General features: G+C 46.9%; 2 protein-coding genes across 2 annotated transcripts in view; both read left to right on the top strand.

Annotated features, from left to right (window-relative positions):
* The first annotated feature begins 836 nt into the window (after positions 1-836).
* On the top strand, positions 837-64,118 carry LOC141077964 (uncharacterized). Its single transcript, XM_073564747.1, is given in 14 exon segments — positions 837-990; positions 16,948-17,095; positions 18,274-18,420; positions 18,502-18,625; positions 18,709-18,806; positions 19,005-19,095; positions 26,413-27,764; positions 54,147-54,233; positions 54,529-54,678; positions 54,808-54,987; positions 55,064-55,187; positions 55,264-55,361; positions 55,560-55,650; positions 62,720-64,118. Coding segments are annotated over 13 exon segments (3,981 nt in total). The 5' UTR covers positions 837-990; positions 16,948-17,017; the 3' UTR covers positions 64,081-64,118.
* A 57,459-nt stretch (positions 64,119-121,577) lies between these two features.
* Positions 121,578-121,896, top strand: part of LOC141077963 (uncharacterized) — a 137,087-nt gene continuing 136,768 nt past the window's right edge. The window contains exon 1 of the mRNA XM_073564746.1: positions 121,578-121,769. Within this exon, the coding sequence (XP_073420847.1) occupies positions 121,743-121,769 (27 nt within the window). The 5' untranslated portion in view covers positions 121,578-121,742. The remainder of the gene's footprint in view (positions 121,770-121,896) is intronic.

Below are 121,896 nucleotides of genomic sequence, written 5' to 3'. Positions count from 1 at the left end.
TAACATGGCGCCTCTTATTGGGGGCTCTGATAATGTGACATGGCCCCTAACACCATAAGAGCAGACTCTGCCCTGTCAGACGGCGCTCCTTCCCTCCTGAGGAGTGTCCGGCCCCTTATGGGGTATCGGCGCTCAGGGGAAATTGTGGAACAAGTGGTTTCTGTTTTCTCCTCTTCTCCCGTGTGATAATTACAGACTCGGGGTCAGAGCGACATTTTAGTGGCAACATTTCATTCCTCCGCTCAATGTTACACAATTCTGTGACCCCTGAGGGTTAATAATCCTCCCTGCCCCCTAGATGAGCCCCCAGAGGTGGAGGGGGTAACATGGGGCCACTTGTGGGGTCTCTGCTGTTCTGGTGTCAGCGCTCTTCACACGTCACACGGCGTCCGCCGTCTATCCCAGCCACAATGGCGCCCCTTCCCTCCCGAGCCTGTGGGGTATCGGCACTCAGGACACACGGCGCACTGTGCGGCCTCAGCGCTCCTGTCACCTGTAGGACAATGATACATTGGGGGAAAGTCACATTTCTGTGAGGAAAACAGGAAAATTGTCATTTCTTCCTTCCACATTGCTGAAATTCCTGTCACACTGTCCGAATTCAGAGATTGTCCTGTCAGAAAGGAGAAGACAGGGAGCGAAAGGGTTAATAGGACTCACAGGAGGAACCGGCCCAGAAAGCAGAAGGTGCAGGAGTGTCCGCCACATATATGACTGCTCTGTGCACACAGGACCTGTGATGAGGTCACAGGAGGGGAGGAGTCAGGGGTCACATGATCAGGGGCCTCAGAGTCTGCCACATATATGACTGCTCTGTGTGCACAGGACCTGTGATGAGGTCACAGGAGGGGAGGAGTCAGGGGTCACATGATCTGGGGCCACCGATGCATGGTACAGGACCTGCGATGAGGTAACGATCATGTCATTTAAGGGGGAGGAGCCAGAGAGCTTGCAGGCTGGAAGCTGAAGAAGATGGGAAACTTGTGAGAGGTAATGGCGGGAACAGGGAACATGGGGAGGACAGGGGGTGTGTGATAGAGGGGAGCAAGAGGGGGCAGGGGGTGTGTGACAGAGGGGAGCGAGAGGGGGCAGGGGGTGTGTGATAGAGGGGAGCGAGAGGGCGCAGGGGGTGTGTGACAGAGGGGAGCGAGAGGGCAGGGGGTGTGTGATAGAGGGGAGCAGGAGGGTGCAGGGGGTGTGTGATAGAGGGGAGCGAGTGGGTGCAGGGGGTGTGTGATAGAGGGGAGCGAGAGGGCGCAGGGGGTGTGTGATAGAGGGGAGCGAGAGGGTGCAGGGGGTGTGTGATAGAGGGGAGCGAGAGGGTGCAGGGGGTGTGTGATAGAGGGGAGCAGGAGGGGGCAGGGGGTGTGTGATAGAGGGGAGCGAGAGGGGGCAGGGGGTGTGTGATAGAGGGGAGCGAGAGGGGGCAGGGGCTGTGTGATAGAGGGGAGCGAGAGGGCGCAGGGGGTGTGTGATAGAGGGGAGCGAGAGGGCGCAGGGGGTGTGTGATAGAGGAGAGCGAGAGGGGGCAGGGGGTGTGTGATAGAGGGGAGCGAGTGGGTGCAGGGGGTGTGTGATAGAGGGGAGCGAGTGGGCGCAGGGGGTGTGTGATAGAGGGGAGCGAGAGGGCGCAGGGGCTGTGTGATAGAGGGGAGCGAGAGGGCGCAGGGGCTGTGTGATAGAGGGGAGCGAGAGGGCGCAGGGGCTGTGTGATAGAGGGGAGCGAGAGGGGGCAGGGGGTGTGTGATAGAGGGGAGCGAGAGGGTGCAGGGGGTGTGTGATAGAGGGGAGCGAGAGGGTGCAGGGGGTGTGTGATAGAGGGGAGCGAGAGGGTGCAGGGGGTGTGTGATAGAGGGGAGCGAGAGGGTGCAGGGGGTGTGTGATAGAGGGGAGCAGGAGGGTGCAGGGGGTGTGTGATAGAGGGGAGCAGGAGGGGGCAGGGGGTGTGTGATAGAGGGGAGCGAGAGGGGGCAGGGGGTGTGTGATAGAGGGCGCAGGGGGTGTGTGATAGAGGAGAGCGAGAGGGGGCAGGGGGTGTGTGATAGAGGGGAGCGAGAGGGGGCAGGGGGTGTGTGATAGAGGGGAGCGAGTGGGTGCAGGGGGTGTGTGATAGAGGGGAGCGAGTGGGTGCAGGGGGTGTGTGATAGAGGGGAGCGAGAGGGCGCAGGGGGTGTGTGATAGAGGGGAGCGAGAGGGCGCAGGGGCTGTGTGATAGAGGGGAGCGAGAGGGGGCAGGGGGTGTGTGATAGAGGGGAGCGAGTGGGTGCAGGAGGTGTGTGATAGAGGGGAGCGAGAGGGGGCAGGGGGTGTGTGATAGAGGGGAGCGAGAGGGCGCAGGGGGTGTGTGATAGAGGGGAGCGAGAGGGGGCAGGGGGTGTGTGATAGAGGGGAGCGAGAGGGCGCAGGGGCTGTGTGATAGAGGGGAGCGGGAGGGGGCAGGGGGTGTGTGATAGAGGGGAGCGGGAGGGGGCAGGGGGTGTGTGATAGAGGAGGGGGTGCAGGGGGTGTGATAGAGGAGAGGGTGCAGGGGGTGTGTGATAGAGGGGAGCGAGAGGGTGCAGGGGGTGTGGGAGATGGAGGGGTGTGAGAGGCTGCAGGGTGAGTGAGACGGAGGGGTGCAGGGTATGTGCAGTTCCAGCTTCCAGTGACAGGTGAGTGATGGGAGTGGCGGTGTTGCACCCACCGATCAGACATTGATCACCCGTCCTAAGGATACGGATTGGTCATCAGTGGTAAAGTCGTGGCCTCTGTACACAATCTAAGGCTAGTTTCACACTAGCGTTTTTGAGCGCAGCGACGGCCTGCGCACGGCCGTCGCTAAGCCCCGCCCCCTGCCGCGCCTCCACCGGTAGCTCCGCCTACCGGCGCATGACGCTGCATGCGCCCTGTGTCCCCTATCTTTATCTCCTGCTCCCCTTTATCACTGGGGGCACAGGCCATGCGCAGTATGCATTTGGCGGCGCATGCGCCTTTTTGACGGTGCGTCGGCGCAACCAAACTGCAGCAGGTTGCGTTTGGCGCAGGTCGGCGCACTGTCAAAAAGGCTCATACTGCGCACGGAGTGTTCCCATAGTACAGGGCCCCTTTCTTGGCCCCACACAGTGTAATGCCCCCATTATGCCCCTGTAAGCAGGGTTCTGCCCCACAACCAGCTGCCTCGGGCACTTTACCATGGCCGGTACCTCAGATTCCTCCCCGCACCCCTTTCCTTTGGGGCTGTGGCCTTTATAATATCAGGAAACTGTGTCCTCAAGGTCACCTGACCTGGTGCACCATCTAGACTCTTCCTCCCTGAAACTCTCCCTCTCCCCATTGATTCCACATAGACTGCCATCTGTATGGCAGATGGCAGTCTATGTACAAATGCCGCACAGCCCTGAGGATTTGTTCTTATGACTCTCCTTCTAACACCCCTTAGGCTACTTTCACACTTTTTGCAAACGCACATAAAAATGCATCATGCGTTTGTGTGCATTTTTTGCGGGTTTAGGCGCGTTTTTTTAAAAAAATACACATGCTTTTTTTGCGCTGATGTGCGCATTACCATGCGCACGTCAGCACACCCGTAGACTATAATGAGTGGGTGAAAATAAACGCATTGCGTGCACATGAGTTTTTTTGGGACAGGTTGGACGCACAAAAAATGCAACAAGACGCATTTTGTGCGCGCGAGCGCACACTACAAAAAAACGCATGTGTATGCGCACCCATGTAAAACGCAAAAAAGCGCAAGTGTGAAACCAGCCTTATGCAGTATATATGATGCCCCTCACACAGTATAGTGTGTCCACAGTACTGGCATCTCTCACACAAAAGATATTTCCACAGTATCGCCATCCCACCACACACAGTATAATCTTCTCACAGTATCACCATCCCACCACACACAGCATAATTTCACAGTATCACCATCCCACCACACACAGTATAATCTTCTCACAGTATCACCATCCCACCACACTCAGTATAATCTTCTCACTCTATCACCATCCCACCACACTCAGTATAATCTTCTCACAGTATCATTATCCCCCACACACAGTATAATCTTCTCACAGTATCACCATCCCACCACACACAGTATAATTTTCTCACAGTATCACCATCCCACCACACACAGTATAATCTTCTCACAGTATCACCATCCCACCACACACAGTATAATCTCACAGTATCACCATCCCATCACACACAGTATAATCTTCTCACACTATCACCATCCCACCACACTCAGTATAATCTTGTCACTGTATCACCATCCCACCACACTCAGTATAATCTTGTCACTGTATCACCATCCCACCACACTCAGTATAATCTTCTCACAGTATCACCATCCCACCACACACAGTATAATCTTCTCACAGTATTACCATCCCACCACACACAGTATAATCTTCTCACAGTATCACCATCCCACCACACACAGTATAATCTTCTCACAGTATCACCATCCCACCACACACAGTATAATCTTCTCACACTATCACCATCCCACCACACACAGTATAATCTTCTCACAGTATCACCATCCCACCACACACAGTATAATCTCACAGTATCACCATCCCATCACACACAGTATAATCTCACAGTATCACCATCCCACCACACACAGTATAATCTTCTCACAGTATCACTATCCCCCCACACACAGTATAATCTTCTCACAGTATCACCATCCCACCATACACAGTATAATCTTCTCACAGTATCACTATCCCCCACACACAGTATAATCTTCTCACAGTATCACCATCCCACCACACACAGTATAATCTTCTCACAGTATCACCATCCCACCACACACAGTATAATCTTCTCACAGTATCACCATCCCACCACACACAGTATAATCTCACAGTATCACCATCCCACCACACATAGTATAATCTTCTCACAGTATCACCAACCCACCACACACAGTATAATCTTCTCACAGTATCACCATCCCACCACACACAGTATAATCTTCTCACAGTATCACCATCGCACCACACACAGTATAATCTTCTCACAGTATCACCATCCCACCACACACAGTATAATCTTCTCACAGTATCACCATCCCCCCACACAGTATAATCATCTCACAGTATCACCATCCCCCCACACACAGTATAATCTTCTCACAGTACCACCATCCCACCACACACAGTATAATCTCACAGTATCGCCATCCCACCACACACAGTATAATCTTCTTACAGTATCACCATCCCCCCACACACAGTATAATCTTCTCACAGTACCACCATCCCACCATACACAGTATAATCTTCTCACAGTATCACCATCCCCCCACACACAGTATAATCTTCTCACAGTATCACCATCCCCCACACACAGTATAATCTTCTCACAGTATCACCATCCCACCACACACAGTATAATCTCACAGTATCACCATACCCCCACACTCAGCATAATCTTCTCACAGTATCACCATCCCACCACACATAGTATAATCTTCTCACAGTATCACCATCCCCCCACACAGTATAATGTCCTCATAGTACCTCCATACCCCCACACAGTATAATGTTCTCATAGTACCGCCATACCCCCACACACAGTATAATGTTCTCATAGTACCGCCATACCCCCCACACAGTATAATGTTCCTACAGTACCGCCATACCCCCACACACAGTATAATGTTCCTACAGTACCGCCATACCCCTCCACACAGTATAATGTTCCTACAGTACCGCCATACCCCCACACACAGTATAATGTTCCTACAGTACCGCCATACCCCCACACACAGTATAATGTTCCTACAGTACCGCCATACCCCCACACACAGTATAATGTTCCTACAGTTTCGCCATACCCCCACACACAGTATAATGTTCCTACAGTTTCGCCATACCCCCACTCACAGTATAATGTTCCTACAGTACCGCCATACCCCCACACACAGTATATTGTTCCTACAGTACCGCCATACCCCCACACAGACAATATAATGTTCTCATAGTACCACCATACCCCCACACTGTACAATCTTCCCATAGTACCGCCATACCCCCACACAGTATAATGTTCTCATAGTACCGCCATACCCCCACACACAGTATAATGTTCTCATAGTACCGCCATACCCCCACACAGTATAATGTTCTCACAGTACCGCCATATCTCCACACACAGTATAATGTTCTCATAGTAACGCCATACCCCCACACAGTATAATCTTTTCATAGTACCGCCATACCCCCACACACAGTATAATGTTCCTACAGTACCTCCAAAAATAAAATTAGAGATGAGCAAATATGTTAGGAAAACGATCACCAAACATAAATTCAGCGCTAATATGGTACATTCTGATTCATGATTGGTAAAATGAAAATTTTTCTTATGATCGGAAAAAGTCCGTAACATAAAAGTCGGTAACATTCGGTAAAAGATATAATAGAAGCCAGCAATACACGTGCCACGTTTAGTAAAGTCACAGCCACCAATGTGGGAAACTGGGTTCAAATCCTAGCTCTGCCCTGTTGGACGTAATATACCAGAAGTGGTCCATAACACTATGGTGCCTACCTCAATAAACATGAGAGTGTCTCTCGAACAAAGAGTCTTTCCAGCTGGGACATTGCCCAGATTAACAAGGTCCGCGTCAGATGTCGAGGAACCAAGACAATCTGATGATAAATGGGCTACGGGACCAAACCAACTCAAATGACCACACGGAGATGGGGGTCTCTGTACAGGAGCATTTACTTTATTTTGTTCACTTCTTTTATAATCTTTTGCTTAATTATGCAAGGTTCTCAAGTACCAATAGCATCATTTCACTTTATAAGCCAATAATATTGCAAGAAAACCGGAAACTACATATATGTCCGTATCCAAATAGCATAGAAAGTAATATAATGGCATATTCTTCAGAGTAATACACCCCCACCTCCCTTATCTTGCACCTGATGGGAACAGTCTGGTTTCATGACAGTTTGAACTTTTACCTAATTACAAATTTATCTTACAGCAACAAAAACGGAGAAACGAAGCCTTCAGGAAAAATGGAGAAGTGAAACTTCAGCTCTGATTTTAGTATTAACCCTTCACATTCACCCCTAGATAAATTTTGTTAGCACCTCTGATGATGCATATGTTATCCCAAGCTAACAGCTTGAGGGGTACTGGTCTTCACATGACTGATGCTGTGTTACCAGTCATGGCTGTCGCGGTGCACCCGTCCCCCCTGTGTACTGCAGTTCACGAATAACAATTTTTGATAACTGTGGTGGAGATCTTTTGTAGGTAGCCATGTGCTTGGCTTCGACGTCTTCATCAAGTAGCCTTTTGAAATCGGTGCAGAGAAGAGCAGGGGCAACGACGCCTTTGGTATCATCATTAGCTGGCTTAGTGTAGAATTTCCTAATACATACAGAAACACACCAAAGAACAATTTTTAGCATCACATATACAACAAGGATACAGGCAGCAATATGTAACAAGCTTTGTAAAATCCCAGCTATCCAGCCCCCAATTCCCTTAAATCAATTGGCTGGATTGAGAAAGGAGAAGGTGTCTGACCACCAACTGTCCTTATTACGATCATTATCTTTATCGTATTGATCTCTGAGTCATTGTATATCTTCTAACTTTAACTTCTACCAATAATAATATGAAAAATGCGAAAACTAAAACATTATGCCCCCCCTTTATTTGCTATTGGCTTGTTGGGTGATGAGGTGGACTTGATAGGGACCGTCATACAAGGGTTCTAGTCCATGCTTCCTGACATGCCTTTTCACGACTACCAAATCACCAGGCTTCAGGTTGTGACAGGTGTCGGTTTCTACTGAATCTGGTAAAGAAGAGGAAACTAGAGCATAGGTGTTAGCAAGATTTTTACTAAGCAGAATAACATATTGAACAGCACGGTCAGTTTCTTCTGATAACTGCTGGGGCTGGAAATTTGCAACTGGGGGCCTAGTACCAAACAATATCTCATATGGGGACAAGCAATATTTTGTAATAGGGGAGTACGGATATGGTATAGTACAATGGGTAGGAGCTCTGACCATGGAGCCGTAGTCTCCTGCATCATTTTGGTCAATTGTCCCTTCAGTGTGCCGTTCAGCCTCTCAACTTCACCACTGGATTGTGGGTGGTACGGAGTATGGAGGGCTACAGTGGATCCAAGCATTGTCAGAACTTCTTGGTACACATGAGAAGAAAAGGCCGGGCCTTGATCACTTTCAACAACTTCTGGAACCCCATATCTGCATATGACTTCCATCACCAATTTCTTCGCTGTGGTTTTTGCAGTCATGTTGGTAACAGGGAATGCTTCCAGCCAACTGGAGAACCGGGGCCCAGTAGAATTTTTGCACCAGTGCGAGGGCCTGATTCTTTCCTCGATGTGTAGGTCCATGTGCCCATGTGGCAATAGCAGGGTACATCCGCTTAGGGAGACACACAAGTTGGTCCTTTTTCCAGAGACCATTATTCATTCGTGCCCCATCAGTCTTCCATTGCTTCACCTCTTCCTTTGGAGACATTCTCTGCATCGTCATTAAACAGGGTCCAACAGAAAACTTCAGTCTGTTGTAGATCATCAGGTTCTTGTAGGGTTAATGCTTCTTGTAACTGTTTACACTGAGAGCGTGTGGTCACCACAGTTGGTATGGTTAGTTCAACGGGTAAAAGAGCGGCGGCTTTTGCTTGCATATCCGCAAATGCGTTGCCAACAGTCTGTGGACTGGTCCTAGGACCGTGCGCCTTAACTTTGATAATAGCCACCTGAGTAGGTAATTTGATCGAGTCCATGAGGGTTTTAACAGCTTCAGCATTTTTCACTGGGGTTCCGGCAGTAGTAATAAACCCTCGATTGGTCCATAGAGCCCCAAAATCGTGAGCAATACCAAATGCATACCGTGAGTCCGTGTATATATTAGCCCGTCTGTTCTTGGCCAAAGTACATGCAGTAGACAGAGCCTGGAGTTCTGCTTCTTGTGCTGACTGTGAGGGCGGGAGCGCAGCTGCGTGCACTACAGTGTCCTCTGTGGTAACAGCGTATCCTGTGTGGAATCTACCAAACTCGTCAGCATATCTTGAAACATCCGTGTATAACACCAGATCAGGATCTGGGAGTGGATTCTCACTGACATTTGGTGGAGTAGCTGTTTCTTCTATCAGAAATTGGGAACAATCATGTTGGAGGTAATCCTCATCACTGCCATCTTCCCTTATAGTTCATTATACCGTCTTTCAAGGCATTGTAAAGAGGATGCATTATGCGGGATGCATCCGGTATCCACTGACCACAATAAGTGCATAGTCCAAGAAAACGCTGGAGTTCAGCTTCATCTTTTGGGAAAGGAAGGTTGCTGACAGCTATTTTTCTTTCTTCTGTGAGGTGTCAGACACCCTGAAGGAGAAAGTGACCCAAGAATATCACTTGACCAAGGCAGAACTGAAGTCTCGAGGCCGAAACCCGACAGTTCAGTGCTGCCAGATACTTAAGGAGGCTAACAATGCCAGAAATGGCAAAAGACACCTGCTCATATTTTTTTTGCATACTGGTTGGGACTGTTTTGGGCCCCTTGTGGCATAACTGTGGGAAAGGCATGCAAAATACAGATTTCCTCACTGTCTTCATCTACATAGGGATTATATAACCTAAGAACCATCTGACCATCATCTTGGAATTGTATTTCGGAGCAGAACTGTGATAATAAATCTGCCCCTAGTAAATTTACTGGACATGTGGGAGAGATTACAAACTGAATAGTAACCTCGGGGAAGGGTTTTATGGGGTTTATTACAGTGTATTAATTGGGTCTGCCATCTACTCCGATTAAAACAGCGGCCTGTATGACAATCTCCATAAAAGTGTCCGAATCGGGCACAGCGCCAGAATTGCTGACGAGAATTAGCAGGGAGGGGCTGAGGAGTAAGGTTCTCAGTAGCTGAAGTCTGAGGGGGGGCGAGAGTTTGCTGTGTGGGCTGAAGGGCACACTTTGTGCTCGCAGCTGCAGTGGGGGCTGGAGGTTGCTAGTCTTGTTTTTTGTTTTTTTTTCTTTTTCTCTATGCTGAACAGAGCGGGTTAAAGTCTTCTGAAAACTTTTTATTACTTTCAATACATTGTCCGGAGTGGAATTCTCAACGTCAGGTCTAACTGAAATTATTGCCTCTTGCAATTCGGGTCTGAGGCCGGACATCAAAGTGCCACAAAAAGATGTGTATGGGCTTCATTATACAGGGAGAATCCCAGATCTCTAAATACTGCCATAGGACGCCCATAGAACTTCTCGGCAGTCTCCCCTTCGGCCTTTGTGATATCTGTGAGAGAGATAGCTTGGTCCGCTAATTTATCTTGTGCCCAAACCTTTAAAGCATTGCAGAAATCAACACCACTCTCATAGGTTCCCCCATCCAGATTGACATTATACATTATGCCACCCTCAATAATTGGAAAATACCCCTCCCCAACTTTTACTCGAAGTATGTGTAATAGATCTCTTCGGGAAGTGGAATAAATCTCTCAATTTGCTGCCATTTGCCTGTAGAAAGCCATGGGGGAAGACTCTGGATTGGGTAATTGATTGCAAAGGGTGTCTATTTGGGATGGGGTGAAGGGAGTATACTCATAACCACTAGCAATATTAGACATAGCGGGGACTGAGGCTAGCGGCGGATGATAGTAGGTACCGTCAGCGTCTCCTGGTCTCCTTGTACAATTATTATCTAGCAGGGAGACCTCTTCTTTCAAATCATCACTTTTAACTATTTGTCTGCCTTACACATTAGTATCAATCTCAGTTCCTTCTAAACCAATCACTTTCTCACACCACAGTCACTTTCTTGAACCACAATACATCCAGTCCTTGCCATAATAGACAATTTTTCCTTCTTCAACATAGCAGTAACAGAAACAATCAGAATTCACTTCCTCTGTTCTTCCTAACACCTTCGTCACACAATTCATGTGCCAAGCCACAAAATTCTTTTCCTTCCACGGATTCTCTCATTTAGCGCTAAATATCCTTACCTTAGTTGTGCACAGATCTGGAGCGGCCGTATCAGTCTGTTCCACCGGGTCAATAATCACCCTCTGGGATACCCAAAATTCGCGGTACTCAGTGAAAGGAGGAGGGCGTCTCAGACTATCCCTCCGGACACCTCTGGTTATATATATCTATCTATATATACCTGAGTTATGTATCCTACCCAGTCTTCGATCACGTCACCACGCCCGATTACTAACAATGATCAGGAATTCAGGATATTTTGACTATAAAGAGAGTCACAATCACTGGTCAATCCGGGGTGTCCGTTCCTTATGAGGTACGGTTTGAGCACTGGGCCCCCAACAGGACTGCACCTCTATATGATTCCACCCATGAATCACCCCACCACGGAGACAAACCTCAGATCCTCTTTGCAGCAACAAGCACAGGAAAACCACACCAACGGTCAGTCTGAACAGTTAACTGCCAAATTACCGTGGTTGTTGTGGGGGATGATCAGTCCCAATTTTCCAGCACCTGTGTCCGCTCCGAGGGTCCTTTGTCTTGTCCTCCATGGGCAGAGGCGTCCCTGTTCGGGGGCCCCACGTTGGGCCGCCAGCTGTCGAGGTAGGGCTAAATTAACCCTTTACGGTTGAGCCAGTGATGTCCAAATTAATCCACAGAGTGTTGCTAGCAACTCAAATGACCACACGGAGACGGGGGTCTCTGTATGGGAGGATCGAGACAGATCACTAGTCCCCTTTATTTTAGTCACTTCTTTTATAATCTTTTGCTTAATTATGCAAGGTTCTCAAGTACCAATAGCATCATTTCACTTTATAAGCCAATAATATTGCAGAAAACCGGAAACTACATATATGTCTGTATCCAAATAGCATAGAAACTAATATAATGGCATATTCTTCAGAGTAATACACCCCCAACTCCCTAATCTTGCACCTGATGGGAACAGTCTGGTTTCATGACAGTTTGACCTTTTACCTAATTACAAAATTTATCTTACAGCAACAAAAATGGAGAAATGAAACCTTCAGGAAAAATGGAGAAGTGAAACTTCAGCTCTGATTTTAGCATTAACCCTTCACAGATTGACTACAGGAAAGCCTATGACTCAATTCTACACACATGGATCTGTGAATGCTTGGCTCTCTACAATGTCGACAAGAAATTAAGAACCTTCCTCAGAAACTCAATGAGGCTATGGAGAATAACATTATAAGTCAACTCAAGACAACTAGCACAAGTGACCATCCAATGCGGCATATACCAAGGTCATGCACTGTCCCCATTGCTGTTCTGCATAGGCTTGAAGCCCCTCAGTCAGATAATTGCAGAGTCTGTCTATGGATACAAGTTCAAGAGTGGAAGCACCATCAGCCACCTCCTCTACATGGATGACCTCAAGCTGTATGCGAAAAACGATCAAGACAACAATTCACTTATCCACCTGACAAGGATCTACAGTGAAGATATCGGGACATCGGAGCGTCCTTCGGACTGGATAAGTGCGGTCAGTTGGTAATAAAGAGAGGCAAGGTAGTTAAGACTGATGGAGTGGAATTATCAGCAGGGCATGTAGCAGATGTACAGACATGCTACAAAGACTTACGCATCCCACAGGGATACGGTAACCATGATGAGGAGGCAAGGAAAGCGGCAACATCCAAACACCATCAAAGGTCCTGAAGAGCCAGCTCAATGGGAAGAATAAAATCTGCGCCACCAATATATACTCACTGGCTAACTGCAGAGTCAGGAGATATGATTCTGCTATATATATATATATATATATATATATATATATATATATATATATATATATATATATATATATTATAGAGAGAGATATGGAGATTTTTTTTTCTTTATGTTGGAGGGTCCAATTCCAGCTATTGCTGTGGGATCTGTGATTTCTATCTACTCCACTGTATAAAGGATAATAGAGTATACTAAAGCAGTTATGGACGTGACGTAACTAACATTGTGCAGTGACTCTGATTTCCATATAGTGACAGATATTTCTTGTTACTAAAACTGTGATTTTCTCTAGCAACATTCCACGACAGCATAGGAGGTCGTCTCCACGCCCTAATGGGGGACAGGAAGCACGAGAGGTTAAAAGGTCCCTCCCTCCTCCCTCTCACCAGTGTCTTTCCTGTCCCCCATGGGGCATGGAGAGGTCTGGTGTGCTGTGTGAAAGAGCCGGGCAGTGGTGGTCGGTGGCGCAGCCTCCCCTCCTCCGTTCTGCACCTGCATTCGGGACCGTTCCTGGCCCTCCCGTTCTCCCCTTTGGGGAGTAAAGCGGGCCAGTGCTCTCCGGCGTCTCCTCCTCCCCTGCGTGCTGTATACGCGGGTCACTTTTGGGGTATGTGGAGGGCGCGCTGTCATGGCGGCCCCCATGCTGCTGCCAGCGCGCGGAGCTCGCCAGCATCTGCTGTGCCTGCTCCAGGACCCAGGGAGGAGGAGGGGGAAACAAGCTAATGCGCTGAGGGCGGAGTTAACCCTTCATTAACCCGCCGGAAGACACCGACAGGTAAGACAGATCCCCTGCTGTCATGGACAGTTCTTCCTGCCCTGCATCTGCAGAGCCCAGCGCTGCCCCAGCCACAGTGAGTGTTACCTGGGGTGGGTCCTAGTGGTGCGATCCGGGATAGAGGTCCTTAAAATACTTCTCCCCCTCTTTTTTATAGGGAGAAAGTCTGCCCATAAAAGCACCAATACATCCAGCAAAACGGCCAAATGTGTCATATGCAGCACGAAACTTCCCTCTTATTGGGAGAAAAAGTTATGTCAGGCATGCACAGATAAAGTGGTCAGGGCCGAGCACCCGTCACTAATTGACGAGATCCGCAGCTTGGTCACCCGTCAGGTTCAGACCTCCTTCCTCCCGGAGGAGCACCAGAGATCCATAATATCAAGGATCTCAGAGTTCAGGGACCAGAGATCCCCCGACCCTCAGGTCAGCTATGTCCATACTAGGGTCTATGACCTCCTGTATCCAATCAGTACCTTGGGCACAGGCCCACTCCAGAACGCTCCAGTCCCATATCCTAAGAAACTGGAATCGGGATCACACCTGTCTGAACAAAAAGGTCCAGACCCCAGGGGTAGTGAGAGCCTTGCTGGCATGGTGGATGGACCACAAGAACCTGTGCAGGGGAATCAACTGGTCTCAGACCCCTTTAGTCACGGTAACAACAGACGCCAGCAAAAAAGGCTGGGGAGCGGTAGTGTCTCGTCACCCATTCCAGGGGTTATGGAGCCAGAAAGTGAGCGCAAAATCCTCAAACTTCAGAGAGTTGAAGGCAGTGGAAGAAGCTCTACTGGCAGACACCTGGTCCGGGGCCAGCACATCAGAGTCTACTCAGACAATATAACAACGGTGGCCCATCTCAGGCACCAGGGGGGGTACGAGATCCAGCAGCCTGGATGGCCTCTCAAACCGAATATTTTCCTGGGCCGAAAAGCACCTCCGCTCTTTGATGGCAATTCACCTGAAGGGTACCACCAATCTTCAGGCAGATTTCCTAAGCAGGAAAAGCATCCAGCCGGCCGAATGGACCCTAAGCAAAATAATCTTCCAGAAACTGGTCGACAGGTGGGTCCTACCGGAAGTGGACCTATTAGCCTCAGGAGAAAATGCTCAAGTGGAGAAATACTTTTCACTGAACCCCAGAGACAGGTCCCTGGGAGTGGATACCTTCGCCCACAGGTGGAGGTTCCATCTAGCTTACGCCTTTCCGCCAGTCCCAATCCTTGCCGCAACCCTGAAGAAGATTCGGGACAATCATACCCCAACCATCCTAGTAGCTCCATTATGGCCAAAGAGGAGCTGGTACTCTCTGATCACAGAACTGGTGGTAGATGGACCATTCATCCTACCCATGGAAGACTGCCTTCTCTCGCAGGGCCCCCTACATCACCCAAACCTACGAGGAATGAGGTTGGCGGCCTGGCTACTGAAGCCCAGATCCTGAGGGCTAGGGGCTTATCAGTGGCGGTAATAAAGACCCTACAGAAATCCCGAAAACCGGTCACTATCGCCATATATTATAAGATATGGAAGAGATTCTCCTCATGGTGTCTACCAGACCTGCCTGATCCAGAGAAACCTAACATTTCTCGTATCCTGGATTTCTTGCAGAGGGGGCTAGAACTAGGTCTAAAACCTACCACTTTGAAAGTTCAAGTGTCAGCATTAAGTGCTATGTTCGATTGTGACTTGGCCAACCACAGGTGGATAAGAAGATTCATGACATCGGCCACTAGACTTCATCCAAAGAAGTTAATAGCGGTCCCAACATGGGACTTGAATGTGGTGCTTACGGGACTCACTCAATCTCCCTTTGAGCCCTTGTCATCCAGCACTTCCCAGCTTCTCACCTGTAAAGTCGCCTTCCTTGTAGCAATAACTTCAGCAAGATGAGTAGGAGAGCTCCAGGTGCTCTCAGTTAGAGAACCCTACCTAACTATTAGAGATGATTCCATAGTTCTCTCTCTTGACCCATCTTTTCTGCCGAAGGTAGTGTCCAACTTCCATAGGTCACAGAATATAATCCTTCCGTCATTCTGTCAGAAACCAGCAAACCCCAAGGAAGATGTGTTCCATACGCTGGATGTAAGACGTATAGTTCTCCACTACCTGGAGTTTACCAAACCCTATAGAGTCGACCACAACCTATTTATTCATACCTCTGGCCCAAACAGAGGGAAGAAGGTGGCAAAGAACACCATTGCTAATTGGATTAGAAGGGCTATCTCTGAAGCTTACCTGACACAAAACATCACTCCCCCTGCTGGAATCAAAGCGCATTCAACACGGTCTACCTCTAAGTCATGGGCTGAGAGGGCAGGCGCATCTTCAGAGCAGATTTGTAGGGCAGCAACCTTTACCTTTACTAGACATTATAGATTAGACCTCGTATCCATCAGGGATCTAGTCTTTGGCCGAAAAGTTCTTCAGGCCGTTGTCTCCCCCCCAGTGCAGTATAGGTTGTTATGCCTCCTATGCTGTCGTGGAAGGTTGCTAGAGAAAATAGAATTAGACTTACCAGTAATTCGGTTTCTAGAAACCTTCCACGACACCACTATTTCCCTCCCTGTATTCTTGGACAAATTCTGAGAATCTTAAAGGTAACCGGTGCTATGGTAATCAGTTGTAAGTCACTAGTGAAAGGGAGGAGGGAAGGACCTTTTAACCTCTCGTGCTTCCTGTCCCCCATTAGGGTGTGGAGACGACCTCCTATGTTGTCGTGGAAGGTTTCAAGAAATCGAATTACCGGTAAGTCTAATTCTATTTATTTTTTTCCACTTTAACCATTTTTTTAAACCCCTCTGATCAGTGTGATCACACAACATACAAGCCTCTGATGGCTCCATGATGCCCTGTACTCCCGTGTATCATCACTGCCGGTCAGTGTAATACTAACGGCCCCATACACATGAGATCAGAGTTGGCTGAACGGTCATTTGGCAGACGGCGATCTCTCCCGACTCCCCCATACACACAAATATTCCAGCTTTCCTGTGGTCTGTATGAGAGAGTCGCCTCCAGACTCCTCTAGAGGAGGATTATCTACAGGAAGAACAAACAGATTGTCCTCTGAAATTCAGGATGCCGGATCCTTCTCTGCCCTGACATCATCTGTCGGGAGGCCCCCAAAACATTATATGGTCGGCCAAACCCCCCGAAATAAGTGCTTTCATGTAACATTAGTGTAATGTGTATGGGGGCGTTATAAGGTAACTTATTGGACTCTGCCTCTGGCCCGGCCTAATAGACCTTCATACATTGCAGCCCAGACACCATTATTAGGCATGTAAGTATCGTAGTAACTAGGCCGACCCATACTATCGAGTACTTGAAGCCAAACTGTCACACCTTCTTAGATGCCATGTTTGCTTTTCACATCAGCAAGTGGATCCTTATGTTACATCTGATCATCTTCTCATTCAGGTCTCTACAATATTGGATCCTCTCAGTGAAGATCTATAGAAGAGAATTTTCCTGATTTCCCCCATCAAGGATGGATATGGACAGAGACAAGATGGCAGAGATGATATTACACTTCACCCTAGAGATCCTCTTCTGGCTTACTGGAGAGGTGAGAGATTCTGATGACGTCACATTACCTCATTCTTATCTATGGGAATAACAGATTGTTAGGTGCCGAGCTTCCCCCACTGCACAGGGGGAATCTCAAGCCATGTCCTCTGCGGTCTCCCATTCCTCTGCAGCCGCAGAGATTCCTGCTGAGCAGAGGCGTCGGTCCAGGCGTCTTGCCCAGGCTGATGCTAGGCATCTGGTTGCTCATTCTGGCTCTGCTATAACTCCATGCTTGAGTCAGCAGCAAAAGTAGACACTTCTGGGACTAAGTCCTGTCTTTTGGGTACTGAGCATGCCTGTGGGATAACCTCTCATTGGAGGTAGGAGGTCACATGCGCAGGTCCCGTTCCTGCTCGGATTAGTCCACTACTGTAAAGGTCCCGAAAGGACACTGCTATAAAAGAGTCGCATGGCCGCTCGGCCATGCGCTAGTATAGACTCTTGTGGCTTATGGTGTGTATGATGACGGATGCTTGTTACTTCGAATGACTCATTATGAAATCCCTACCCTTGGTTGTGTATGTTGTTAGAGTCAGCACCTGTCAGTGGCTAGGCTATATGCCACAGTCCTCTGCACTTGCTAGTTTCTGACTGCCGCTCTGCTTAAGGCACTGTCCTACCGCGTCAGGTAGCAGTAACTGCCAATGCGGCACCGTGCGCAAATCTATCGCTTTCCTCCCCACTCTGGGTGGTTAGTGGCATCCGCCAGACTGGTGCAGTGCACACTGGTGCGTTATCTCTCATTTGGTCTCTTGCTGGCTCCGCTACTGTGCACTGAGCGCTAGTGGACTAGAGGGACTCTAACCCCGTATCCTTGGGGCGGAGTCCTGTGTCTGTATACTAGCGCTCATCCGGCCAAGCCCTGTGAGTTTAACAGGCTTCGGCACCTACATTGTGCGGCACCTCGGTTCTGTGAATCAACAGAACTCGCTCCCGTACACACCAGGTGAAGCTAACCCACGTGTGTCTCTTTATTATTTGCCATATAGTCACCACCATTACTGAGCAGCAGGTTTCCATCTCTGCATGGTGGACCCCAGGCTGCGAACGCACCTCATACCACCTTTATTATTTGGTGCATTCCGCCAGCCCTTAACACAGATGGACAGAACTGGAGAGGTGAGGACTCTGGAAATGTCTGTAGTGAGATTTATTAATGTGTCTCTCCATAACCAGGATTACACAGTGGTGAAGAAGACCTCTAGTGATCGCTGTCAGCACCCAGTGTCTGAGGGATGGGGAAGACCCCTGATCCATGAGGACATCAATGACCAGATGATCCTAGAACTCACGTACAAGATGATTGAGCTGCTGACTGGAGAGGTGACACTGCTGGGAATGCTGGGACATTATACAGTAACTATGAAGGGATTGGGGGGATGACGGTATCATTGTATGTGTCAGGTTCCCATAAGGTGTCAGGATGTTGCTGTCTATTTCTCCATGGAGGAGTGGGAGTATTTAGAAGGACACAGAGATCTGTACAAGAACGTCATAATGGAGGTTCCCCAGCCCCTCACATCTCCAGGTAATAGACAGGACTAAATACACACGGCCTATAATTATCTGTATGTAGAGAATGAATTCAGTCCCTGTATGTGTTTCCTCCAGATCTATCCAGTAAGAGGACAACACCAGAGAGATGTCCCCGTCCTCTTCTTCCACAGGACTGTAACCAAGAAGATCCCAGTGCTCCTCAGGATCATCAGGTAGATGGAGAGAAGGTGTCAGGAGATCTCCCCTATGATGTGTAGACGGCTGTGAAGGTCTTGTGCTCAGTCTTGTTTTATCCACCAGTATTATATGTTTTATACTTGTGTAATGAGAATGGTGGAGATGGCAGGATTAGAGCTGATCATAGATGGGACTTCTCCATCTGTCTGTGACTGTTACAATATTTGTTTCAGGGTGAAGATCTGACCCATATTAATACTACAGAGACATATGTGAGAGATGATGAGCGGTGTAAAGAGGAGATTCCCACATATGACTACCCAGGTGAGTAGTAACCACTGAATGTTAATAAATGTTTAACTCCATATCAACATGGATTTATGAAGGATCGCTCCTGTCTAACTAACCTGATCAGCTTCTATGAGGATGTAAGCTCTCAAATGGACCAAGGAGAATCATTGGATGTCATTTATCTCGACTTCTCTAAAGCATTTGACACTGTCCCACATAAAAGATTGGTAAGTAAGATGAGAAAGCTTGGGCTAGGGGAAAATGTGTGTAGATGGGTAGGTAGCTGGCTTAGTGAAAACAAAGAGTGGTTATTAATGGGGCACACTCAGATTGGGCCAGGGTTACTAGTGGGGGACCACAGGGTTCTGTATTGGGCCCCCTACTATTTAATATATTTATTAATGATCTAGTGGATGGCTTACACAGTAAAATATCAGTATTTGCAGATGATACAAAACTATGTAAGGTAGTTAACACAAAGGAGGACAGTTTGCAACTACAGACAGATTTGAGTAAATTGGAGAATTGGACTGAAAAATGGCAAATGAGGTTTAACACAGATAAGTGTAAGTAGGGTGATGACAATTTTAAAAATTTTGCAAAACGAAAATGAAACCCCTTACATTGGAGGAACAATTGCATTCAAATGACATTAGTATCATCAAATTTGTAAAATATTCAAAAAAGTTCCCCCTCTTTTTCAAAAGATTTTTCATCTTTTAATTTTAATCTTTAAAGAAAATATCTTTCTAAGTTGTAACAAAAAGTGGTATTTTATTCACATCTAGAACATTCTGGAATATTTTAAAATATTTTGGAACTTAGTATTATCTTTTCATTTTCAGTGCAAAGCTTCAAGTTTTATGATCAAGAAGTACATTCAGAAAATGTCTTCTAGAAATTCCAGCAACAGTGTAAAAGCAAACAGGTCTATCTGGACGAGGAATCTGCCCTCCTATTGTCAACATAAAAGATAATAATGCAAAATTGCATGTCCTTTCTTGGCGGAAAAATACCATTTTTGCCTTAGTTCATTTGAATGAAAGGGGGAACTTTTTTTAAAAAACAAAAAAAGCAATACTTATTCTTAAATAACCCATAAAAGTTCCTCCATTGCACATGGTTTCATAAAAAATTTTTTTTTGTCATTACACTAGTGTAAGGTGTAAGGTTATGCACATGGGAAGGAGAAACAGACGCTACAATTACTTACTAAATGGGAAACTGCTGGGGAAATCAGACATGGAAAAAGACTTAGGCATCTTAGTCAATAAGAAGCTAAATTGGAGTGCCCAGTGTCAGGCAGCTGCCACCAAAGCAAATAGGGTCATGGGATGCATTAGAAGAGGTCTGGGGACACAAGATGAAAACATAATTCTCCCTCTGTACAAATCACTCGTCAGACCACACTTGGAGTATTGTGTGCAATTTTGGACGCCGGTGCTCAAGAAAGACATTACTGAACTTGAAAGGGTTCAAAGGCGGGCTACTAAAATGATAAATGGAGTTGGTTTACTACAATACCCAGAAAGGTTATCAAAATTAGGTCTATTTACTCTAGAAAAGAGAAGACTTAGGGGAGACCTAATATATATGTACAAGTATAGCAAAGAAGGTATAGCCTCTATGGTGGGCGATTCCCTGCATACTAGCCACAGTGCTCTTTTATTAGCAGTCTCTCTATCCTGCATTAGGATACTTTGCTCTTTATGGGATCCATAGTGATTTGAGATTGTATGTACAGGGTGATGACTTGATACGGGTACCTTACTGCTTTTTTGGGGGGATTTCTCTCATGGTGCACTTTATTATGCCTAGGCTCTGAATCAGTTCCGGGGAATCTATTTTTGTTTCCCAAACACCGACTACTTCATCTACTATTACTATGTTATTGTGGTTTTATGTGATGATTAATAAAAGGATTATTGTTTTAATCTAACCCTTTCTGATGTTTATTCATATTGGGCAGAATGCTCTTCTTATGTGTGAATTCTGAATGCAGAACAGCTGCACTAAAAATAGGCTGAACTAGATGGACATAAGGTCTTCCTTCAGCCTTCAAAACTATGCTACTATGAATGCAGAGAAGTCACAGATTCCTCTCAGTCACCGGCTGTGGCTGCTTTATCGGTGGTGTAGTCCGGCCGTATTACCATGGTCACCATTTTGCCTCTAGACCACAACATTCTCCTCCACCCAAAACTGTGCAAATGACTTTTGGCTTTGAAAGCCCTTTTCTACAGAACTTACAACCTGGAGGATCCACCTACCCCCTGGTATTAGGAGATGTTGACCGTTACCTGCCCAGTTCTGTAAAATATCAAGCCAAATGACAGCGTACGTAGAATGTACTGACATGAGATTCTCGTGCTCTGGGGCGGGGCTGTGGGTGGGGCTGTGGGCGGAGCTTTATGTGGTGCTCTGATTACATATTCATCTGTATTGGCTTATGACAGGTCGCTGACCCCTCACTGACCTGCCCCCATTATTACATAATGCATATAATAGCATTGATATTACCGGAGATAATGCCTATAATATTGTGGCTATTGTGAGGCTTAGAAAAAAATTACATCCAGCAAAATGTCACCGGAGATGGCGGCGCCTGCACAAGTAGCATCTATAAGTAAGAGATAGAGGCTACTGGACAGGGGCCGCTGGTGACATTTTGCTGGATGTAATTTTTTTTCTAAGCCTCACAATAGCCACAATATTATAGGCATTATCACCAATAATATCAATGCTATTATATGCATTATGTAATAATGGGGGCAGGTCAGTGAGGGGTCAGCAACCTGTCATAAGCCAATACAGATGAATATGTAATCAGAGCACCACATAAAGCCCCGCCTACAGCCCCGCCCCAGAGCACGAGAATCTCATTAACTGAAAACTACAAATACAGATTAAACAACAACCACAAGACGGATTTCATCATCAGGTATCATTGTAATCAGTATAACGGCGCTGACCTGACAGTGTCTGTAGGTTACTGAGCACAATCTGGCTGACAGGTTCCCTTTAAGACATCTCAGCTCTGCACTATTATACACAGTTCTCTATAAATGTGTAATATTTCTTCTTGAAACTCATCTGACAGAAAATATTGGAGCTTACGATAGTTTAGATTGTGACGTCACCGAGCCCCATACTCTAATTACCCCAGAGAGGTTTCACCACTAGCTGCTCATTTATTACTGATGGAGACTGTGGAGTTTGATCATTTCAGTAGATGTTATTGTCTATAGTCACAGTGTTTGATTACAGTAGTGCCCAAAATACTCTGATTTAACCTCTTCCTGCAGCCAGTTTTTTGTTCCTAATCAGGCCCCATTATTAATATCTGACGTGTGTCACTTTATGTGGTGATAAATTATTCACAGAGGATAATAGAAAACAAATGGATCTTACAAATTATTTTCCAGCTTCGCACTATACCGTACATACGGTTGTACACTACTGTCTGGGCACATGGCAGTGTTCAGAAGGGAAGGAGCGCCATTTAGCTATTTGAATGCAGATCTAGCTGGAATAGTTTGCAGACACAATTAGTGATGAGCGAGTATGCTCGTTGCTCGGGTTTTCCCGAGTATGCTCGGGTGTCCTCCAAGTATTTTGGCATGCTCGGAGATTTAGTTTTCATCATCTCGGCTGCATGATTTGCAACTTGTAGCCAGGACGAATACATGGGGGTATTCCCTAACAGGCATTCCACACATGTATTCAAGCTGTCTAGCAGTCGCAAATCATGCAGCTGAGACGACAAAAACTAAATCTCCGAGCTTGCCAAAATACTCGGAGGACACCCGAGCATGCTCGGGAAAACCCGAGCAATGAGTATTCTCGCTCATCAAAAGATATCCACCATGAACATGCTTGGCTCTATCTTCTCTGCTTTCCATATCCCAAGGATTGCCTTGCTCATCGCCCTTTAACACCAATACATGGCCCTAGACTAACACTGGGACCCCTAGGTTTGGGCCATGGTGTTACCTGCTATTCTGTGGTGTTAGATGGCAAGAAGAATAGTCAGGTAGCTGGGTCAGAACCAGAAGGACAGAATACAGAATCAGAAGACACAAGAGTAGTCAGTAAACAGGCCACAGTCACAGCAGGAAACAAATACACAAGCCACAAGCTGAGCACAGAGGACTGAACCAGAGGAGAACAGCGCTGTATCTGGCAGATTCCGGCCATGTGCTTTGCGCTTTAGTAGGGTGTGGTGCTTTCCAATTGGCTGAAGTAGGGAGCAGATTACTCCAGCTGGACAGCAGGAACAGATCCCAGATGAGATTGGACACACCATATGCAGAAGCCCTAATGTAACTAAATGACAGAAAACCAGAATAGTCGAAATCCCCATAAAGTGATTCCATTTTATAAATTAATTCACTGATGGTTATAATCTATACACACGGGGTCAAAATTGTTGGTACCCCTCGTTTAATGACAGAAAAACCCACAATGGTCACAGAAATGACTTGAATCTGACAAAAGTAATAATAAATCAAAAATCTATGAAAATGAACAAATGAAAGTCAGACATTGCTTTTCAGCCATGCTTCCACAGAATTTTTTAAAAAAAATAAAACTCATGAAATAGGCCTGGACAGAAATGATGGTACCCCTGAAAATAATGTGACAGAAGGGACATGGTAAATCGCAGTGTGTCCACTAATTGGCATCACAGGTGTCTACAATCTTGGAATCAGTGAGTGGCCTGTATAGAGGCTACAGATACTCACTGTGCTGTTTGGTGACATGGTGTGTACACTGAACATGGACCAGAGGAAGCGAAGGAAAGAGTTGTCCCAGGAGATTAGAAAGAAAATTATAGACAAACATGTTACAGGTAAAAGTTCTAAGACCATCTCCAAGCAGCTTCATGTTCCTGTGACCACAGTTGCACATATTATTCAGAAATTTAATATCCATGGGACTGTAGCCAACCTACCTGGACATGGCCGCAGGAGGAAAATTGATGAAAAATCAAAGAGACGGATAATATGAATGGTAACAAAAGAGCCCAGAAAAACTTCTAAACAGATTAAAGGTGAACTTCAAGCTCAAGGAACAACAATTTCAAATTGCACCATCTGTCGTTGTATGAGCCAAAGTGGACTTCATGGGAGACGACCAAGGAGGACACCATTGTTGAAAATAATCATAAAAAAGCCAGACTGGAATTTGCCAAACTAAATGTTGACAAGCCACAAAGCTTCTGGGAGAATGTCCTATGGACAGATGAGACAAAAATGGAACTTTTGGCAAAGCACATCAGCTCTATGTTCTCAGACAGAAAAATGAAGCATATCACGAAAAGAACACTGTCCCTTCTGTGAAACATGGAGGAGGCTCTGTTATGTTCTGTGGCTGCTTTGCTGGATCTGGCACAGGGTTTCTAGAATGTGTGCAGGGAACAATGAAATCTCAAGACTCAAGGGATTCTAGAGTGAAATGTGCTGCCCAGTGTCAGAAAGCTTGGTCTCAGTCGCAGGTCATGAGTCTTGCAACAGGATAGCAACACAAAATAGACAGCTAAAACATGCAAGAATGGCTAAGAGGAAAACAATGGACTATTCTGACATGATCTTCTATGAGCTCTGACCTAAATCCTATTGAACATCTTTGGAAAGAGCTGAAACATGCCATCTGGAAAAGGCAACCTTTAAACACAAGACAACTGGAGCAGTTGCTCTTGAGGACTGGGCCAAAATACCTGTCGAGAGGTGCAGAAGTCTCATTGACAGTTACAGGAATCGTTTGATTGCCTCAAAAGCTTGTGCAACAAAATATTTTAGTTAAGGGTCCCATCATTTCTGTCCAGGCCTATTTCATGAGTTTTATTTTTTTAAATACTGTGGAAGCATGGCTGAAAAGCAATGTCTGACTTTCATTTGTTAATTTTGATAGATTTTTTATTTATTATTACTTTTGTCAGATTCAAGTTATTTCTGTGACCATTGTGGGATTTTCTGTCATCAAACGAGGGGTACCAACAACTTTGGCCACGTGTGTAGGAGGAGTGAATATTTTCACTCTACAGCCACTTTCTGGAAATGAACACGCAGTGGATGTTGGAGAGTGAAAATTACACATCTGCCATTTTCTTACCCAGCACATAGCGCCCAGATTGTGCTCCAGGAGACACACACCACAAATTAAGTGGGTTCTTCTCACTATAATATTGCTAAATACAGGGATCCTAAATGTTGTTTGCGCTCACTGCAAGACTCCGAAGTGAGAGCGGATTTTGCTGGATTGGTTTATAGAAACCTTGTTGCTTTTCAACAGCCTTTGAGCCACTAATAGTGTGGGAACCTCTGTTTTTCCATTGACAGATGTACGACCTGAGTGGGGACTTGTTTTTTGTGAGATGAGAATTGGTATTATTTTCACCTACATAACATTGATTGGTTTCTCTATATTTGATATTTGGGAGGCAGAATGAACAAACAGTTGGACACCGCACACTACTGGTTCATCCAACAAGGTTTTCTATTAGACTGTGAACTGTCATTTGTCTTGGTAAATAAAGTTTTTTTTACATAGCTTGCCACTTTTATAGACAGTTTAAGTAGAAATGTTCAAAAATATAAATGTCATGATCCAGGGCGGGGTTTCGCTTTGGCCCATCCTGATCAGACTGGGGGTTAATTGTTTCTGCCTCTCTCTGGCAGAGGGCGGCTATTTAATGCTCGCTGGACCTAGGTCCGGTGTCAGTTATACTCCTGCCCTCGGCTGAGTTAGTTGACCTTGTGCGTACGTGTGCCTTGTGCCTGATAACTTGCTTGTTTGGTTTTGATCCAGTTCTGTCCCTGTTTCGAGTTCTGCCTGTCCCTCTTGTACTGCGCTACCTCTCGAGTATGACTCTCTGCTTGTGACCCGACTTCCCTCTGCTTGTCCCCTTGGTACCACGTCGCCGTCTTGTGTATGACCTTTGGCTTTGTCTGACCACCCGTCAGTTTGTCCCTCCTGTGCCTCGTTTGCCCGGACTGTGTGTGACCTCCGTTTTTCCTGACTCTGAGTTGTTGTATGGTGTCCTGTCATCTCTGAAAGCAGGACGCTAAGCCCCGCCCCCTTGCAGTCACATGACCATAGGTCCTGTGCCAGCTTGCTAACTTCAGCGTCCTCAGGTCCTGTGCATCTTTACTTTCCGGCGCTGACAGGATCCTGACACCGATAGTTTGATGCACGCATGGTCACCTCTGCTACTCTGCTCCACAGGTATCTTTTAACACTGTTTCTGTACTCAGGACACGCGCACTGGCTCAGTGAGCGAGTGTAGTGCGGTGTTCCTGACAATAAAACTCAGATATCTTATTAAAAATTAATTGTTTTTTATCTTAGCAGATGGCTGTACCAGGAGATCAGAGGGACAGCTGACATCTTCAATTTTTAAATCTGATGACCTTGAGATCCTACAAGATACAACTGAAGTGATTGCGGTTACTCAAGATATACCATCATCCATTCACAGCAAAGATCTGTCATCTGATGCTATGAAACCGGTCCTATCTTCTGATTCATTACTGACTACTAAGGAAAATCAAAGTCACAAAAGAGGCATTAAAAAACAAACTGCTCCTAAAGGAAAGAAGTCATTTTCATGTTCAGACTGTGGGAAATATTTTACATGGAAATCACATTTTGTTAGGCACCAAAGAACTCACACAGGGGAGAAGCCTGTTTCCTGTTCAAAATGTGAGAAATGTTTTGCACGTAAATCACATTTTGTTACTCACCAGAGAACTCACACAGGGGAGAAGCCTTTTTCTTGTTCAGAATGTGGGAAATGTTTTAACCAGAAATCACATTTTGTTATTCACCAGAGAACTCACACAGGGGAGAAGCCTTTTTCCTGTTCAGAATGTGAGAAATGTTTTAATCAGAAATCAGACCTTGGTGTTCACCAGAGAATTCACACAGGAGAGAAGCCTTTTTCATGTTCAGAATGTAGGAAATGTTTTAAACAGAAATCAGAGCTTGTTACTCACCAGAGAACTCACACAGGGGAGAAGCCTTTTTCTTGTTCAGAATGTGGGAAATGTTTTAACCAGAAATCACATTTTGTTAATCACCAGAGAACTCACACAGGGGAGAAGCCTTTTTCCTGTTCAGAATGTGGGAAATCTTTTAGCAATAAATCAGATTGTGTTAATCACCATAGAACTCACACAGGGGAGAAGCCTTTTTCCTGTTCAGAATGTGGGAAATGTTTTGCACGTAAATCACATTTTGTTACTCACCAGAGAATTCACACAGGAGAGAAGCCTTTTTCCTGTTCAGAATGTGGGAAATGCTTTAACCAGATATCACATTTTGTTACCCACCAGAGAACTCACACAGGGGAGAAGCCTTTTTCCTGTTCAGAATGTGGTAAATGTTTTAACAATAAATCAAATTGTGTTAAGCACCAGAGAATCCACACAGCAGAGAAGCCATATTCATGTTCAGAATGTGGGAAATGTTTTAAATGGAAAATAAGTCTTGATAGTCATAAAAGAACCCACACAGGAGAGAAGCCTTTTTCATGTTCAGAATGTGGGAAATGTTTTAACCAGAAAGCGCTTCTTGTTAGACATCAGAGCAGTCACATAGGGGAGAAGCCTTTTTCATGTTCAGAATGTGGGAAATGTTTTAACCAGAAAGCGCTTCTTGTTAGACATCAGAGCAGTCACACAGGGGAGAAGCCTTTTTCATTTTCTTAATGTGGGAAATATTTTACTTGGAAATCAACTGTTAATAAACATCATAGACGACACATAGGGGAGAAGCCTTTTTTGTGTGTGGGATGCTATTCAGTCATAAGATTTTCTTCATCTTTTATTGGTACATCCCTTAGTGGATTTATACATACATACTTACCTTGTTTGGTTTATTGGCCAGGTATCTCCTTTTTATTGTGCCTTTATTGTTCGGCCATTGTGCTTTAATAAAGTTGTATATTTTATGGCTCATACTTCTGTCTTATTGGATATATCAGTATTTTTGAAGTGCCATTAATGGTAGGCCCATTTCTTTGGATATACTACGACATATTGGGTTGGGCCTTTTCTTGTTATCTATCATTCTCTCCTTACACACTGACCTTAAACTGATAATTAGGGGAGACTGCCTCCTATCTGACACATCATCTATTAATAATGGGACGAGACAAGGGCGTCCCTCATCACTTCTATACACACCGGTGATGGAGCATTTAGTGGTGGCATTACGTATAAATCCAGATATTAGTGGGTTACTATAGGCTCACAGCTCTATACACTCGCTCTATACACAGGTGACTTGTGGCTCTGTTTCACACCCAATGATCTCATTTCCCTCTGTAAAAAAGCAAACATGTCCAGTTTTTTTAATTATTTTAGTGGATTAAAAAAATCTGAGGTTTGCAAAGAAACATTTTTGGAGCAGTTTCGCCATTTTCCGAGACCCGTAACATTGTTATTTTCCTCCGGTGGAGCTGTATGATGGATTATTTTTTGCAGGACGAGATAACGTTTTTATTAGTACAATTGTGATTGCTCGTTACAGCAATTTTTTCTGGAATTGTGCCAACCATAAAAACATAATTTTGGCACTCTCATATTTTGTCTATTTCCGGTGTTTACGCTCGGTAGAGTTGAGCATTACGATACTGCAAATATTGGGTATCGGCCGATATTAGCTGTATCGGAATTCCGATACCGAGTACCGATATTTTTTCAGTATTGGATATCGGAATCGGAAGTTCCCATAATGCTATGAGCCACTGTTGTGGCTGTGATTGGCTGCTGAAATGATGTCATCATGATGCGCTGTCTGTGCCGACTGCGGTGGCCTGTGTCGACTGTCGGTGGTCTGTATGGGCCTGCCGGGGGCCTGTGCCGGCTGTCGGTGGTCTGTACGGGCCTGCCGGGGGCCTGTGCCGGCTGTCGGTGGTCTGTATGGGCCTGCCGGGGGCCTGTGCCGGCTGTCGGGGGTCTGTGCCGGCTACTGGGGGGGTCTGTGCCGGCTGTGGGTGGTCTGTGCGGGCCTGCCGGGGGTCTTGTGTGTGCAGGCATCGTCCGATGGGACTTCAAGTCCCATCGGGCGATACCTGCTACAATGACAATGATTGACACATTAGCCAATGATGGGACAGTAGTAGTCCCATCATCCGGCTAATGTGTTGAATGTAAAAAAAAAAAAAAAAAAATACTACATACATACATAATACATTCATACAACATACATACTACATTCATACAACATACATACTACATATATACAACATTCATACTACATGCATACTTCATATATACTACATTCATACAACATACATGCTACATACATACTACATATATACTACATTCATACAACATACATACTACATATATACTACATTTATACTACATACATAGTACATACTGTATATACTACATTCATACAACATACATACTACATACATGCTACATATATACTACATTCATACAACATACATATATACTACATACAACATACATATATACTACATTCATACAACATACATATATACTACATATATACTACATTCATACAACATACATATATACTACATATATACTACATTCATACAACATACATATATACTACATATATACTACATTCATACAACATACATATATACTACATATATACTACATTCATACAACGTTCATATATACTACATATATACTACATTCATACAACATACATATATACTACATTCATGCAACATACATACATACTACATATATACTACATTCATGCAACATACATACTACATTCATACAACATACATATATACTACATTCATACAACATACATACTACATACAATACATTCATTCAATACATACTACATATATACTACATTCATACAACATACATACTACATACATACAACATGCTACAGACATACAACATGCTACATACATACTACATACAATACATACATATAGACCTACAGTACATATAACATACAGTACATACTTACCATTACTTGTCACTTTGTTCCCCGAAGCCTGTGTCATCTATGAAAAAAATTAGAAAATAACAAACAAGCGATATACTCCCTGATCCGCAGAAATCCACGAGGGTCCCACGCCGATTTCCCGTGGAGAACAGCAGCATCAGCTGATGCGACCGCTCTCCAGGGGGCTTCAGGAATCCAATGACGGGAGGTAGGTATCCTTCCGTACTGTATTCCTCCGCCACTCTAAAAAAATAGTCCCTAGTCTCACTTTATGGCAAAAGCTGCGTGGGAACTTTCTCACACAGCAATGCCAAAAGTGAGACTAGGGACTATTTTTTTACAGTGGCAGAGGAATACAGTGCGGAAGGATACCTACCTACCCTTAATTAGATTCCTGAAGCCCCGTGGAGAGCGGTCGCATCAGCTGATGCTGCTGTTCTCCATGGGAGATCAGCGTGGGACACTCGTGGATTTCTGCGGATCAGGGAGTATATCGCTTGTTTGTTATTTTCTAATTTTTTTCATAGATGACACTGGCTTCAGGGAACAAAGTGACAAGTGATGTTGAGTATGTACTCTGTTATATGTACTGTATGTCTGTATGTAGTATGTATGTATAATGTATGTATGTTGTATGTCTAGCATGATGTATGTATGTTGTATGAATGTAGTATGTATTGTATGTATGTTGTATGTCTGTAGCATTATATATGTAGTATAAATGTAGTATATATGTAGTATGTATGTTGTATGAATGTAGTATGTATGTCGTATGAATGTAGTATGTATGTCGTATGTATGTATGTCGTATGAATGTAGTATGTATGTCGTATGAATGTAGTATATATGTAGTATGTATGTCGTATGAATGTAGTATATATGTAGTATGTATGTTGTATGAATGTAGTATATATGAATTATGCATGTAGTATGTATGTATTTTGTATATATGAAGCATGTATGTAGTATGTATGTTGTATATACAGTATGTAGTATTTTTTTTTTTTTTTTACATTCAACACATTAGCCGGATGATGGGACTACTACTGTCCCATCATTGGCTAATGTGTCAATCACTGTCATTGTAGCAGGCATATCCCGATGGGACTTGTAGTCCTATTGGACGATGCCTGCACATACAACCCCCGGCAGGCCCGCACAGACCACCGGCAGTCTACACAGACCCCCGGCAGGCCCATACAGACCCCCGAGAGGCCCGCACAGGCCACCGGCAGTCTACACAGACCCCCGGCAGCCGGCACAGACCCCCGAGAGGCCCGCACAGGCCACCGGCAGACTACACAGACCCCCGGCAGCCGGCACAGACCCCCATCAGGCCCGTACAGACCCCCGAGAGGCCCGCACAGACCCCCATCAGGCCCGTACAGACCCCCGAGGCCCGTACAGACCCGCACAGTGTCCGCCCACACTCTTCCCCCCCCTCCCGAACAGGATGTACAAGGAAAGAAAGGGGTTTTTTTTAATTCCAATATTTCTGTCCCATTGACTTGAATGGGACTTCCGGTATCTATATCGGCGATACCCGATACTTTTTTGGGTATCGGGCCGATCCAATCCGATCCGATACTTCTGTATATCGGATGGTATCGCTCAACACTACTGATCGGGTTAATTGTTTTTATGTTTTTTACAGAGGGGTAAAAGACACACAGGCAGTGCTGTACAAAAACAACAGATAATGTAACAAAAAACAACAGCGAGCACCGAAGGAGATAAAAACTCCAAGATCCTGTTAGAGAAGCCGATAAAGGCAATAATGTAGTGTTAATACTAATGGACAGAGGCATATCTAGGTTTCTGGCACCCGGGGCAAGAATTTGGTTTGCCCCCCCCAAAGTACATATGCAACTTGCACACTTAGTCATGTCCTGACGAGCTGCTCTCCCTAATGCTCTCAATGTTCAGTGAGAACTGAGAGAAGCAGGAAGAGAAGCTCGTTGTCACAGGACCATAAGTATGAGAGTCGCATATGAGTGACGTGTCCATGTGATGACACGGGAACCTGCAGAGCTGAATCCTGACACTGCAGCTTCTGAATCCTCACAACGAATGCACTGCACACTTTTAGGATTCTCCCTTGCCGATGTACAGTAATGTCAGCACATGTATGTGATTTGTATACTTCTGGCCACATTCCGACTAGACGTGCCCGGCCCCGCTCTGTTCATTTTCATTGAGTGAGGCCACACACGTCTAGTCAGCATGTGACCGCATGGATGTAAATTACCGGCATGAGAGAATCCTGACAGCGTTCAGTGAGCACTGTGAGAATTCAGAAGTCTGCAGTCACATAGAATGTCTGCAGACTCAGCACAAACCTGGAGAACCCCTGTAATGCTCCTAACATAAATAAAAACAAGAGAATAAGTCAGTATCACAGATAACACTTACATCCAGGTACCTTACAGATGACATTGTTTCTGGAGTCGGTCTCCTTTTCTTCTTCTTGTCCAGACCCCATGATGAGTTTCTCACCCACAGCCGTCTCTGCAGACTTCCATCTTCTCCGGTCTTCTGCTGCAAATCTCCACACGATGCCCTTAAAGATAGAAGTGTCATTATAGTGCTCCTAAATAAAAATATCTGCAATATACTGTCACCTCACTATTCCCCTCCCTCCTCATACTGTCTCCTCTAACATCCCCCCTGTTCACCATACTGTCTCCTCCTATATTTACTATACTGTCTGCTCACACATACCCCCGACTCCCCATACAAGATTCAAGATTCAAAGAAGCTTTATTGGCAGGACTAAATACACATTAGTTTTGCCAAAGCAAGTGTACAGAAGGGACTGTAGGGATGTTGGGTAGGGGCTGTAGGAAAGGTGGATGGTACTGTGTCTGCACACATCCCATCACCCTCACTCCCCATACTGTGTCCACATACATTAACTCGTTTGCTCCCTGTCTATACTGTCTGCACCCATCCCCCATACTGTTTCCTCATACACACTCTTCATTTTGTGTCCTCAAATCCCCCCCACACACATTAAATCCCCCCATCCCCAATCCCTCACACACATTAAATAACCCCCCATCCCCATTCCAAATCCCCCACCCACATTAAATCCCCCATCCCCACTCCAAATCCCTCACACACATTAAATAACCCCCATCCCCACTCCAAATCCCTCACACACATTAAATAACCCCCCATCCCCACTCCAAATCCCTCACACATTAAATAACCCCCCATCCCCACTCCAAATCCCTCACACACATTAAATAACCCCCCCATCCCCACTCCAAATCCCTCACACATTAAATAACGCCCCATCCCCACTCCAAATCCCTCACACACATTAAATAACCCCCATCCCCACTACAAATACCCCCACACATTAAATAACCCCCATCCCCACTCCAAATCCCCCCACACATTAAATAACCCCCTGTCCCTACTCCCAAATCCCCCCACACATTAAATATCCCCCACACCCACTCAATAACCCCACATCCCTACTCCCAAAGCCCCCAACACATTATGTACCCCCACTCCAAATCCCCCCACACATTAACCCCCATCCCCACTCATTAACCCCCCACACACACTAACCCCATCCAAACTCATTAGCCCCCCACACATTAACCCCCATCCCCATTCATTAACCCCCCACACATTAACCCCCATCCCCACTCATTAACCCTCCCACACATTAAGCCCCACCCCTACTCTTTAAACCCCCCACATTAACCCCCATCCCCACTCATTAACCCTCCACTCAATAACACCCATCCCCACTCATTAACCCCCCACTCAATAACCCCCATCCCCACTTATTATCCCCACACACATTAACCCCCATCCCCACTCATTAACCCCCCACTCAATAACCCCATCCACACTTATTAACCCCACACACATTAACCCCCATCCCCACTCATTAACCCCCACTCAATAACCCCCATCCCCACTCATTAACCCCCCACTCAATAACCCCCCATCCCCACTCATTAAACCCCCCACACACTAACCCCTATCCCCACTCACTAACCCCCCTCTCAATAACCCCCATCCCCACTCATTAACCCCCCCCACACATTAACCCCATCTCCACTCATTAACCCCCACACATTAGCCCCGATCCCCACTCATTAACCCCCACACACATTAACCCCCCACATTAACCCCCATCCCCACTCATTAACCCCCCACACACATTAACCCCCATCCCCACTCATTAATCCCCCACACACATTAATCCCCACTCATTAACCCCCCCACACATTAACCCCCTTCCCCACATTAACACCCCCCATCTCCCATCTTTGGTGGTTTTTCAGCTCCACATTGGAGCACAGTTACTTACCACCAGCGTTCACTCTGGGTGTCGGGGACTGACGTCAGCAGCGTGATCACATGACCTGATCATGCTGCTGACGTCGCTCTGACCCGGCGGTCAGAGCTTCAATTGTACTGGGGTCTGTATATAATTGTTCCCTGGGAGCCGACACGGCACCTTCTCTGCGCCGGCTGTCAGCTTGACAGCTGACACAGAGAACCGCTGACTCTCAGGCTGGGGAGCGGCAGAACGCAGCTGCCAGGGAGGACACTGCGGACCGCTGCATTAGGCGGCCCGACTGCGCCCCCCTGCTGGCTGCGCCCGGGGCAACAGCCCCAGCTGCCCCCCCTAGATACGCCGCTGGCAATGGAACAATATATTAAGGAAGCAGAAAGACAGCGATCAGATAGCAGCACATAGAAAAACAAGCGCTGATCCCACAAATAACGAGAAGGAACAACTAAGATCTTCTCTGAGATTTCACATAGAGAAGGGACGATTGTCTAATATCAGAGAAACTCTTCCCTGAATTTCCACACAAGCCGCATTGGTGTTATATTCCTAAAGTCCACAAAGACGCAGCGCCCCCACCAGGCCGCCCGATAGTGTGCGGGGTCGGATCAGTAACAGGATCTTTATCTACATTTATAGACCGGTGTCTGAGACCATTACTGAGAATAGCACCTGCTCACATCAAGGACACCGGAGATTTATAGAGAACTGTGTCCGGTATAGATTGGCAGGAGGGTTATAAATTGGCTTTGATCGACGTCGGGAGCTTGTACGCACGAATTCCACAAATCACAGGACTGGAAGCAATAAAAAATCTATGAAAAAACTGCTGAAACAGATGACTATATTGGATTCATCCTGGAAAGCCTGAATGTTATATTGTCCCATAAGGCCTTCTCTTCTGGGGGCAGCTGGTCCACCCCGATGACGGGGACAGCGATGGGGGCGCCAGATGCTGCAGTTTCACTAATTTGTTCTTGCCAGACTGTGAAAATAAATATATTTATAGTGTAAAACCCCACCTGACACCTCCGTGCGGACCACCGGTATGTGGATGATGTGTTTCTGGTGTGGGCTGATACAGAAAGGGGTTAATGATTTCATTACATATCTGATCGAGAAGAATAAGGTTAATATGAGATTTATTCACAATTTGGATAGAATAACTTAGATTTCTCAGATGTGAATAATAAAATAGAGGATGGTAGAATAATAACCAGCACCTATCAAAACCTGCAGCCACCAATATGTCCCTCCATTCTAATAATGCGCACCTGGAACATACTAACAGAGGCCGACCATACAGCCGGTATCTGAGGCTGAGAACAATGAATAGTAGAGAAGAAGGTTTCCTACAACAAGCGAATAACCTGACAGACGACTTATTACACAGAGGTCATCCGCCAACATTATTACACTGTGCTAGAGCGATGGAGGAACCCATGTGGGTCTAGTTACAAGATCCAGGAGGAAGAGCAGAAAAAAGGACGAGATAATAAAAGGTTTATTGTTACTTTTACACCTAATCCCAATATGAATGTAATAAAATCAGCGATAAACAGGAATTGGCATTTGTGAGGAGATAAAGATTTAGCCGTAGCAGCAAAGAACAACCCTCGATTGCTTCTAGAAGAAGCGGTGACTTAGATGACTTATCGCTACAGGAAAAATTCCAGGAGAAGAACAATAAAGTCACCTGGTTACATGGAAGACGCCCAAGAGGCCATTTCCATTGTGGGGATCGCTCCTTCTGTCATCTCCATCTTACAGGAGAAATCTGAGGATCGGGGCGATGACGGTAGATAAACCAATCACGGGCCGCACAGAGCAAGCGCTTTATGTCATATACTGCCCAGGACAATTATTATATTGCCCAGACTATTAGACTGCGGCACATCAGGCTCAGAGAACATTTCCATTCAGTTACACAGGAGAAGGATCTGTGACATTAATGATATAAGAGAGGTCCATAATGCGGACCCCGATGTGCTGAGATCTGCAGGAACTGAGCCCGCTGATTATCCTGTACAAGGCGGTGACCAGAACAGATTACTACTAAAAAGAGAAGCAGCATGGATTGAGGATTGCGATGCACAAGTTCCCATTGGCCTCAGTGATACATTGAATATGTCTGTGTGGCTATGATCCATGTTATATTTTAATTTTTTATATTAATCATTTCACTGTACTCACTATAAATGTTTTGCACTTCTCAGTTAACCATTCCCTAACCCTTGTTAAAAGGAAGTGGGGTAACCCCCTGACAAGCATGGACCGGTAGAAGTGCTAAGCAAGTGCGAAACGGCCGTAGTCCGTCAGGCTCTCTCATCTGTATAGCTCCCTGCTACCTGCACGCCGCACTCTAATATGGTCTGATGTCACGTTTCACCATGGAATAAAATTGTAAGAAGGATCTGGTTGACAATTCCTTCAATTCCTTATGATTACTCTTATACGTATACACAATGGTGATGAATGGAAGGCCGCATTCAATACACCGGAGGGGCATAGTGAAAATTTGGTGATGCCATTCAGATTAAACAATGCTCCGGTAGTCTTTAAAAATGTCATTTTTTTTCTCACCGATGGGTAGATTTGTGGAAGATTACCTGATGATATATTGAGTTACTCACATCCTCTGCAGGAGCATCATGAGCATGTCAGACAGCTGGAGTGGGAAAAACATTACCCAGCAATCCCTTTTTGACATTTTGAAGACCTCCATCATTGAAAAATGTCCTAGCACCAAGAAACATAAAAGAGAAGGAAGATTTGCTAAAAATCGCCTGTCTCCCGAATAAAATCATTACATGCAATCTGAAAACTTGCCTCTGTTGTGACTCGATCTGCCATGGTCTCTCTGAATTCACCCTTATTTCTACTGGTGAAATTTTCCTGACCAATAGTCCCATGTCAATATCCCAGCCTGGGATAAGTCAGGTCATCGCCGGATCACCGCACACCTCCTGTGACCCGGCTCCACCAGCGCTGCCGATCCCCCCCCGGGTTTACTGAATTCAGACTGTGGGACAGACCCCCATTTGACACATTAACTTTTGCCCTATTTTCCTTCTGAAAATTTGGGGTGCGTCTTATAGTCTAGTGCGGCTTATAGTCCAAACCAATGAAGGGACTGCTGGGACCGTAACGGGGTCCATCTGAACCCCCAATGCAGAAGCCAAATGTCCTGAGAACTGGACCTGCTGTACCACAAATTGTCATTTCTCCAGGTTACCAAATAAATAGTTGTCACGAAGAACCTGGAGAACCTGTCTGACATGCTCAGCATGCTCCTCCAGAGGACGGGAGTAACTCACTATATCATCCAGGAAAATTACCACAAATCTACCAATCAGTGAGAAAAAATATAATTAATGACATTTTCACAGACTGCCGGAGCATTGGTTACCCCGAATGGTGGCATCAGATTTTATATCTGCCCCTCAGGTGTATTGAATGCGGTCTTCCATTCGTCCCCCTGACGTACACTTATAAGGTTATATTCCCCTCTCATGGTAAGTTTGTAAAACCATTTAGCTCCAGATAATTGGATAAACAGGTCAGGTATAAGGGGTAAAGGATAGGGAAGGTGACCCGTGACTCACAGGCCCAACCCTCCATCCTTCTACCAAACCCCCCACGGTGACTGGAGAGGAGCATGGCCGTATATAGCCTCAGCCGGACTCTGGAAGGGAGGAAATAAACAAGATTTGGGCATTTTAGCTCCTGGTGTGGAGTCGATAGCACAATCATATGCCGCCATATAGTAGACGGCCGGTAACTGGTGATAATTCCCTCATGTGTGGGGTCTATTTCCCTCCAGAGAAATCACACGTTACATTCCACACATAACACTGTGTAGAAAAGGCGGCGCGGGGTAATTGTGCCAGTAGTGAGGGGCAAATAATGGCGGGAATGTCACTGACTGAGGAGAAGCCTCCATGGAGCCTCTTCACTCCGGAGATCATGTGACCCCTGACTCCTCCCCTCCTGTGACCTCATCACAGGTCCTGTGCACACAGCAGCCATATATGTGGAGTGCGGCTCTGCAGGTTAGTGATGGGCAGTCCGGCTCTTCTGGCTCCTTTCCCCACTTTTCTCCCTCCTGTCCCTTCACTATAAAGCCTGGACCTCATTATACAGCTGTACAGGGGTCTAGTGAAGGCTTTTTAGCCCTTTCCTCAGACTGTAGCTCCTGGGAACAGTCCCTGACTCCTGTCCCTTCACTATAAAGCCTGGGCCTCATTATACAGCTGTACAGGGGTCTAGTGAAGGCTTTTTAGCCCTTTCCTCAGACTGTAGCTCCTGGGCACAGGCCCTCACTCCTGTCCCTTCACTATAAAGCCTGGGCCTCATTATACAGCTGTACAGGGGTGTAGTGAAGGCTTTTTAACCCTTTCCTCAGACTGTAGCTCCTGGGAACAGGCCCTCACTCCTGTCCCTTCACTATAAAGCCTGGGCCTCATTATACAGCTGTATAGGGGTGTAGTGAAGGCTTTTTAACCCTTTCCTCAGACTGTAGCTCCTGGGAACAGGCCCTCACTCCTGTCCCTTCACTATAAAGCCTGGGCCTCATTATACAGCTGTACAGGGGTCTAGTGAAGGCTTTTTAGCCCTTTCCTCAGTCTGTAGCTCCTGGGCACAGGCCCTCACTCCTGTCCCTTCACTATAAAGCCTGGGCCTCATTATACAGCTGTATAGGGGTGTAGTGAAGGCTTTTTAACCCTTTCCTCAGACTGTAGCTCCTGGGAACAGGCCCTCACTCCTGTCCCTTCACTATAAAGCCTGGGCCTCATTATACAGCTGTACAGGGGTCTAGTGAAGGCTTTTTAGCCCTTTCCTCAGTCTGTAGCTCCTGGGAACAGGCCCTCACACCTGTCCCTTCACTATAAAGCCTGGGCCTCATTATACAGCTGTACAGGGGTCTAGTGAAGGCTTTTTAGTCCTTTCCTCAGACTGTAGCTCCTGGGAACAGACCCTCACTCCTGTCCTTTCACTATAAAGCCTGGGCCTCATTATACAGCTGCACAGGGGTCTAGTGAAGGCTTTTTAGCCCTTTCCTCAGACTGTAGCTCCTGGGCACAGGCCCTCACTCCTGTCCCTTCACTATAAAGCCTGGGCCTCATTATACAGCTGTACAGGGGTCTAGTGAAGGCTTTTTAGCCCTTTCCTCAGACTGTAGCTCCTGGGAACAGGCCCTCACTCCTGTCCCTTCACTATAAAGCCTGGGCCTCATTATACAGCTGTACAGGGGTCTAGTGAAGGCTTTTTAGCCCTTTCCTCAGACTGTAGCTCCTGGGAACAGGCCCTCACTCCTGTCCCTTCACTTTAAAGCCTGGGCCTCATTATACAGCTGTACAGGGGTCTAGTGAAGGCTTTTTAGCCCTCTCCTCAGTCTGTAGCTCCTGGTCACCATGTGATCTCACCATAACCCTAACAAGCTAATTAAGGTGTGAAATCTTGGTCAAAATTATCTCAGTACACAAATCTCCAAGGGTGCCCAAAGTTTTGCATCGCCCCTTTTTCCTTTTTGCAATTATGAAATTGTAAAAAAATCTATATATATATATATCTATTTTTATTATTATTTTAGCCTAAAATACAAAGGCCATGTGTCATCTTAGAGGTTCGGCCTTTTAGAGATCATTTCATCTTCATCTTACTACTGATCACAATAACGGTCATTTTGACCAGGGGCGCCCAAACTTTTACATGCCGCTGTCAATGCTTCATCCCGCTGGTGCTCAATATTTAATAGGGTCTCACTATTAAACTTAATGAAAAGTTCGGTGAATGTCTTTGAGCTGTTATTACTAGAGATGAGCGAATATCGTCGGAGAAGTTGTTATTGGCTAATATCGCTTACCGAATAGCTGCATCGGGACCCCGGATCCCTGGAGCGCTCCCGATAATCAGCTGCATGTGTCGCCCTCCATGCAGGTGCTGTGACTATCACACAGCGCGACACACGCAGCTGATTATCGGGAGCGCTCCAGCACACTGAGTCCTGCACACTCTGAGACCCCTGATCATGTGACCCCTGACTCCTCCCCTCCTGTGACCTCATCACAGGTCCTGTGCACACAGAGCAGTCATATATGTGGCGGACACTCCTGGATCTTGTGCTTTCTGGGCCGGTTCCTCCTGTGAGTCCTATTAACCCTTTTGCTCCCTGTATTCTCCTTTCTGACAGGACAATATCTGAATTCGGACAGTGTGACAGGAATTTAAGCAATGTGGAAGGAAAAAATGACAATTCTACTTTTTTCCCTCACAAAAATGTGACTTTACCCCAAAATTGTCAGCGTAACAAATCCTTATTTCCCCCACTGTAGTTTGTAGACTCCATATACAGATCCCTTAAGTGCGAAAAGAGCTGAATTCCCCACTTAAGTTATTGCATTTTGGAAATTGCCCCCACTGGGAATTTATCTCCAGGTAAAGGCACAATTGTGTCTGTCAGGGGAGTTTGTCTTCCAATTAGAAATCGTCCAGACCTGAATAAGTAAGATGTTTCTTTATTGGACATGCCGGCACGGAGAGAGAGGATGACAGCCACACCAGCTGTGGGCCGTCCTCTGTCTAACTCAATACATATTCTTAAGAGTTTAAATAGCAAAGCTGAAAGGGTGTTGGAACACATTGCGTTTGCAGAATAGTAAATACAATTTGCTTAGCATTGGGTTATCCTTATCTCTGTTACCACAGAAGCAAAGGTATGACTGTTACTTTTTGTACGTTAGATAAGTTTTGCAACCTAAGCATTACACCCATGTATTACATCAGCTGAAAAGAGTGACTAGGGATAATAATGGCAGAATCATGTACGGTATATACTGTGTATATACACACACATACACATATGTATATAGATACATACATATATATATATATATATACACATACACACACTCATACATACATACACACATGCACATAAAAGAAAGAACTTTATTACAATTATTATAACATTCCCTCATCTTGTAATAAAATCATTTATCTGTACACATTGGGGACAGATTTCTTTTTGTCAGATTTCACAGAAGATCTTCATATAATCTAGAGGGAGAGTAATACGTTCAGTATATTTATCATTAAGTCCAAAAATTTTCATTCTTTCCTTGGATTCCAAGGTCTCCATTCCTTGATACATAGGTTTTGTTATGGCAGAGTCAGTCTTTGAACAAGTCCTCTAATGCATAGAATAGCGCAGCATCCACAAACAATCAGCACTCCGGCCACGATGGTAAGAGATGTCAACGCAGAAGTGAATAATCCGGACCATTTCCCAAACCATCCTTCAGTCCAGGAATATGTCGTCATATCCAGAGTTCTCTGCTAATTCATTAGACGGGGCAGTCAGTCCATCAAGAGCTTTGAAGATACTCCCATCAGGATCTGTATTAGGGATAAAGGGTGCAACAAAATCCTCCAATCATTTTATATACACCTCCCTTTTCTGCTACTAACTTGTCTAATGCCATCCTATTCTGCCAAGCCATGAGAGGAGTTGGTCCTAATTGCTCAGCTGTCCCTTTAACTACATCTCGGGTATAATTAACAAATCTCTGCTGGTTATAGTATAAGTAGTTTATCCAATCTACATTCATTTTTATAATCACCCACCAAATTATGGATTCCCACCCGGCTGCTACCTGGTTCCTACCCTTGTACTCGGTGGTCACTCCCCTGGGAACTCCAATGTCATCTCTGTAGATACTAGAATGGAAGGATCCTTGCAGAGTTTTATGCTTCTGTCTCTTCCACTACGTACCTTTGGCCATATCTCTGTTGACAACAGGTGGAACGGCATGATTGGCTGGACCACCACACAGTCCCCTCGGGAACCATGTGGTAGTCTGGCTCTTATGCATTTATCACCGCATAACCACCATACATCCGCTCTCAGGGTAGTGTGGTCTGACCATATGGCTGAGTACTTGGCCCTGTGGGAGACAATGATCCATTCTCTACAAGAGTCGCCTTGGAGCTCTCCGAAGTCGTGCCCATGCCCTGGAAGACTAAAACAAGTATAGTTACCAGGATTAGCAATCACCTGTGGTGGGATATCCGGTTTCTCAAGTGGAGGATATAAAAATGTTAACATTTTACATTTTCCTTCCCTTTCTGAGCAGACATAAGTTTTACTATATAGCTTAATTTTTTTAAGCTTTCTGCAATGTATTTAAGCCATTCTAGCCATTCATTCTTCTCCTCACAGCCTCTCTCTAGAGCTAGTTTATCTTCATAAGTTAGGTTAGACAATCTAACTATGAACCCTATGGACTCTGTTATGGTTCTCTCTGGCATACCTTCCTTGGGTCTATGTATGCTGTTATTCTGAACTTCTATGTAGAAATATCATATTGGCTCTAATCCTGACATATCAGCTCTTCTAACCTTTGATCCCTCATCTTAGGGGTTTTTTTTTTAAATTCTCAGTAGCTGATTACAATTATTCTTATTTGTGTAAGGGGATCTCCTTTTTCCTAATGGAGAATCAGGCTTTAAATCTATGTAGCCATAAGGCTTATACCTATAGTCTCGGGCTACAATTGTCCATGCTGCTTTACTCCAGTCACACACATTCATCCCCTCTGCTATTAGAGCTCATAACACAAGCATACTTATCAGACTCTGCTAGTTTCACAGCTTGTTCCCTGTCTCTGCATCATTTATACAACAGACAGAAATCCACTAACATGGCGGCCTCCTGCCCAATTTCAAAAGTAAGATTGAAAGTCTTAAATCTGAAACCATTCTACCACCCTGGACTTTCCTCTCCTGCTGGGTCTATTACCCTCTACTCTCCCATCACTATGGTCACGATGAATATACATGTGACTAACCCTGATGTACACATCCTAGATCTGACCGTCTTGTCCGGGTAGGGGGATGAATGGGAGACTTCACCAGTTTGAGACAAGCTTTCCCTTGTGGAAAACCTCCCTTTGTAGCTGGACTTTGACAAGCAAGTCAGATCCTACTCTGTCCCTACCTGTCTGACAAGTTTACAGTATGAGAGATGGATCCAAGAATCTTGACCGCAGTAGGAGTAGTCTACAGGACCTGGTAAGGACCTTCCCACTTAGGATGGTGCTGGTGTCTCTTCTTTATCACCTTCACAAGGACCCAGTCTGCAGGTTTCACAATCTCAGGTTTTGTTAGTGGGTTTCCTGGAACAAAACTACGAGTAGAAACTTCTTTGTGAGTTAATATCTTAGCCATATATTCTGTAATGTGCAATCAACTTCCGCATCTATTCTTTTAAAGGATTTTAGCTGAGGTAACAGAAAAGATCTCCCGTATATGATTTCAAAGGCTGTCAGCACTACAGATGTCCGTGTGACATACATATTTAGTACAACCAATAGGCGACAGTGCAACCAATTTTTCCTGTTTCCTGCATGGTCTTTGTCAACCTATTTTTCAAGCTCCCACTGTGTCTCTCAACCAGTCCGGCTGACTGAGGATGACAGGCACAGTGGTTTCCTAACTCAATTGACAAAGTTTTTAGGTAATAATAATATTACTTAGTTTACTATATATTTTCTGGAACCCCAAATCTGGGTATGACTTCCTTTAGAAGGACCTTTGGTACCATTAATGCATCAGGGTGGACAGCTTCAATCCACCTGCTGAAAGCATCCATAATAACAAGGCCGGACCTTTTCCCTCACACTTGTTCAATAAAATCCATACAAATGTGTTGGAATAAGTATTCAGGGTGAGGACATTGTCCTCTCTCTGGTCTCAGGTTCCTTTAGGAATTATTTTTGCACAAGTAATGCAGATTAAACAAAAAATGTAATAGTTAGTAAATCATAAATACGTAAGATATGACCTCTACCATCCCTCCTGTTGAGACATAGCTTATGCCATGGCTCAATACTGTGACATATCTTAGGAGGTCACTGGGCAGTTCATACATATAAGCCATCTTTAAAGATAACCCCTTTTGTTACCAATTTTTTTTTTTTTCTTTTTTTCTTTTAATGCCAATAGCATGTCATCCACATATAAGAGCATCTGGCTGCCTTCTGGTGACTCACATTGAGCTTGGTTAGCCGATTTTACCTGGTAAACAATAGTAGGTGATTCACAGTACCCTTGTGGGATTCCGGTGAATGTATACCTGCTCCCCTTATATGTGAATACAAACCAAACCTGGCGATCTGGATGTACCAGGATGCTGAAGACATTACTGACATCACTGTAAAGACCTCATGTTCCGGCCTCCAGACATTCAGCAGAGTATGGGGGTCTGGCACTGTGGGGGCTCTTGTTATCACAGCCTCGCCTACAGATGGGGGCGCCCTCCCTACTGGAAACAAGGTTGTGTTAAAAGGTGAGCTGGCACAGGGTATAATCACCCCTTTTATCGATCCCACATCTGCAGGTCATGAGGACCACAAAGATTCTGGGTATGTGGCCAGTTCTTCCTCTAATTCTAGGAAAGGATCAGCATTTCTCACTCGTTCCCCTGCCTCGCTGCAGGTGGACACTGGGTTTAGAAATGGTGTTCCACTTTAGTACTTGTGACCGTGCCTGCAGTCTGACATTGTAAAATGAGCCATCACCCAAATCCTCCCTTTGTTACTTTCCTTACACTCCAACAAAATCACCAAGGAATTCCATGATCTACCTTTACATCTGGAGAGGGAAATATGTGGCACGGGGCCTCTAAAAAGCAAAAACAACAATTTAATTTGTTCTGACAGTTTACACCTGACGGCACAGTTCCCTTTATAATTCCAGTATATGGTGTGCAAAGAACAATCTAGAGCATGAAAATTCTCATATTTTACATCAGGACCCCTGAAATACCTGTAGTACATGGTGCAGTGTAGTCCTTCAGGTGTGTGAACATCTACATTTGTGTACCTTTATCTATTGCTTCCTTGATGAAGGACTCCGTAATAAAGGATGGTCCTGCAGTTATTAGATCTAGACTGTAATAATATCTGGATTCTCCATACCCCTGGAGCACCATTGTCTCAGCCATGGATTTCACCTATAGTCCTGCAGCAGTAGGAATTATTCCCAGGCTCAGGGCTGCATCATATCCCTCCCACACAGCTGATAATATAAGTTGTGTAATTGCACTTTTACCTGTGCCGAGAGACCGGTGTCTCCACAGGCGTAGATAATGGCTCTCTGTGTCTTACCACTTGCTCCTTTTACCACTATGCAGGCAGCAGACAGTCCAATAGTCGGTATCTCTTCTGGATGTACTAAGGTTCTAGTGGCTCCTGAATCAACAAGAAAAGTGACCTCATGGCTTCCCACAAGGACGGTTACTTCTGGAAATACAGTGTTTTTTTATACATTTCTACTTCATCCAAGTTAAATATTACTTCAGGAATCCTATTGTTTTCCTCTGGCAAAAAGGGATCTGATATTTGTGATGTGATGTTGTTTTTATCAGTTGCCTTTAGTCATTGGTTTTGTATATTTGGGGCGTATTGTCTATCTGGGCATTGTCGGATAAAGTGTCCATTCTTCCCACAATGCCAACAAGATAGTCTATCTCCTGCTCTCTTACCTCTCCCCCTTCCTCTTCCTCTACCCCTGTCTCCTTGTCCTTTATTTGGATCTTTTTGGGCAACAAAGATCTCACACCTATCATCAACTAAAAATACTTGACCTTTTTTAACTTTTATTTTTATTTTTTTGGTCCTTAAAGTACTGGTCTGCATGTCTGGCATAATCTAAAACTTCAGTCAGTCGGGCTGTCCTGTTTGTAACCATGTGTTTGGTAATATACCCACTTATTTGGGACTGACAACCCTTTAAGAAGGCGGTTTTTAATTGCTGTTCATAGGGGGTATCGTTCATCATGTTAACAGGTGGGACAATGCCACTATGGATGTCAAATACCTCTTTAATTCTGTGATAATATCTATCGACATCCTCGTCATCCTGCTGTATAGTCCTATTAATTTCTGTCCAATTTCCTGTAACTGTGTACCATGTCCTTACTCTATCCATTAAGTTCCCCATGTTCACAGCTTATCTTACAATCTCAAAAACTGTTAGTTTAGATTTTATAGTACCTTCTACTGGTTACTCAAGATGAAAGGGACATCTGAATGTTCTATTTTCAAAGACACACAATTTTACCCTCTATATGGTGCAAAAGTTAGGCTTATCAATCTATAAGCAAAAAGGACACATTGCACATTTAATCTGAAGACTGTTCTCTCTGGGTACCTGATGAGAAAGGACCATATCCAGTCTCATTCCAGGGATACTCTCTTGGTACAATCTTAATAACTTTCCAGCTTTCAGATGAAATGGAAAATAACAATTCTGCCTTACAATGAGGACAAGATCTTAAAATATATCTGTGGGTCTACGTCCTGTAAGGATGTTACGTAAAATTCTTATACACAAGAAAAAGACAAACAACAAGATAAGGACTATACACAATATAAACCCTGGAGCACAATGGATTTCTACCCACTTTTAAGAAGTTTGACAAAGATCAGTGAAATTAATATGTCAACAAGAAGGTAAAAAACCAACAACAACAATTCAATTACTGCTCCTAATATCCAGGATCTAAATAATCCTCACTGATTACACTTAGGGATGGGCGAGTCTACTCGCTAGGACTCGTTACTCGGTGAATAGTAAGGGACTCGCTGGACTCGTTACTCGGCGAGTCTCCCAGTGATTAATCGCACAGTAACGAGTCCAATGCAAGTCAATGGCAATCCTAGTTTTGTCAGAGTTTTTTTTTCTCACTCGCTAGACTCGCTATATCACATCGCTGTCAACAGCGAGTCTGAGCGAGTCTACGATTCCGAGTCCTGTATACTGGATTCGGGACTCGCTTATACAGAATCTGTTATGTTCCTACAAGTTTCCAAGACAGCCTATGTCAACACACAGCGATTGTGAGCGAGTCTGAGCGAGTCTACGAATCCCGAGTCCTGTATACTGGATTCGGGACTCGCAAATATAGAATCTGTTATGTTCCTACAAAGCTTCCGAGACAGCCTAGCGTGTTAGGTCAGAAAACTTTTTTAGATGGACAAGCATGTTAGCCAATCATATTCAGTAATGTTGGTTGTGGCAGGACTATGATTGGCTTCTGTCCATCGTGATGCCTATGTCATGTATGAGAGGCGAGGCTGTATATAAGCCTTTTCCACCGCCATTTCCTCTACATTCCTGAGAGATCTGAGATAGAGCAGGGTGAGGTAGATGCTTGAGCAGATCATAGGGATTGTCAGTTAGTGTAGGGAAACTTCAAGATTCCTTATATTAAACCCAAACAGCTCTTCTGAGAGCTACCAGGAGGACAGAGGAGTACTGTGTAGACTGTAGGCAGGCAGGCAGGGAGGATCAAGCCTTACAGTGCAGTGCACAGTGCAGGGACTAGTGTGCAGCTTCACTGCTAGGTGTCAGCACACACACTTACCCCGCCAGCAAGTGATGCCTACAGCACCACCTAACTCCATCTCGGTGACTGTGCATTTGTCAACAATGTCACAAAAACCACAATTTCCCAAAAAAGAGGTTGCAAAGGGACGAGGTCGTGGCCGTAGCAGTGCAGGGAACATCACTTGAGCGATCTCCCTCCAGGCTGTAGTCCGCTGGATGTTATGCCCATAGGCAGGGTCAGTGGGGAGCCAAAGCAGGGGCCGAGCCTCCACCAGATCAATCAACTGCAGCGTGTTGACAGTGACATGGGCCATGATTGCTCTGTATTGCTCTGTGTGTGTGTGCGTATGTCAACTCGACTCGGATTATTTCCTGTTTGCTCAAAGCATGGTGTGTGCTAGAGAAAATCGCTTCCCTCGCCTCATCGGCGCTAAATAAGACAAACAAATGCGAGTTTGGACTCGGACACAGCAGCAACAAACTGTTGCGAGTGGGGTTTACAAATCGCCAATGCAAGCGCTTTCCGAGACACATCTGCGATTTGTAAATCGCACATTACTCGCTAAGACTCGCTTCCCCATTCATTAACATTGGACTCGCTAGACTCGCAACGAGTAGCAAGTCCCGGGCTCGGACTCGCTAGAGTCAAGCGATTCCGAGTAATTTAGGACTCGCCCATCACTAATTACACTATGTCCCAGATATTTACCTGCTTGTATCTCTATATCTTGCCATCTCCGTCCAATGAAGGCCTGTAAGGGCCTAGTATGACAACACAGTGTGACAAACGTGAACGGTCCCCAAGGAATGGGGTCACGATGATAAATGTGGTCACTGATCTGAACGAGATAAATATGCTCACAGGGACTTCTGACCAGTGTAACAGTACAAACACACAACATACAACAGCTTCCACAGTTAGAGAATGGACAGACACACGTACACAGAGACATAAGACAGGAGAGTAAAGTTCCCTCGTACTCCTATTCCTGAAGTGCTGAGATAAAGTCTAATGACACCGCCTCTTTATATACAGAGACGTTCCCGTCCTTAATATCAGGTATTCAGACAGGGCCGGACTGGGACTAAAATTCAGCCCTGGCATTTGAAGTTACACAGGGCCACTAGTCACATGGTGACTATATAATATCTTTGTACACTTGCAGTTTACAAGAAGTGAGAGGAGATTAACACGACTATATAACATGTAGTCACAGCTGTGCCCAGTATTTCAGCTCAGTCCTATTTATTGCTTTTAGGTACAGTACTCCTCCCAAAGCTCTGTCCCCTTTTGTATGCATGATTACAGAATTCCTGGCAGAACTGCTATCCATTGGGCAACCAGACCACCTGGTCATAGCCGCCCCTATCATACCTCCCAACTTTTGAAGAAGGGAAAGATGGACAAAGACTGCGGCGCGCAAATTTTGGCCACGCCCAGCCACACCCATTTCACAAATAGTCACACCCATGTCCACACCTAATCGCACCCATTTAGCACTGCTGATCACACTGACTGGTACTGAGGGCACAGTGGCTGGCATTATGGGCATACTGACAGGCACTAAGGAAGAGAGAAAACGGAGAGAGAGAGAGAAAAAAGAAAACAGAGAGAGCGAGAAAGAAAGGGGAAAGAAAGAACAGTGAGAGACGAAGAAAGAACAGTGAGAGACAGAGAAAGAACAGAGAGAGAAAGAAAGAAGTAAAGAAAAGAAAGAAAGAACAGAGAGAAAGAGAGGAAAGAAAAAGAAAGAAAGAGGGGAAGAAAGAACAGAGAGAGAAAGAAAAAGAGAGAAAGAAATAAAGAAAGATTCTACAAAGATACTATAGCAGCCCGGCTCCCATTGTAGTGCCCACCTGAGCCTCCCGGTGCAGGACATATCATGATCCGCTCACATGGCCGGCATCCCCGATTCCAAGGCGATCCTGCTGTCTGTGCTGTCCGAGGAGGACACGGTGATGGATCTGAAGCATTCCTGGTTCCGTCACAATCTCCTCAAGAAATTATCTCATTTCCGGTCAGCTTCCAGCACATCACTTCAGGTGGAACGTCATGTGTGTGTTTTAAAATGCTCCTCGGGGCTCCGCCGTGTACTCCTGTGTCCGTGGGAAAAGCCCGCTTTGTATGCTTTGTACACACTTGGCTCCGCTCCGTACATCCCGTACACATATGGCTCCACTCCATCCACACACGGCTCCACTCTGTCCACCTCGTACACGCGTGGCTCCTCTCCGTACACCTCATACACACACGGCTCCTCTCCGTACACCTCGTACACCCACGGCTCCGCTCCGTACACCTCGTACACCCACGGCTCCGCTCCGTACACCTCGTACACCCACGGCTCCGCTCCGTACACCTCGTACACCCACGGCTCCGCTCCGTACACCTCGTACACACGGCTCCGCTCCGTACACCTCGTACACATGGCTCCGCTCCGTACACCTCATACACGTGCGGATCCGCTCCGTACACCTCGTACACCCACGGCTCCGCTCCGTACACCTCGTACACACACGGCTCACACACGGCTCCGCTCCGTACACCTCGTACACACGGCTCTGCTCCGTACACCTCGTACACACGGCTCCGCTCCGTACACCTCGTACACACGGCTCCGCTCCGTACACCTCATACACATGCGGCTCCGCTCCGTACATCTCGTACACCCACGGCTCCGCTCTGTACACCTCGTACACACACGGCTCACCCACGGCTCCGCTCCGTACACCTCGTACACACGGCTCCGCTCCGTACACCTCGTACACACACTGCTCCGCTCCGTACACCTCGTACACCCACGGCTCCGCTCCGTACACCTCGTACACCCACGGCTCCGCTCCGTACACCTCGTACACCCACGACTCCGCTCCGTACACCTCGTACACACGGCTCCGCTCCGTACACCTCATACACGTGCGGCTCCGCTCCGTACACCTCGTACACCCATGGCTCCGCTCCGTACACCTCGTACACCCACGGCTCACCCACGGCTCCGCTCCGTACACCTCGTACACACGGCTCCGCTCCGTACACCTCGTACACACACGGCTCCGCTCCGTACACCTCGTACACACAAAAAAAAACAAAAAGCAAAAACACAAATATCCTGAACTAAAAAGTAAAAAATATATACTGCAAATAATGCATAAAGGTAATAAACACACAGCTCTGCTACATCCACACTGTAAATCCTGACCCCACACATACTTACCTCAACCAGCACCATGACAACAGCAAAGCAGAGTCTTGCAGACGGTAGAGGCAAGGCTGAGCGCACAGGACCTGTGATGAGGTCACAGGAGGGGCGGAGTCAGGGGTGACATGATCGGGGGTCTGGACAAAGGCTCCTGATCATGTGACCCCCCTGACTCCTCCCCTCCTGTGACCTCATCACAGGTCCTGCGAACAGAGCGAGCAGGCAAGCGAGTGCGACGCTGTGAGTGGCTGCGGGGGGGAGGGGGTCTCATGCTATGGCGAGGATGGGGTGCGTGGGGGAGGCGTGGCGGCTTATCTCCCTGCAGTGCGGGAGGAACTTGGAAACTATCACCGCCGTGCCCGCAGAGGGCCGGCGGCAGGAGCAACAGTGGCCGCAGCAGCTGGCAAGCGGCCAGATGATCGGGCGCTGCCGCCCGCGGCCCACGTGACAGCAGCCCAGCGGGAAAATGCCCGGTTGGTTATATTGCCAATCCGGGCCTGTATTCAGAGCACCACAGGCGCAGACTCTCCTCAGTGAAATGAGGAGGGTTCAGTCACCCTGTGTTATTAAAAGAAAAACATATAACAAAACAACATAGAATATTCTCTATGGGGATCATGTGACAAGTACCTAGGTGATTTATACCACTATAGTAACCTATGATTTGTCTCCAGTCCACAGATGACTGTTAACCACGCCTACTGGACTCCCTAATACATTCAGGATTTTATATTGCAATCCTCATACATTCACTCAAGATAACATTCAAGGAGTCTCATGTGTAACATAAAACATATAGTTATGGCGTTTTAGTTCTATGTAGTTTCAAAAGACAGACAAAACAGCACACCTAACAGAAAACAACATTCAACAAAGTACAGAAGACAAAACAGAAAACCAGCAAAAATTCATCTTATACCGGATTCCTTAACCCCTTAGTAGCCCTTTTTAAAAACAGCACCCCCTGACATATTGAAAACTTCTGTCAGATAGTTTATTAACCCTTCAGGTGATTTACAGGAATTAATGCAAAGTGGTATAGCAGGATACAGCAAGTTGTCAGCTATAGTAGACAGCCGACAGCTGCTGGATCGTCACCTGTGTGGGGATGATATTCTCTTATATCTCAGGTCAGAAAAAAGATATACTGGCTGTCATTAAGGGGTTAATCTAACGAGAATCTCCCTCGATTCTCCCATCTAGATCGATTTAACGTGCACACGGAGTTTTTTATTCCACAGCCTTCTCACACTGGCTTTGTACCCATTCAAAAAATAAAAAATAAAATAAATAGAGATTATTGTTATTTAGCGGAATATCTTAAAAGAACAAACAAACCCCAAATCTATGGAGCTCCAATTGCATGTAAACTTCCAATTTACAGGAGCCTCTCACAAACCCCAATTGGAAAAGTCTACCAGTTCCCTATTCAATTCCTAAAATAACATTCATAATATAATGAAAATTATTAAATGTTCTTACCTGTATTCAGATACAGACGATTCCCAGAGATCCTTAGACTATACGAAATCTGTCACTTTCCCTCAAACCGGTATAACTGATTAATGCCCCTGGTGACGCCTAATGTCAAGGCGGAGGACTTACTTAAGGAGTCCCAGACTCCCCCGTGCACGGTTTACAGTACTCAGCGGTGAGGGAAAGGTGTTGGATTCCCGGCCAACGCACCAAATGTCAGTGGAGTTTCAGTCTTCCAATTAGAAATCGTCCAGACCTGAATAAGTAAGATGCTTCTTTATTGGACATGCCGGCATGGAGAGAGAATGACGACCACACAAGATGTGAGGAGTCCTCTGTCTAACTTAATACATATTCTTAAGAGTTTAAATAGCAAAACCCAAAGGGTGTTGAAACATTGCGTTTGCAAAAAAGAGTACATACAATATGCTGAGCTTGTTAGAAATCCTTATCTACAGTTACCAGAGAAGTCATGTAAGACAAGGAAACCTGCTAACGTTCACAAAAAGTAACAACCAAAAGTAACACCCATGTATTACATCAGCTGAAAAGAGATTCAAAGTCTTAAGCAAAAATAAATGGCATATATGCAGTCATGTGCATAGATACATATATACATACACACCCATACATACATACACGCATGGGTATATATATATACACACATAAGAAAGAACTTTATTACAATTATTATAACAGGCGGATTCGCTCCGTACACCTCGTTTACACTCGGCTCGGCTCCGTACACCTCGTGCACACACGGCTTCGCTCCGTACACCCTGTACACACACGGCTCAGCTCCATACACCTCGTACACACGGCTCCGCTCCGTACACCTCGTACACACAGGGCTCCGCTCCGTACACCTCGTACACACACGGCTCAGCTCCATACACCTCGTACACACACGGCTCCGCTCCGTACACCTCGTACACACAGGGCTCCGCTCCGTACACCTCATACACACACGGCTCCGCTCTGTACACCTCGTACACAGGCGGCTGCGCTCCGTACACCTTGTACACACACGGCTCTGCTCCGTACACCTCGTACACACACGCTCCGCTCTGTACACCTCGTACACACACGGCTCCGCTCCGTACACCTCGTACACACACGGCTCCGCTCCGTACACCTCGTACACCTCGTACACACACGGCTCTGCTACATCCACCCTGTAAAACCCTCCTGACCTCACACATAAACTTCCACTCATCCAGCACCATGACAACCAGCACACTGAGGCCCCTGATCATGGGACCCCTGACTCCTCCCCTCCTGTGACCTCATCACAGGTCCTGTGCACATAGAGCAGCTGTAGAAATCTCCGGCCTCGGGGTCTCACCAGACTTCGCTCTTTTCTTGCAGGGGCCGCAGTGGATTTCATCCTGGATCCATAGAGCTGAATAGAGGAGCGATGTTCCTTCACTCTGATGGGAATTGATGGTGACGTTTGTCCAACGTCCACGTTACCGAGTAAATCCCCCCAGGACTGCAGCCGGTAAAGACCCCGATATCCACAGGTGCCCCCTCTAATTGGGGGAAAGGGATAGAAAAGCCTCTTATCCCGAGGGGAAACCCTGTACATGGAGACATCGGCCTCAGATCTCTCCTGTCCTGTTCTTCCAGAAAAGCCTCAAACTTCTGTGTGTGACTCAGAGCTGAGATCTAACGTGAGAGAAGATTCCAGTGCGGGGAAGACGGGAAACCTTCATATAGACGGCCGGTGGGGATGGAGGCAGTGACCGACTCTGGCCAAATCTGTCTCTAGAGCCGCAGTAGAAGATGAAGATGTCGTCCTCACCATGAAGGAGTTATTTCTCATGTCGCGTGTCATGAATATCTCCTGCAGTATTGCTAATGCCGATTCCAGTGTCGGTAATGAGACGAGAATTAGCGTTATGGAAGATGAGTCTATGAGGAACGTGTTCAGCTGCCGACTCCGAGGAGGAAACTGCTTGTTGTCTGTGGCCTAAATATATAGGTTTTATTAGTAGATGTCAGGGAAGAAAACCAAACCCTGTAAGATAATAAATTTCCTCTTATGTTTCCCTTATTATCTCCAGTAATTGTATTATTACACAGGATTCTTATGATGTTACATCGGATCATCTTCTTCTCATTCAGGTCTCTACAATATCGGATCCTCTCAGTGAAGATCTTCTACAGAAGAGAATTTTCCTGATTTACCCATCAAGGATGGATATGGACAGAGACAAGATGGCGGAGAGGATGTTACACCTCACCCTAGAGATCCTCTTCCGTCTCACTGGAGAGGTGAGAGATTCTGATGACGTCACATTACATCATTCTTATCTATGGGAATAACAGATGGACAGAACTGGAGAGGTGAGGACTCTGGAAATGTCTGTAGTGAGATTTATTAATGTGTCTCTCCATAACCAGGATTACACAGTGGTGAAGAAGACCTCTAGTGATCGCTGTCAGGACCCTGTGTCTGAGGGATGGGGAAGACCCCTGAGCCCAATCACGGGGCCTCCACCTCACCCCCTGATCCATGAGGGCATCAATGACCAGAAGATCCTAGAACTCATCTACAAGATGATTGAGCTGCTGACTGGAGAGGTGACACTGCTGGGAATGCTGGGACATTATACAGTAACACTATGAAGGGGGATGACGGTATCATTGTATGTGTCAGGTTCCTATAAGGTGTCAGGATGTCGCTGTCTATTTCTCCATGGAGGAGTGGGAGTATTTAGAAGGACACAGAGATCTGTACAAGGACGTCATAATGGAGGTTCCCCAGCCCCTCACATCACCAGGTAATAGGACTAAATACACACGGCCTATAATTATCTGTATGTAAATGAATTCAGTCCCTGTATGTGTTTCCTCCAGATCTGTCCAGTAAGAGGACAACACCAGAGAGATGTCCCCGTCCTCTTCTTCCACAGGACTGTAACCAAGAAGATTCCAGTGCTCCTCAGGATCATCAGGTAGATGGAGAGAAGGTGTCAGGAGATCTCCCCTATGATGTGTAGACGGCTGTGAAGGTCTTGTGCTCAGTCTTGTTTTATCCACCAGTATTATATGTTTTATACTTGTGTAATGAGAACGGTGGAGATGGCAGGATTAGAGCTGATCATAGATGGGACTTCTCCATCTGTTAGTGACTTTTACAATATTTGTTTCAGGGTGAAGATCTGACCCATATTAATACTACAGAGACATATGTGAGAGATGATGAGCGGTGTAAAGAGGAGATTCCCACATATGACTACCCAGGTGAGTAGTAACCACTGAATGCAGAGAAGTCACAGATTCCTCTCAGTCACCGGCTGTGGCTGCTTTATCGGTGGTGTAGTCTGGCCGTATTACCATGATCACCCTTTTGCCTCTAGACCACAACATTCTCCTCCATCCAAAACTGTTCAAATGACTTTGGGCAGTGAAAGCCCTTTTCTGTAGAACTTACAACCTGGAGGATCCACCTACCCCCTGGGATTAGTGTGAGGGTGATGCCTTAAAGCGAGATCTATATGATTGCTTGTACCTGACCCAATATAGGCCGAGTGCGCGCTTAAAGAGTCACACTGAACACAGAGTTAGATGTCTACTCCTTTCTCAGTATAGGCTTGCACACAACTGAAGTTTATTCTCAAGACAAAGAGACAGGAAATGGGTGTCACACCATCTTCTGAGTAGCCAGTGTCAGTCTATGATAGGTCCATTTCAGCTTCACTTCCATATATGGTATCCAGTATCTCAGCTTCTGCATTCCAAGGATTCCTTCCAGGGTGTTGCCTGAAGACACAGACGCCATTTTGGTATAGAACTGACTTAGGCTAGTTTCACACTAGCGTTTCACTGACCTGCGTTGGTCTGCGCACGGCCGCCGCTAAGCTCCAACCCAGGCCGCGCCTCCTCCCGGCTGCTCCGCCTATGGGCGCAAGACGCTGCATGTGACCTTCGTACCCTATCTTTAGCATTGGGTACGCAGGCCATGCGCAGGTATGCGTTTGCTGGCGCATGCGTCCTTTTGAGGGTGCGCCGAGCACACCAAAATGCAACACGATCCAGGATAGGGCCAAGTCTGTGATGCCAAGAGATGAGAGAATCTGTAGCAGGAGGGAATAGTCCATGGTGTTGAAGGCAGAAGACAGGTCCAGGAGAAGAAGGACAAAGTAGTGTCGCTTGCTCTTGGTGGTTAGTAGGTCGTTAGTCACTTTACTTAGGGCAGTTTCAGTTGAGTGATGCGGTCGGAAGCCAGATTGTAACCGGTCAAAGAGGGAACAGGAGGAGAGGTGGGAGGACAGTTCAAGATATACATGCTGTTCCAGTAGTTTTGAGGCGTAAGGGAGGAGAGATATTGGGTGATAGTTAGACACAGAGGATTGGTCAAGGGAGGGCTTTTTGAGGATGAGTGTGATTGAGGCATGTTTGAAGGATGAGGGAAAGACACCATTTCTGTCCAATAACAGCAGAGTTGCCCTTTATCCTGACTTTTCAATTTGTATTAAAACCAACTAACTTCCAGGAGGATTGTGATAATCTACAGGACAAACATTCCACCTGTGCCATGATAGATCTCTAAGCTGTGCGTGGCTGAGGGCTGTAATATACATTTATTCCCGCCTGCAGAAGATGTGTTGGCTCCAGCCCTGGTGTCATGGATTCTCTCCACGTCATAAATTACATTGTTTCTGATCCTAAGGAATTCAGATTACTGCACAATCTCTCCTGAAATGGGGAGCAATATTATTTTCTCTAATCTTCTGGTCAGGATCCATAGTAGCTCCAATGGTCCACCATAAATGAGGGCAACTCTGGTTTACTGTTGTGTAATCTGTATTTGTAGTTTTCAGTTAATGAGATTCTCGTGCTCTGGGGCGGGGCTGTGGGTGGGGCTGTGGGCGGGGCTTTATATGTTGCTCTGATTACATATTCATCTGTATTGGCTTATGACAGGTCGCTGACCCCTCACTGACCTGCCCCCATTATTACATAATGCATATAATAGCATTGATATTATTGGTGATAATGCCTATAATATTGTGGCTATTGTGAGGCTTAGAAAAAAATTACATCCAGCAAAATGTCACCAGCGGCCCCTGTCCAGTAGCCTCTGTCTCTTACTTATAGATAATACTGTGCAGGTGTCGCCATCGCCGGTGACATTTTGCTGGATTTCATTTTTTTCTAAATCTCAAAATAGCCATGAGTCTAAACAGGGGAAACCCCCCAACAAGTGACCCCATTTTGGAAACTAAACCCCCCCAAGGAAATGTGTGGTGGGCACTTTGAACAACCAAGTGCTTCACAGAAGTTAATTACGTAGAGCCGAGAAAATAAAAAATCATATTTTTTCCACAAAAAATGATCTTTTTGCCCTCCATTTTTTTTCAAAGTGTATCAGGAGAAATTGGACCCCAAAAGTTGTTGTGTAATTTGTCCTGAGTATTCTGAAACCCCATATATGGGGGTAAACCACTGTTTGGGCGCATGGCAGACCTCAGAAGGGAAGGAGCGCTATATTGGAGAGCAGATTTTGCTGGAATTGTTAGTGGGTGACATGTCACATTGTCAGAGCCCCTGAGGTGCCAGAACAGCATAAGCCCCAAAAGTGACTGCATTTTACCAAATACTTCCCTGAATGAATTCTTCTAGTGGTGCAGTGAGCATACTGACCCCACAGCTGTTCCATAGAAAATTAAACCATTGGGCAGTGAAGAAAAAATAATTATATTTTTCCACTAAAATGTTGTTTTACCCCCAGATTTTACATTGGAAAATAGGTAGATGGGTAAATGGTCACTACACTACATAGATGAATTCACAGAGGGGGGTCATTTCCTATTCCCAGAGGGGTGTCATTTCCAACATGGGATCACTTCAGGGGGGATTCTGCTGTTATGGTACTTTGGAGATCCACTAAGTGCCAGAGCAACAGAATCCCCCCTGAAGTGACCCCATGTTGGAAATGACACCCCTCTGGGAATTCATCTATGGATATAGTGACCATTTTCACTACATGGATGATTTACAGAAACACGTAGTGGAAGTTTTAGAGCAAAAATGTCATTGTAGTGCCCAATATATTGTGCCCAGCTTGTGTCTCTGGAGACCTCCCCCCACCTACCCCCGGAAATTGTTAAGTCAGCTCTACTCAAATGTGTCTGTCACTAAATAATCCAAATGCTTGAATGTCAAAACAGTTAAAAAACGTGGTTCTGTGTGGAAGATTATAAAGCAGTCATGGAGGCATAAGACTGGCAATGATGGGCATTGTGGGTAATAATAGCGGGAATCATGCCTCAGTCCTCTCTAGGAACATATGTTCACCGTCTTGTTCACTGTCTGAGAAAGAATGATGGGGACAGAACAATCACTAATAGATCAATCTGTCCCCATACAGGATCATGTATGGCATCAAGCCGCACATCTACAGTTTAGCGATTTGCTGCTGAGAACAATGGTTTTTGTTCCGGCATAAACAATCCAATCACTCGATGAATATGCAGCATTTTGCTTGTTTAGTATAATACACCCCATAGTCCACCATATATTATAATGTGCACCACAGTCCTCCATGTAGTATAATACACTCCCCATAGTCCTCCATATAGTATAATACACTCCCCACAGTCCTCCATATAGTATAATACACTCCTCATAGTCCTCCATATATTAAAATACACTGCTCAGTTCTCCTCAGTCCTCATAGTGCTCCATATAGTATAATACACCGCCAGAGTCATCCATGTATTACAGTTCACTTCCCATAGTTTAATGCACCCCATAGTTCTTCATATAGCATAATGTATTCCCCATAGTCCTTGATACAGTGTAATGCAGCCCACATATACTATAATGCAGCCACCCCATAGAGCATAATGCAGCCACCCCACAGAGTATAATGCAGCCCCCCCTCATATAGTATAATGTAGCCCCCTTATAGAGTATGATGCAATCACCCCTCATAGAATATAAATATAATACATCACCCCATAGAATATAATGTAGCTCCAAATAGAATATAATACAGCCCACCTCCCCATAGAATATTCTCCCTCATAAAATCTAATACAGCCCCCATAGAATATAATGTAGCCCTCCCATAGAATATAAAACAGCCCTCCTCCATATAGTATATAATGTAACCCCCCCATAGAATAAAATACAGCCCCCCATAGTATATAACACAGCTTCCCCATAGATTAAAATATACCGCCCATAGTATGTAATACAGCCTCCCCCCATAGAATATAATATACCCCCCAACAGTATATAACCCAGCCCACATATATAACCCAGCCCACATATATAACCCAGCCCACATAGTGTATAGCCTCATAGTATATAGCACAGCCCGCATAGTATATAGCACTGCCCATATAGCACAGCCCTCATAGTATATAGCAAAGCCCTCATACTATATAGCACAGCCAGCATAGTATATAGCACAGCCCGCATAGTATGTAACACAGCACGCACAGTATGTAACACAGCCCGCATAGTATATAGCACAACCCACATCTCCCCCCCCCCGAGAATGGCCCCAAAGTCCGGTAGTCACTGTTATAGTAAAAAACCACTATCCTCACCTCTCATGCCTGCGCTGCTCCTGGCTCCTGTCTCAGCAGTTGCTGATGCGCTGCCTGGCACACAGTGAGTGCACGATGACATCATCGTGCACCCGCAGTGTCAGAGGCAGAGCGGGGAATGATGGGAGAGGGAGCATCAGCTGACACTCTCTCCTCCGTCATTGCTTTGAACTGTACCGACAGATGCCGGTATAGTTCAGTGTGGTGGTGGCGGGGGGGTCAGCGCTGGCAGCTGGCGGGCTCCCCTGCCTCACAGGCCCCATAGCATCTGTGTGATGTGCTGCTGCTAGCTGGGGGCCCCTGGGGGAACGGGGGCACTAGGCAGATGCCTGGTCTGCCTGCCCCTAACGCCAGCCCTGGTTATAAGGTGCGTGGGGTTCCCGATCAGCAAGAAAGGCAACTGTTAGGTGGATTCATAACTGGCTTAGTGATCGGACCCAAAGAGTGGTCGTAAATGGCTACACATCCAGTTGGAAGAATGTCTCAAGTGGGGTACCACAGGGCTCTGTCCTGGGCCCTGTATTGTTCAACATCTTTATCAACGATTTAGATGAAGGAATTGAGGGTAAACTGATTAAATTTGCTGATGACACAAAGCTAGGAGGGATAGCTAATACTAGAGAAGAGAGAGAGGATTCAAAAAGATATAAATAAACTGGAGAAGTGGGCAGCAACTAACAGAATGGTTTTTAACAGGGAAAAATGCAAAGTACTACATCTGGGCAATAAAAATGAAAAAAGCATATACAGAATGGGAGGAATAGGGCTAAGTGACAGCACATGTGAAAAAGACTTGGGTATACTAATAGATCACAGACTGAATATGAGTCAACAGTGTGATGCAGCAGCAAAAAAAGGCAAATGCAATTATAGGATATATTAGGCCTGTTTCACACTTCAGTTTTTTGTTTCAGTTAAAATCCGCCAAAAAGGCGGAAAGCGGATCCGTTCCTAACTGATGCCACCAGATCGGGTTTTTTGACGGATCCGCTGTCCGGGAATGAGAGAGCGAGAGAGAATTTTTTGTTGTCCACCACAAAGCATTTCAGGGTTAAATTTTCTCCTGACTTCTTTCCTCCGGGCAAGCGCACTGTAAAATGCAGATCCTGCACAAAAAAAACCTTGCAGGGTCCGTCCAGGCATGCTGGCGGACGCAAAAAATTTGGCGAATCCGCAAAAAAACGGATCCAACGGACGGCCATCCGTCAATATCCGCTGGTAATGCAAGTCAATGGGGAAAAAACTGGCGGATTTTGACTGATGGTCAAAAACGGAAGTGTGAAACAGACCTTAACAGAAGCAAACAGTCTAGATCACGTGAAGTCATTATTGCCCTCTACTCCTCTTTGGTCAGACCTCATCTGGAATATTGTGTCCAGTTTTGGGCACCACATTTTAAAAAAGATATCAACAAACTGGAGCAAGTTCAGAAAAGAGCGACCAGATTGGTGACCGGTCTGCAAACCCTGTCTTATGAGGAAAGGTTGCAGGATTTGGCAATGTTTAGTTTGCAAAAGAGAAGACTGAGAGGAGACTTAATAGCTGTCTACAAATATCTAAAGGGCTGTCACATTGTAGAAGGATCAACTTTATTCTCATTTGCACAAGGAAAGACTAGAAGCAATGGGATGAAACTGAATGGGAGGAGACACAGATTAGATATTAGAAAAACTTTTTGACAGTTAGAGTGATCAATGAGTGGAACAGGCTGCCACGAGAAGTGGTGAGTTCTCCTTCAATGGAAGTCTTCAAACAGAGGCTGGACAGACATCTGACTGGGATGATTTAGCGAATCCTGCTTTGAGCAGGGGGTTGGACCAGATGGCCCAGGAGGTCCCTTCCAACTCTACCATTCTATGAAACCGCCGACCATAGACAAATGTCGGCTCTGCACAAAGCCCTGCTAGCGCTGACGTTTATCTACCGTTGGCAGTCATGAAGCGGTTAAGTTAAGGGTACCATCATTTCTGTCCAGGCCTATTTCATGAGTTTAATTTTTTTCATTCTGTGGAAGCATGGCTGAAAAGCAATGTCTGACTTTCATTTGTTCATTTTCAGAGATTTTTTATTTATTATTACTTTTGTCAGATTCAAGTTATTTCTGTGACCATTGTGGGTTTTTCTGTCATTAAACGAGGGGTAACAACAACATTGACCACGTGTGTAGGAGGAGTGAATATTTTGACTCCACAACCACTTTCCGGAAATTAACACTTAGTGGATGTTGGAGTGGAAATTACACATTTGCCATTTTCTTACCCAGCACATAGTGCCCAGATTGTGCTCCAGGAGACACACACCGCAAATTAAGTGGATTCTTCTCACTATAATATTGCTAAATACAGGGATCCTAAATGTTGTTTGCGCACACTGCAAGACTCCGAAGTGAGAGCGGATTTTGCTGGATTGGTTTATAGAAACCTTGTTGCTTTTCAACAGCCTTTGAGCCACTAATAGTGTGGGAACCTCTGTTTTTCTATTGACAGATGATGGACCTGAGTGGGGACTTGTTTTTTGTGAGATGAGAATTGGTATTATTTTCGCCTACATAACATTGATTGGTTTCTTTATATTTGATATTTGGGAGGCAGAATGTACAAACAGTTGAACACCGCACACTACTGGCTCATCCAACAAGGTTTCCTATTAGACTGTGAACTGTCATTGTCTTGGTAAATAATTAAAGTAGAAACGTTCAAAAATATAAAACTCAAGGATATTTTATTAGAAAATAATTGTTTTTATCTTAGCAGATGACTATACCAGGAGATCAGAGGGACAGCTGACATCTTCAATTTTTAAATCTGATGATCTTGAGATCCTACAAGATACAACTGAAGTGATTGCTGTTACTCCAGATATACCATCATCCATTCACAGCAAAGATCTGTCATCTGATCCTATGAAACAGGTCCCATCTTCTGATTCATTACCGACTACTAAGGAAAATCGAAGTCACAAAAGAGGCATTAAAAAACAAACTGCTCCTAAAACAAAGAAGTCATTTTCATGTTCAGAATGTGGGAAATGTTTTACATGGAAATCACATTTTGTTAGGCACCAAAGAACTCACACAGGGGAGAAGCCTTTTTCATGTTCAGAATGTGGTAAATGTTTTAACCATAAAGGGCATCTTGTTATACACCAAAGACCTCACACAGGAGAGAAGCCTTTTTTATGTTCAGAATGTGGGAAATGTTTTAGCCAAAAACTGCTTCTTGTTAGACACCAGAGAATTCACACAGGGAAGAAGCCTTTTTCATGTTCAGAATGTGGGAAATGTTTTAAACATAAAGGGAATCTTGAGCATCACCAAAGAACCCACACAGGGGAGAAGCCTTTTTCATGTTCAGAATGTGGGAAATGTTTTACCCATAAATGGAATCTTGTTACTCATCAAAGAATTCACACAGGGGAGAAGCCTTTTTTATGTTCAGTATGTGGGAAATGTTTTAGCCGGAAAGTGCTTCTTGTTACACACCAGAGAATTCACACAGGAGAGAAGACTTTTTCATGTTCAGAATGTGGTAAATGTTTTAACCATAAAGGGCATCTTGTTATACACCAAAGACCTCACACAGGAGAGAAGCCTTTTTTATGTTCAGAATGTGGGAAATGTTTTAGCCAAAAACTGCTTCTTGTTAGACACCAGAGAATTCACACAGGGAAGAAGCCTTTTTCATGTTCAGAATGTGGGAAATGTTTTAAACATAAAGGGAATCTTGAGCATCACCAAAGAACCCACACAGGGGAGAAGCCTTTTTCATGTTCAGAATGTGGGAAATGTTTTACCCATAAATGGAATCTTGTTACTCATCAAAGAATTCACACAGGGGAGAAGCCTTTTTTATGTTCAGTATGTGGGAAATGTTTTAGCCGGAAAGTGCTTCTTGTTACACACCAGAGAATTCACACAGGAGAGAAGACTTTTTCATGTTCAGAATGTGGGAAATATTTTAACCGGAAAGCGCTTCTTGTTAGACATCAGAGCAGTCACATAGAGGAGAAGCCTTTTTCATTTTCTTAATGTGGAAAATATTTTACTTGGAAATCAGCTGTTAATAAATATCAGAAACGTCACATAGGGGAGAAGCCTTTTTTATGTTCATAATGTTGGAATAGTTTTAACCAAAATTGAATCTTCTTAAATGGGTTGTCTCTTGTCATTCCTCATGTTTGCTGACAAAAGGATAAAACTAAACTTTATTCCAAATGTAAAACTACACCCATAATTCACCCCTGAAAGTTAATCAGTAGGTGACTAAGAGAAAAAATATGTACCCCACAGTTCAGTGTATAGGGTGAGGTGACGTATACACACTCACTCTCCAAGCCTCTCATCTCTGAGGGTTTCATCGTCCTCTCCAAAGACGACTCATCAGGAGACTATTTAATATTGACCTATATTCAAGTGAGACTAGACAAAAAAAAACCCTAAAATCATGCATCATGTTATCTGAAACAGTCAGAAAACTAGCCACATGTTGGCAGATCCCAGACCTCAGACTATATACTGTGTAAGTTTATAAGCCCCTCCAGTGTCAGGAATAGATAGTATGTGACAATACAGTATAATTCTTGTGTTTTTCTCCTATAGGGACTGCCCTAGTTTGGTAATGTAACTGCTGTTAATTAGTAGTGCAGACAAATTGTCCTAGACTAAACTCAGTCTTCAGACGGCCCAATATGTACCACTCAGGGAAAACTTACCTGCTCCAAAGATCATTAGCAGCTTCTAACTAATGGCCATGCTGCGGTCTGTCAGGGAACGAGTGCAATATCGGTATAAAGACTAGGGATATGTGCAGTCATAATGTCTGGGAGATCTGTGCCGTTATTTAGTGTGAATATGGAAATTATCTCTGAAAGGTAAGTGTTCCCTGAGCGGTATATATGGTATTGTCACATACTATCTATTCCTGACACTGGAGGGGCTTATAAACTTACAGTATATAGTCTGAGGTCTGGGATCTGCCAATATGGGGCTAGTTTTCTGACTTTCGGTTAACATGATTCATGATTTCAGGGTTTTCTTCGTCTAGTCTCGCTTGAATATAGTTCAATATTAAATAGTCTCCTGATGAATGAATGAATCCAGTGAATATTCATGCCAGCAGGAAGCCGGTGGCTGACACTGCGCGCTACTGAAGAGGAATGAATGCTCACTGCTCTCTGTGCGCACAGTCCCGGTGAGTACTCCGGTAGCTGTGCTCTGCTTGAGAACAACGCATGACGTCCCTGCCATGTGCTGTATACAAGCATAAAGCAGTTGCTGGCATTGGAGCAGACGCTGTGAGGGAGCGCAAGGATAGGTAAGTGTAATGGGGTTTTTTTAATGTCTTCTGATGGGGCCATGCATACCCGGATGGGGGTGGTGGCCAATTATAAGGATTGGGCCATACATACCAGGACCGCAATGGGGGCCAATCATACCAGAATAGGGATGGGGCCCTGCAAATCAGGATAGGGATGGGGCTATGCATAATAGTATAGGGATGAGGGCGATAATTACTGTCAGGATAGGGATGAGGAGGCATGCATAACAGGATGGGAATGAGGAGCCATGCATATCAGGGTAGGGATGAGGGGGCCATGCATACCAGGATAGGGATGAGGGGGTCATGCATACCAGCGTAGGGATGAGGGGGCCATGCATGCCAGGATAGGGAAGAGGGGGTCATGCATACCAGGGTAGAGATGAGGGGGCCAGGCATACCAGGGTAGGGATGAGGGGGCCAGGCATACCAGGGTAGGGATGAGGGGGCCATGCATACCAGGATAGAGATGAGGGGGCCATGCATACCAGGATAGAGATGAGGGGGCCATGCATACCAGGATAGAGATGAGGGGGCCATGCATACCAGGATAGGGATGAGGGATCCATGCATACCAGGATAGGGATGAGAGGGCCATGCATACCAGGATAGGGATGAGGGGGCCATGCATACCAGGATAGGGATGAGAGGGCCATGCATACAGTACCAGGATTGGAATGAGAGGGCCATGCATACCAGGATAGGGATGAGGGGGCATGCATACCAAGGTAGGGATGAGGGGGACATGCATACCACGGTAGGGATGAGAGATCCATGCCTGCCAGGATAGGGATGAGGGATCCATGCATGCCAGGATAGGGATGAGGGGGCATGCATGCCAGGGTAGGGATGAGAGATCCATGCATACCAGGGTAGGGATGAGGGGGCCATGCATACCAGGGTAGGGATGAGGGGGCCATGCATACCAGGGTAGGGATGAGGGGGCCATGCATACCAGGATAGGGATGAGGGGGCCATGCATACCAGGGTAGGGATGAGGGGGCCATGCATACCAGGGTAGGGATGAGGGGGCCATGCATGCCAGGGTAGGGATGAGGGGGCCATGCATACCAGGGTAGGGATGAGGGGGCCATGCATACCAGGGTAGGGATGAGGGGGCCATGCATACCAGGATATGGGATATTGAGTACAGAATTTACTACATTTTTTGCTTCAATTTTTTTCCTAATTTCCTCCTCTAAAACCTAGGTGCGTCCTATAGTCCCAAAAATACGGTATATATATATCTTTTTTTATCAGTGAGCTCAGTCCTCATGTTTGGCCTCATTAAAATAAAAACACTCATACTCTGCTGGCGTGCCGGCTCCACTTCAGTGATGTCGATACTCACTGTCCCGGGGCTTATGTGAGGTTGTTACATCACACGAGCCCGGCACCCAATCAGCGGCAGTATTCTGACTCTTCCTGCTTGCTGTGAATCCCAAGGGTTCTAACTATCAGCTTCTTAGATAATTGTATAACTCGTACTCACACCACCAGGCGTTTTCAGGTAGTTTTAACTCCATCGGCAATGCAACTGTAGAAAGACCAAGAATACCTCTTTGTGGCGTTTTGACTTTTTTTTCTCATTACGCCGTTTAGCAATCAGGTTAATTTTTTTATTAAATTGATAGATCAAGAAATTCTGAACGCGGTGATACCAAATATGTATGTGCTTTTTTTTTATTGTTTTATTTTGAGTGGGGCGAAATGGGGGTAATTTGAACTTTTATATTTTTTTTATTATTTTTAAAAACATTTTTTACTTTTGGCATTGTGAAAACATACAGCATTGTATCTTAATTAACCAGACGACTATTTTTAGCAAACGAAGAATAATAGAATGTTATCTGTATGTTGGCTTTAAATTTAAGTATTGATTTCTGGTTGGTCAAGAAAACAGACTTTTGTTTGTGTAAGCCGGTGATATTGACTTTGATTGTGCGCTTATCCTTGATCACTAGTGATGTTTGCTGATATGCTAATTATGCATTGTGTTATGGAGCCAGTTTGATGACTTCTAAAGCAGAGAGGGAAAAACTAAGTAATGCTATAATAATCTCATCTCCATTCTTACCCTTTATGTAAATACTGAATGAGGGACACTTGTTAAGTCTAAAAATAGGTTACATGCCTCTGTATAAAGAGACTGAGAGAGAAACAGCCAGAGAGATTCTGCCAAGACATCTACACAGGACCAGAGACAAGACAGCAGCCTTTTTAGATCTTGGCTCCATTACGAGGGACACGGATCTATGATTCTACAGGAAACAACCTAGGGGTTTTCAGCCTCGGTTGGAAGAATACAGATCTGCTCCATTGACCATCGCTGAAACATGGATACGTTTGGAGAAGCCAGATTGTGATCCTGAGATCAACTGGCCTTGTATGGACTGTCATCTTCCTACGCTTGTCATTACCCCCTCTGTGTGTGACACAGCTGGTTTAGTGACCCTGGAAGATCTGAAGTCACAGCTGCTATTATCCCGGCAGGTCAGTGGAAGGGTGAGACTCTGTAATGTGCCCCATCTTGGGTACTGTGCTGGGACTGTTCTATGTGTTATCTGCCTGTTTTGTGGCTCAGTAAAGCATTACCCACACTGTGTTACGCTCACCCTGTGTTGCCTGAGTAGCATTTTGCCCATGTTAAAAGGAGAGCGGGAGTTTGGCCGGACGATCCCTGGTCCATGCGTTTTCGGCTAGCGGGCAGCGCTCATAGAAATAGACTTCTGCTGGAGACCTCTGGTTGTCATGCCAACCCATCAGTGATCCACATTCATGTGACGGAGTCACTGAAGGGCGGGATTTCCGGCGCGCTTGCTGGCATGTGCCAGAAAAGATGTGGGCTCAGCGCTGGAGCAGACATCAAAGGGAGGGAGTCTGACATCGGCATACATTTACACCTGATGTTGGAAAGGGGTTAAAGGGGATTGTTTTTACAGAGCCAGAAGTGGTAATCAATCATGTATACATACAAATAATTACAGAAATACACAGCTTCTAATGGTAAATAGTATAGAGTTACCACAAGAAAATATAATTTGTGTAAACCAGGTGTAGATATAAAAATTCAGGCAAATGTCAAATGTTGTAGCTCCATCTAGTGGCTATGTGCAAAAGTGCCATCATAGAGTAACATGTATCCTAAGAGAGTGTCACTATCGAGGTGGAAATGAGATGAAAGGGAAGGTGCCGTGATTTTTGATAATTTATTGCAAAAATGAAAATGATCTAAAAAGATGTTTTCACCTAAGCTTGACTCTGTTATGTTTATGTTTTGTTTTTTTACTCTTTTAGTGCAGCCACTGGGCACTGCCATTTTACCTTGCAGGCCTGTAATGGCTGCTGAACGACACTTTCCATCCTCAAATATGGCAGTCCCTGGGCATAGCAGACATCAGTCGGACACCAACCCTATCTCTAACATTGCAGCCGCATCAGCTGTGACCTGGGTACGCCTCTGTGGGCTGCTCAATTCACAGCTGTATGTGGGGCCAGATGCCATTTTATTAGACACCAGCGCTATCTGCTAAGCTCCATTTACACTCTATCACAAGTCCTATTATGCCGGATGCTGTACTGTTCACTTCCAGCATAATAGGTCTTGGATGGTCACGTTGCGCTTACCGGAAGAGCTGCAGGAGATCAGGACAGGATACCAGAGGAGCTCCTGGAATGCTGACGAGCTGCTGCCTGCTGTAGACCCGACAAGCTGCTGCCTGCTGTAGACCCGACGAGCTGCTGCCTGCTGTAGACCCAACGAGCTGCTGCCTGCTGTAGACCCGACAAGCTGCTGCCTGCTGTAGACCGGACAAGCTGCTGCCTGCTGTAGACCCGACGAACTGCTGCCTGCTGTAGACCCAACGAGCTGCTGCCTGCTGTAGACCCAACAAGCTGCTGCCTGCTGTAGACCCGACAAGCTGCTGCCTGCTGTAGACCCATCAAGCTGCTGCCTGCTGTAGACCCGACAAACTGCTGCCTGCTGTAGACCCGACTGCCTGCTGTAGATCCGACGACCTGCTGCCTGCAGTAAACCCGACAAGCTGCTGCCTGCTGTAGACTTGACAAGCTGCTGCCTGCTGTAGACCCGATGAACTGCTGCCTGCTGTAGACCCGATGACCTGCTACCTGCTGTAGACCCGACGAGCTGCTGCCTGCTGTAGACCTGACGAGCTGCAGCCTGCTGTAGACCCGACGAGCTGCTGCCTGCTGTAGACCCGACGAGCTGCTGCCTGCTGTAGACCCGACAAGCTGCTGCCTGCTGTAGACCCGACGAACTGCTGCCTGCTGTAGACCCAACGAGCTGCTGCCTGCTGTAGACCCGACAAGCTGCTGCCTGCTGTAGACCCGACAAGCTGCTGCCTGCTGTAGACCCATCAAGCTGCTGCCTGCTGTAGACCCGACAAACTGCTGCCTGCTGTAGACCCGACTGCCTGCTGTAGACCCGACGACCTGCTGCCTGCAGTAGACCCGACAAGCTGCTGCCTGCTGTAGACCCATCAAGCTGCTGCCTGCTGTAGACCCGACAAACTGCTGCCTGCTGTAGACCCGACTGCCTGCTGTAGATCCGACGACCTGCTGCCTGCAGTAGACCCGACAAGCTGCAGCCTGCTGTAGACTTGACAAGCTGCTGCCTGCTGTAGACCCGATGAACTGCTGCCTGCTGTAGACCCGATGACCTGCTGCCTGCTGTAGACCCGACGAGCTGCTGCCTGCTGTAGACCTGACGAGCTGCAGCCTGCTGTAGACCCGACGAGCTGCTGCCTGCTGTAGACCCGACGAGCTGCTGCCTGCTGTAGACCCGACAAGCTGCTGCCTGCTGTAGACCCGACGAACTGCTGCCTGCTGTAGACCCAACGAGCTGCTGCCTGCTGTAGACCCGACAAGCTGCTGCCTGCTGTAGACCCGACAAGCTGCTGCCTGCTGTAGACCCATCAAGCTGCTGCCTGCTGTAGACCCGACAAACTGCTGCCTGCTGTAGACCCGACTGCCTGCTGTAGACCCGACGACCTGCTGCCTGCAGTAGACCCGACAAGCTGCTGCCTGCTGTGGACCTGACAAGCTGCTGCCTGCTGTAGACCCGATGAACTGCTGCCTGCTGTAGACCCGATGAGTTGCTGCCTGCTGTAGACCCGACGAGCGGCTGCCTGCTGTAGACCCGACGAGTTGCTGCCTGCTGTAGACCCGACAAGCGGCTGCCTGCTGTAGTCCCAACGAGCTGCTGCCTACTGAAGACCCGACGAGCTGCTGGAGACAAGATGACCTGCTGTCTGCTGCAGACCCGATGACCTGCTGCCTGCTGTAGACCCGACAAGCTGCTGCCTGCTGTAGACCCGACGAGCTGCTGCCTGCTGTAGACCTGACGAGCTGCTGCCTACTGAAGACCCGATGAGCTGCTGGAGACAAGATGACCTGCTGTATACCAGGGGTGCTGCAGCAACGACAGGAGTGGGGTGGTGACATCATCCATTGGTAACTATCAGGGCTGCAAAGGTGAAGGGCCAGGAAAACTGCTTTTTGCACAGAGACAAAAATATGAGAGGTGGTTGATGGTATATGTCAGGGGGGAAGTAGCATATGGAGGTTGTGCATGACATACAGGGGTGAGGTGGCATATGGAGGTTGTGCGTGGCATATACAGGAATAAGCTGGCATATGGAGGGTGTGCGTGGCATATACAGGGGTGAGCTGACATATGGACATTGTGCGTGGCATATACAGGGGTGAGCCGGCATATGGAGGTTGTGCGTGGCATATACAGTGGTGAGCTGGCATATGGAGGTTGTGGGTGGCATATACAGAGGTGAGCTGGCATATGGAGGTTGTGCAGGGCATATACAGGGGGAGCTGGCATATGGAGGTTGTGTGTGGCATATACAGGGGGAGCTGGCATATGGAGGTTGTGCGTGGCATATACAGGGGGAGCTGGAATATGGAGGTTGTGTCTGGCATATACAGGGGAGCTGGTATATGGAAGTTGTGTGTGGCATATACAGGGGTGAGCTGGCATATGGAGTTTGTGCATGGCATATACAGGGGTGAGCTGGGATATGGTGGTTGTGTGTGGCATATACAGGGGGAGCTGGCATATGAAAGTTATGCGTGGCATATACAGGGGTGATCTGGCAATTTGGAGGTTTTGTGTGGCATATACAGGGGTGAGCTGGCATATGGAGTTTGTGCAGGGCATGTACAGGGGTGATCTGGCATATGGAGGTTGTGTGTGGCATTTACAGGGGTGAGCTGGCATATGGAGTTTGTGCATGGCATATACAGGGGTGATCTGGCATATGGAGGTTTTGTGTGGCATATACAGGGGTGAGCTGGCATATGGAGATTGTGTGTGGCATTTACAGGGGTGAGCTGGCATATGGAGGTTGTACGTGGCATATACAGGGGTGAGCTGGCATATGGAGGTTGTGCGTGGCATATACAGGGGGGGAGCTGGTATATGGAGGTTGTGTGTGGCATATACAGGGGGGGAGCTGGTATATGGAGGTTGTGTGTGGCATATACTCCTCACACAATGTGCCCATACAATACCCAACACGTGCACAGTAGGATGACTCTACAGTGTCCCTAACGCAGAATGATGCTGCAACCGTGTCCACACCACAGTATCATGCCCCCACAACCACTAACGCAGTATGATGCAGCAACCATTTCCACAACATAGTATCTTGCCCCCACAACTACTAATGCAGTATGATGCTGCAACCGTGTCCACAACATAGTATAATGCCCCCACAACCATTAGCGCAGTATGATGCAGCAACTGTGCCCACAACATAGTATCATGCCCCCACAACCATTAGCGCAGTATGATGCAGCAACAATGTCCACAACATATTATCATGCCCCCACAACCATTAGCGCAGTATGATGCAGCAACAATGTCCACAACATAGTATCATGCCCCCACAACCATTAGCACAGTATGATGCAGCAACCATGTCCACACCATATTATGATGCCCCCAGAACCATTAGCGCAGTATGATGCAGCAACCGTGTCCACAACATAGTATCATGCCCCCACAACTATTAGCGCAGTATGATGCAGCAACCGTGTCCACAACATAGTATCATGCCCCCACAACCACTAACGCAGTATGATGCTGCAACTGTGTCCACAACATAGTATCATGACCCACAACCATTAGCGCAGTATGATGCAGCAACCGTGTCCACAACATAGTATCATGCCCCCACAACCACTAACACAGTATGATGCTGCAACTTTGTCCACAACATAGTATCATGCCCCCACAACCACTAACGCAGTATGATGTTGCAACCGTGTCCACAACATAGTATCATGCCTCCACAACCACTAACGCAGTATGATGCTGCAACCGTGTCCACAACATAGTATCATGCCCCCACAACCACTAACGCAGTATGATGCAGCAACCGTGTCCACAACATAGTATCATGCCCCCACAACCACTAACACAGTATGATGCTGCAACTGTGTCCACAACATAGTATCATGACCTCACAACCACTAACGCAGTATGATGCAGCAACCGTGTCCATAACATAGTATAATGACCCACAACCATTAGCGCAGTATGATGCAGCAACCGTGTCCACAACATAGTATAATGACCCACAACCATTAGCGCAGTATGATGCAGCAACCGTGTCCACAACATAGTATCATGCCCCCACAACCACTAATGCAGTATGATGCTGCAACCGTGTCCACAACATAGTATCATGCCCCCACAACCACTAACGCAGTATGATGCTGCAACCGTGTCCACAACATAGTATCATGCCCCCACAAGCACTAACACAGTATGATGCAGCAACCGTGTCCACAACATAGTATCATGCCCCCACAACCATTAGCGCAGTATGATGCAGCAACTGTGTCCACAACATAGGATCATGCCCCCACAACCATTAGCGCAGCATGATGCAGCAACAATGTCCACAACATAGTATTATGCCCCCACAACCATTAGCGCAGTATGATGCAGCAACCGTGTCCACACCATATTATGATGCCCCCAGAACCATTAGCGCAGTATGATGCAGCAACTGTGTCCACAACATAGTATCATGCCCCCACAACCACTAACGCAGTATGATGCTGCAACCATGTCCACAACATAGTATCATGACCCACAACCATTAGCGCAGTATGATGCTGCAACCGTGTCCACAACATAGTATCATGCCCCCACAACCACTAACGCAGTATGATGCTGCAACTGTGTCCACAACATAGTATCATGACCTCACAACCACTAACGCAGTATGATGCAGCAACCGTGTCCATAACATAGTATAATGACCCACAACCATTAGCGCAGTATGATGCAGCAACCGTGTCCACAACATAGTATAATGACCCACAACCATTAGCGCAGTATGATGCAGCAACCGTGTCCACAACATAGTATCATGCCCCCACAACCACTAATGCAGTATGATGCTGCAACCGTGTCCACAACATAGTATCATGCCCCCACAACCACTAACACAGTATGATGCTGCAACTGTGTCCACAACATAGTATCATGACCTCACAACCACTAACGCAGTATGATGCAGCAACCGTGTCCATAACATAGTATAATGACCCACAACCATTAGCGCAGTATGATGCAGCAACCGTGTCCACAACATAGTATAATGACCCACAACCATTAGCGCAGTATGATGCAGCAACCGTGTCCACAACATAGTATCATGCCCCCACAACCACTAATGCAGTATGATGCTGCAACCGTGTCCACAACATAGTATCATGCCCCCACAACCACTAACGCAGTATGATGCTGCAACCGTGTCCACAACATAGTATCATGCCCCCACAAGCACTAACACAGTATGATGCAGCAACCGTGTCCACAACATAGTATCATGCCCCCACAACCATTAGCGCAGTATGATGCAGCAACTGTGTCCACAACATAGTATCATGCCCCCACAACCATTAGCGCAGCATGATGCAGCAACAATGTCCACAACATAGTATTATGCCCCCACAACCATTAGCGCAGTATGATGCAGCAACCGTGTCCACAACATAGTATCATGCCCCCACAACCACTAACGCAGTATGATGCTGCAACCATGTCCACAACATAGTATCATGACCCACAACCATTAGCGCAGTATGATGCTGCAACCGTGTCCACAACATAGTATCATGCCCCCACAACCACTAACGCAGTATGATGCTGCAACTGTGTCCACAACATAGTATCATGACCTCACAACCACTAACGCAGTATGATGCTGCAACCCTGTCCACAACATAGTATCATGCCCCCACAACCATTAGCGCAGTATGATGCAGCAACCGTGTCCACAACATAGTATCATGCCCCCACAACTACTAATGCAATATGATGCTGCAACCGTGTCCACAACACAGTATCATGCCCCCACAACCATTAGCGCAGTATGATGCAGCAACAATGTCCACAACATAGTATCATGCCCCCAGAACCATTAGCGCAGTATGATGCTGCAATCATGTATACAACATAGTATCATGCCCCACAACCATTAACATAGTATGATGTGACCATTGCACACCCCATTCATTATGATACTGCAACAGCCCCCTCCAACGCAGTATGTTGTCCCCACAGTGCCCCCAACACCGTATGATGCCAACAGTCTTCCCCCACATACATTATGAGGCCCCTACACTGTAAGAATCTTCTACATCCCCCCACACAGTATGATGCCTTCACAGCCCCACAAAACAGTATGATGGCCCCCACTGTACCCCATACACAATGTGATGTCCCCCAAAGTCTCACACACCGTATGATGGTCCCAGCTGCCTCCAATATAAAGTATGATTTCCCCCACAGTTCCCTACACAGTTTGATTACCCACACAGTCCTCTCACACAAAATTGAGGCCCCCACACACAACATGATGTCCCCATAACTATGTACACAGTATGGTGACCCCCACAATTCCCTCCACAGCACATACAGTATGATTGCTCCTACTCAGCATGCTGGCTCCATTCCAAAAGAATTCACTGACAAAATTGTTTAAAAAATGTTCTCACCCAGCCCAATTCCTCTAGTGCCCTTCACCCGTTTGTGCAGGGGTGATCTAGTCTCCTCATTGTGCCTTCTGGCTGACACTCAGATCTACAGACTGAATACAGTTCTACCATTGAATTCCACTGTATTGGCCTCGGATGCAGATACTGGTGAAATGTAGCCACCAGCACAGGGAGGGCAATGTTGCTTGACACCACCCCCCCACACTCACGGCTCCCATCATGGCTGCATGGTTTGCCGCTGTTAGCTTGAAGCGGGTGGCATACTGCTATCATTTAGACACTTTTGTCTATGAATGATAACTTTGTGATCGGTGGGGGTCCAACTACTGAAAGCAGGGCTCTGCAATGAGCCATCAGAATGGAGCGGTGGCAGCACATGCGTTCCGCCGCTTCTTGTATTGTCTATAGGATTGCTAGAGAGAATCAAGTAGAGCTGTACGCATGTGACAGCCATCTAGGCAAAGAATTGAGTGATGGAGGCCACAACTGTTTCATCGTCCTGTTCTCTGGATCTATGGGGATCCAATCTGTCTGACTCCCACCAATCACAATGACCAATCCTGTGGAAAATGTGAAGCTAAAGACTTTTTATAGATGGACGGTAGTTTGCTGCGAGGTCAGGTGGATCTTCTGCATTGTCTCTAATGGGCCATCCAGTTGTTAGCGAAGGTAGAAATGACCATTCTCGACCAATAGAAACTTTACAGCATACTAGACTTCTATTGTAGAAAAATAAAAGTCTAGTTGTTATGCGTCTCCATTGACAGATGAAGCTGATTTTGCTTTTCTGTACAGGTTAAAAGAAAGTATACCAATGCGTATACATCAAACGTGATGATAACACAGCCCTAAACCTGAACTCCAATGCAGGTTCACATTGAAGAGCAGTTTTATAGCTACACGTAGCTAGAATTTACAGGAAACATTGGAAATTTATTGAGGCTTTTGTTTCAGTTTTCGCGCATAAAAAAAAATCACTAAGTTTGTACCGTTTCGTGCAGCACTGAAAATTTGGTGCAAAGTACAATAATGCAGCCCGAAAAAAAACTGACTTCATGCTTCAATTCATCTCATTAATATTATTATTATTATACATTTTTATAGCGCCATTTATTCCATGTCACTTTACACGTGAAAGGGGCAAATATGGACAAGTACAATAAACATGAGCAAAACAAGGTGCACACAAGTACAGAAGGAGAGAAGACCCTGCCCGCGAGGGCTCACAGTCTACAGGACACGGGTGAGGGTACACTAGGAGAGAGTAGAGTTGGTGGTGTGGCGGTTCAGTAGACTGAGGATCACCGCAGAGTGTAGGCTTGTCGGAAGAGGTGGGTCTTCAGGTTCTTTTTGAAGGTTTCTGTGGTAGGGGAAAGTCTGATGTGTTGAGGTAGAGAGTTCCAGGGTATGGGGGAAGCACAGGAGAAGTCTTGTATGCGGTTGTGCGTAGAAGAGATAAGAGGGGAGTAGAGAAGGAGATCTTGAGAGGATCGAAGGTTGCGTGTGGGTAAGTACCAGGAGACCATGTCACAGATGTATGGAGGAGACAGGTTGTGGATGACTTTGTATGTCATAGTTAGGGTTTTGAACTGGAGCCTCTGGACAATAGGAAGCCAGTGAAGGGATTGGCATAGAGGAGAGGCTAAGGAATAACAGGCAGATAGGTGGATTAGTCGAGCAGCAGAGTGTAGGATGGATTAGAGTGGTGCAAGAGTGCTAGAGGGGAGGTCAGAGAGTAGGAGGTAGCAGTAGTCGAGGCGGGAGATGATAAGGGCATGCACTATTGCTTTTGTGGCTTCATGGTCAAGGAATGCACGGATCCGGGAAATATTTTTGAGTTTATGTCAGCAGGAGGAGGCAAGGGCTTGGATATGTGGCTCGAAAGAGAGTGCAGAGTCGAGGATCACCCCGAGGCATTGAGCATGCGGGACTGGGGAAAGTTTATCTCATGACAAATTCCCTCTTGTAAGTCACTTTGTAAGGGCGTAATTTTATAATGTGCATATCTTATATACTGTCCTCTCCTCCGCTCCTTCTGGTAAGTTTTATATATGTCCTAGTTTAGTCTTTATCCCGTGACACCATCTCTCTCAGAATGCAGAGCAGAAGACATTAGATTAGCCCACCCAGGGACCAAGGGATGTGTCTGTCTACTGTACAGACTGTAAGCTGTTTTAGGGGCAATCAGCAGAAATGTACTACAACCAGACTTTCTGTAGTTCAGGATCATTAGACCCTTAATTACTGCTGTACAAACCTTATGGGTTCTTCTAATGAGTGCACCGGTTTTACAGGACGATGCTTCAGAAGAAGACTACAGCGCTGTGTCCTGCACTGTACAGATGCTCAGGCTGTTGCTTTCAGCCTTCAGCATTAACAATGATCGGAGTCCAAATTGGTCTAGGATCATGTAACCCCTTAGATGCTAAAATGAATGGTGACTGCTGAAAAAGTATAATAAAAAACACAAGTCCTCATAAAGCTATATTGAAAGAAAAATAAAAAAAAATTATGGATGTTGACATGCAATGACAAAAAATTGAGAAAATGGTTGGTACTTGGAGCCATATTCTTGGTATCAGAAGGCACAGATCCTACTGACAGTTGTCAGTGACGGTAACTCATACATGTCTATGAGGCAGACAGAGAAGGTGCATAATGGCAGTGTACAGTCATGGCCAAAAGTTTAGAGAATGACACAAATATTATATTTTCACATGATCTGCTGGCCTCTGGTTTTTATATGTGTTTGTCAGATGTTTTTATCACATACAGAAATATAATTGCAATCATATTATGAGTAGCAAAAGGTTATATTGACAGTTAGAATGACTTAATGCAGCAAGTCAATATTTGCAGTGTTGACCCTTCTTCTTCAGGACCTCAGCAATTCTCCCTGGCATGCTCTCAATCAACTTCTGGATCAAATCCTGACTGATAGCAGTCCATTCTTGCAAAATCAATGCTTTTATTTTGTCTGAATTTGAAAGTTTTTGTTTGTCCACCTGTCTCTTGATGATTGACCACAAGTTCTCAATGGGATTAAGATCTGGGGAGTTTCCAGGCCATGGTCCCAAAATCTCTATGTTTTGTTCCCTGAGCCATTTAGTTATCACCTTTGCTTTATGGCAAGGTGCTCCATCATGTTGAAAAAGGCATTGTTGATCGCCAAACTGCTCTTGGACAGTTGGGAGAAGTTGCTCTTGGAGGACATTCTGGTACCATTCTTTATTCATGGCTGTGTTTTTAGGCAAGACTGAGAGAGAGCCCATTCCCTTGGCTGAGAAGCAACCCCACACATGAATGGTTTCAGGATGCTTGACAGTTGGCATGAGATAAGACTGGTGGTAGCGCTCACCTGGTCTTCTCCGAATAAGCCGTTTTCCAGATGTCCCAAACAATCGAAAAGGGGATTCATCAGAGAAAATGACTTTACCCCAGTCCTCAGCAGTCCACTCCCTGTACCTCTTGCAGAATATCAGTCTGTCCATGATGTTTTTCCTGGAGAGAAGTGGCTTCTTTGCTGCCCTCCTTGAGACCAGGCCTTGCTCCAAGAGTCTCCGCCTCACAGTGCGTGCAGATGCACTCACACCTGCCTGCTGCCATTCCTGAGCAAGCTCTGCACTGCTGGTAGCCCAATCCCGCAGCTGAAACACTTTTAAGAGACGGTCCTGGGGCTTGCTGGTCTTTCTTGGGCGCCCTGGAGCCTTTTTGGCAACAAGGGAACCTCTCTCCTTGAAGTTCTTGATGATGCGATAGATTGTTGACTGAGTTGCAATCTTTCTAGCTGCGATACTCTTCCCTTTTAGGCCATTTTTGTGCAGTGCAATCATGACTGCACGTGTTTCTTTAGAGATAACCATGGTTAACAGAAGAGAAACAATGATAGAATCATAGAATCGTAGAGTTGGAAGGGACCTCCTGGGCCATCTGGTCCAACCCCCTGCTCAAAGCAGGATTCGCTAAATCATCCCAGTCAGATGTCTGTCCAGCCTCTGTTTGAAGACTTCCATTGAAGGAGAACTCACCACTTCTCATGGCAGCCTGTTCCACTCATTGATCACTCTAACTGTCAAAAAGTTTTTTCTAATATCTAATCTGTGTCTCCTCCCATTCAGTTTCATCCCATTGCTTCTAGTCTTTCCTTGTGCAAATGAGAATAAAGTTGATCCTTCTACAATGTGACAGCCCTTTAGATATTTGTAGACAGCTATTAAGTCTCCTCTCAGTCTTCTCTTTTGCAAACTAAACATTCCCAAATCCTGCAACCTTTCCTCATAAGACAGGGTTTGCAGACCGGTCACCATTCTGGTCGCTCTTTTCTGAACTTGCTCCAGTTTGTTGATGTCTTTTTTAAAATGTGGTGCCCAAAACTGGACACAATATTCCAGATGAGGTCTGACCAAAGAGGAGTAGAGGGAAATAATGACTTCACGTGATCTAGACTGTATGCTTCTGTTAATACATCCTAGAATTGCATTTGCCTTTTTTGCTGCTGCATCACACTGTTGACTCATATTCAGTCTGTGATCTATTAGTATACCCAAGTCTTTTTCACATGTGCTGTCACTTAGCCCTATTCCTCCCATTCTATATATGCTTTTTTCATTTTTATTGCCCAGATGTAGTACTTTGCATTTCTCCCTGTTAAAAACCATTCTGTTAGTTGCTGCCCACTTCTCCAGTTTATTTAAATCTTTTTGAATCCTCTCTCTCTCTTCTCTAGTATTAGCTATCCCTCCTAGCTTTGTGTCATCAGCAAATTTAATCAGTTTACCCTCAATTCCTTCATCTAAATCGTTGATAAAGATGTTGAACAATACAGGGCCCAGGACAGAGCCCTGTGGTACCCCACTTGAGACATTCTTCCAACTGGATGTGCAGCCATTTACGACCACTCTTTGGGTCCGATCACTAAGCCAGTTATGAATCCACCTAACAGTTGCCTTGTCCATTCCATACTTAGTCATTTTTTCAATAAGGATTGTATGAGAGACTTTGTCAAATGCTTTGCTGAAGTCAAGATATACTATATCTACAGCATTTCCTTGATCCACCCAATCAGTGATACCGTCATAGAAGGAAATTAAGTTAGTCTGACATGACTTATTAGTTACAAACCCATGCTGATTCTGTTTAATCACTTCGTTCTTATCCAGGTATTGACATACATGTTGTTTAATAATTTGTTCAAAGATCTTTCCTGGTATAGAAGTCAGACTCACCGGCCTATAGTTGCCTGGGTCCACCTTCTTCCCCTTTTTGAAGATAGGAACAACATTTGCTCTTCTCCAGTCTTCTGGCACTTCTCCTGTTCTCCAAGAATTTTCAAAGATTATGGAGAGGGGTTCAAAAATTTCTTCTGCTATCTCCTTCAGTACTCTGGGGTGTAATTCATCTGGACCTGGAGACTTGAATTCATTTAGGTTAGCTAAGTGTTTCCTCACTATCTTTCTGTTTATAGATATCCTGGATACTTCTATTCCCTTAATAGGACAGTGAATAACAGTTGATGTTACATTTCCTTTCTGAGAGAAAACAGATGCAAAATAGGAATTTAAAAGTTCAGCCTTCTCAACATCCTGTCTTACCATTTCATCATTTTCATCCTGTAAAAATCCTATAGCATCTTTGACTTTTCTTTTACTTTTGACATATCCCCAAAATCCTTTATTATTGCTTTTGACATCTCTTGCAAGCCTCAATTCATTGTCAGCTTTAGCTAATCTGATTTGTGCCCTGCAGGTTCTGCAGACAGCATTATATTCTTCTTTAGATATGCCTCCCTCTTTCCATTTTATAAACATTTTTTTCTTCCTTTTTAGCATGTGCTTAAGTTCTGTGTTCATCCATCCTGGTTTCCTTAAATGCTTCCTATTCTTCCCTCTTTTCGGAATTGTTAACAACTGTGCTTTGAGAATTTCATTTTTCAAGATTTCCCATCCCTCCTGGACATTTTTGTCTTTTAGGATATCCAGCCATTGGATCCCTCCAATTCTCTTTCTGAATCCCTTAAAATCTGCCTTTCTGAAATCTAACCTTGACGTCTGAGTCTTCACAGGTCTTCCGCCTCTAGTTATCCAAAATTCTAAAATAGCATGGTCGCTACCTCCTAGGGTCCCAGCCACTTTTACCTCCTCAACCATTTCCTCCCTGTTTATAAGGATTAGATCCAAGGTAGCAGTTCCCCTTGTTTTCTCCCTTACTTTTTGGAAGATAAAGTTGTCAGCAAGAGAGGATAAGAATTTCCTTGACCTGTTAGTTTTGCCTGAGAGAGATTCCCAACAAATGTCTGGATAGTTGAAATCTCCCATGACAACTATGTCATATTTTTTGGAGAACTTGGCCATTTGATGCATAAAGAGTTCATCCATATCTTCAGCTTGCACAGGCGGCCTGTAGTAAATGCCTGCAATGGTGTGCTTTCCATTGTTCTGTCCTTGTATTCTTACCCAAACAGTTTCCACAGAACTCCCAGTCTCTGAAGCTTCAATCTCTGTGCAGATATACGCATTTCTAACATACAATGCAACACCTCCTCCTCGTTTATCAAGTCTGTTTCTTGCAAATAAGTTGTATCCTTCTAGTCTTGTATTCCAATCATGTGTATTGTCCCACCAAGTTTCAGTGATTCCAATGACATCGTATTTCTTTTCCTGTGTTAGTAGTTCCAATTCTCCTTGTTTGTTGCCCATGCTTTGTGCATTAGTATAGAAACATTTTAGTTTGTGATTGGTTTCTCTTTCTCCAATATTTTTATTAATTAGATTCTTTCGTCTTTGTTCTTCCTTTCCACTTCTAATAGAGTTCTCAATAGCATTTGTCAGGTGTATGGCTTTTTCTGGCCTTTTGCTTCCCTTCCCATGTTGTTCTAGTTTAAAGCTCTCCTTACAAGTGTAGCAAGGCGACTTCCAAATACATGCTTTCCAGTCTTCGTAAGGTGCACCCCATCTCTAGCAAGTAGTCCATCGTATAAGTAGTTCACTCCGTGATCCAGAAATCCAAATCGTTGCTGACGGCACCATCGACGTAGCCAGTTGTTCACCTGCAGAATCTTATTCCACCTCCTTGTTCCATGGCCATCCACTGGGAGGATGGAAGAGAAGACCACCTGCGCTCCCAGTTCTTTCACTTTCTTGCCTAAGTCTTCAAAGTCTCTGCAGATGGTTTCCAGGTCGTTTCTTGCGGTGTCATTTGTCCCCACATGTAGTAGCAGGAATGGGTAGTCATCTGTAGGTCTGAAGAGTCCTGATATCCTGTCAGACACATCTTTAATTTTTGCACCTGGAAGACAGCACATTTCTCTTGAAGTTATATCCGGTCTGCAGATAGCGGCCTCTGTTCCTCTCAACAGGGAATCCCCCATGACCACCACTCTCCGTTTTTTCTTCACAACATTTTTCTTTCTCCATCCAGGAGGACTCTGACGGCGTACAAGGTTGTTGTTTGTTGGCAAAGTCTTATCCTGATGTATTTCTTCATCGTTTTCCTGCGTGAGAGCCTGGTACTGGCTCCTGAGCAGTATGGGTGCTGACTGCCTCCTGATCCTCCTGCTTCTCTGGGTCACATGTCTCCATTCCTCTGTTTCTTCAGGTGCACTTCGAATTTCTTCTCTTTCTGTAACATGAAGAGATAATTCTGCTCTGTCTAAGAACTCTTCACCTTCCTTAATGATCTTCAACGTAGCTAACCTCTCTTCGAGAATTTGCAACTTTTCCTCCAACAGGGACACAAGCTTGCATTTGTGGCATGTGAAGTTTGGCTTTTCCACTGGTAAATCTGTGAACATGTAGCAAGAAATGCAGCTCACCAAATGGCTCCTGGCCTCTTCCATCTTGAGATTTCTTAAAAACGATGAAAGATGAGCCAAAATTCGGCGCGCGGTTTTTCCGATTTCCTCTTTTCAGCTGCAAAGGCCAAAACCCAGTGATCGTTGAGCTCGCGGAGACTCTTCACTTATCCCAGAAGGCACTGGGAATATGCAAATGATCTCCTCAAGACTCTTCCCCTGGTTTAGCACCAGCACCAGCCTCCTTTTAAAGTGTCCAGTGGTGTCATTCTTACTTAATCATGACAGATTGATCTCCAGCCCTGTCCTCATCAACACCCACACCTGTGTTAAAGGAGCAATCACTGAAACGATGTTAGCTGGTCCTTTTAAGGCAGGGCTGCAATGATGTTGAAATGTGTTTTGGGGGATAAAGTTCATTTTCTAGACAAATATTGACTTTGCAAGTAATTGCTGTTAAACTGATCACTCTTTATAACATTCTGGAGTATATGCAAATTGCCATTAGAAAAAATGAAGCAGTAGACTTTGTAAAAATTAATATTTGTGTCATTCTCTAAACTTTTGGCCATGACTGTAGAGGAGAAGCAGTCACCTGCGTCCACCAAGTTTTTGAAGTCGACTCATTTGTATTGATGTCAGAGGACAATGCAACTTTTTTTTTATTTTATTTTGGCAGTGATCCCACCGGCTTTGTCTTTTTAGTGTTAATGGCTATTTTCTGAGGCTTCAAATGCTTTGGCTTCCTATTAAAAAAAACACTTAAGTGTGAACAGCAATGTGTAAATTATGTCATGTCTAAGGCCTCTTTCACACTTCCGTTTTTTGTAGTCAGTTAAAATCCGCCAAAATGGCGGAAAGCGGATCCGTTTGTAACTGATGCAAACGGATGCCACGGGACATTTTTGTTTTACGGATCCGTTGAATGCAGAATTTTAAAGGAACCGCAGTCCGGGAAAAAAGAGAGAGAGAGAGAGAGAGATCCACCCACCGCCAGAAAGGATTTCAGGGTTAAATCCCCGGCTGACTTCTCTCCGGGCATGCGCACTGGAAAAATGCGGATCCTACAGCCAAAAAAACGTTGCAGCATCCGTCCAGGCATGCCGGCAGACGCAAACATTTTGGTGGATCCGCAAAAAAACGGTATTGTAATTCAATGGGGAAAAAAACGGATCCGCCAAAAAAAATGGCGGATCTGTTTTTTCAAAAACTGGCGGATTTTGACTGATGGTCAAAAACGGAAGTGTGAAAGAGGCCTAAGCTCCAGTAAGACGGATCAATGGAGCAAGTCATAGCAATATCCAACACATCCACATCCCATAGACAGGACTCATCTGTAGTGATGAGCAAGCATGCTCGCCACGTGAGCGATCACCGAGTGCTCGGGTGCGCATCGAATATCACTGGTGCTCAAGAGTCCTGCTCAAGTCCCACCCTCGCATGTTTCATGGCTGTTAGGCAGCCAATAAACATGTAGGGATTGCCCATGTATGGCAGACAGTCCCTGCGTGTTTTCTGACTTTTTATCAGTCCCCGGGGTGGGGACTTGAGCGCGGCTCTTGAGCACCAGCAATATTCGATGGGTACTCAAGTGGCGAGCATGCTCGCTCATCACTACTCATCATACATATTCATTCACATTACTTAAAAGGACCCTTCACCGGATCAAAAGCAGACAGTTTTGCTCTTATTTTATTGAATAGTCCATTTTTCTGTTTTGCTTAAATCGGCCATACGGTTCCAAATGGAGGGGCCTCTTCATTTACTGCTAATTTTTGTATCTTTCCCAAGGGTGCGTGTCTCACAGGATTCGCTAGGGACGTGTCTTTGGGCTGCTATGGAATGTTACCCTGTGAGCCATACCCATTTTATAAAGACCATATTTTGCACTGAATAAAAAGACCAAAATCTCTGGAACCATTTTGGCGAATTAAAAAAATTTAAAAAAAAATAAAACCCTGCATATTCAGGGGAGCAGCGGAAGTAAAATCGGAGCAAAAACTGTCCACCTTTGACCTGGTGGAGGTCTTCTGTAATTAGTCTAGTACTCAGTTGTGGAGAAACATTCAGTATTTCTGTGAGTTCTCTGAAGACGTATGTATCTAAATGTCTGAGTTCTCGTACAACTCACAAGGTTGGTGCGGCATACATGGCCCCTTATTATTCTAGTAGAAGATCTGGATCATATTTATGGGTGAGGAGCTTTGGTAAGATGGTTTTGATTTTTGACAGTGGGATATGTTAATAGGTATGATGCTTAATGCATCAACCCCCATGCACACTACAGCAAAATCGGCCAAAACCATTTTCTTTTACAGTCCTGTCCTGAGGCCTACTGACAATCCTCAAATAGATAGTGTCAGGAGAAAGAAGGATCGGGCATGTTGAGTCTTAACAACCGATTCATTTACTCTTAGAAAAGTTAGTCCATCACTACGTATATATATGTGTAAGGGAGGTCAGTAGGAATAAAGGAATATGGCAACCTTTAGCCATAAATGAGGGATGGACCAAATAAGCTGTGGACAAGTACAGCATGGACCTCTGTCAAGGAAGACTTTCTGGTTACCCCATGAAAAGTGAGCAGATCTTCTTGTCAGGATATGGTATGATCCAACAGTTTTAGGCTGATTTTTTAAGAACTACCACCACTGCCTGTAGGAGATGGCCGCACCTTCATGGCCGAGGACTGGTGCCGCATGAAATCCCTAAAGAAAATATATACAAGTACACTTTTGTTTTGTTGCAGCACATGATCAAGAGAAGCATGAACGTGACGCCCCAGAGAAAGGAGAGGTGAGAGTAGAAGTCCTGACTCCCACTCTCTGAGGACTCTCTGGAAGACAAAACCTTCCGTCTGTTGGCCAGTACTTCTATACTATCTCACCTTGGTCCTTAACACTCCTCACATGGCTTCCAGGCGTCTTCCTTACTAGCGGCCTCTCTGTATACTGCAATAATTAATCTTTGTAGTATGTAGCACAAATCACAATGTCCTGTGAATGAGAGGACAAAGATTACAGCTATGAGAGGCATCAGTAGGTCCCTGGCTGTCATGAGAAGCAATTCGTACCCCTTGACTGCGTGGCCTGATGGGTGCCACAAAGGAAGCCCTACCGGCACCACACCATGTACATTCAGTTGTCAGAGACTGACAGTGATATTTAGGTGGTTAAACAGCAGCAATCAGAGCGCTCTCCGATCGGTACTGTAGGAGACAGGTGCCGACTCTGTCACACAGTCGTCACAAACCCGCTGTGTATGGAGTGAGCTCAGTTGTGGATTATAATGAGGTCAATTTGGGCAGTTGCCGCGGGCCCAGTGAGGTTAAGGGGCCCACAGCCCAGGCCAGTAAATTGCCCCATTATAATCCGCCACCGCGCAGGGCCGGATTATAGGCAGGGCAGGCGGGGCTTCAGCCCCGGGGCCCCCACCACAAGAGCTTCTAAGGGGGCCCCCACCACATTCCTGCTGGCTGCTGCAATGGCACTCCATCTTCTCCCCACCTAAAAGTGAGTGACCGTGGGGGCGGCATTATGTGCTCTGCTACCTGCAGCATCTACAAGTAGCCTGAACGCTGATGCTGCTGGTAGCGTGCAAAGGCTTGTGATGAGATCACAGGAGGTAAGGTGTCAGGACCCCGATCATGTGACCCCTGTCTCCTCCCCTCCTGTGACCTCATCACAGGTCCTGTGCGCACAGCACTGAGAGCAGCCATGTATGTGGAGTGCGGCTCTGCGGGTGGAGGTCGGTGCTGGAGGCTCCATTATTCTCTATGTGGAGTGTGGCTCTGCGGGTGGAGGTCGGTGCTGGAGGCTCCATTATTCTCTATGTGGAGTGTGGCTCTGCGGGTGGAGGTCGGTGCTGGAGGCTCCATTATTCTCTATGTGGAGTGCGGCTCTGTGGGTGGAGGTCGGTGCTGGAGGCTCCATTATTCTCTATGTGGAGTGCGGCTCTGCGGGTGGAGGTCGGTGCTGGAGGCCCCATTATTCTCTATGTGGAGTGCGGCTCTGCAGGTGGAGGTCGGTGCTGGAGGTTCCATTATTCTCTATGTGGAGTGCGGCTCTGCGGGTGGAGGTTGGTGCTGGAGGCTCCATTATTCTCTATGTGGAGTGCGGCTCTGCGGGTGGAGGTCGGTGCTGGAGGCTCCATTATTCTCTATGTGGAGTGTGGCTCTGCAGGTGGAGGTCGGTGCTGGAGGCTCCATTATTCTCTATGTGGAGTGTGGCTCTGCGGGTGGAGGTCGGTGCTGGAGGCTCCATTATTCTCTATGTGGAGTGTGGCTCTGTGGGTGGAGGTCGGTGCTGGAGGCTCCATTATTCTCTATGTGGAGTGTGGCTCTGCGGGTGGAGGTCGGTGCTGGAGGCTCCATTATTCTCTATGTAGAGTGTGGCTCTGCGGGTGGAGGTCGGTGCTGGAGGCTCCATTATTCTCTATGTGGAGTGCGGCTCTGCGGGTGGAGGTCGGTGCTGGAGGCTCCATTATTCTCTATGTGGAGTGCGGCTCTGCGGGTGGAGGTCGGTGCTGGAGGCTCCATTATTCTCTATGTGGAGTGCGGCTCTGCGGGTGGAGGTCGGTGCTGGAGGCTCCATTATTCTCTATGTGGAGTGCGGCTCTGCGGGTGGAGGTCGGTGCTGGAGGCTCCATTATTCTCTATGTGGAGTGCGGCTCTGCGGGTGGAGGTCGGTGCTTGAGGCTCCATTATTCTCTATGTGGAGTGCGGCTCTGCGGGTGGAGGTCGGTGCTGGAGGCCCCATTATTCTCTATGTGGAGTGCGGCTCTGCGGGTGGAGGTCGGTGCTGGAGGCTCCATTATTCTCTATGTGGAGTGTGGCTCTGCGGGTGGAGGTCGGTGCTGGAGGCTCCATTATTCTCTATGTGGAGTGCGGCTCTGCGGGTGGAGGTCGGTGCTGGAGGCCCCATTATTCTCTATGTGGAGTGCGGCTCTGCAGGTGGAGGTCGGTGCTGGAGGTTCCATTATTCTCTATGTGGAGTGCGGCTCTGCGGGTGGAGGTTGGTGCTGGAGGCTCCATTATTCTCTATGTGGAGTGTGGCTCTGCGGGTGGAGGTCGGTGCTGGAGGCTCCATTATTCTCTATGTGGAGTGTGGCTCTGCGGGTGGAGGTCGGTGCTGGAGGCTCCATTATTCTCTATGTGGAGTGTGGCTCTGTGGGTGGAGGTCGGTGCTGGAGGCTCCATTATTCTCTATGTGGAGTGTGGCTCTGTGGGTGGAGGTCGGTGCTGGAGGCTCCATTATTCTCTATGTGGAGTGTGGCTCTGCGGGTGGAGGTCGGTGCTGGAGGCTCCATTATTCTCTATGTAGAGTGTGGCTCTGCGGGTGGAGGTCGGTGCTGGAGGCTCCATTATTCTCTATGTGGAGTGCGGCTCTGCGGGTGGAGGTCGGTGCTGGAGGCTCCATTATTCTCTATGTGGAGTGCGGCTCTGCGGGTGGAGGTCGGTGCTGGAGGCTCCATTATTCTCTATGTGGAGTGCGGCTCTGCGGGTGGAGGTCGGTGCTGGAGGCTCCATTATTCTCTATGTGGAGTGCGGCTCTGCGGGTGGAGGTCGGTGCTGGAGGCTCCATTATTCTCTATGTGGAGTGCGGCTCTGCGGGTGGAGGTCGGTGCTGGAGGCCCCATTATTCTCTATGTGGAGTGCGGCTCTGCGGGTGGAGGTCGGTGCTGGAGGCCCCATTATTCTCTATGTGGAGTGTGGCTCTGCGGGTGGAGGTCGGTGCTGGAGGCCCCATTATTCTCTGTGGAGTGCGGCTCTGCGGGTGGAGGTCGGTGCCGGAGGCTCCATTATTCTCTGTGGAGTGCGGCTCTGCGGGTGGAGGTCGGTGCTGGAGGCTCCATTATTCTCTATGTGGAGTGCGGCTCTGCGGGTGGAGGTCGGTGCTGGAGGCTCCATTATTCTCTATGTGGAGTGCGGCTCTGCGGGTGGAGGTCGGTGCTGGATGCCCCATTATTCTCTATGTGGAGTGCGGCTCTGCGGGTGGAGGTCGGTGCTGGAGGCTCCATTATTCTCTATGTGGAGTGTGGCTCTGCGGGTGGAGGTCGGTGCCGGAGGCTCCATTATTCTCTATGTGGAGTGTGGCTCTGCGGGTGGAGGTCGGTGCTGGAGGCTCCATTATTCTCTATGTGGAGTGCGGCTCTGCGGGTAGAGGTCGGTGCTGGAGGCTCCATTATTCTCTATGTAGAGTGCTGCTCTGCGGGTGGAGGTCGGTGCTGGAGGCCCCATTATTCTCTATGTGGAGTGTGGCTCTGCGGGTGGAGGTCAGTGCTGGAGGCTCCATTATTCTCTATGTGGAGTGTGGCTCTGCGGGTGGAGGTCGGTGCTGGAGGCTCCATTCTCTATGTGGAGTGTGGCTCTGCGGGTGGAGGTCGGTGCTGGAGGCTCCATTATTCTCTATGTGGAGTGCGGCTCTGCGGGTAGAGGTCGGTGCTGGAGGCTCCATTATTCTCTATGTAGAGTGCTGCTCTGCGGGTGGAGGTCGGTGCTGGAGGCCCCATTATTCTCTATGTGGAGTGTGGCTCTGCGGGTGGAGGTCAGTGCTGGAGGCTCCATTATTCTCTATGTGGAGTGCGGCTCTGCGGGTGGAGGTCGGTGCTGGAGGCTCCATTATTCTCTATGTGGAGTGCGGCTCTGCGGGTGGAGGTCGGTGCCGGAGGCCCCATTATTCTCTATGTGGAGTGTGGCTCTGTGGGTGGAGGTCGGTGCTGGAGGCTCCATTATTCTCTATGTGGAGTGCGGCTCTGAGGGTGGAGGTCGGTGCTGGAGGCTCCATTATTCTCTATGTGGAGTGCGGCTCTGCGGGTGGAGGTCGGTGCTGGAGGCTCCATTATTCTCTATGTGGAGTGCGGCTCTGCGGGTGGAGGTCGGTGCTGGAGGCTCCATTATTCTCTATGTGGAGTGCGGCTCTGCGGGTGGAGGTCGGTGCTGGAGGCTCCATTATTCTCTATGTGGAGTGGGGCTCTGCGGGTGGAGGTCGGTGCTGGAGGCTCCATTATTCTCTATGTGGAGTGTGGCTCTGCGGGTGGAGGTCGGTGCTGGAGGCTCCATTATTCTCTATGTGGAGTGCGGCTCTGCGGGTGGAGGTCGGTGCTGGAGGCCCCATTATTCTCTATGTGGAGTGCGGCTCTGCGGGTGGAGGTCGGTGCTGGAGGCTCCATTATTCTCTATGTGGAGTGGGGCTCTGCGGGTGGAGGTCGGTGCTGGAGGCTCCATTATTCTCTATGTGGAGTGTGGCTCTGCGGGTGGAGGTCGGTGCTGGAGGCTCCATTATTCTCTATGTGGAGTGCGGCTCTGCGGGTGGAGGTCGGTGCTGGAGGCTCCATTATTCTCTATGTGGAGTGGGGCTCTGCGGGTGGAGGTCGGTGCTGGAGGCTCCATTATTCTCTATGTGGAGTGTGGCTCTGCGGGTGGAGGTCGGTGCTGGAGGCTCCATTATTCTCTATGTGGAGTGCGGCTCTGCGGGTGGAGGTCGGTGCTGGAGGCCCCATTATTCTCTATGTGGAGTGTGGCTCTGCGGGTGGAGGTCGGTGCTGGAGGCTCCATTATTCTCTATGTGGAGTGTGGCTCTGCGGGTGGAGGTCGGTGCTGGAGGCTCCATTATTCTCTATGTGGAGTGTGGCTCTGCGGGTGGAGGTCGGTGCTGGAGGCTCCATTATTCTCTATGTGGAGTGCGGCTCTGCGGGTGGAGGTTGGTGCTGGAGGCTCCATTATTCTCTATGTGGAGTGTGGCTCTGCGGGTGGAGGTCGGTGCTGGAGGCCCCATTATTCTCTATGTGGAGTGTGGCTCTGCGGGTGGAGGTCAGTGCTGGAGGCCCCATTATTCTCTATGTGGAGTGTGGCTCTGCGGGTGGAGGTCGGTGCTGGAGGCTCCATTATTCTCTATGTGGAGTGCGGCTCTGCGGGTGGAGGTCGGTGCTGGAGGCCCCATTATTCTCTATGTGGAGTGCGGGTGGAGGTCGGTGCTGGAGGCTCCATTATTCTCTATGTGGAGTGCGGCTCTGCGGGTGGAGGTCGGTGCTGGAGGCCCCATTATTCTCTATGTGGAGTGTGGCTCTGCGGGTGGAGGTCAGTGCTGGAGGCTCCATTATTCTCTATGTGGAGTGCGGCTCTGTGGGTGGAGGTCGGTGCTGGAGGCTCCATTATTCTCTATGTGGAGTGCGGCTCTGCGGGTGGAGGTCGGTGCTGGAGGCTCCATTATTCTCTATGTGGAGTGTGGCTCTGCGGGTGGAGGTCGGTGCTGGAGGCTCCATTATTCTCTATGTGGAGTGCGGCTCTGCGGGTGGAGGTTGGTGCTGGAGGCTCCATTATTCTCTATGTGGAGTGTGGCTCTGCGGGTGGAGGTCGGTGCTGGAGGCCCCATTATTCTCTATGTGGAGTGTGGCTCTGCGGGTGGAGGTCAGTGCTGGAGGCCCCATTATTCTCTATGTGGAGTGTGGCTCTGCGGGTGGAGGTCGGTGCTGGAGGCTCCATTATTCTCTATGTGGAGTGCGGCTCTGCGGGTGGAGGTCGGTGCTGGAGGCCCCATTATTCTCTATGTGGAGTGCGGGTGGAGGTCGGTGCTGGAGGCTCCATTATTCTCTATGTGGAGTGCGGCTCTGCGGGTGGAGGTCGGTGCTGGAGGCCCCATTATTCTCTATGTGGAGTGTGGCTCTGCGGGTGGAGGTCAGTGCTGGAGGCTCCATTATTCTCTATGTGGAGTGCGGCTCTGTGGGTGGAGGTCGGTGCTGGAGGCTCCATTATTCTCTATGTGGAGTGCGGCTCTGCGGGTGGAGGTCGGTGCTGGAGGCCCCATTATTCTCTATGTGGAGTGCGGGTGGAGGTCGGTGCTGGAGGCCCCATTATTCTCTATGTGGAGTGCGGCTCTGCGGGTGGAGGTCGGTGTGGAGGCTTCATTATTCTCTATGTGGAGTGTGGCTCTGCGGGTGGAGGTCAGTGCTGGAGGCTCCATTATTCTCTATGTGGAGTGTGGCTCTGCGGGTGGAGGTCGGTGCTGGAGGCTCCATTATTCTCTATGTGGAGTGCGGCTCTGCGGGTGGAGGTCGGTGCTGGAGGCTCCATTATTCTCTATGTGGAGTGCGGCTCTGCGGGTGGAGGTCGGTGCTGGAGGCTCCATTATTCTCTATGTGGAGTGCGGCTCTGCGGGTGGAGGTCGGTGCTGGAGGCCCCATTATTCTCTATGTGGAGTGTGGCTCTGCGGGTGGAGGTCAGTGCTGGAGGCTCCATTATTCTCTATGTGGAGTGCGGCTCTGCGGGTGGAGGTCGGTGCTGGAGGCTCCATTATTCTCTATGTGGAGTGCGGCTCTGCGGGTGGAGGTCGGTGCTGGAGGCCCCATTATTCTCTATGTGGAGTGCGGGTGGAGGTCGGTGCTGGAGGCCCCATTATTCTCTATGTGGAGTGCGGCTCTGCGGGTGGAGGTCGGTGTGGAGGCTTCATTATTCTCTATGTGGAGTGTGGCTCTGCGGGTGGAGGTCAGTGCTGGAGGCTCCATTATTCTCTATGTGGAGTGTGGCTCTGCGGGTGGAGGTCGGTGCTGGAGGCTCCATTATTCTCTATGTGGAGTGCGGCTCTGCGGGTGGAGGTCGGTGCTGGAGGCTCCATTATTCTCTATGTGGAGTGCGGCTCTGCGGGTGGAGGTCGGTGCTGGAGGCTCCATTATTCTCTATGTGGAGTGCGGCTCTGCGGGTGGAGGTCGGTGCTGGAGGCTCCATTATTCTCTATGTGGAGTGCGGCTCTGCGGGTGGAGGTCGGTGCTGGAGGCTCCATTATTCTCTATGTGGAGTGCGGCTCTGCGGGTGGAGGTCGGTGCTGGAGGCTCCATTATTCTCTATGTGGAGTGCGGCTCTGCGGGTGGAGGTCGGTGCTGGAGGCTCCATTATTCTCTATGTGGAGTGTGGCTCTGCGGGTGGAGGTCGGTGCTGGAGGCTCCATTATTCTCTATGTGGAGTGTGGCTCTGCGAGTGGAGGTCGGTGCTGGAGGCTCCATTATTCTCTATGTGGAGTGCGGCTCTGCGGGTGGAGGTCGGTGCCGGAGGCTCCATTATTCTCTATGTGGAGTGTGGCTCTGCGGGTGGAGGTCGGTGCTGGAGGCCCCATTATTCTCTATGTGGAGTGCGGCTCTGCGGGTGGAGGTCGGTGCTGGAGGCTCCATTATTCTCTATGTGGAGTGCGGCTCTGTGGGTGGAGGTCGGTGCTGGAGGCTCCATTATTCTCTATGTGGAGTGCGGCTCTGCGGGTGGAGGTCAGTGCTGGAGGCCCCATTATTCTCTATGTGGAGTGCGGTGCTGGAGGCTCCATTATTCTCTATGTGGAGTGCGGCTCTGCGGGTGGAGGTCGGTGCTGGAGGCTCCATTATTCTCTATGTGGAGTGTGGCTCTACGATTCGTGACCCCCGTCATGTGACGAGGGGGGCCCACAGAGTCTGAACTGCCCCGGGCCCTGGCTACCCTTAATCCACCCCTGAGTGAGCTCAGTTGTGGAGTCCCCTCTATAAAATTAATGAGGGAATGAAAAAAATATGGCTCTTCAGTCGGGAAGGGGTTACAAATTGTGGCACGTTCAGTCCCTGCAGAATCCTTACATTCAACCGCACCCAGTGTAGGACATACTGGTACTTCTTATGTCTGGAAGGTACTCTCCTCAAGTAGAAATGTTACCCCTTAAATCCCAGTCTTAAGCCTCTCACCTAGCCAAATCAGGTGTCATACTTTGCACTGATGAGGGGCAACAGCCTGAGACATCTTGTCTGCAAGTTTAGAGTCTGTTTTGGCTTTTATCCTCAGTAATATGGCAAGGCTCGTTAAAGGCTCGATATTCACTTTTAGGATTGCTGCCTCCAATAGGTGGCACTAGGATTCAAGGCCTCTTCTTCTCTGAAGAGGCAATTTCCATATTTAATTTCCCAGGGGAGCATGCATGGCGTATAAGTCTCCTCACTTTGACATGCCTGGGTCATCCCATGAAGGTTTTTTTTAATGGGTAGAACAGATATCCATTGGCGAGAACCATCCAGATTGTTACCATCTGTGGAATCATTGTTTGTTTCTGGGGCTGGAGGGTGTCGCTCCATGGAATCCCAAGGATTGCACTTTTAATTCTTCATCTAGCTGAGTCATTCTTCATAACATTATTATTTTCGTTTTCACGATTTTTCTCTTCATTGAATATTTTGTTTTACATTTGGAAGAAATCCTCTACTTCACCCATTGTCAGACTCACAACAAGCAGAACTTCCACTACCCCCAAAAGATCCCCTTCTGCCAGCACAATCACCCAGAAGAAAACTTCCACTCCGACCTCCATCACGGGGCCTTACGCAGTGGCCTTCCCCTGCAACGTATCGCCCACTGGGCCCTTCACCATGGGCTAAGCTAAGGGGAGAACCATAATAAGTGCGTTAGTTTTTATGGACCATGCAGCTGTATACTATTGACATCCATCATATATAACGAGTACTGAGCCATGGTGCAACTATCATCCGCATTGCTCAGGGCACAGCAACTACCGTGATAAAGGTCCTGCGTGGCCAAAACGTTGGCTCATTTCTGTAGTTCATGGCTCAGTTCACCTTTATAACATTTTCCACCTTATCTGCTGATTTGAGTGCCGTAGTTTTCTTCTAACTTCTACTGGCAGCCATCATATATAACGTGTACGGTCACTTCAATGTCCACTCTTGAGCACTATTTTGTTTTTCCAAGTAGGTGTGTGATGATTTAATTTTTTAATAAAACTTTATTGTGGTCATGGCTTCTTTTTTTACCTGATGCAAAGTTCCAAATCCCCTGCAGCCACCACTAGGAGGAGCTCACTGTATAGTATTGATGCCATGAGCTCCTAAGCTCCCTCTAGTGGTGACTGCAGATTGGTTCCAAAACGGCATTCTGTCTATCTGCAGTCACCACTAGAGGGAGCTTAGGAGCTCATGGCATCAATACTATACAGTGAGCTTTATACAGGGTGGGCCATTGATATGGATACACCTAAATAAAATGGGAATAGTTGGTGATAACAACTTCCTGTTTGTGGCACATTAGTATATGGGAGGGGGGAAACTTTTCAAGATGGTTGGTGACCATGGTGGCCGTTTTGAAGACGGCCATTTTGGATCCAACTTTATTTTTTCCAATAGGAAGAGGGTCGTGTGACACATCAAACTTATTGAGAATTTCACAAGAAAAACAATGGTGTGCTTGGTTTTAATGTAACTTTATTCTTTCATGAGTTATTTACAAGTTTATGACCAGTTATAAAATGTGTTCAAAGTGCTGCCCATTGTGTTGGATTGTCAATGCAACCCTCTTCTCCCACTCTTGACACACTGATAGCAACACCGCAGAAGAAATGCTAGTCTAAGGGGGTCAGATTCCTTGTAGGAATGGTTGGACCTGACACCCATAATGTAGTGGTGCACCATCTTGCTGGAGAAACTCCGGGAACGTGCCATCTTCAGAGCATAAAGAGGGCAACACATCATCTTGGAGCAATTTCTGATATCCAGTAGCATTGAGGTTTCCATTGATGGAGAATGGCCCCACTATCTTGGTACCCCATATACCACACCATACCATCAATTATGGGTGTCAGGACCGAGCATTCCTACATGAACAGCTTCCTGGAAAGTGGATTGGTCGTCGTGGGCCAGTTGAATGGCCACCAAGGTCTCCCGATCTGACCCATTAGACTTTTATCTTTGGGGTCATGTGAAGATAATTGTCTATGTTGTGAAGATACGAGATGTGCAGCATCTGAAACAACGGATACTGGAAGCCTGTGCTAGCATTTCTTCTGTGGTGTATATATGTATTATGTGTATATGGACCCGGGACTATGGGATGGAGGATGCGTGATGGGTATATGGGCACGGGACTATGGGATGGAGGATATGTATGATGGATATATGGGCACTGGACTATGGGATGGAGGATATGTATGATGGGTATATCGGCACTGGACTATGGGATGGAGGATATGTATGATGGGTATATGGGCACTGGACTATGGGATGGAGGATATGTATGATGGGTATATCAGCACTGGACTATGGGATGGAAGATATGTATGATGGGTATATGGGCACTGGATTATGGGAGGAAGGAAATGTATGATGGGTATATGGGCACTGGATTATGGGATGGAGGATATGTATGATGGGTATATGGGCACTGGATTATGGGATGGAGGATATGTATGATGGGTACATGGGCACTGGACTATGGGATGGAAGATATGTATGACGGATATATGGGCACGGGACTATGGGATGGCGGATAATCATTATAATTTGTTATAACTAACCACAGTTAGTTACTATCACATACCATGGAAGAAAAAAAGCAGGACAAAGGCACAACTGTATGACCTCGGGTTAATGAAGCTGCACACACATCAGGGAATACGGGTGCCACTTCCAAGGAAAATAGTCTGTATATACATAGAGAAGAAAGTGGATAGGCACAATCCGTCCCATGTAAAAATATCCTTTATTGTGGCATCAAGTTACCAACAGCAGGCAGATAAAACCATGGAGCATGTACAGACGACAATCGTTTCGCGCTTACATTGTGCTTCAACAGGTCAGGTCAGGCTGTTGAAGCGCAATGTAAGCGCAAAATGATCGTCGTCTGTACATGCTCCATGGTTTTATCTGCCTGCTGTTGGTAACTTGATGCCACAATAAAGGATATTTTTGCATGGGACGGATTGTGCCTATCCACTTTCTTCTCTATGGATATACAGTTAGTTACTATGCCTGGGCAATGCCGGGCTCTTCAGCTAGTGACATGATAATGAGGGGCGGGGTTTGATACACACACATACACACACACACATACACTCGTTTTTATATATATAGATTAACCATTGGGTTACGTATTTGTCTTCTAGTTCAATGGTTTCTTTTCCAATAATCCTATGTTTTCAGTCCGATGCTGATCCATCAAGCTCACTAGTGATGCACAGCTTTACACCACTATACCTGTGACTTCAGAAACTTACAGAACACCAGCTCACATCTCATATAGGAAACTACTGACACAACTAAATAACGCCATTTATAAATGATTTATTTAACGGCAAGAACTTTTTCATTCTTTCACATTCATATTTATTCAATCTTTTACTTTCTTTTACTTAATTCATAAGTACTTTTTAGGATAATTAATGTATGTAACTTTTTTGTTTTTTTCATGAACCATAATTTATCTTTGTGTGACGGACTTTCTCATGAACTTTGACATATTGTGCTTTGTTTGACTTTTTTTCAAAAACACTGCATATAAAACGTTCCAAGCTTGACATGTTTATCCGCTCTCAGGTTTCGTCCTGAGGAAGACGTCCTGCGTGACTGTGAAACACGTTGACTTTGAAAACCTATTTGAATAAATGTTTTTAAGGAAAATCTCCATCTCTGATCGTCTCCATCAGCAGCGCAGGTACAGACACATTATACCCGGATCAGCTCTTCTGCTCGGTCTTTGGCCCCGGGTCCTGCAGCAGCTGATTTATGCATTGAGCATGGTGTAAAGGAGCCACTCCATCAGGTGAGAGTAATACTCCCCTACTCTCATTATATCTGGTTATCAGGTGAGACTCGATTTTTCACTTGTTTGTTCCTCAGTTTCTCGACTAAAAGAAATCTCTGTAACACTTTCAGGTTACTTGGTTAAAACCAATGAAGGGACTGCTGGGACCGTAACGGGGTCCATCTGAGACCCCAATGCAGAAGCCACATGTCCTGAGAACTGGACCTGCTGGACCACAAATTGTCATTTCTCCAGGTTACCAAATAAATAGTTGTCACGTAGAACCTGGAGAACCTGTCTGACATGCTCAGCATGCTCCTCCAGAGGACGGGAGGTAACTGGGGATAATTCCCTCATGTGTGGGGTCTATTTGTCTCCAGAGAAATCACACGTTACATTCCACACATAACACTGTGTAGAAAAGGCGGCGCGGGGTAATTGTGCCAGTAGTGAGGGGCGAATAATGGCGGGAATGTCACTGACTGAGGAGAAGTCTCCATGGAGCGTCTTCACTCCGGAGATCATGTGACCCCTGACTCCTCCCCTCCTGTGACCTCATCACAGGTCCTGTGCACAGAGCAGCCATATATGTGGAGTGCGGCTCTGCAGGTGGAGGTATGTGGCGATTCCCCATTACTGAGCGCGGGGGACATCAACCCCTTCTGCACTGAGACTCTTTATAAGAATCATCACGTTTCTGTGCTGTTTCCTGTAATAGATACATACAACCCCACTATGGAGGACAGGCAGTGAAGAGACGGAGTGTTCCCATAGTACAGGGCCCCTTTCTTGGCCCCACACAGTGTAATGCCCCAATTATGCCCCTGTAAGCAGGGTTCTGCCCCACAACCAGCTGCCTCGGGCACTTTACCATGGCCGGTACCTCACATTCCTCCTCGCACTCCTTTCCTTTGGGGCTATGGCCTTTATAATAACAGTAAACTGCCTCATCAAGGTCACCTGACCTGGTGCACCATCTAGACTCCTCCTTCCTGAAACTCTCTCTCTTCCCATTGGTTCCACATGGTCCTGTCTGGACGGCAGATGGCAGTCTATGTACAAATGCCGCACAGCCCTGAGGATTCTTTTTTATGACTCTCCTTTTTACACCCCTTATGTAATATGTATGATGCCATCGGAAGGATCAGGAAGGTCCCGAAAGGGCATGGCTATAAAAGGCTCGCATGGCCGCCCCACCATGCGCTATGATAGACTCTGAGGCTAATGCATTTAGTGTATGTGTGATGATGGATGAATGAGCCTGGTGACTGACGCATTATAATTCCCCCCTCCTTGGATATTACGTATGTGTTAGGGTGAGGGATCAGAGTCAGTACGTTAGCTCTACACTGCTTAGCGCCGCATTGTTGCTCCACATCCACCGCTAGGGCCTAGGGCGTCAGCTAGTATAGGCCTTCCTTGGCTGCTGCTATCGCAGCGTCCGCTAGTTATGCCGTGCGCTTTAGTAGCACTTTCCAGCCCGGTTATTAGGCTGGTTAGTGGGGTCCGTCAGGGCGGATACTGCACACGTTGCAGCAGTGGTTCACACCCCGTGACCTGTGACGCTAACAGGTTGCGGTTGTTCGCCGGCAGGCACGTGTTACGTGAAATAACGGTGCACGTGTCTGTTACCTCCGGCTCAGTGATTACACACTGGTGTCCGGCTTTACTCCTGCACGTCTTTCCCTCATTGTTCAGCAGCAGCTGGTCACCTCTGCATGGTGGGCCCTGGGCTGCGAACGCAGCTTATATATTATTTCATCTTTATTATTTGGTGTGTTCCACCAGCCCCGTAACACCATCCACCTCACTGACTAACTCCAACCACCGACAGTTAATAACTACTCACAGCCTCATTCTTGCTGCAAATACTAATGAACCCAGGATCTATGAGATATTTACCATACAATAGTTGGATAGGCAGGAGTGTATCATCCATAACGGTAGCCCACTCGGTTTCTATGTCTATGAATTGACAGGGCTCGATGGTGTTTGGTATTGGTCACCCTCTCATCCCCATCATCACAATTTCAGCGATATCCACACTTCCATAACGGTGATACCTTTGGATAGATTAGTGAATCAGGGAGTGGAAAGCTCCTGATCCACCATTCAGCCTTCACCTGTGAGTCTGAGACTCCGTGCACTACGTCACAATAACGTCACTGCAACACACCTGTAGTATGAAGCCTCAGTACTCACACTGCACAGACCAGAGCAGCGCACCTCTGGAATTGGGTTGGGTGATTAGTGTGTTATTTTTTTTCAAAAATATCAGGAATTGTGGGGCATCATATGAAGAGAAGAGCTGTTGGGACTCTCATACTGAATGTGTGGCTGGTAGGGGCCATTATACTGGGGTTGTGGTGGACTGTAAATGCCTCCATACTGAGTGGAGGTTTTTATTTTGTGTAGCAGGTTGTAGTGGCCATAATTAGAGATGAGCGAATATGTTCGGAAAACGATCGTCAAACATAAATTCGGCACGACTATGGTACATTCGGAATCATGATCGGTAACATGAGCATTTTTCTTAAGATAGGAAAAAGTCGGTAACATTCGGTAAAAGATATAATAGAAGCCGGCAATACATGTGCCGCGTTTAGTGAAATCACAGCCACCAACGTGGGAGACTGGGGTTCATATCCTGGCTCTGCCCTGTTGGACATAATATACCAGTAGTGGTCCATAACACTGTGATGCCTACCTCAATAAACTTGAGAGTGTCATGAACGAAGAGAGTCATGCCAGCTCGGACATCGCCCGGATTAACAATGTCCGCATCAGATGTCGAGGAACCAGGACAATCTGATGATAAATGGGCTACTGGACCAAACCATACATGGACAAGTCAAGAGAACCAGTATCTGATGAAATGCTACTATAAGAGCAGACCAAATGAGAGAGGACCTGCATGTCCACTAACTGAGAAACAACTAGTCACCCAATGTTTCAATATCATAAAGAGAAAACTATTATCACAACTTGAGATGAATCAACTGCACTGCAGATCCACCCCACATGAAGACTTGGAAGAACAACATGTGCAACCCCCTGAAGATTCTGATCCAACCCTGCAACTAGAGAGCACTGCAGCTGGTCTGAAACAGAAGATCTTAGATAAACTAAATACAATCAATACCAGAGATCAACTGTCAAGGCTCAGCAAAGAAAGACCAGCAGACAGTATGCTAGAGGATGCCAATAGAGCAGCACTTGCATCAATATTTACCACCACCATAACTCAAACTAATAACCTGATCTATGCTACTGCCTCAGCAATCATGGCAATGCTTAGCTATACAACCAGTAAGAACAGAAGTATGTGCCCCCCTTGGAAAAGAAGACTGTAGACAAAGATCAAGGTGCCACGAAGGGAAGTCAGCCAACTATCAGAAATACAGAAAGGTATAAAGATCAAGAATAAGACTAATCTGGACAAGTACAAAGGTCTGACCCCAACTGAAGACTGCTAAACAAAGGCTCACAGCACTTGCTGCAAGACTAGGGAGATACACTAGAGAAGCTAAGGCCAAGAAGATAAATCCCTTGTTCTCCAGAGAACCATCCAAGGTGTACTCCCAACTACAGAGTAACAGCACAAAGGCAGCAACTCCACGACTAGCAGAGACTGAACAATACTGGAGAAACATATGGGAGAAGGAAAAAACACACAACACCAGTGCAATGTGGCTGCAAGATCTGAGAATGAACCACATCAACCACCTAGACCAAGAACCAGTCACCATTACAGAAGCAGACATCCAACAGAGGGTCAAGAACATGAAGAGCTGGACAGCACATGGCCCAAACATGATCCTCACCTACCTGGCTAAAGAAATTCACAGCGGTACATGAACGCATGGCAAAGCAGATGAACCAACTGCTAGAAGCAGGCCACCACCCAGCTTGTCTAACACAAGGAAGAACAGTGCTGATCATGAAGGATCCTCATAAAGAAACAGTTCCATCCAACCACCGCACAATAACCTTCCTTACAACAACATGGAAACTCCTGTCAGGCATTATAGCCACCAACTACAGAACCATATGAACCAGTAGTACATGAATCCAGCTCAGAAAGGCATTGGGACTTACACCTGAGGATCTAAACACCAGCTCCTAGTAGATAGAGCAGTCGCTCAAGACTCAAGATTAGTGTTGAGCGATACCACCCGATACTGAAAAATATCGTATCGGAATGGATCGGCCGATCTAAAAAAAGTATCGGGTATCGCCGATTCCGATCCCGGAAGTCCCATTCAAGTCAATGGAACAGAAATATCGGAATTAAAAAAAACCCTTTCTTTCCCTGTCGGTTAATTCTACATGAAGAAAAACAACTAATAATAATGTAGAATGTATTGTGGGAGGTGTAGGAGACATTAAAGCCATAGAGGTTTAGCCCAATCAGATGGAATAGCAGGAATTTTTTTTTTTTTTTAAAGACGTTCGTAGTTACAAAGATATTGACTATGTTAAAGTCTTTAATTTTTTGTCAGACATGTATGTTTCACTACTTCCATGCTCTTCACCTTCTTTTTTACTTCTCCCACACTTTCTCCTTCATCATCTTCAGCAGCAGCAGTATCTTCTTCTTCTTCCTATTCTTCTTCTTCTTCCTATTCTTCTTCTTCTTCCTATTCTTCTTCTTCTTCCTATTCTTCTTCTTCTTCCTATTCTTCTTCTTCTTCCTATTCTTCTTCTTCCTATTTTTCTTCTTCTTCTTCCTATTCTTCTTCTTCTTCCTATTCTTCTTCTTCCTATTCTTCTTCTTCCTATTCTTCTTCTTCTTCTTCCTATTCTTCTTCTTCCTATTCTTCTTCATCATATTCTTATTTGTGTCAGGCATTCCTGTAGTTGTTATCTATAAAAGTTTGAAGATTACACCTTCCGTTCAGCCTGTCACAAAAGATTTACAACAGGATTTGTCCGCGTTCAGTTTGGCCTGCAGCAGCATGCCTTTTCCAGGGGCACCACGAGGAGGAACGGACTCACCCCCATACACTGCTTAGTCTTCTTCTGCTTATAAATTTGATAATCTCATTTGCTCAGATTTTTAGTCTTATGCTTAATGTTCTTCTGCTTTTGGTTTTTATGCTTCTTGGTCTTCTGTCTCTTGTTCTGCATATTGGTGGTTGTCTTCCTGTTCTTTGTCCTCTTGGTCATCTTCTTCAGGGTCATCTTTTAGGTATTCTTCTGTGTGGTCTTCAGGGTCGTCATCTTCAGGGTCACTGTCAGGGAGATCCAGAGTGAGAATCAAAAACCATTTCCACAAGCTTGAACTTTGAAAAGTAGCAGAAGTTACAAGAAGGCTGAGGAACTGGCGAGAACCAGCTGATGGTACTGGAACCCGGAGTGGCAGCAGAATGAACAAGAGCCAATGGCACAACCGTGGACCAGCTGACGGTGCTGGAACACGGTTACTAAGCAGGAGGTACCTGTGCTCCAAAGCACTACCAAGGACCAGCAGATGTTGGTGGAACTCGGATACTGACAAGGAGGCACCTAGGCCAAAGGCACTGCCGAGAACCAGCTGACGGTGCAGGAACCCGGATGGGTAGCAGAAGCTGCAAGAGCAAATGAAACTAGCGAGGACCAGCTGACGGTGCTGGAACCCGGAGGGGCAGCAGAAGGAACAAGAGCCAATGGGACAACCGTGGACCAGCTGACGGTGCTGGAACACAGTTACTAAGCAGGAGGTACCTGTGCTCCAAAGCACTACCAAGGACCAGCAGATGTTGGTGGAACTCGGATACCGACAAGGAGGCACCTAGGCCAAAGGCTCTGCCGGGAACCAGCTGACGTTGCTGGAACCCAGATGGGTAGCAGAAGGTACCCATGGAAAACAAAGTTGCAAGGCCGCGAGCCGGCCGCAGTTACCGAAACCCACAGTCCTACAGGGGGTGCTTGTCCTATTGGCACTATGGAACCAGCCTTTTTTTACCAGAACCCGCAGCCCACATAGGAAGCACTGAAACTGCAGGCACCATAGACTCGGCTAACCCGACCGCAACACGACAGGACAACGTATCAGTGGCAAAGTGACATTGACACTACCCGGAAACAGCAGGCATGCTGTAACCAGGCTGGGCAGGAGGGAGTGCCCGTGCCAAAAACACTGCCGAGAACCAGCTGACGGTGCTGGAACCCGGAGGGGCAGCAGAAGGAACAAGAGCCAATGGCACAACCGTGGACCAGCTGACGGTGCTGGAACACGGTTACTAAGCAGGAGGTACCTGTGCTCCAAAGCACTACCAAGGACCAGCAGACGTTGGTGGAACTCGGATACCGACAAGGAGGCACCTAGGCCAAAGGCTCTGCCGGGAACCAGCTGACGTTGCTGGAACCCGGATGGGTAGCAGAAGGTACCCATGATTAACAAAGTGTCGCGTCCGCGAGCAGGCCGCAGTTACCGAAACCCACAGTCCTACAGGGGGTGCTTTTGCTATTGGCACTATGGAACCAGCCTTTGTTACCAGAAACCGCAGTCCACATAGGAAGCACCGAATCTGTAGGCACCATAGACTCGGCTAACCCGACCACAACACGACAGGACAACGTATCAGTGGGAAAGTGACGTTGACACTACCCGGAAACAGCAGGCGTGCTGTAACCAGGCTGGGCAGGAGGGAGTGCCCGTGCCAAAGACACTTCCGTGAACCAGCTGACGGTGCTGGAACCCGGAGGGGTAGTATTAGCTACAAGAGTAAATGGAACTACCGAGAACCAGCTGACGGTGCTGGAACCCAGAGTGGCAGCAGAAGGAACAACAGCAAATGGCACAACCGTGGACCAGCTGATGGTGCTGGAACACGGTTACTAAGCAGGAGTTACCTATGCTATAAAGCAGTAACAAAGACCAGCAGATGTTGCTGGAACTCGGATACCAAGAAGGAGGCACCTAGGCCAAAGGCACTGCCGAGAACCAGCTGACGGTGCTGGAACCCGGATGGGTAGCAGAAGGTACCCAGGAAAAAAACAAAGTTGCAAGGCCGTGAGCCGGCCACAGTTACCGAAACCCACAGTCCAACAGGGGGTGCTTGTCCTATTGGCACTACGGAACCAGCCTTTATTACCAGAACCCGCAGCCCACATAGGAAGCACCAAAACTGCAGGCACCATAGACTCGGCTAACCCGACCGCAACACGACAGGACAACGTATTGGTGGCAAAGTGACGTTGACACTACCCGGAAACAGCAGGCGTGCTGTAACCAGGCTGGGCAGGAGGGAGTGCCCGTGCCAAAGACACTTCTGAGAACCAGCTGACGTTGCTGGAACCCGGATGGTTAGCATTAGCTACAAGAGTCAATGGAACTACCGAGAACCAGCTGACGGTGCTGGAACCCAGAGTGGCAGCAGAAGGAACAACAGCCAATGGCACAACTGTGGACCAGCTGAATGTGCTGGAACACAGTTACTAAGCAGGAGGTACCTGTGCTCCAAAGCACTACCAAGGACCAGCAGACGTTGCTGGAACTCGGATACCGACAAGGAGGCACCTAGGCCAAAGGCTCTGCCGAGAGCCAGCTGACAGTGCTGGAACCCGGATGGGTAGCAGAAGCTGCAAGAGCAAATGACACTAGCGAGGACCAGCTGACGGTGCTGGAACCCGGAGGGGCAGCAGAAGGAACAAGAGCCAATGGGACAACCGTGGAACAGCTGACGGTGCTAGAACACGGTTTCTAAGTAGGAGGTACCTGTGCTAAAAAGCACTACCAAGGACCAGCAGACGTTGCTGGAACTCGGATACCGAGAAGGAGGCACCTAGGCCAAAGGCTCTGCCGAGAACCAGCTGACGGTGCTGGAACCCAGATGGGTAGCACAAGGTACCCAGGAAAAAAACAAAGTTGCAAGGCCGTGAGCCGGCCGCAGTTACCGAAACCCACAGTCCTACAGGGGGTGCTTGTCCTATTGGCACTACGGAACCAGCCTTTATTACCAGAACCCGCAGCCCACATAGGAAGCACCGAAACTGCAGGCACCATAGACTCGGCTAACCCGACCGCAACACGACAGGACAACGTATCAGTGGCAAAGTGACGTTTACACTACCCGGACACAGCAGGCGTGCTGTAACCAGGCTGGGCAGGAGGGAGTACCCGTGCCAAAGACACTGCCGAAACCCAGCTGACGGTGCTGGAACCCGGATGGGTAGCACAAGGTACCCAGGAAAAAAACAAAGTTGCCAGGCCGTGAGCCGGCCGCAGTTACCGAAACCCACAGTCCTACAGGGGGTGCATGTCCTATTGGCACTACGGAACCAGCCTTTATTACCAGAACCCGCAGCCCACATAGGAAGCACCGAAACTGCAGGCACCATAGACTCGGCTAACCCGACCGCAACACGACAGGACAACGTATCAGTGGCAAAGTGACGTTGACACTACCCGGAAACAGCAGGCGTGCTGTAACCAGGCTGGGCAGGAGGGAGTACCCGTGCCAAAGACACTGCCGAGAACCAGCTGACGGTGCTGGAACCCGGAGGGGCAGCAAAAGGAACAAGAGCCAATGGCACAACCGTGGACCAGCTGACGGTGCTGGAACACAGTTTCAAAGCAGGAGTTACCTGTGCTCCAAAGCACTACCAAGGACCAGCAGACGTTGCTGGAACTCGGATACAAAGAAGGAGGCACCTAGGCCAAAGGCTCTGCCGAGAAACAGCTGACGGTGCTGGAACCCGGCTGGGCAGGAGGGAGTACCCGTGGCAAACACACTTCTGAGCAGCAACATGCGATGTTGAAGCCCAGGGGTCAATCATGCAGCAGGCTGAGGCCAACTTGGAGCGAGTTTTATATTGGTTGTACACAACTACTGATTGTAACCCTGCTCCACTTTGGCCTCTGGCTCTACAGTCTCTAGTATTTCACCTGGCCTCCAACCACGCCAGTTGCTGCTCTGCAGTGTTGTCTGCACAATCCACACTTGTTCCTGAGTTACTGGGGCTCAGTCACGTCCGTTGATCCCCTGATGTGTGTCCGGCAAGGTGTCCTGCTCTGTCCACATTCCCACAACTATTAATGGGAATGGGGACAGAGCAGGAGACATTGCCGCACACACATCAGGGGATCAACTGACTTGACTGAGCCCCAGTAACACAGGAACAAGTGTGGATTGTGCAGACGGCACATCAGAGCAGCGACTGGCGGGCTTGGAGGCCAGGGGAAATACTAGAGACAGTACAGCCAGAGGCCTAAGTGGACCATAGTTAAAAGTCAGTAGTAGTGTGATGTTGGAGGCAGCAGTAGACTTTGCCATCCTCACAGCAGGGGAACAGCTGGCGTTAGTGAACCCCACAGACACAGGAGCGAGTGATTCTATCTGTGCGGACGGCACTTCCAAGCTACAACTGGCTGTGTTGAAGCCCAGGATCAATGCTCCGAGCAGGCTGAGGCCTACTTGGAGCAAGTGGAAAATAACATGTAGTGTGATGTTGGAGGCAGCAGGAGATTTTGCCATCCGCACAGCAGGGGAACAGCAGGCATTACTGAACCCCACAGACACAGTAGCGAGTGTGTTTTTCTCTGTGAAGACGGCACTTCTGAACACCAACTGGCATTGTTGGAGACCAGGATGAGGCATGGAGCAGGCTGAGGCCTGATAGGGTTGGCATGTGGAGGCAGCAGGAGACTTTGCCATCTACACAGCAGGGGAACAGCTGGCATTACTGAACCCCACAGACACAGTAGCGAGTGTGTTTTTCTCTGTGAAGACGGCACTTCTGAACACCAACTGGCATTGTTGGAGACCAGGATGAGGCATGGAGCAGGCTGAGGCCTGATAGGGTTGGAATGTGGAGGCAGCAGGAGATTTTGCCATCCGCACAGCAGGGGAACAGCAGGCATTACTGAACCCCACTAACACAGGAGCTAGTGTGTGTTTCTCTGTGAAGACGGCACTTCTGAACACCAACTGGCGTTGTTGGAGCCCTGGATGAGGCATGGAGTTGGCTGAGGCCAACTTGCAGCACTTTTTATAGAGGTTGTAGACTACTACTGATTGTAACCATGCTCCCCTTAGGCCTCTGGCTCCACTGTCTCTAGTATTTCCCCGGCTTCCAACCCCATCAGTTACAGCTCTGAAGTGGCGTCAGCACAATCCACACTTGTTCCTGTGTTACTTGGGCTCAGTCCCGTCAGTTGATCCCCTGATGTGTGTCCGGCAAGGTCTCCTGCTCTGTCCTCATTCACACTACTAGTAATGGGAATGTGGACAGAGCAGGAGACCTTGCTGGACACACATCAGGGGATCAACTGACGTGACTGAGGCCAAGTAACACTGGAACAAGTGTGGATTATGCAGACGCCACTTAAGAGCTGTCACTGGTGGGGTTGGAGGCCAGGGGAAATACTAGAGACAGTGGAGCCAGAGGCCTAAGTGGAGCAGGGTTAAAAATCAGTAGTAGTTTGAATGTGGATGGAGCAGGAGACTTTTCCGTCCACACAGCAGGGGAGCAGCTGGCATTACTGAACCCCACTAACACAGGAGCTAGTGTTTTTCTCTGTGCAGATGACACATCTGAGCGACAACTGGCTGTGTTGAAGCCCAGGGATTATAGTTCAGGTGGTAGAAACATGAACACAACAGGAGACCTGTATACAGTTGCCAACCAATTATTTAGTCGGGAAGAGGACTGGCAAATTCTGGGGAGATCCAGGCCTTGTTCATTTTCAGAAAAGTAAGCCGGTCGACATTATCGGAAGAAAGTCGCGTACGACGGTCTGTTAGTACACCACCTGCGGCACTAAAGACGCGTTCCGATAATACACTGGCAGCAGGGCAAGCCAGCACCTCCAATGCATACTGGCTAAGCTCTGGCCATGTATCCAGCTTAGAGACCCAAAACTTGAAGGGGGAAGAGCCATCTGGGAGTACAGTCACAGGGCAAGACTTGTAGTCTGTCACCATCTGACGGAAACGTTGCCTACTGCTGACTGGAACCGTCAGTGATGGTGTAGACAATTGTGGCGGACACACAAAACTTTGCCACATTTGAGCCATAGTGGTCTTGCCTTGTGCTGAGGCTCTGCCTCTGCTCCCTCTTTGTGCCGAGTTTCCTCCACTGGCTCGACGCACAGAGGTGCTTTGTAAAGCACTAGCACCACTCCTGACGGGGGGAATGGAAAACATGATGGACTGCACCAGTGTGTCTTCGTACTCCCGCAGTTTACGCTCCCAGTTCAACGTTGGTATGAGGGTTTGCAAGTTGTCCCGGTAGCGAGGATCTAGGAGGGTGTACACCCAATAATCAGCGGTGTAGAGAATGTGGGCGATGCGGCGGTCATTTCTCAGGCACTGCAGCATGAAGTCAACCATGTGCTGCAGACTCCCAACTGCCAAAGAACCGCTGTCCCCTGCTTGAGGCGTGATCTCTGCCTGCTCTGCATCACCCCACCCTCGCTGTACATACTGACTAGAGCTTTGTGTACCTCCCTCCTGTGGAGAGATGTCTTCCTCCTCCATCGACTCCTCCTCATCCTCCTCACAAAGTGTCCCCTGCCTAGGCCTTTGTGAGGAAGCACGTAGCGCAGACTGTCCAGAAGCAGATGGCATTTGGGACTCCTCATCCTCCACCTCTTCCAAAACCTCATCCCTTAGTGCTTGCAGTGTTTTTTGAAGCAGGCAGATAAGGGGGACAGTCATGCTGACTAGTGCATCATCTGCACTCGCCATCCGCGTGGAATCAACGAAGGCACGCAAAACGAGGCAGATGTCCTCCATAGAGGCCCACTCAGTGGTGCTGAAGTGTGACCGGCGCACATTGTGACTTGTTTGTGCCTGATGCAGCTGGTACTCCATGACTGCTGCCTGCTGCTCACACAACCGCTCCAACATATGTAACGCTGAATTCCACCTGGTGGGTAGGTCACATATGATGCAATGTTCCGGAAGGCGTAATCGGCGCTGCAGAGCAGCAAGGCGCGATCTTGCCGTGCTGGAACGACGCAAGTGAGCGCACTCTATGCGGACCTTGTGCAGCAGTGCATCAAGATCCGGATAGTCCCTCAGAAAGCTCTGCACGACCAAGTTGAGCACATGTGCCAAACATGGGATGTGAGTGAGGTTGCCTAGGCCAAGAGCTGCCACCAGATTTCGGCCATTGTCACACACTACCAAGCCCGGCTGGAGATTCGCTGGCACAAACCACACGTCGCTCTCCTGCTTGATGGCATTCCAGAGCTCCTGCGCTGTGTGGCTTCGATTCCCCAAAGAAATTATTTTCAGTACGGCCTGTTGACGTTTGGCCACGGCTGTGCTCATATCGGTCATAACAGGCTCCTGCTGTGCTGTTTCTGAGGAACTAGAGTAGGAGTACAGACTGGATTCCTGCAATCCGTGGAGTTGGCAGAACACGTAGAGCGCCACTCTCCAGATCTGTACCCGGCTCCACAACATTGACCCAATGGGCAGTGAGGGAAAGGTATCATCCCTGTCCATGGTTACTGGTCCACGCATCAGTGGTCAGGTGAACCTTGCTGCTGACGGCGTTTAGTAGCGCATGTTTTATGTTTGCCTCCACATGTTTCTGCAGGGCAGGAACGGCTCGCCTGCTGAAATAAAAGTGGCTGGGCACGGTGTATTGTGGGACTGCCAATGCCATGAAGTCCCGGAAGGTGTCAGTCTCCACCAGCCTGAATAACAGCATTTCAAGGGCCAGTAGTTTGGCAATGCCAGCATTCAGAGCCTGTGCTCGGGGATGGTTTGCCGAGTATGGCCGCCTTTTCTCCCATGCCTGTGCTACCGATGGCTGCCGAGTGGCCTGGGAGTGTGAGGATGACTTGGAACGTGGTGCTGTGGGTGGAATGTCACAGGGTCTCCGGACAACAGTGCCAGAGGTTCTTCCTTGGCGATCCTGTGAGGAAGCTGAACCAGCTGTATGTGAGCTGGAGGAAGCGGCCCCAACACGAGCTGAAGAGGTGGTAGGTGGTGCTGTACGTTGGCCTACGTCTTTAGTGTGTCTGTGTAACTCCAGCTCGTGCTTGGTCCGCACATGTTTCCACATATTAGTGGTATTGAGGTTGCTGACATTTTTCCCTCTTTTGATTCTCTGATGACACAGCTTGCATTTGACAAAGCAAATGTCATCTGCAACTGTGTCAAAAAAGGACCACGCACTGCAATCTTGGGAGCGCCCGTTTTGCCTTTTGAAAGTGGAATGCTCCTAACGGGTGCCAAAGTGGAGGGTACAGGCAACCAAGTCTGCCCCTTCCCTCTCCCTCCAGTTTTGGCCGTTCGGGGAATCTCTTCCTCAGAGCTGCCCCCACCACCTTCCTGTTCCTCACGCCATGATGGGTCAAGGACCTCATCATCTACACTCCCCTCTTCAAACACCTGCTTCCCCTGGGTTGTCTCGCCAGCACCGTACGCACCAGAAAGTGGTAACTGAGTCTCGTCATCATCTGATGTGTACTGAGGTGTGCTGACCATATGCACTGGCCCACCCGCCTCTTCAGATTCAGAGGGACAAAGAAGTTGCGCATCACTGCATACTCCCTCTTCTTCACATTCTGGAATGCTGCTTGGCTGGCCCCCTCTTTCCATACCAACAGATTCGGAGAACAGAAGTAGAGACTGTGATGGCTCCTGTCCAGGGCTCTCTGACTGCCTGGGCACTTTGGCAGGTGGTGAAGAGACAGATGGTTGCTCTTCGGTGCTCTGGCCCTGAGAGGATGTGGAAGTAATTGAAGTCGATGCGTTAGCTGCCATCCATCCGACAACGGCTTCAATTTGTTCCTCCCGCAGCAGTGTGGTACGGTGATTTCCTACAAAGCTGCGCATAAAGGACTGTTGCCTGCTAAAACTGGGGGATGCTGACTCACTGGTGCCAACAGCAGGCACAGAATCCCCACATCCTCTCCCTGCAGAATCCCCACGTCCTCTCCCTGCTGAAACTCCATGCCCACGGCCGCGTGCCTTACTCCCTGCCTTCTTCATCTTGCTAGACTGAGAAAGATAGGCAGAAAAGTACAAAGGGGGGGCTTAGTGTGCTTATTCCTGAACAGCTGGTTACAGGTATAAGAAGCACTAATTTTATGAAGTGTGTGTGTCGACTACACTTTAATGGGAGCTAATGTGGCCTACACAACTTTCAAATGTAGTGTTTGGTGAACTTTGTTGTTTTTTTGGGGGGGAAAAAAAACTAAAAGGATGTGACCAAAGATTTGAAAGTCAGAGTATCACCAACTTTCTGGAGCTATTACAATGCAGGCAGGTAACCTACAATGCAAAAGATGAGGCTCCAAAAAAATTGGGTAATACTGATCTGGCTGCAGCTGAAGGGCACAAGCCAGAAAAAAGGCTCCTCTATCTACTCCTATATAGTGTTTGCAACCAACCAATGTAGATGGATATGGATGGATGCACACTTATAGGAGAAGAAAAAATGAGCTGCAATTAAAGAAAAATATGTGTGAGGCAGTGACGCACGCTGAGCGGCCTACAACCAGACGTAGCTGCAGGACACACTACTCAGCGTGAGCTGCACTCACACACAGTCAGAGACCTCTCAGACAGCCGTGAACAGTGCAGATAAGTGGGCACTAGCGCTGACAGGCTGCAGAAAGGCTCCGCTGTGTACTCCTAGAGTGTTTGCAACCTCCGTATATGGATACGGATGGATGCACACTAATAGGAGAAAAAATGAGCTGCAATAAAAGAATGTGTGAGGCAGTGACACGCTGAGCGGCCTACAACCAGATGTAGCTACAGGACACACTACTCAGCGTGAGCTGCACTCACACACAGTCAGAGACCTCTAAGACAGCCGTGAACAGTGCAGCTAAGTGGGCACTAGCACTGAAAGGCTGCAGAAAGGCTCCGCCGTCTACTACTAGTGTTTGCAACCAACGTATATGGATATGGATGGAAGCACACTAGATAGAATTTTTTAAAAATAAGCAGCTCAAAAAGAAAAATATGTATGAGGCATCAGTGAGGCACGCTGGGCGGCCTACAACCAGGCGTGGCTGAAGGACCCACTCCACAGCGTGAGCTGCACTCACACAGCCCTTGCAGACAGCTGTGAACACTGCTGCTAGGGAAAAGAAAGCTACAGTGGTGGTTTATGTAGCCTGGGTAAAGCACAATATTGTTTTGAGAATCGCTATTTCTAACTGTCCCTCACAGTCTTCAACAGCAGCCTGTCCCTAACTGAATTCACAGCAGAGTGACCAGAAATGGCGGCGGTGGCTTTTATAGTGCATCATGACATCATTTCAGCAGCCAATCACAGCCATGCCAATAGTTTACATGCCTACATGCCTAACAGGATGTGCCCACACTTCTGAGGATTCCCATTGGCTGAATCAAAGCGTGCGGGCTGATAGCATTATGGGAACTTCCGATTCCAGTATCCGATATGAAAAAAGTATCGGAAGTCAGTATCGGAATTCCGATACAGCTAATATCGGCCGATACCCGATACTTGCGGTATCGGAAAGCTCAACACTACTCAAGATCCAGACGGACCAATCTTGGGCTTTCCTGTAGTCAATCCAGGCTGTGCTATGACTCAATACCACACACATGGATCTGTGAATGCTTGGCTCTCTACAATATCAACAAGAAATTAGGAACCTTCCTCAGAAACTCATTGGGACTATGGAGAACAACATTTGAAGTCAACTCAAGACAACTAGCACAAGTGACCATCAAATGCAGCATATACCAAGGTGATGCACTGTCTCCATTGCTGTTCTGCATAGGCTTGAACTCCCTCAGTCAGATAACTACAGAGTCTGGCTATGGATACAAGTTCAATAGTGGAAGCACCATCAGTCACCTCCTCTACATGGATGACATCAAGCTGTATGCGAAAAACGAACGAGACATCAATTCACTGATCCACCTGACAAGGATCTACAGTGAAAACATCGGGATGTCCTCCGGACTGGAGAAGTGCGACCGGTTGGTAATAAAGAGAGGCAAGGTAGTCAAGACTGATGGAGTGGAATTACTAGCAGGACACGTAGCAGATGTAGAGACTTGCTACAAGTACCTCAGCATCCTTCAGGGATACGGTAACCATAATGAGGAGTCAAGGAAAGCAGCAACATCCAAATACCTTCAAATGGTAAGACAGGTCCTGAAGAGCCAGCTCAATGGGAAGAATAAAATCTGCACCATAAATACATATGCCCTGCCAGTTATCAGCAGATACCCTGCTGGCATAGTGTGCTGGCCAAAAGAAGAGATGGAAGCTGCAGATGTGAAAACATGAAAGCTCCTCACAATGCATGTAAGCGCCATGGCAAGACAAGCCGCTGCATGGGATGTACCATCGACAGATAATGGAGGTGGCTGACATGGAGAAATCTTACCAATGGCTGGAGAAAGCTGTACAGAAGCACTAATCATAGCAGCACAAGAGCAAGCACTAAGTACCAGATCCATAGAAGCAGGAATCTACCACACAAGACAAGACCCAAGGTGCAGACTATGCAAACAAACCTCAGAAACTGTCCAACGCATAGTGGCAGGATGCAAAATGCAAGCAGGAACAGTGTATACTGAACGCCACAACCAACTAGCGGGAATTGTATACAGGAACATCTGCACAGTATACGGGCTAATTCCCCCTAAGTCCAGGTGGGAGACCCCAGAAAAAGTGGTGGAGAATGAAAGGGCTAAAATCCTGTAGGACTTCAAGATCCAGACGGATAAGCAGGTGTTGGCTAACCAACCAGACATCGTGATATTAGACAAGGATCAGAAGACAGCAATGATAATAGATGTGGCAGTGCCAAGTGACAGCAACATCAGAAAGAAGGAATATGAGAAGCTGGAGAAACACTAGGGCCTCAAAGGAGAACTGGAGAAGATGTGGAAAGTGAAGTTAACAATGATTCCATTGGTGATAGGAGGACTTGGAGCAGTATCACCTAAGTTGGAAGAATGGCTACAACAGATCCCAGGAGCAACATCTGAGGTCTCTGTCCAGAAAAGCGCAATGCTGGGAACAACTAAGATCCTGCACAGAACCATCAAACTCCCAGGCCTCTGGTAGAGGACCCGAGAACGAGAAAGGACAACAAAGACCACCCTCATTGGGGGTGAGAAGGAATTGTTTTTTATAGATGTCGGTGACACAGTGTATATATATTATATAGGTAGAAGAAAAGCTGGTAATTCAGCAGCCGCAGTAGTGTAAAATCACAGCAGGAGCCGACAGGATAGAAGGGATGGATTACATACAGTAAATACAAATAGAATAGTTAGATATACTGTATAGATGTCAATGACAAATACAATTAGTACAGTGTCAGCTCCTGCAGTGATTTTACACTACCGCGGCTGATGAATTACCAGCTTACCGGCTTTTCTTCTACCTGTCTTATCTATGTAATATACAAACATATATGTGCGTGTGTCACTGACATCTATATATCTATGTATTCTATGTGTATATATCTGTTCTAACCTGTCACACTGTGATTTTACTGAACGCGGCACATTTTTTGATAGCCAGTCTTGCTGAAGCTGATAGATGAGGGTTGCAGCCCTCAGCTGTGAGTTTTGCCTGGCTGGTTATCACAAATACAGGGGAACCCACGCAGTTTCTTTTTTTATTATTTATTTACAGCTCAGTAGCAGCCGATGAATACTCCCATCATCCGCTCCTTCTCTCACTGTTATTAGCGGCTGTAGGTGTCGGATGATGGGAGCTGTAGTCCCATCAGCTGACACCAGTCATCAGCTGAGACGTCACGCTGTCTTCTGACAGCGTGGGAACCGCGGCTCTTGGAGCGGCTGGGATGATTTTACCCCCAATCAGAAGTGCTACTCCGGTGTTAACCACACTGTCACACAGCTTGGGAAACACCGGCGTTTGTGCTGTCCATGTTCGGCTATATTTGGCGATTTAATTGATGACTAAATCAGCGAATATTGCAAATTCGGGGATCGTGAGCTGAACTGAACATTGAAATATTCGCTCATCTCTCGCCATAGTACTGTGTGAGGAGCTGTGGGGGCGTCATACTGTGTGGGAGACCTCATACTGAGCTACATGGCCACACAGGAGAACAATGTCCTTGTGATGAGTCAGAAAGAGAGAAATCCAGGCCTTTGGTCTATCTGATTGCCGTCCTCCTGAATTGATATGGTGTTGTGTGCCAGGAGGAGACATCAGAAAGCAAAGATATAATGGCAGTAAGAATTCGGATTCCAGGCAGGGAGCATAGCGGAGACACAGAGTAGGGTGAGGTCATTAGCTCAGGTTTGCTGCACTATTGTGGCTTATAACAAAGGTTATGTACTGCCGCATGTCACCGGAAAGTTCCTGACTGCATAATGCAGGAGAAGCATTCATAAAGTGTTGTGCCTGCCATCTGATGTATATACTCGAATATAAGCCGAGTTTTTCAGCCCCCTTTTTGGGCTGAAAAAGACCCCCCTCGGCTGATATACGAGTTACGGTTCTGACTTACATTTTACCGATGCAGGGAGGAGGTCCCCGTCGTCTCCGGCATATGTCCGTGGTCCCCTGCATCCTGTCAGTGTCCCGGTGGGTGATGATAGGGCTGGCGGCCGGCGTTGTCAGCGGGACAAGTGCTGGTGTTCTGAGCTGGCGGGGACACCGGCGCGTTATGGAGGGGTCACATACCGGTGTCGCCACTGGCTCAGGCCCCCGGCACTTGCAATAGTCACCTGTCCGCATTCCAAGTCACTGTGCGCCGCTCTCCTGTCTTCCATCTTCTGGCAGTGACGTAACAGGTCAGGGGGCGCGATGACGTACATAGTACGCACCCTCTGCCTGAGTCACTGAAGAGCCGGCAACGCTGAGGAGCAGCTCTCAGCAACGGAGGTGAGTATATAGTGTTTTTTTTTTTTTTAATTCCAGCAGCGGCAGCAGCAGCAACATGATAGGATTACCGGTAATCCTATCACTTGGGCAATAAATTATCATGCATTGGGGCCACTATTATTCACTGTGCAGCAGCAACCTGATAGGATTGCCGGTAAGCCTATCACTTGGGCAATATACCATATTACAATGTATTGGGGCCACCATTATTCACTGTGCTGCATTATATGGGGCATATGTTATGCAGCGTTATATGGGCCACCATTATTCACTGTGCTGCATTATATGGGGCATATGTTATGCAGCGTTATATGGGCCACCCATATCTAGTTTTATTTTTTAAATTTACCAGTATCTTCGGCAATTCCCACCCTAGGCTTATACTCGAGTTCAATAAGTTTTCCCAGGTTTTTGTGGCAAAATTTAGGGTGGTCGGCTTATACTCAGTTCGGCTTATACTCGAGTATATACGGTACTTCTCATCAAGTTCTTGTTAAGTGAAGGAAAGTCTATTTTTTAACTTTGGTATCCCTCATTCATCTCCATACCATCTGGTCTGGGCCTACAATGATAGCATGCAATCTGCGGAGTCGGGAGATATGACTCTGCCAAATATATACAGTACAGACCAAAGGTTTGGTCACACCTTCTCATTCAAAGAGTTTTCTTTATTTTCATGACTATGAAAATTGTAGATACACTCTGAAGGCATCAAAACTATGATCACAGGAAATGGTCTTCACTTCACAGGTGTGCCCTGTCAGGTTTAATAAGTGGTATTTCTTGCCTTATAAATGGGGTTGGGACCATCAGTTGTGTTGTGCAGAAGTCTGGTGGATACACAGGTGATAGTCCTACTGAATAGACTGTTAGAATTTGTATTATGGCAAGAAAAAAGCAGCTGAGTAAAGAAAAATGAGTGGTCATCATTACTTTAAGAAATGAAGGTCAGTCAGTCCGAAAAATTGGGAAAACTTTGAAAATGTCCCCAAGTGCAGTGGCAAAAACCATCAAGTGCTACAAAGAAACTGGCTCACATGAGGACCGCCCCAGGAAAGGAAGACCAAGAGTCACCTCTGCTGCAGAGGATAAGTTCACCCGAGTCACAAGCCTCAGAAATAAATCGCAGGTTAACAGCAGCTCAGATTAGAGACCAGGTCAATGCCACACAGAGTTCTAGCAGCAGACACATCTCTACAACAACTGTTAAGAGGAGACTTTATGCAGCAGGCCTTCATGGTAAAATAGCTGCTAAGAAACCACTGCTAAGGACAGGCAACAAGCAGAAGGGCTAAAGAACACAAGGAATGGATATTAGACCAGTGAAAATCTGTGCTTTGGTCTGATGAGTCCAAATTTGAGATCTTTGGTTCCAACAACCGTGTCTTTGTGCGACGCAGAAAAGGTGAACGGATGGACTCTACATGCCTGGCTCACACCGTGAAGCATGGAGGAGGAGGTGTGATGGATTGAAGGCATGCTGAACCAGCATGGCTACCACAGCATCTTGCAGCGGCATGCTATTCCATCCGGTTTCCATTTAGTTGGACCATTATTTATTTTTCAACAGGACAATGACCCCAAACACACCTCCAGGCTGTGTAAGGGCCATTTGACCAAGGAGGAGAGTGATGGGGTGCTACGCCAGATGACCTGGCCTCCACAGTCACCAGACCGGAACCCAATCGAGATGGTTTGGGGTGATCTGGACCGCAGAGTGAAGGCAAAAGGGCCAACAAGTGCTAAGCATCTCTGGGAACTCCTTCAAGACTGTTGGAAGACCATTTCCGGTGACTACCTCTTGAAGCTCATCAAGAGAATGCCAAGAGTGTGCAAAGCAGTAATCAAAGCAAAAGGTGGCTACTTTGAAGAACCTAGAATATAAGAAATATTTTCAGTTGTTTCACACTTTTTGGTTAATTATATAATTCCACATGTGGTAATTCATAGTTTTGTTGCCTTCATAGTGAATCTACAATTTTCATAGTCATGAAAATAAAGAAAACTCTTTAAATGAGAAGGTGTGTCCAAACCTTTGGTCTGTACTGTGTATAGATAGATAGATTTTTTTATGCTGAAGGGTCCAATTCCAGCTATTGCTGTGGGATCTGTGATTTCTATCTACTCCACTGTGTACAGGATAATAGAGTATAATAAAGTAGTTATGGACGTGACGTAACTAACATTGTGCAGTGACTCTGCTTTCCATATAGTGATGGATATTTCTTGTTGCTGAAACTGTGATTTTTTTTTCCACTTTAAACCTTTTTTAAACCCCTCTGATCAGTGAGATCACACAACATACAAGCCTCTGATGGCTCCGGTGATGCCCTGTACTACTGTAGTGCCGTGTATCATCACTGCCTGTCAGTGTAATACTAACGGCCCCATACACATGAGATCAGAGTTGGCTGAACGGTCATTTGGCAGACGGCGATCTCTCCCGACTCCCCCATACACACAAATATTCCAGCTTTCCTGTGGTCTGTATGAGAGAGTCGCCTCCAGACTCCTCTAGAGGAGGATTATCTACAGGAAGAACAAACGGATTATCCTCTGAAATTCAGGATGCCAGATCCTTCTCTGCCCTGACATCATCTGTCGGGAGGCCCCCAAATACATTATATGGTCGGCCAAACCCCCCGAAATCAGTGCTTTCATGGAACTTTAGTCTAATGTGTATGGGGCGTTATAAGGTAACTTATTGGATGCTGCCTCTGGCCCGGCCTAATAGACCTTCATACATTGCAGCCCAGACCCCATTATTAGGCATGTAAGTATCGGAGTAACTAGGCCGCCCCATACTATCGAGTACTTGGGGGCGGGGGGCATTCAGCCAAACTCTGTCACACCTTCTTAGATGCCATGTTTGCTTTTCACAGCAGCAAGTGGATAAACTGTCAGGGTTTTTGTTGCAGCCTCCTCTGTGCCGTCACTGCGGTGTACATCTATGTTCTGGGGCCCAAACAGATTATTTTCTTTTTTAATAAATGTTTAACATGTTAAAAATTATAAAATGTGTCTTCTGCTTTTTTCTTATTTTTTCTGCTTACAAGAATTGCTGGAGCCAATTTTCTTTAGAAACATTTTAGCATCTGTTTTTTCTGGTGTTTTTCTTGTAATACAGGAAAGTCTAAGTGTGACGATCCCACCGCTGCCACCAATATGTGACAAACCACCGCTGACATGGAGATGTCACCGGACGGAGGGACGCGACGTACTGCCGGCACACAGCTATCACAGTCACAGTGAGGGCTTATCTTAGTTATCCACCACTAGCACCATGTGACAAAAATACAGCAAGCTAGTCTTGCCCTAACAATTTATCGCAGGGGGGTTATTTTGGATGCCCCACCACTGCTAACAACCTTCCAAGAACTGCGGGGATTTATGTATATCCCACTTTCTCAGTTCCACTTTGGAACTCTCAGCTCTCCGGCGCCCCCTTATCCTCAGGTCAGTCAGCGAACTACACGTAGGATAATTGGTCACCAGCCGGCTGTTACAATGAGGTATGGCCACCTGGCACACTGCAGTGAGGGAATTTTCAATGCTCTGGCCGCAGCCAACCAATTAGCTTATCAACTCCCTTTCTGTCACAGCCAGCAATACCTGGGGCCCAAATCACATTTTGCTGCCACCAGCTACAATTCACTTAATCAATGAGTTAATTAAGAGGGTCCATAGCAAACCCCCAAATTAGTTGCAATTATCTTAAAAGGCGCTTAAGTTCATTTCTTAAGGGCATGTCACACTAAGAGATATCGCTAGCAATATCGCTATAACTAGTGACGTTATAGCGATATTGCTAGCGATATCTCTGTGTCTGATACTTACCTACGACCGGCTCCCCCGCTGATTATCGATGATCGCGCGAGAACGTTCAGGACTGTTTCTCGTCATCAGCTTCCTGCGGCGTTTCCTGCTGTGAGGATGAGCGACGCGTGGAGCCGGGCGGGAGGACGCAGGATCGGCTGGTGTGACAGGTAAGTAGCGATCCCCGTCCCCAGCGATGTCGCTAGTGAGATCTGCCTGTGTGGCAGCTCACTAGCGACCACTTAGCGATGTACCAGCGATCCTGACCGCGTCATATCGCTGGTCGGGATCGCTGGTACATCGCTAAGTGTGACAGTACCTTAAGAGCATGAAGACAGACTGATAATTTTATGATTTATTCCCCAAAGGCGGGCAGTGATTACATAGATAAAAAGTTGTTACAAAGTTGAGACATCAGATATGTACATTGCAAATATTAAATAGCAGGGATGAAAACCAGAAATTAAACTTACAGTTGCTTACTGGTCTTTCGGCAGACCATGTGGTCGGGGGATGGGTAGCCAGCCAGACATCTCCAGACATCTGGGGGTCCTTTCAGCATGGACTCTGCAGCTAAACTGAAATGGTTTGTTCACTGGCATGCCTTATGGCCTCTGCTGTGTGACATCACAGAAGAGGTTGGCTAGAGAGGTTTAGCCCCCAGCTCTAACTACAGATGTGGGTCTGGAAAACTTAGAACCATCAGATCTGGACTTGAAAACCTAGCAGTGTATCGCCAGGACCATCATTTATCTTGTATTGAAATTAGCTTTGTAATGACACCAAGCACTAGCTGCTTATTTTGCTCTGTAGAGGAGAACTCCGTTTCTCTTGTTCTGTCAGCACTAGAACCGTGAAAACTATGGGCCAGAATACTGGATTCATGCCCCATGCGGAGATGTGGTTTTTATATCTCTGCCGCGAGCGAAGTGCACGCTAGAGCTTCTTTTAATATCTCCCCATATTTGTATTGGCCTCATGGCTTCAAAGACATTTTTTCACTCAGCTTAATTAACATTCCTTAGCAGCACAGGAAATGGTCGGTGTCCTGTTACCAGCAGGCAGAGGGGGCACACCCAGCTGCTAAGGAGGGGGCAAGGGGGAATGCTGCAGCTATGACAGGCTACAATGTCATCTGTAGTGTTAGGGGATTGGAAGATTCTAGAAAATCGTATCTTACTTGAACATTACACTAAGGCCAGAAATAATCCCCATAAATCACTGTACATGGAGACTTTGGGATCAGATCATTTCTGTCCGTTGTGTTTGTGGAAACAAAAAATCTTTTCTAAAAGCCTCAAACTTCTGTGTGTGACTCAGAGCTGAGATCTAACGTGAGAGAAGATTCCAGTGCGGGGAAGACGGGAAACCTTCATATAGACGGCCGGTGGGGATGGAGGCAGTGACCGACTCTGGCCAAATCTGTCTCTAGAGCCGCAGTAGAAGATGAAGATGTCGTCCTCATCATGAAGGAGTTATTTCTCATGTCGCGTGTAATGAATATCTCCTGCAGTATTGCTAATGCCGATTCCAGTGTCGGTAATGAGACGAGAATTAGCGTTATGGAAGATGAGTCTATGAGGAACGTGTTCAGCTGCCGACTCCGAGGAGGAAACTGCT

Source organism: Dendrobates tinctorius, unplaced genomic scaffold (genome assembly GCF_039654945.1).
Source record: "Dendrobates tinctorius isolate UK_male_01 unplaced genomic scaffold, ASM3965494v1 ptg000485l, whole genome shotgun sequence".
Lineage (NCBI taxonomy): Eukaryota > Metazoa > Chordata > Amphibia > Anura > Dendrobatidae > Dendrobates > Dendrobates tinctorius.
Note: the sequence above shows the minus strand (reverse complement) of the source record. Positions and strands in the feature narration are given on the sequence as shown.